The 144,179-nt window shown below is 46.9% G+C and overlaps 1 protein-coding gene across 1 annotated transcript; it reads right to left on the bottom strand.

The window, feature by feature from the left end:
- Positions 1 to 82,497: 82,497 nt before the first annotated feature.
- Positions 82,498 to 142,060, bottom strand: NGFR (nerve growth factor receptor). The gene is made up of 7 exons (XM_083470043.1): positions 141,793 to 142,060; positions 121,599 to 121,737; positions 101,873 to 102,232; positions 98,381 to 98,458; positions 96,628 to 96,844; positions 91,440 to 91,600; positions 82,498 to 88,244 (listed from the first exon to the last, which is right to left on the bottom strand). The coding sequence occupies exons 1-7, from the start codon at positions 141,850 to 141,852 to the stop codon at positions 87,943 to 87,945; spliced, it is 1,317 nt and encodes a 438-aa protein (XP_083326169.1). The 5' UTR covers positions 141,853 to 142,060; the 3' UTR covers positions 82,498 to 87,942.
- Between the last annotated feature and the right edge of the window lie 2,119 nt (positions 142,061 to 144,179).

The raw sequence follows: 144,179 nt of genomic DNA, 5'->3' as shown, positions 1-144,179 counted from the left end.
GTTCCTTAAGGCCACACATCCATTTCCCTGGGCTTCTTTCATCCATCAAATTGCAACGGGAAGAATTTTCCCTCGCTGCCCCCGAGTTTCCACCAATTAGTGGCTCGGATTTCTCTCAACACAACGGGGCTGGGAGGGCATGATGTCTAGTGTCCAAGTGGATTCTTTTATGACCTCGTGACAAAGAATAGCGCAGCCGGTGCCCAACAAGGTTACCCTGCTTAAGGAAAGATCCTGTCCATTGGATATGGCAGGAACCGCATTTGGTTTGCCGAAAGAGAGATGTTGGGACGCTGGGCTCCTTTCTGTTTGCAAACTAAAGCCAGGAAGCCTTGAGTCTTGGCAGCCACATTGAGCCAGTACAGAGGTACCTCGGGTTACATACGCTTCTGGTCACAGACCCAGCTAACCCAGAAATAATACCTTGGGTTAAGAACTTTGCTTCAGGATGAGAACAGAAATCATGGGGCGGTGGCAGCGGGAGGCCCCATTAGCTAAAGTGGTGCGTCAGGTTAAGAACAGTTTCAGGTTAAGAATGGACCTCCGGAATGAATTAACTACGTAACCAGAGCTACCACTGTAGTGGTTATATTTTTAGATTAGGAGCAGGGTTCAGATTCCTTCTCAGCCATGTAGCTCACTGGGTGTTCTTGGCCTGGTCACTATCATCTCTCCTCCTAACCTACCTCACAGGGATACTGGGGATACAGAGAACTGGGTGATATCTGGTTTTCAACATCACGATACATTGCTAGCTAAACATCACGATATATCAATATATTACAATGTCTGAAATAAGAATGCAGCTATGTAGAGGTGAACAGTACAGTGGTACCTCAGGTTACAGACGCTTCAGGTTACAGACTCCACTAACCCAGAAATAGTACCTCGGGTTAAGAACTTTGCTTCAGGATGAGAACAGAAATCACGGTGGTGGTGCTGCAGCAGCGGGAGGCCCCATTAACTAAAGTGGTACCTCAGGTTAAGAACGGTTTCAGGTTAAGAATGTACCTCCAGAACAAATTAAGTTCTTAACCTGAGGTACCTCTGTACTGCTGTGCAATATCTGATTTTCAACATTGTGATACATCACCAGCTAAACATTGCAATACAGTGGTACCTCGGGTTACGTACTTAATTCGTTCCGGAGGTCCGTTCTTAACCTGAAACTGTTCTTAACCTGAAGCACCACTTTAGCTAATGGGGCCTCCTGCTGCTGCCGCACCACCGGAACACGATTTCTGTTCTCATCCTGAAGCAAAGTTCTTAACCTGAAGCACTATTTCTGGGTTAGCGGAGTCTGTAACCTGAAGCGTATGTAACCTGAGGTACCACCGTATGCAGATCTATTACAATGTCTGAAATAAGGATGGAGCTATGTAGAGGCATTGGCTGGCTTCATGGTTCCCCCCATGTTGTGATTTTTGCACATACACACACATGATGATTTGTGATATATTGCCATGTCAAAAATTATGAAACTGGTATCACGATATGGACTTCAAAACGGTTTTGGACGATATATCGCCCAGCCCTACACACCACTTGGAGCTCCTGGGAGGAAAGGTAGGATATAAAAGCAATAAATAAGAAGGGAAACAGGGGTAAACAGCTGTTGGGGGAAAGGACTTTTTGAAACAGCCATGAAGCCCTGTTTTGGGTGGTCAGCAAGTCCCAGATCACAGCCCTGGATTGCTTTGAAATAAATGTGAAAACAAAGAAAGAATCAAAATATGGAAAACCACACAGCGGCAGAATACATATTTTATGGATATCAGGCAGAACATGTTTACATGAATATGGAGTAAGGTATATTAATCCCGACACGTTTCAAGTACCACTCTTCTTCAGGAGATCAAAAATACAGAATTCAGATAAACGTGCCCCACAGATATTAAAAAGGCAGTAGAATCAATAGCATATGTAAAAACAACCTCCCTAACACAATCGTAATATAAAAAAACCCTATGAAGTATTCCTTTCCCTTAAAATTAATGTGTCTCGTTTAAAAATACTTTATTAAAAACATGCCATTTGGCCCCTCGTTTCAGAGCCTGTTTAGATCACCCCCACCCTGCTTTTTCTTTTAAAGTCACGGAAGCAGCTACGGTAGCCACTATTAAAGGTGCAGAGGAGACAGGCCAGGGCTTCTGCACCTTTCATTAAAAGCTGCCATGCAAGCAGCACCTGCTGAAATTCCCTCTCCTATCCCCTTGTTAATTAAAGGAGCCCCGTCCTCTTTTGCAACTTGCCAGTCTGGGAAGTGGCACGTCTGTTTTTCTGCGAGTACAAACTGCAGCCTGGACCAATTTTGTTTATGACTTATATGGAGCAGCTCTGCTTCTGGATCAGACTAAAGGCCTTCCTATTCTGAGAATCCCTGTAGTATAGTGTTTCCCAATGTTGGGTCTCCAGCTAGTTTCTGGACTACAGTTCCCATCATTCCTGACCACTGGTCTTGCTAGCTGGGGATGGTGGCAGTTGTGGTCGAAAAACAGCTGGAGACCCACAGCTGGGGAACACTGCTCTAATATAGCATGAAGGCAATAGTCCCCCAATGCTATCCCGGAATTGGTACTTAGTGGCGCTTACTGCCGCTTGGCCATCCTGGCCAATATCTACATCAATTCCAAGTCAGGAGAAGTCCGTAGCACAGGGATGAGGAGAACATTTTCAGCCTGAGCACCACATTCCCTTCCAGGCAAGATTCCCAGGGCCACTTGCCAGTGGTGGGCAGAGTTGAAGGCAAAAGTGGGCAGAGAAACTCATTTTTACCTTTGCACAGTAGGCTTGTTTTTGCACATGATCACACGCAAGCCTTCTCTGCCCTCCAGCCAGGCAGGCAAGAGGCCATAGTCAGAGTTCAAGGACTCATCCCAGGCAGGCAAATAACACTCAAAGAGAGTGTAAAGGTGAGATGGTGAGGCCCAGTATACCTGAAGGAGCGTCTCCACCCCCACCGTTCAGCTTTCTGAGAGGGCTTTCTTGGTGGTGGCATCCACCCTGTGGAACGCCCTCCCGTCAGATGTCAAGGAAATAAATAACTATCTGACTTTTAGAAGACATCTGAAGGCAGTCCTGTTTAGGGAAGTTTTTAATGTTTGATGTTTGATCGTGTTTTTAATATTCAGTTGGAAACCGCCCAGAGTGGCTGGGGAAACCCAGCCAGATGGGCGGGGTATAAATATGTTGTTGTTGTTGTTGTTGTTGTTGTTGTTGTTGTTGTTGTTGTTGTTGTTGTTGTTGTTGTTATTCCCTGCATAAATTGGGAGTTGTCTGTATGCAATGAGGTCACACAATTATATAATTTACAGTAATCCACACCTTTCCTCCCATTCGTATTTTTTTTACAAATTTTACTTTATTGGAAAATAAAATACCTGGAGAACTAGGGCAGATACAGCAAGAGGTAGAAGATTAAGCATTGATCTCTAAGCAGATGGGATGAGGTAGCTACTCTAAGCAATCCTATCAAAGAAGAAAGGACATCAAATGTTTGTTTAGAAAGGATCCCATAGTGAAGTGGCTGGTTGAGGCGAAGGGGACCGGAGGGAATGCAAATAAAAAGAATTTTGAGTTGGGAGGGATCCCCAAGGGTCATCTAGTCCAACCCCTTGCAATGCAGAAATAATAATGTAGAAGATCAAATGAGGGACAGGACAGAAAAGCAATATTATTTATTTTGTGTAGGGGGCACAAATAGCCTTAAAGCAGCTGCATATGATATTACAATGGTACCTTGGTTCTCAAACACCTTGGTACTCAAACGCCTTGGTTCCCAAATGCCAAAAATAGGAAGTAAGTGTTTCGGTTTTCAAACGTTTTTCAGAGGTCAAATGTCCAATGCAGTTGTTGGCTATTGTTTCCAGGGCGCCTGCACCAATCAGAAGCTGTGCCTTGGTTTTCGAACATTTCGGAAGTCAAATGGACTTCCGAAATAGATTAAGTTTGAGAACCAAGGTACCACTGTATTTGGCACTTATGTTTTTGCTATTTTTTTGAGTTTTTGAGGCTTTTTTGGTTAATTTGTTTTTGTGACTATGTAGAACCCAGTTCAGCTACTGATTGATTGATTGATTGATTGACTGTGTGACTGTGGAAATGGATAAAAGCCCCCCATCCAAACAATAACTATCATCAGTGCAGGTAAGAATAAAAATTAATTTAAATTTTTATCATCTACTAATACGGTCTTACTTACAGTATTTTATAATACAGTACATTGATTATTGCTTTCATTTTATGGATCAATGGTCTCGTTAGATAGTAAAATTCATTTTAAATTGCTGCTGTAGGGGTTGTTTTTAAAAGTCTGGAATGGATTGATCTGTTTTGCATTACTTTATATGGGAAAGTGTGCCTTGGTTTTGGAACGCTTTGGTTTTGGAACGGACTTCTGGAACAGGTTAAGTTTGAGAACCAAGGTATCACTGTATATATGCAGAATGGAATGAAGTTTTAAAAAGCTAGCCATTCTTCTTTGTGTCTTGTGTGGCCTGGGGGCAGATGAGTCGCATTGGAGTCAACATCAGTCAAGACATTCTCAAGTAAATTTTTGTCTTGACAGGCTAAAGACTGACAGCAGAGACGGGTTCACTGCCATCTGCTTTGGGGCAAGCCCATTCTGCTAAAACAAGCCAAGGAGTGGCACAAACCAAATTGGCACTATGGGAATTGTGATCACTAAGCGAGCACAAACAAGCAGCGAATCCCATCCCTAGTATGACTAACTTAAAACCCGTTGTTTTTAATGGATCTGTTCTAAGTCTGGATCCAGACCATAGATTCAGGTTTCTCTGGGTGCAGAATTTGACTTACTTTGTAGATCTCACTGTTTTTTTCTGTACAGTAAACAATAAAATGTAAGATTAATTAAACTTAGCACAGATTTTGTTTTCTTTAGAAATTGCTTCTATAGTAGCTGCTTAGTTCAAAATGGCCACCCCTCAATTTTCTCTTTTTTAAATGGAGAATCCAGATGGCATCATTGCCTGCCCGTCGCTCTCCTGTATTTTCTGTGTTGTCCACACATTTTCCCCAATATGTGATTTGTGCCTATTTCCCTCACTTAGTTTGCAGTTGTATCACCCGCCACTCCAGCATGAATTGCCAAAATTCTATTGAGGGTTTTCAGATTTTAATTAGAAAGCTGCCTCCTTGCAGCTTCCGTAATTGCTTCCTGTTCAGTGGGGGCACAGCATTCTTGCCTCTTAATTGTCCTTAAATCAATCCATTCTCTTCCTCGCTGGGGTGGGGTGGTGATAGTTACTAGTTTCTTCTCATTAATTTTTCTGTTGAGCCCTACATACAAATATTTTGTTAAGGAAGGAAAAGGAAAAGGAAAAACCCAGTAATTAAAGACCACTTTCCACTTGCAGTGAACAGGAAGGGGCAATTAAGGAGCAATTCACCAAGACTGCTGTGGGCAATCTGCAGTGGAAGCAATTAGAGGCAGAGGCTGCAAGGAAGCTTCTAATTAAAGTTCCAAGGGATCTTGCTGATAAGGATATTCCATTTACAATACTTGTTTAGAAGTATCTTGGCTACGGGAATGGTCACTGCTGAATAATATATATCAGGAGTGGCCAACTCCCAAGAGACTGTGATCTACTCACAGAGTTAAAAACTGGCAGTGATCTACCACAGGGGAGCCAAACTTTTTGAGCTTAGAATCATAGAATCATAGAATCATAGAGTTGGAAGAGACCACAAGGGCCATCGAGCCCAACCCCCTGCCAAGCAGGAAACACCATCAGAGCACTCCTGACATATGGTTGTCAAGCCTCTGCTTAAAGACCTCCAAAGAAGGAGACTCCACCACACTCCTTGGCAGCAAATTCCACTGTCGAACAGCTCTTACTGTCAGGAAGTTCTTCCTAATGTTTAGGTGGAATCTTCTTTCTTGTAGTTTGGATCCATTGCTCCGTGTCCGCTTCTTTGGGGAGAGCCGCTGATCTGACAGTGATCTACCACAGACGTCCAGTAATCTGCCGGTAGATCACGATCTACCTCTTGGATGTGCCTGATATATATTAAGTGTCTTGTGGAAACACAGTTTTGATTCAGCTTCCAGCTAACTGTGGAAATAACGATGCCTCAACCTTCTTAAAAAGAGCCCTACAGTCAAAGTGACCTAAATCTATACATATCAACTAGCTGGATTCAGAAATGTCTGCTATTTCCAGGACGGAGGCGAGAGGACTCTAATGTCCTCATGAGTCTATAGAATGACCCAGACATACTTAGACATCAGAGGGTCCTGAAACATTCTGGACAAGTAAAAACGGAAAGGTCTGAGAGCCCGCCAACGCACTACTGTCAACAAGCCTTCTCTGGATGAATTCTGAGCTTTCTGCTACCATCCAGATGTTGAGCTTCTTCTCCAGAACTCTTGCGTTCTCAGAAACTAGACCCTCCTGGATTGACAGTAAAGGATCCGCGGCTGACCCCCAGAATTTCTTGGCGAGCTCTGCACCACGATGTGCCAGCAGTGGCCAATGAAAACACACACGCTGTCTGCAGTGAACTTGTGTGCTTTGACTCTTGAATTCCACTCCTGTCCCATGACGGATTTGAGGAGGATGTAAGAACTGGAACAACTGCCGCGTCCTGTATGGGAATCAGAGGAAACTTGGTGGGAGGAGAAGAGGGGAGGAATTCCGAATGTTTTGCATACGAAGGAAGTGAAGAGTCTTGCTATCTTTAGGCCGCACTTCCTCAGCTAAGAGCCCCTCATGCTCAAACAGGGTTTAGTTAAATACCAAAGAGGGTGAAGTCCTAACCCATGAGGCACAAAAACCATGGGGTGTGTCTGAGCTTATGCAGAGTGCAATTCTGCCAGCACCAAATAACTACTGTCGCAATATACGCTGGGGCTAGGGCAAGAAAAGACAAATGAGGCACGTTTGGGGGTTTCGTTTTTTTTGGTTTTTTTTTAAAGGAGGAAACGGATATATTTTATTCAGTTTAACAAAGATTAGGGCTTACATACTGGATACGGTTTATGGATTTATGACATGATGGTTGTAAATGCTATTGACAGTTCTGCTGTGGATTAGCAATGCAATGTCAGTTTGGCTTTGCTGATGGTTTTGTTTCTGCTGTATATTCCTTGCAAGCTTTCTGTGGTTCCAATAAAACAATTATTTTAAAGAATAATAATGCCTGGGGCTAGGGGTTAACCCTATACTTCCCTGCGTGCTGCAACCTTCAGATGAAAATAGCGTTCCCCTCAGTGTAGCGCATGGGTAGGCAAACTAAGGCCCGGGGGCTGGATCCAGCCCAATCGCCTTCTAAATCTGGCCTGTGGACAGTCCGGGAATCAGCATGTTTTACATGAGTAGAATGTGCCCTTTTATTTAAAATGCATCTCTGGGTTATTTGTGGGGCCTGCCTGGTGTTTTTACATGAGTAGAATGTGTGCTTTTATTTTAAGATGCATCTCTGGTTTATTTGTGGGGCATAGGAATTCATTCATTTTGTTTTATTTTTTCAAAATATAGTCCGCCCCCCCCCAGGTCTGAGGGACAGTGGACCGGCTCCCTGCTGAAAAAGTTTGCTGAGGTGCCTTTTCAAGAAGGCCTGATCGCTAGCCCTTGACTCAAAAATAAATAAATGAAATAGTGAGTTTTAACCTGACTGGGTTGAGTAAAAATAACTTTGCCCATGTTCAGATGCACTCTTTAATTTAATAGGTCACTCGTTCCAGAGCCTTAATATCAGCAGAATCTCTCAAACGTTTAGGGCTAAGTGCCGGCTCGTAAAGACATGTGTCCGCACTTCGAACTTATGACTCATAACCTTACCCCCACATGACATCACCGTCGTAAACTGCTTTTACCACAACTAATTGTGATGTCACACGGACAGGTGGGGGGCAAGGATGCAAAGCAGCAGGGGGCTCAGGAAACCCCAGAGAGAGAGCCAGCTGTCCCCAAACATGAGGCAAGGGGGGGAAAGGAAAACTTGATACAGAAGCAGAACCAATTTGCTTCAAAGCTTTTAAAGCATTTTTATTCTTTATTTTTTTTAAAAAATATGTGTACAAATAGCATCACTGGGAATGGAAGCTGCTTCCCACTCCCATACAGCTCTCCCTTCCTGTGCTTTCCCATTTCGGCATTCTCCGCCTGCTGAATTTTATGAAGGGAGCGTTGCCTAGTGGTCAGTGTTGAAGCCCTTGAACAAGAAGGTTCGAAGAACAAAAGTACAGAACAGTTTGCCTTAAGCAGTATTTACATGCTGACATCTCATGGAGAATTTTGTTCTTACTGGTAAACCTGTTTTTGGACTCCACCACTTCAGACGATTAGTGGGGTTCTCTGGATTGCACCTCCATTAAAAACAAGCAAACCTCATTCTGCCTCGAAAAATAGGTGCCTGGGGAGAAAAGTTTCCAGCCTTGTCTTCTGCCAGATACGATAGTTCCTCTTGTGCAGGGAATATAATAACTACTTAAAATAAGCTTTGCGAGAGCTGAACTCGCAGATTAAGAAAAGCATTCCTCAAAAGAAACAGTGTGTGTTCTTCATTCAAATCTTCTTTATTCTCTGCCTGGCGTGAATATTTCTACCGTTGTAATTATTATGGTATGCGCTGTTCTCAAAACAGCAAATAAGATGAGCTTTGCAAGACATGAACTGCTAAATCGAGAGACATGTCACTGTGGTCGGTTGTTTCCTCAGAGCCTTCTGCCCTCTCCCTTAAACATTGCAGCCAGAATCTAAGCTAAACTTTGCAAGAGCTGAGGGGCTCTGTTCAGAAAGTGCTGCTTCTGAGAGCCCGGTACAGCTTCCCCCTGCTAGATGGTCTTGCCCAGTGAAAATGTTAAGAGCTACACAGTCAGCGCAACTCTGCATTCCCAGGCCACTGCATTCAGTTAAACAACGCACCAAGATCTTTTAGAAATCATTCTGACTGTGCCCAGAGAGTGAAAAGGCAAGACTGCTTGCAGTTGTTTTGCTATATAACAGCATCCTTTCAGCCGGGTTCCATCTTGGATCGATACCCATCTAGTCTGGAGGTGGAAGGTTAGCGCATTAAAATACATTTAGTAAACACAATCATTAAGGCCAGCGAGAAAATGAAGGCAAGAAATCATTGGGAAGCAGCCTCGGTTGGCATGTTGAGGGGGAGGAATGGGTAAACAGACCTACAATAAACCTCCGTTAGGGGGATTTATTGTTGGGTAGACTGATGAGGGAAGGGCAGGCTGGCGTGATCGCTGAACAAGCCAGGATGCAATTAGAGTATCATTTGCACAGAAGAAGAGATGTGAGAGGAGGGGAATGGAGAGGTACCTGCAATGGCCTTTGCTACCCTTAAGCTAGAGCAGAAGGAACTGTTTAGTCATAAGAAGGGGGCTTTTTTCCCACTTGAACTGAGTTCTAGCACCTCTCAGGTGGGCGCTGTTGCCATTACAAGGCGGCTGTCATGATGATGTCCGTCACCTCTTTTTCTAGAAAAATAGCACTGCATAAGAACATAAGCATCTTAAAAAATAGACACATCACCTTGCCAACAAAGGTCCGTATAGTAAAAGCTATGGTTTTCCCAGTAGTGATGTATGGAAGTGAGAGCTGGGCCATAAAGAAGGCTGATCGCCAAAGAATTGATGCTTTTGAATTCTGGTGCTGGAGGAGACTCTTGAGAGTCCCATGGACTGCAAGAAGATCAAACCTAGCCATTCTGAAGGAAATCAGCCCTGAGTGCTCACTGGAAGGACAGATCCTGAAGCTGAGACTCCAATACTTTGGCCACCTCATGAGAAGAGAAGACTCCCTGGAAAAGACCCTGATGTTGGGAAAGATGGAGGGCAGAAGGAGAAGGGGATGACAGAGGACGAGATGGTTGGACAGTCTTCTTGAAGCTACCGGCATGAGTTTGACCAAACTGCGGGAGGCAGTGGAAGACAGGAGTGCCTGGCGTGCTCTGGTCCATGGAGTCACGAAGAGTCGGACACGACTAAACAACTAAACAACAACAAGAACATAAAATGAACCAGCTGGAAAAGCCCAGCCCCAGGTTCTCCAGTTTAAAGGGCTAGGAGAGAACCCTGCCAGTCAGATTAGGCAGCAGACTGGATCAATGCTCTTAGTTTAATCCATGGCTCAAGGGACAGATGTGGCCCTCAGTTTAATTTCAAGCGGCCCTCACTGCCACCCAGTTTCCTAGATGCTGTGGGCCTCTCTGGAAATTGCTTCTCTTCCACTTAAGGCAGTGGTGGCCAAACTTGGCCCTCTGTTTTAGGACTACAGTTCCCATCATCCCTGGCCACTGGTCCTGTTAGCTAGGGATGATGGGAGTTGTAGTCCAAAAACAGCTGGAGGGCCACCACTGACTTAAGGTGTGTGGATCAGGTGTTAGGACAGGTGGAGAAGGAGTGGCACAGAGAGAGAATGAGCGATGCAATCCTGCAGACTCCAACCACTTTGGGCAGTGGTTCCACCCACTTCAACCTGGCTCCACCCACTCTAAGCCATGCCCCACCCTCCATCAGTTGCAGTCGCCCTGGCTGACTTCCCCTAATTGACTTCAATGGTCCTTTATAGGGAAAAGACATGTCAAACCACTTCAAAACCTTCTCTGCAAAGTCCTTCCTGGCTTCTCCTCACCTGCTGTTGGGAATGGGGGGAGAAATTCTATTTTGTTTGCACTTTAATCAGAAATTTCATTAATTCGGGCTTCTCAGACCATTGTGCAAAACCGAAACACAGCTGTGCTTCGAAATTCACCCTTTCCTGCATTTTGCAATGCAGTTATACAACCAAACCATGCGTACAAAAATTTATATTAAGGGGGCAGGGAGTGTTGGTTAAAACTGCATACAAAAATGCACATTTTGGGAGAAATACACATGAATTTTCAGGAGGATTTTAAAAAAATATACCGTACTTTTCCGTGTATAACATGCCCCTGTGTATAAGACGCCCCCTATTTTGGGGGACTCAAAATTAAGAAAATGGGGGAAAATTGCCCCCAGAGTTGTTGAGCTTTTTTTGGGGGGGGGATATGCCTAACTGCTCACCTGGCTAACAACACTTCCAATCAAACGTGGCGCAGAGGCCTCCAATACTATTTCCGCTCGCTGCCAATCACCCGCCAAATTGCCGCAGCAGCACCAAATCAGCAGCAGCCATCGCCACAGCCACAAATCCACACTAACACCAGTGACAATCTACTGCTTGCAGCAGGAAACAATCCGCTGTCCCCCCTCAGCACTACCCATGTATAAGACAAGCCCACTTTTCAACCACTATTTTAACGTTAAAAAAACCAACTCATCTTATACAAGGAAAAATGATAAGTTGAAAGAAACAAAATTTGACAGATAAGTCTATCCCTAAACCCTGCCAGCCCATTTTTGCCCTGCTCCATCCCAGCTACATTTTATCACTTCCAACACACGCCTATCAGCTTGTGCACCTGCTTTTGATTGTAACCCTGAGTCTGAGTGGGAGCTGGACCGCTTTTAGGGTATGCACAGATGCACGTAATTTTAGTGGCGAGCCAGCTGTGGAAACAAGCACGCTGGATTTGGGGCACACATACACCCCAAGTAAACTAAAAGCAGACCTTGTGGCTTTCACGTCATGCCAGCTTTTTCTCTCTCTCCCTCCTATCCCTTCCTGCTTTGCTTAACATCAAGCCTGATTGACAGCTCTGGAGAATGTGAAAGCTTGCTCACTTCTTGGTGACATTAGTATGATCACTTCCAGGGGACGTGCCCTCCTTCCTTTGGCTCCATCTGTTTTGGCTCCCTTCTTGAGTTCCCTCCCTCCTGCTTTCCTCCTTCTCCCTCCAGGCTCCCTTGGCGACCCTGCAAATCAGGCTGAGGGTTTAATGTCGCCCTTTGGCTACAGGTTGCCCACCTCTGTCACAAAGCATCCATGGGTCTGGTTAATGATCATCCTCAATGTGTTGGCCACATCCTTGGCATGCATTGATAGCACTCTAATCCTGCTTTAGTAGGGGACGCGGGTGGCGCTGTGGGTAAAACCTCAGTGTCTAGGACTTGCTGATCGTAAGGTCGGTGGTTCGAATCCTCGCAGCGGGGTGAGCTCCCGTCGTTCAGTCCCAGCTCCTGCCCACCTAGCAGTTCGAAAACACCCCTAAGTGCAAGTGGATAAATAGGTACCGCTTTATAGTGGGAAGGTAAGCGGCGTTTCCGTGTGCGGCGCTGGTGCTGGCTCGCCAGAGCAGCTTCGTCACGCTGGCCACGTGACCCGGAAGTGTCTTCAGACGGCACCGGCTCTCGGCCTCTTAAGCAAGATGAGCGCGCAACCCTAGAGTCGGACACGACTGGCCCATACGGGCAGGGCTACCTTTAAGGTAAAGGTAAAGGTACCCCTGCCCATTCGGGCCAGTCTTGCCAGACTTTAGGGTTGTGCACTCATCTCACTCTATAGGCCGGGAGCCAGTGCTGTCCACAGACACTTCTGGGTCACGTGGCCAGCGTGACAAGCTGCATCTGGCGAGCCAGCGCAGCACACGGAACGCCGTTTACCTTCCCACTGGTAAGCGGTCCCTATTTATCTACTTGCACCTGGAGGTGCTTTCGAACTGCTAGGTTGGCAGGCGCTGGGACTGAACGACGGGAGCGCACCCCGCCGCAGGGATTCGAACCACCGACCATGCGATCGGCAAGTCCTAGGCGCTGAGGTTTTACCCACAGCAGTCTACCTTTACCTTTACCTTTAATCCTGCTTTAAACAGTTGAAATATACTCGGAGTTGATAGTGGAGTTCATGCTCTTTATTCAGCCCATAGTGGTGAGGAGGAATGGAAATTCTGCCAGAATGTCTGCTTTATATACATTATTTACACAATGGGCCCCACGTGATTGGCTAATTCCGGGATTCTCCTGTAGGCCAATCAGGTTGCGGATTCCCTTCCACCTGGAGCTGGATTGGGTGGCTCCTGTGGACCAATCAGATTGCTGCATTCTGAATCCTATTGTTCTAGGACCAATCAGACTGCTGCATTTTGGATCCTATTCAACTCAGTACATAACACCAGTCATGGCTGCTCCCTGGAGAATCCTGGGAATGGTAGTTTGTTAAGGGTGCTGAGAGCTGTTGGAAGACTCACAGGGTTGCCAGGGAACTCTGGGAACTGTAGTTCTCTGAGGGGGAATAGGCGTCTCCTAACAGCTCTCAACACCCTTCAACTACAGCTCCCAGAATTCTTTGGGAGAAGCCATGACTGCTTAAAGGGGTATAATAGGGCTTTAAATATATGAGACCAGGCCCACTCAACCTGCATTCTCCTACACTTGGCTCCTGCCCTGCTTAGCCTGCTCCTAGTTCCAGCTATGACTTGCTCATACCGTCCAACTTTTTTGGATCCGAAACCAGAACATGGGTCTTGCCGGACACACTCCCACACCAAACTCTAGCCCCCAAAATGTGATGGGGTGGGGAGCGAGACCTGAGATCACAGAACCCAAAATGGCTGCCGAGATCTCACGTGAAAAGATGGGATGTCCTGTTTGTTCTGGGGCAACTGGCAGGTCTTGCTTTCTGGGATCCTGGCTCTTGTTGACGCCTCCTCAGCATAAATAGTTGCCTCAAACTTCTACTCAATGAACATCACAGGGCCGCCCCAGCTCCCAGCACTGGCCCCACAGCCAGGTGGGCTGCGGCTTTGCCAGCCGTTTTTCTGACTGCAATGTTTACGAAACAAAGGCAGAGCCAAAAATAAAAGGGGAAATGTGCAACGCTCAATTTTGATTATTCAAAATATGATAAGAGAAAAGGGTGTTTGGGAGGAGAATATTGGGTACCAATGCCTTGGGAGCTTTGCACGTATCTGTTTCAAGGAAACAGTTTGGGAAATAAAAAGGGAAGATAATAGGGAAAGACATGTAGGAATGTGCTGCGGGTGTGATTTCTGGAAAAGCTTTGCCCCCAAAGTGGCCAATTTCTGACAAGAGTCAGAAGAGCCTCCTTCCAAGAAACCACTTTAAAGACTGTTTTGTCAGAAAGGCACTGCCGTCTTGTGATATCCAGCGCCTATTCCTCCGAAGTGTATACTCCGTAATTCCTCTTCGTTCTGAAGGGCGTTCTGCCGCCATAAAACAAATTCTTTCGTCTCCTCTTGACAGCTGCTTTCGGCCCCATTTCCAGTTGTTGAAGGGGAAAGTCAGAGCAGGAGTCTGTTTCAGAGTCATCTTGGGCATTTTATATCCATGAACGACATAGGCCCAACACAAAGGGCTTTCTGGGAAACTCATCAATAGGGATGGGAATGAGGGCAAAATAAGGAAGAGCCCCAAGTTTTCTGGGGAAAAAGAATTGCCCTCCAGTTGTTGGGATGGAGGGAGTTTTTAAAGCCAAGGAAGACTGCATCTCTGACCCAGGTAGGCACACAGAGCTGGAGAAACCATAGAAAGAGATGCTGCTTAGGGGTGAAATAAGGCCTTGTTTTCTGTTCTAAGCCTGTATTCAACACCCACAGCACCATCTCACTACATCTTCTGCCCAAAACTCCTTTACTGGTCTTGCTGCTCACTGTTGTGAGAGCCTTAAAGAGCTGAGTTGCCCTTGCAGCTTGTTCTCTCTCCATCAGGAATCCAAGGCTGGATTTCTGATGGGAAGCTGACCTACTCGTAAGTACACCCTTGTGCAAATTAATTGAAGCAATGCATGTTTTCTATCTTACTCGTGATCCCGTACTCAAAACGAACACAAAAAGTCAGTTGATCATTATGGTGTCGGAAGCCTTCAGCCAATAAGAAGGAATGATGCGCTCGCCACAATATATTGAGGTTCTACGAAAGAGTTATTACAGAGCTGGAAAAAAGGTATCCTGATGGTACTGGGATATTGCAGCAGGACCCAGCCCCCTGTCACACATCGAAAGTGGTGAAGAAATTCAAGACAGAGCAGCAAATACAGGTACTTGATTGGCCAGGGAATTCCCCAGACGTAAATCCCATTGAGAATTTGTGGGCTGTATGCAAAAGTTGCCTCTGTGCTGTAGACTGTACGACTATGGAGAAGCTCATTCAAGCGCTGATTCAAGTGTGGTACAGGGATCCGAAAATCAACAGTGACTGTTCAAAACTAATAGACTCCATGCCAAACTGTGTTCAAATGCTGTTTAAAAATAGCAGAGGCCATATCTGTTAATAATGTACGTATATATGAGTTTTGTACAATAAACTACATTGTTTGTTTCAATTAATTTGCACAAGGGTGTAGACTGAGAGCATTGTGGTGTTAGTAATTAGGATAGAAGTAGTCAGGTTTTGGAGCCATTGGGCTCTTTTTGCTTTTTAAAAAGGTTCTGTGGGAACTTCTTGCCCTCCTCCTAATATGTTTCATAACTGGACTGATAAGAGTCAGTGTGTCCAAGTCCCAGTCAAAAATTTGACACGGGGGAAACAGAAGAAGGGGAAGGGGTTGGACATGCAATTGTTTCACGGCCAAGGTAGATATGACATTAAATATGTCTTTGCATTTAATGTGCAGTACTTAAAAAATGTAAATACCACCAGCTGCAGGGCACCAATGGGGGATTGTCCTCTAAAGCAAATAATCTGTTCCAGAAGTTGGTTTTCCCCTTTTGCAGAATTGCAGCCATAGATACACAGGTTAACCTCCCTTTTGGTGCCTGCTCAGACGCCATTTATTACCAGTTCCTCCAATGGATTTAATTTGCATTTGTAAAAGCCCTGCACGTTTGATGTGGGCACATCTAATGCCATGGGTAGTTTGGTCCACAGTTGCATGTGCTTAGGCTTAGTTTCAGGAACTAGAAGAGGCCGAATGATAAACATCGTGGAAATTCTGGTTTCCTTCTGGCTGTTCCAGCCCCTATACATAGCCTGGTATCCTAACTGCTGTTCCCAGAGCTATGTAGGATCTGATTCGTATCTACTGGTGTGGCATGGCTGATATGCCTGTGTGGTCTGGTCCTCAGGTCTTCTGATAGCATCTTCTACAGGGAACCAGGGATGTGGGTGGCGCTGTGGTCTAAACCACTGAGCCTCTTGGGCTTGCCGATCGGAAGTTCGGTAGTTTGAATCCACGTGGCAGGGTGAGCTCCTGTTGTTCTGTCCCAGCTCCTGCCAAACTAGCAGTTCAAAAGCACGTCAGTGCAAGTAGATAAATAGGTACTGCTGCCATGAGAAGGTAAACAACATTTCTGTGTGCTCTGTCTTCCATCATGGTGTCCCATTGTGCCAGAAGTGGTTTAGTCCTGCTGGCCACACGACCTGGAAAGATGTCTGTGGACAAATGCCGGCTCCCTTGGCTTGAAAGTGAGATGAGCGCCACAACCCCATAGTTGCCTTTGACTAGACTTAACTGTCCAGGAGTCCTTTACCTTTACCTTACAGGGAACCACATGAGATTGATAACTCATACCTGTATGGTCAGTTCTATTGCTTGGTGAGTACAACTGTGAAAGATTCAGAAATAGCCTGGATAAAAGCCTCAGGCTTCCTGGCCCTTGTCCTCTTCTTCCCCCTTCATTCCCAAGGCCTTTTTCTCCTTTTATTTCAAAATAATGAATTGCCCCCTCCCATTACATTTGTCCCAGTACAGCGTCACCTTGTAAATTTTGCCTACTGATTTCTCTCAGTGGAAGCAAAAAACAGGGCCGCTTCATGATCTGGAACTGGCTGCTTCCCAGTTAAGTTCTCATTTTGACCCTCCCTAACCTCTCCACCTCCCAGCATTTTCCTCCAGATTTACTAGAAGAAGGAAGGGCGCAGCTCCTGCTCAGCATTCCTTTAATTAAAAGATGATTACAAAATTAGAATGCCAGAGCCTGCAGTTCTCTACAGACAGATGTGTAGAGAAGGGACCAGCAAACTTTTTCAGCAGGGGGCCGGTCCACTGTCCCTTGGACCTTGTGGGGACCAGACTATATTTTGAAAAGGGGGGGGGGAGAATGAATTCCTATGCCCCACAAATAACCCAGAGATGCATTTCAAATAAAAGGACACATTCTACTCATGTAAAAACACGCTGATTCCCGGACCATCCGCGGGCTGGATTTAGAAGGAGATTGGGCCGGATCCAGCCCCTGGCCCTCAGTTTGCCTACCCATGATGTAGAGGATGCACACCGAAGCCTGAAGAAAAATTGCTGTTTCAGACACCTGAAAGGGTAGAGCATCAGGGGAGGTCAGCTAATCTAAGGTGCCTGCTTGAACTGTGTTGACCTCACCGCTCCCTTCAGCTTTACCTCCCATTGGCACGAGATGGAAGGATCCACCATAACAACACAATAAGAATCTGAAGAAGTGTGCATGCACACGAAAGCTCATACCAAGAACTAACTTAGTTGGTCTTTAAGGTGCTATTGGAAGGAATTTTTTTATTTTGACTATGGCAGACCAACACGGCTACCTATCTACTACTGGAACACAATAAGAGCCAGCTGGATCCGACCAGTGGCCCGTCTTATTATCCTTCACCCTGTTCTCACAGTGGCCAACCAGATGCGTGCAGGAATCAAGCACAGGAGCACACACACACACCCGGTAGTTTCCAGCAACATTCAGAAGCATTGCTGTGGACAAATGCAAGAGGATTCCTTCACCCCTTTATAATAATAATAATAACAACAATAATTCATTGTTTATACCCCACCCATCTGGCTGGGTTTCCCCAGCCACTCTGGGCGGCTTCCAACAAAATATCAAAATACAATGGTCTATTAAACATTAAAAGCTTCCCTAAACAGGGCTGCCTTCAGATGTCTCCTAAAAGTCTGGTAGTTGTTTATTTCTTTGACATCTGATGGGAGGGCTTTCCACAGGGCGGGTGCCACTACCGAGAAGGCCCTCTGCCTGGTTCCCTGTAACTTCGCTTCTCGCAGTGAGGGAACCACCAGAAGGCCCTCAGAGCTGGACCTCAGGGAGTATTACATACTCAGGCTAACAAGACAACAACAAGAACCCACTAACCTGGCTAATTGGACCCAACAATCCCTGCCCACCCACCGCCACATGCAAACAAATCTTACTGCGGTCAACTAAAGCCAGCCAATCATGCACTGTCCCCCCACCCCACCCTCTGTCACTGTCAAGGAAAAATAACAAATGAATAGAAAGAGAACCTACCCAAATGATGCTGACACAAAAACCTCACACATACACTAAGTGAACGTCAGTTTGCCACCCTCCCTTTCCCCCTCTCTCCCCAGCTCTCTTCTCCCCCAAGGTTATACTGTATACAACATTAATGTCTCACACTGAATGTAACTGATCTATAGAAAAGACTGGGGATGCAGGTGGCGTTTACCTACCCGCCGCTGCGGTACCTATTTATCTACTTGCACAGGTGTGCTTTCGAACTGCTGGGACAGAGCAAAGGGAGCTCACCCTGTCGTGGGGATTCGAACCGCTGACCTTCCGATCGGCAAGCCCAAGAGGGGATTCGGCTGAATAGGGTTGAGGCAGCTCCGGGTTGGATCGGGTCCTGAGAAGGCGGCCATAAAATGGAAGTCCCTTCCAGAGGGGAAGACCTTTGAGAAACTAGAAGGCAGATCTTGACACAGCAATGTTTTAAACATTGGGGCGGTTCAGTGCAACAGTTAACTCCAACCAACAAGAGTTTGAAGGGCTTATTATTACAGTGGTACCTCGGGTTAAGTACTTAATTCGTTCCGGAGGTCCGTTCTTAACCTGAAACTGTTCTTAACCTAAAGCACCACTTTAGCTAATGGGGCCTCCTGCTGCTGCCGCGCCGCTGGAGCACAATTTCTGTTCTCATCCTGAAGCAAAGTTCTTAACCTGAAGCACTATTTCTGGGTTAGCAGAGTCTGTAACCTGAAGCGTATGTAACCTGAAGCGTATGTAACCCAAGGTACCACTGTATTATTACCGGTACTTTATTTATACCCTACCCACCTGGGGTAATTATATGTCATGAACAAATTTGTATGTGAGAACCCCAGTGCCCCCCCACCCGTTTTAACCACTGCTGAGAATGGAGAGCAGTGCGGGTGGGGAAAGGGGTCTTTAACTCTTTCGCCACCTGCTGTTTCCCCACTATAAATTAGCCCCTTTAAGCAGCCCCCCCTCTGCTTGCAGGGTTTCAAATGCACAGAAAGGATCATCAGCAATTACCAGATCGATTTCTTCCTAATGAACATTAACGAAGAGCCTAGTGGCAGATTAAAGACTAATTACAGGGTCGTTTGTCAGCAGTGCCCCTCTGTCTTCTGCACACAGCAAATGGGCAGCAGTCCGTGCAAAAGAGAAAAGAGCAAACGGACACAACTTTAATTTGTGGTTCTTCTAAGGTGCCCCACATGGGCTTTGCTGCGGCGGAGAAAGGCAGCTAATTAAAACCTGCCTTCTTTTCCATTCCGTAAACGCTGGCTGGGTATCCATTTTAGTGTTGTAGATTTTGTTTCAAGAATCCTCATATCTGGAGTGACCCTTCCTGATAGTTGCAAACGATGTGGAGCCCTTGGAAGAAGGAGGAGGAGGAGGAGGAATGTGCCTTGCTAAATCTTTGGCCTGGAACTGTAAACTGCGGGAAGTGAGGGGTGGAATGGGTAACGGCTGAGATCCTGCAGCTGGCTGTTGCTACATTGCAATGGGAAAGGGGCATTATTTCTGGGTGCTGACGGTTGCTTAACGTCTGGGCTCCATTCTGTCTGCTGCAAAAAAGAAAGGGGGGGGGGAGGTTCGCTGGGTGAAGGGAGAATTTTGTCTCTTTCCAGCTTAGGGTCCCTGAATCCCGATTTCCCCCCGTCTTCTCTTTCCCTTGCAACCTTGCTCAGCACAGCTGGCCTGCAGCACTTGGTGATTTCAGTGCATAAAATCTTTTTCCAGAACGAATCTTTTGGCTCATTCTTGGCACCCGCTCAGAGCTTTGAACTCCTCTGCCGGGCCCGCCGGCTTTGGTTCCGGTCCGGTTTCTTCCCCTTTCAAGGTAGCCAGTGCGGTGGAGGCATGAAATGGTAGATGTTCATGGCTGTTGGGACTGTGTGCCTCCCACAGAGTTTGGGAGCAAGGAACAGGGGGCATCTCTGACTGGTGCGGGGCTCAGTTTGCTTCCAGAAAAGCAGATTGGGAATACAGTGGTACTTCTGGATGCGAACGGGATCCGTTCCAGAGCCCCATTCACATCCTGAGCAGAACACAACCCGTGTCTGCGCATGCACAGGTCGCAATTCCCAGCTTCTGCGCATGCTTGTGACGTCATTTTGAGCGTCTGCACATGCGCGAGCGGTGAAACCCGGAAGTAACCCATTCCATTACTTCTGGGTCACTGCGGAACGCAACCTGAAAACGCTCAACCTGAAGCGTCTTTAACTCGAGGTATGACTGTAGAGGTGAGCTCTTTGGGATCAGATGTTGTTGCAGGTTTGTGAGCCTTGTAGCTTCCATTGCATCTTCTCTAGCCCTGGACCAGCGACTCTTAATAAGCGAGAGACTAGTGTCATATTCCCTGCCCACCAATCAGTACCCAGCAGTGGTACCGAGTTCCATCTGACATTGGGGGGGGGCCTCGTCTCATGCATATGACATCACATGTGTGATGTCACGTGCATCAGGAGGAGGCCGCAAGGCCTGACAAAGCCCTCTGCCACTGCGGGGAGGCCCGGCGGGGCCCTCAGTCAACATGGGGAAGCCCAGTGGGGCCTGCTGCCACTGTAAGGAGGCCCGGCAAGGCCCCTCAAGATTGGGTGCAGATCAGTCCCATCCCCACATACTTCGGAGTAGAGTTGGCGCCTATGATACCCAGGGCATTTTCAGATCATGTTTTAGGCACAGATTAGACCAGGCTTCCTCAAACTCGGCCCTCCAGATGTTTTGAGACTACAATTCCCATCATCCCTGACCAGTGGTTCTGCTAGCTAGGGATCATGGGAGTTGTAGGCCAAAAACATCTGGAGGGCCGAGTTTGAGGAAGCCTGGGTTAGACTGACCAGGACGCCCTGGTACAGTAGACCTTGTTCGTTGCTCTTTGGGAAACCCTACAAGAAGACGAAGATTTTCAAGACTTTTTCATGGGCTGATTCATACACAAATACGCAAGGATTCCTGTCACTGAAATAGAATTACATCAGAACCCAAGAAGAACCTGGGGGATCAGAACAAAGGCCCATCTCCTCCAACATCTCACAGTAGCCAACCAGATGCCTATGGGATGCTCCCAAGCAGGATCTGGGTGCAACTGCCCTCCCCCCCCTTTTTGATTCCCAGTGTTTGGTATTTGTAGGCATGCTGTCTCTGACAGTGCAGGTAGATCCTAGCCATCGTGGCTCATAGCCAGTGATAGCATTTCCTACAGCACAGCGGGCAAGGCTGTGACCAACCAGTGTGTCTACTCAGACCGCTATCCAGATTCTAAGTGTTGATGGGCAAATTCAAGAGCCCTCCTGCTCTCTCTTCTTACAGTTCATTTTTTCCCTTCAGATGAAGGAATGCCCTCTGGCCACCATTCTTATGGAGGATTCTCCTCTATAAACTAGGAAGGCTGGAGCTAGGGCTGAGCAATATCTGGTTTTCAACATTGTGATGTATTACCAGCTAAACATCGTGATATACTGATATATCACAGTGTCTGAAATAAGGATGGAACTATGGGAGAGGCGTTGACTGGCTTCACACTTTTCCTCACGTTGTGATTTCCGCATGATTTATGATATATCGTGAGGTAAAAAAACAATAAGAAACCAGTATCACGATGTGGACTTCAAACTGGTTTTGTACGATATGTCGCCCGGCCCTAGCACACATCCTGATTCCTGATATATTGACAGGTCAAAAACTATGAAACCAACATCACGATATGGGCTTCAAACCGGTTTTGGATGATATACAGTGGTGCCTCGCAAGACGAAAAGAATCCGTTCTGTGATTCTCTTTGTTATGTAGTGTAGTTTCACCCTGGGCCAACAGGGGGATACTGTATATAGTTTTCACTCAGGTCTGTAGATAGTTTTCACTCAGGTCCGCGTCTGTTATTTTAGGCGGGAACTCTGGGCTGTTGTGGTTACAATGTTGACAGCCGGCTGCCTATAAATACAGGCCGGCTGAGCTGTTCGCAGTCAGTTCTATTCCAGCTTACCATAATAAAGAGCTACTTGAAGAAATCGCTGTGCCGGCTGCTATGTCAACCCACGACTTAACACTGGCGACGAGGATGGGATTGGCACTTGTGGCTGGAGTGAAGAGGTTCCATGAATACCTCTATGGCAGGACTTTTGACCTCATCACTGACCACAAGCCACTCCTGGGCCTCCTCGCCAGTGTTAAGTCGTGGGTTGACATAGCAGCGGTTCCATGAATACCTCTATGGCAGGACTTTTGACCTCATCACTGACCACAAGCCACTCCTGGGCCTCCTCGCCGGTGATCGTCCAACTCCACCTGTCCTCTCACCACGCATGCTGCGATGGACTGTTTTCCTGGCTGCCTACCACTACCGGCTCATCCATCGCCGGGGAGACTGGCATGAGCGGGTCGCCGAATACTTGTTCGTGCAACACATCACCCCTCATGCGGCCACAGGGAGGAGTCCTGCTGAACTGCTTATGGGCCGCCGCCTCAGGTCACCGCTCGACCGGCTACACCCAGACTTTGCCGTGGCTGAACCCCCAGGCTGTGCCAACGCACCACGGTCATTTGTCCCAGGAAACCAGGTCTTTGCCCGGAACTATGTGGGGGACATCCCTTGGGTGCCAGCCACAGTAGTGGGAGTCACTGGACCTCGCTCGTACCAGGTGGCACTCGAAGACGGACGCTTGTGGCGACGACACATAGACCAGCTTAGGCGCAGGGTTGGGGACTTGGACACTACCGAGGTGCCCTCAACTGCGCTTGCGGCTCCAGAAGAGACACGTACAGATGGCGAGGCCCCACCTACACCTCCCTCGCAAACTGCCAGCGTGGAGCCGAACCAAGCCGTTTCAGAACAGACTCAGACCACTCCACTTGCGGAGGCTCCACCCACAGCAGCGGATCCAGGGGAGTTGGTTCCAACGCCACCTAGGGTCGCACCACAGCCTCAGGGAGAACTGTGCGGCCCTCCGGACTTGGCTACCAGTCCCCGGCGGTCTGGCAGAGTTTCCAAGCGCCCAACTTATTTAAAGGACTATGTTGTTGGACAGGTATCACTGTTGGTCTAAGTATGGGAAATGTAACCGATATGCTTTTGTGCTTAATTGAACCATTACGCGTAGTGCTGTATATAAGGAAACCATTACGATTGTAACTAACGCCTTATCTCGGTGGGGAGGGGTGTTATGTAGTGTAGTTTCACCCTGGGCCAACAGGGGGATACTGTATATAGTTTTCACTCAGGTCTGTAGATAGTTTTCACTCAGGTCCGCGTCTGTTATTTTAGGCGGGAACTCTGGGCTGTTGTGGTTACAATGTTGACAGCCGGCTGCCTATAAATACAGGCCGGCTGAGCTGTTCGCAGTCAGTTCTATTCCAGCTTACCATAATAAAGAGCTACTTGAAGAAATTGCTGTGCCGGCTGCTATGTCAACCCACGACTTAACACTCTTCGTCTAGTGTTTTTTTCGTCTTGCGAAGCAAGCCCATTGACGGATTAGCGGATTAGCGCTATTAGCGGCTTTTAGCGGCTTTTAGCGGTTTATCGGCTTATCGGATCAGCTGATAAGCGGCTTAGCGGCTTAGAAAAAGGGGGGGAGGGAAAAAAACCCGCAGGAACTCACAAGACATTGTTGTCTTGCGAAGCAAGCCCATAGGAGATTCGTTTTGCGAAGCACCTCCAAAACGGAAAACTCTTTCGTCTAGCAAGTTTTCCGTCTTGCGAGGCATTCGTCTTGCGGGGCACCACTGTATCAATATATCGCCCAACCCTCGTTGGAGCAAGGGCCTTTGACGTCACGACAACAGGACTAAGGCTGCCACATTTCTAGTGGAGGTTTTCAAAAAACGAACATACAGAAAACCAGCAACGTCCTCTTTCTTCTTATCCTTGTTTATAAGTCACAGTGAATGCCAAAGAAGAAGTATTTGGGCACCCTAAAGACTCACAGGCTTCCTGCGCCGTAAGCCCTCATGGCTAGCTTTGATGAAGCGGGTTGTTCTCTGCACAAGCGGAAACCGCAACGAATTCATTAGTCTTTGAGGTGCCACCGTCAGCAGCAGCTTCCTTAAATAAATAATCGAACGCATCTACTCCTTACATTACCCCTTGTGTTCTTTGAACGCTTTGCTATGCTCACAGTCATCGTTTCTAAAAGGGGTTTGTTTGGCTCAGCATCACTTCATCATGATGATAAATGGTGGTTGTGATCCCACTCGAAGCCATGGGGCATCTTCGGTTGGTGGAGCTGGGTGTGGCAGGTGGGTAGAGTTTAGAGCACCAACACTTTGCAGGGGATTTTGTGGGAATGCTCAGGGTGGCAGGAGAGGATCTATTGCTTATTAATATCCTTCCTAACTTGCATTAGCAAGTTTCTTTACTTAGCAGAGTGCATTCCCCTTTACAGTGGTGCCCCGCAAGATGAATGCCTCGCAAGACGGAAAACTCGCTAGATGAAAGAGTTTTCCGTTTTGGAGGTGCGTCGCAAAACGAATTTCCTATGGGCTTGCTTTGCAAGACGACAATGTCTTGCAAGTTCCTGCTGGTTTTTTTTACCTCCCCCCTTTTTCTAAGCCGCTAAGCCGCTTATCAGCTAATCCGATCAGCAGATAAGCCGCTAAAAGCCGCTAATAGCGCTAATCCGTCAATGGGCTTGCTTCGCAAGACGAAAAAACCGCTAGACGAAGAGAATCACAGAATGGATTCTTTTCGTCTTGCGAGGCACAACTGTACATAGCCGAAAACTAGTCGCAAACTTGTGTGAGTTTCTTAAGACAATATGCAATTGGCTTGTCCAGAACAGAAGGAATAAGAGATTATTGTATTACAGTCATACCTCGGGTTACAGACGCTTCAGGTTGCGCGTTTTCGGGTTGCGCACTGCGCCAAACCCAGAAGTACTGGAACGGGTTACTTCCAGGTTTCGGCACTTGCGCATGGGCAGAAATGCTAAATTGCGCTTTGTGCATGCGCAGAAGTGCCAAATCGCAACCCGCACGTGCACAGATGCAGCGCTGCTGGCTGCGAACGCTGTGGATTGCGAGCGTGCCTCCCATACGGATCATGTTTGCAACCCGAGCGTTCACTGTATTGTTATGCTAGTTCACTTTCTGAAATATTGTTATGCTATGCAATATTTTCGAAATGTTGTTATGCTATTTCACTGTTTGGAATACGGCAACCCTGAGCAACAGAAGGAATGAGAAATTATTGTATTATTGTTATGCTATACAGTGGTACCTTGGGTTACATATACTTCAAGTTACATATGCTTCAGGTTACAGACTCCGCTAACCCAGAAATATTGCTTCAGGTTAAGAACTTTGTTTCAGGATGAGAACAGAAATCGTTCTCCGGCGGTGCGGCAGCAGCGGGAGGCCCCATTAGCTAAAGTGGTGCTTCAGGCAGTGGCGTAGCGTGGGGGGTGCAGGGGGGGCCGGCCGCACCGGGCGCAACATCTGGGGGTTAGGGTTAGGGGGTGCAAATCCACGGGTTAGGGGGCGCAAATCCACGGGTTAGGGGGCGCAAATCCACGGGTTAGGGGGCGCAAATTACTTGCCTTGCCCCGGGTGCTGACAACCCACGCTACGCCACTGGCTTCAGGTTAAGAACAGTTTCAGGTTAAGAACGGACCTCCGGAACGAATTAAGTACTTAACCCGAGGTACCACTGTAAAAGAGGGAAGATAGGGTGCAGCAGAAGGAAGGAATATAACACACCGTGGAAAAATGGGATGGGAAGTCGACAAAACAAGACAAAAGTCCATTATGTATCGGAATGCCTAAGTGCAATTTGTGAAGATTTAATAAAATATATCTTTTTAAAAAGAGCCACCGTGGCGTAGTGGTTAGAGTGTCAGAGTTTGGCCTGGGAGATCAGGGATCAAATTCCCATTTCTTCATGAAATTCATTGGATGAACTTTGGTCCTGTCACTGCCTCTCAGCCAAACCGACCTCACAGGGTTGTTGTGGGGGGTTGAATGAGATGGGGAAGAACTGTGTATGCCACCTTGAGGTCCTTGGAGGAAAAGATGGGAGGTAAATGCAATTGATAGCAATAATAATCCCAACAATAAAAGATAAACTTGGCTGCTGCTGAAAACCCTCTCCTCCTGCACTCTCAGCTTCAGAAACAGTCACTCGCAAATAGATCCTGGGTAATATTCACACACCCCTTCCATATTGTGACCCAGTTGTGTATGTCATGACTATATATATCTTATTTATTTTTCAAAAAATGCCAGCAGCTTGGGTGTGAAAACATTAACAACTAGAGGAGGCCTCTGCTGCATACAAATAATTCCCTGAGATTGGTGTGAACTGACCCCCAAGCACAGGAGCAGCTGTCGAGAGATTTGGTCTCACATCTCCCCACTAAATGTATTTTATCTTAGTGGGAAAGGGTGAGAATGAAGAAATCCTGCGGTTGAATTGTAAGACCTTGGAATGGGCAGAAAAGACTGCCAGCTTAGCAAGTTTGTGCTTGTTCATCGCCTGCCACTGGATGACTCAAGCTAGTGTTTGGCAAATAAAATGTCGCTTTCCCTCCAAAGAATAAAAACCACATTTTCTCATTTGCATACACAGTTGTGTTGACAGAAATGAATATTTACATATTTCCTTTAAATCGAAACAGGGAGAAGAGGATTACTATTATTATTTATTGAATTTATATACCGCCCTATACCTGGAGGTCTCAGGGCGGTTCACAGAATAAAATCAAAATATAAAACCTTAAAATACATAATCAAAATAAAAGCAACAACCCAATAACCCCCCCCCAAAAAAAAACCACACACACACATTTTAAAAGGGCGTGGGATCCTCACAACATTTAAAGTAAGACAATTAACAAACCTGGACAGGAGCCACTCGTTGGAAAGACCATGATCATGGCAATATTTATTGGCAACCAAATGCTTTTTCAGGAACTTTGGTGCAGTGACTTAACTGGGTTATCCAGAAGATTATTTCTTCACCCAATGCATAGTTAAGGCAAATTGTGCACGGAAATGCATATATTAGTGACGACGATGTACAGAAATGCATCCTATTAGGGGAAATTGTTTTGCAAAACATGTGTTTGTCAGACACAGTTGCATAGAAATAGGTGTGCATTAGGAAAAAGGCACACTAAAATGCTGATGAATTTGAATCCCCGCCACACACACATACTGGTGTGGAAATGCAGAGAACTAAACAATGGGCTCAATTACTTTCTTGGGCTCCATGATCACTGCAGATGGTGACAGCAGCCACGAAATTAAAAGACACATGCTTCTTGGGAGAAAAGCAATGACAAACCTAGACAGCATCTTAAAAAGTAGAGACATCACCTTGCCCACAAAGGTCCGTATAGTAAAAGCTATGGTTTTCCCAGTAGTGATGTATGGAAGTGAGAGCTGGACCATAAAGAAGGCTGATCGCCGAAGAATTGATGCTTTTGAATTATGGTGCTGGAGGAGACTCTTGAGAGTCCCATGGACTGCAAGAAGAGCAAACCTATCCATTCTTAAGGAAATCAGCCCTGAGTGCTCACTGGAAGGACAGATCCTGAAGCTGAGACTCCAATACTTTGGCCACCTCATGAGAAGAGAAGACTCCCTGGGAAAGACCCTGATGTTGGGAAAGATGGAGGGCACAAGGAGAAGGGGACGACAGAGGACGAGATGGTTGGATAGTGATATCGAAGCTACCAGCATGAGTTTGACCAAACTGCAGGAGGCAGTGGAAGACAGGAGTGCCTGGCATGCTCTGGTCCATGGGGTCATGAAGAGTCGGACATGACTAAATGACTAAACAACAAACAATGGGAAAATAAGAAATTGAAATGGGCAGCTTCAGCCATTCCTAGCTGCTACAGGCTGCTGCTCCCTTGACCAGACAAGAGCAGAAGAGCCAGAATCCTAGCAGTTAAACTAGGTACCGGCGCACTTCCCAAATGATTAGAGAGCACTGGATTAACTTGGAAATTCACAGTATCTGAATCCTTCTGGGAGGAAGAATCAGAAGAACCTGCCCAGTTTTTTTTGAGCTGATTGGAGGGTGTCTGATGGAGAGAGAAGTGTCGTGTGGGTGTTTTCCTGACTTCTTTCTCCTGATCATAAAAAATTTGTGAAGAGCTTATGATCTTCAGCATTTCGGCAGCTAGGAGCCACCGCGTCAAACAAAACAGCACACTAAACCACTTGGGGAAAGAAAAAAACACACAAAAAGAAATTAAAAACCAGGTGCAGTCTGTGTTCTGCAACAAGCCTTAATTTATTTTAAATTAATTTGCACAGAGGGAGACAAAACAGCGAATTAATTTCCCTCCCTCTTTTTTTTCTCTGGGACCTTTTCCAGCTGAGAAGAATTGGGGGCGCGGGTGGAGGGGATATTTCCCCTTTTCTTTCTTTCTTTGCTTCGTGGGGAAAGGCCTTAAAGCTTCCTTCAGGGAATAGGAAAATATAGCCCAGTATTCTATTCAATTAGGTGTAATAAAGCCACATTTTCCTGTCTCCTGATCCCACAGCAAAGTGAGGGTAATTAGTTTAACCCAGTCAGTTGATCGGTTAATCCCAAATCTTGCAAGTGTCCCCCAACCCCAGATCTCATAAATGGAAGGGAGTTTTCTGTTACCCAAGTTCAGAGCTGGCCCAAGAAATTCTGCTGCCTGAGGCAAATGACAAGATGGCAAGCCCTTCTTCCCCATGGCACTTACAGAACTAGACCCCTAGTTGATTGTTGGCTCCATCTGCACTATATATTTAAAGCGGTGTCATATCACTTTAAACAGTCAGGGCTTTCCCCCAAAGATTCCTGGGAACTGTAGTCTGTTAAGGTTGCTGAGAGTTGTTTTACTCGTGTTCAACTGAATGCAAGCCGAACCCTCAAAACAATCAGGCTTCCTGCTTTTTTCTTTAAAAGGAGACCACAATGAATTAAAATGTAAAGGGACCCCTGACCATTAGGTCCAGTCGTCGCCGGCTCTGGGGTTGCAGTGCTCATTTTGCTTTATCGGTCGAGGGAGCCGGCATACAGCTTCTGGGTCATGTGGCCAGCATGACTAAGCCACTTCTGGCGAACCAGAGCAGCGCACGGAAATGCCGTTTACCTTCCCGCCGGAACGCTACCTATTTATCTACTTGCACTTTGATGTGCTTTCGAACTGCTAGGTTGGCTAGGTGGACTATAGTCCATGGAAGCTCATTGACATAATAAAGTTGTTAGTCTTTAAGGTGCCAGAATACTATCTTGTCATTTTTCAATAGTGAACGACAGGACTTAACAGCTGAAGCAGCCTTCAACTTGCTGGTATGTCTGTCTGTCATGCAAATTGTAGACCCAGGTTCACGCTGTAGGTGATAAACTTTCTGCGACTGCTCTTCCCATACTCTACCACTGCCTTCACTTTCTCAGGATAGAAAAATAAGTTGATCCCTAGCCAGGAACAGGGCAAAGTGCAGGCCACACCACCTGTTTCTGGTATGTTCCAGGGCAGAGATTGCATAAAAAGAAAAAGTTTGGGGGCAGATCTATGCCCTGAGGCGAAAGATTATGGGATTGATCCACGCAAGGAGGAATAATGCACTTTCTCTTCCCCCTCTGTGGCAGATGCACATTTTAAATAGCATTCTCTGTGGGAGGAAGATGGTCTTTTCAAAGGAGGCAGCTAATTGGAAATGATGGCTCCCAACTTCGATAATAATAAGCTCAAGATGGGCTACTTGGGCCATCTCTTCAGAGAAGTCTCTCGATCAAAGGCAAGGTTGAGTGGCGAAATTGAGATCTGAAAGAGAAAAAGGAAAAGAGAGTTCCTCTCTAGGTAGGATGGGGAGCCGAGAAGATGGCTGTGAAGTTATTCCTGGATAACTCAGTTGTTTCTGCTCCTAGATATGCTTCTAATTTTGTAAGGCAGGAGTTGATGGCAAAACGTAAAGGAGAGAAAAGTCATAGTCCCATCTGATGAGCAGGAGAGGGAGAGTTGCCCTATTCAGAGGCATTCCTCTACTTGGTGATAGGTGCAGCACGTATTTTTTACTCCAGAGACTTGCATCAGGATGTCAGAGACTTCCAACACAAACAGAAAAGGAAGCGGAAATTGCTTCAACTCGTGTGTTCCTCTGTGGCTAGGGATGGAAATCAGTCGAACAAACAGGGCTGATTTCCCACAATGTTTTTTAAGTCTGCAAATGATATGTAATTCATATTGGGGGTGTGTGTTTTTCTACACATTGCTCCAACTTATCCTTTGTGCTGAAATGACTGGAAGTTATGTAAGTTTTGCAACTGACGTTAAATAATGGAGAGAAAGGCGAATAACCTAGTATTTGGCGGAAACGGGACTGCAGCGGAATGGAAACAGCGCTGATTGTGAAGAATACAGATCGGAATGGAAATCGCTGCCTTCTGGCATCCCTAGTCTCATCTCTCCTTTTTTTCATTTTCAGATAACTTTCACACCTTTCAAATAAGTTTCATGCCTTCAAGACTTCTCTTGTAGAGCGGGGCAACATGTGTGCGTTTCGTCGATGTGGGATAAGGCTATCAACGCCTGCTTGTCATGATGGTTATAGAGGCTGCGTTCTTCTGAGTACTGGTTGCTGGGGAGCAACAGCAGGAGAGGGCATCTTTTGGGTTGCCATGGGAAACGGACAGCATCTGCCAAAAACGCCCTTCTGAAATATGCGTAGGGCAAACAGGCCAGTTCCACGGCAGAAGAATAAAGAGATGCCAATCTGACATCAGAAATGGCCGTATTCACAAACCAGTGTGTAAACATTTTGACATCCTAGATTACTGTAAATGACTTTAAGTTGGCGGTACTGGGACAAAGGCACTTCAAAGAGAGAATGCCATGGGAAACCGCAGAATTACAGTTCTTCAAGAGGCTCGGTGCTGTCATTTGGGGACTGAATAGGCACAATGGATTTTTAGCACGCTGCATGCGTTAATTGACGTGGCAATGCCAGGATGCCTGTGATATCAGTACAATTCAGTTTAAGTTTTGGTGAGTGAGGAGCTACACTTTTGCACATTTCTACCAGGCATAGGGCCTCCTCGGTGGTGGCACCCCCCCTGTGGAACGCCCTTCCACTAGATTTCAAGGAAATGAACAATTATCTGACTTTTAGAAGACATCTGAAGGCAGCCCTGTTTAGGGAAGTTTTAATGTTTGATGTTTTATTGTGCTTTTAATATTCTGTTGGGAGCCGCCCAGAGTGACTGGGGAAACCCAGCCAGATGGGCGGGGTATGTATGTATGTGTGTATAAATAAATAAATAAATAAATAAAATTATTATTATTATTTCCCTTCCTTTGGATCTCACGCTATACATCCCCCTCCCCCCAGTGCTGCGTCAGTGTCTATAACCTAAAACTCAGAATGACACTTCATACATCTTTTGCCTATGAAAGCTAATGGAAGAATAGACCTGGTAGTTTTTGAGGGGCCGCAAGGCTCTTCCATGTTTGCACTGCAAGAGACCAACAGGAAATTGTTGCATATCATCTTTGCACAGAGAGCACACATCCCAGACAAAAGGGAGCGCAGCACGAAGCTGGAGATGTTGCTGGAACTTGGAATTGCATGGTTCAGAGTATGAATCTGATGTACTTTGTGGAATGTAATCCATTGGAGCAGTCAAATACAACATTCCTTGTTTCCCTAGAGTGGGCACAGGCAGGGGGATGTTACTCCAGTCAGTAGAACTTCCTGTTTCACAGGTCTGGAGCGTCCTCCCCCTGTATGTGACCATGAAGAACGGCATGACCCTGGCTGCCTCCATAAAGGAGCCAAATCATGCAGCCATCTCTCTTTCTTGATGCCATGCTGCTCTCCTGCTCCTGCAGCCCTTTTGTTCTCTTGAGGCTGTTCTCTTAATGTATTTTGCTGTCTGCTTGCTCTCAGCCAGCAGCACATGGGCTCAATCCCCATAAGAAGAATTTGGATTTGATATCCCGCTTTATCACTACCCGAAGGAGTCTCAAAGCGGCTAACATTCTCCTTTCCCTTCCTCCCCCACAACAAACACTCTGTGAGGTGAGTGGGGCTGAGAGACTTCAAAGAAGTGTGACTGGCTCAAGGTCACCCAGCAGCTGCATGTGGAGGAGCGGGGAAGCGAACCTGGTTCCCCAGATTACGAGTCTACCACTCTTAACCACTGCACCACACTGAACTCACACTATGTTCTGTAACTACAAGCCAAAGCCTGCCTTCAGGGATCATACCGTGAACTGAATGTGAGTAAACTTCTTGTTACTTTTAAGGAAAGCCTCTTGTGTCTTTGCTCTTTTAAGAGGGATCAAAGGGGACACCAGGAATAATCCAGTCTGATCAAGCCAGACTGGACTGCTTAACTAAAGAGATTCAAACGAATCTGCAAGCTAGCTTCCTGCTGTATTGAAGGGAATCTACTCTGCTACATAACTCACTAGCATGAGTGAAGGAACGATAATATTTAATCAATATATCCTCTGCTACTATCCTTCACATTTCACACACTTGTGGTGCACACCTGCCTTCTGATCCTGGTGGCATTCCCTTGCCAGTCCTCCTGTATTCCTCAACACATCATTTGCATTTGCTGTCTGTCAATATTACTATGTTATCTTTTGCTCAGGGCGATATCATTTGGCTGTTGACTGCCGCTGGGAGAGCCTTCGATCGTGACTTCATTACGCAAACGTTAATGCCATTGCAACCGGCAACCCTGATGCTGTGGGGGCCATAAGATTTGTGCGCTTATCTTTTATATCTTTCAATATCCCCTCCTCCCCAAAGGTATATAACAGAATAATTGAGGAGGGGGGAAAAGCTATAAACATTATAGAGCATCTCATAAAACTAACTAAATTACCAGCGCTGAGATTACGTCTCTGATTCCAAAATGTTAGATGTTGCATTCTTTGTACAGTAGATCTTATCAGCGAGAGGAACGAGGGCACCATTTAAAGGTTTCATGGGAGTGGGAGAGAATTCACAGCGTGGTTCAAAGGCATGTTCTTCCATACTGCGGAGATTATATTGCCCAAAATGTCCCCGCTGGTGTGCTTTTAAGTAGTGATGGCGCCAAAGTTTGTAATTGCTTTCCTCAGAACATGAGCTTATCTTGCCCGTAGTGCTTGGCGATATTACAAAGAACGCACCATTTTCTTATCCTCCAGCGTGACACCTGAATCTGGACCGGTGCTCCTCATACCAGGCACCTTGAACACCAATGCGCCAACATCTCAGGTGCCAGGCAGCCTGGGAAATGTAGTTCTCTGGGGTGATTGAGATAGGGAGGCTGCTTACACATAGCCAGCAAAGGAGGACAGAAGACGACATACATTTGCCTAACATTTGCAGGTGCCAAAGTTATATGTATGGATGCAAATTTTGAAAGAATGACTATAATTTAAATCAGGGGTAGGCAACCTAAGGCCCAGGGGCCGGATGTGGCCCAATCGTCTTCTCAATCCAGCCCGTGGACGGTCCGGGAATCAGTGTGTTTTTACATGAGTAGAAAGTGTCCTTTTATTTAAAACGCATCTCTGGGTTATTTGAGGAGCATAGGAATTCATTCATTCCCCCCCTCCAAAAAAAATATAGTCCGGCCCACCACATGGTCTGAGGGATGGTGGACCGGCCCACGGCTGAAAAAGGTTGCTGAATCAAATTAGAAGCCCTTTCCTCTGTGAAATTGAGACACTTGAAGGGTATGCGTACACTTCTCCTTGCTCCTCAGACACTGAAGGAGCATCTCCACCGCCATCATCCAGCCTGGACACGGAGGGCCTTCTGGCAGTTCCCTCACAGAGAGAAGTGAGGTTGCAGGGAACCAGGCAGAGGGCCTTCTTGGTAGTGGTGCCCACTCTGTGGAATGCCCTCCCATCAGATGTCAAGGAAATAAACAACTATCTGATGTTTAGAAGACATCTGAAGGAAGCCCTGTTTAGGGAAGTTTTTAATGTTTGATGTTTTATCGCGTTTTTAATATTCTGTTGGGAGCCTCCCAGAGTGGCTGGGGAATCCCAGTCAGATGGGCAGGGTATAAATAATAAATTATTATTATTATTATTATTATTATTATTATTATTATTATTATTATTATTACCTTAGCAATGCAGGAACCATTTTGGACGACATGGTTTGGAGCATGATGAGTCCAAACGAAGAATCGATCTCAGGCTGCATAAACACCAGATGTTTAAAGCACATTTAAAGCAGACACACAGACTCCATATCCCACAACTGTCCCGATTGGGGCACCCTGTTTTTGAGCTCTGTGCTTTTGCGCAAGTCACATGACTCAGCTGGGAGAGCATCCCGGAATACAAGGATCCCAGTTTTGGCCTGCAACCTGTTGGACGGTATGCAAAGGGACCCCTGACCATTAGGTCCAGTCGTGGCTGATTCTGAGGTTGCGGTGCTTATCTCACTTTATTGACTGAGGGAGCCGGCGTCCAGCTTCCGGGTCATGTGGCCAGCATGACTAAGCCGCTTCTGGTGAATCAGAGCAGCGCACGGAAACGCCGTTTACCTTCCCACCGGAGCAGTACCTATTTATCTACTTGCACTTTGACATGCTTTCGAACTGCTAGGTTGCAGGAGCAGGGACCAAGCAACAGCAGCTCACACCATCACAGGGATTTGAACCACCGACCTTCTGATTGGCAAGTCCTAGGCTCTGTGATTTAACCCACAGTGCCACCTGCATCCCTCAGGACCGTATGCAGACTAGCACTCAAATCCCAGGAACCATAGTTTGTTAAGCGTGCTAGGAGTGTAGCTCTGTGAGGGATGAACTACAACTCCCAGAACTCTTGTGGGAAGAAAGCCATGAGCTTTAAATATATGGTATGTAAGGCAAGGTTTCGAGCTATGGTGAGCCTGAATGAAGCCTTACAAAATGTGGTTCTTTTTTGTTGTTGCAGAATGTTTGAGTCCCTATTAGGAGCCCTTTTTTCAGATATGATCCATTCCAGCTTTGGATAGAAAAGTTTTCTTCCCTCCTAAAAGCAGGAAATTTCATATACTTTTTTTTTTTTAAAAGCATAAACACAAGTTAAATCTTTAAGTGCATTTTAGGCCCTCTTGATCCCCGGACTTGTCGCACCAGAGGGGAGTAGGGAAGGTTTTCCTTCCATTGTGAATTAATTACTTCTGATGTTTTAAAAAGCCCTCCTTTCATTCTCTCTGCATGTCTGCGTGTGAAGGGCTAAAAGTTTTGCGGAGAAACCCGAAACCATGTGAAAGTTGCTTGACTTTGGGGTTTTAATGTAAGCTCTAAACTCAGACCAGATTCTCAGAGAGAGAGAGGGAGAGAGAGAGCTACAGTTAGCCTTGCAGGGCCTTTTAAGCAAACATGTTTGGCTTGTCAGCCTTACACCCTGACTTTGATGGTGGAATTTATTCAGGACGGGAGTCGTTTAAGTCAAGGAAAAACGGTCCAGATTTTGAGTTTGCTTGGGAATTATCACCTTTGATTTGGCAGTCCGGATCCATCATTTAATTTCTAGGTTTTCTCTCCTTAGTTGAATATGAAAGGAAGGCACTCTGCACGTACCTAGAGGTGCTCTTGCCATTGTTTTTGTTGTTGTTTAGTTGTTTAGTCGTGTCCGACTCTTCATGACCCCATGGACCAGAGCATGCCAGGTACTCCTGTCTTCCACTGCCTCCCGCAGTTTGGTCAAACTCATGCTGGTAGCTTCGAGAACACTGTCCAACCATCTCGTCCTCTGTTGTCCCTTTCTCCTTGTGCCCTCCATCTTTCCCACCATCAGGGTCTTTTCCAGGGAGTCTTCTCTTCTCATGAGGTGGCCAAAGTATTGGAGCCTCAGCTTCAGGATCTGTCCTTCCGGTGAGCACTCAGGGCTGATTTCCTTCAGAATGGAGAGGTTTGATCTTCTTCTTACAGTCCATGAGTCCCCTCCAGCACCATAATTCAAAACCATCAATTCTTTGGTGATCAGCCTTCTTTATGGTCCAGCTCTCACTTCCATACCTCACTACTGGGAAAACCATAGCTTTTACTATATGGACCTTTGTTGGTAAGGTGATGTCTCTACTTTTTAAGATGCTGTCTTTTTAAGATGCTCTTGCCATTACTATAATTTAAAGAGAAATGCAGGTCATGGTGGCCACCGTGGTGCCTACACAGTCTGCTGTCCAGACAGCTTATGTCATAGAATCACAGTTAGAAGGGACCCACAGGGTCATCTAGTCCAACCCCCTGCAATGCAGGAATATGCAGCTGTCTGTTATGGGGATCGAACCTGAAGCATTGGTGTTGTCAGCACCACGCTCAAACCAGCTCAGCTATCCAGGTTGGTAGATGGGCAGCTTCAGTCCTCCTGCCCACTTTTTATTTTTAAACCAGACAGACTTGGAACAGGCAGCCCTTGAAGCAGAAGACAGCCCTTAAAATAGAGGACTGCCCTCTGTAAATTAGGACACATGGCCACCCCTACTCTGGCAGTGCACTTGAGGACCTCAGGAAGCAAGGCTGAGACCTTAAAAGCTCTCTGCCTTGCTTGCGGGGATAAGAGCCACTTGGGGCATGAGCAGGAATGGTTCAAAGGGTGTGATTTGACTACAGTCGTACCTCGGAAGTCGAACGGAATCCATTCAGGAAGTCTGTTTGACTTCCAGAATGTTCAGAAACCAAGGCGCAGCTTGCGATTGGCTGCAGGAAGCTTCTGCAGCCAATCAGAAGCCCCGGAAGCCCCGTTAGGTGTTTGGGTTCCAAAGAACGTTCGCAAACCAGAACACTCACTTCCAGGTTTGCAGCGTTCGGGAGCAAAAACATCCAAGTCATAAGGCGTTTGACTGCCGAGGTACAAGTGTATATGTGTTTTTGTGTATACGTACCATCCCCGGAACATAACTGCCATGTAAGATGCAAGATGACTGTAAAATGTTGAATTCTGCATCTGATCTGATTGTCTTCCTTGAAAGGCTGCCATCAAACAGATTTGGGGACGTTTACTGTGGACCTTCAAGAAAGAAAGAAAGAAAGAAAGAAAGAAAGAAGAGGGCTTGTTATTTACCAAGGGCAGGTAGAAACAAGTAGGCACATCTGAAACGTAAGTATTGATTTTAGTAGGTTGAATCCCGGTATCAGAATATCGACATTCTTCTCCCCATAGTCAAAGATGACAGTTTGGGCCTAAAAGATTGTGTGTCTAGCCCGGCTGTGCTGCCACTGCTGCCTGAGACCACGGAGAGCTACTCCCACAACCAATCTTTTTTCTTTGGCGATCCCTCATAGCCAAGTAAGATTGTCTTCCATGAACACGGTTTTAACAGTGAGTCTGTAAGTGACTGTGGAGGCCAATTCTGGATCCACACATCCTTCAACAGTGGGGACATTGGTTTCCAGTCAAAATAAAAAAATTCCTTCCAGTAGCACCTTAAAGACCAACTAAGTTAGTTCTTGGTATGAGCTTTCGTGTGCATGCACACTTCTTCAGATACACTGAAACACAAGTTGACTATGTCTGACTATGGCAGACCAACACGGCTACCTACCTGTAATTGGTTTCCAGGTGTGAGTTGATCACGGTGTGGATTTGCCAAGCGTGCATTCCTCTTAGCGTGTTTCTCCCTTGCGTCCTGAGTTCGAGTGTCTTCAAAGCCCATGACAGCTTTGGTAAAGGTTCTGTTCTCCAATTGGTGGGCAAATGGAGGACTGCCCCACCCACTTCAGCCTGCCCCCACCTGCCTGCCTTCTTATTTACAACCTGTCAGCGCAGAGGAGGAATGGTGGAGACCGCCTCCCCAGCCTGACCCTTCCAGAGAAGAAGAAGACAGTTCAGAATTATAACAGGGGTTTGAGGAAGGTCACAGCTCAGAGGCAGATGAGGGGGAAAGTTGGGAAATAATGGGAGAGGAGGACGACAAAGAGGAAGCACCAGGAGGGCAACAGCTGATGGACAGAGTGTCTTTAGAAAGCATTCCAGACCCCACCTCTCCCAAAACCCGGCAAGCATTGAAGGTAGGAGAGCAAAAGGCTCAGAAGCAAAGGGCCCCAGCTCCACCTGTAGGGGAGAAGATGACAAATGAGAAAGTGGGAGAAAAAGGGGGTCACTCGGGACAATGCCATTATTCCAAAAGGCTGCATTCCAAGCCTCTCTCTGTAAATATTGAATAAAAAGCAGACGGTAAGGACTTTTCCTTGTCTTATCCATTCCTGGCAACCTGCCGTGGGGGTTGGTTCCCCTGCTGCCTGACACAACTGGTCTAGAAAGTGATGTTGCATGTCATCTTCCACCTCCTCAGTCTCAGGTTTTGCCCCTTGCAGAACTCAGCAGGGAGGAGGGAGGACAAAAGCTAGAGAATCCATTGGCTCTGCTTGTCATTGGCGCCACCTACTGTTCAGCTCCCTGCCTTTCGCCCTACCAATCTTCCACTGGGGCAATGGTGCCACTCAATGCAAGGCAGCTTTCAGAAAGGGGGCTGGGAACTGTTCCCCTTTCCCCTCCCACCCACGAAGCCAAATCAAAGCACCAGGGTGGTTTTTTCCGAAGCTGATTTATTCCCTTCTCTGTTTCTGTGAATGTTTCAGTACGATTTGAAATCTCATTCATCAATATATTTAATTAAAATCCCATTTTCTCCGTTTTTGTTTTCACAGCCTCGCCTGCTGGGGATACCTCTGTCTGGAGATAGACAGCTTTGCTCCCCCCTTTCCTGGACCAATGTTTTGTTACTAATAATGGCTTCCTGTATCAATGAGGAGAGTTATTTTGAGAACTTTGCAAATGGGGCGGGGGGACGACAACTGGCGAGTGAAATAGGAGCTTGACAAGTGAGCAAGCACACAAGGGATGGTCAAATGAAATAGTCCCCCCCCAAATGCCCCCCCCCCCCGCCTAACATACGATGTACAGATTCTAGGGCAGAGGGAGGGGTTGTATAGCTTTCTCCCTCTCATAGCAACAAAACACTGGCTCGCTGATTTTTAAAATAATACATAAAATACAACAATTATTTGTTCATTATTATTTCATTTATATTCTAACTTTCCTCCAAGGAGCCCGAGGTGCCGTACATTGTTAGTGTAACAAGTGCAGGAACTAAGTACATAAATAATAGTATACCCTGTAAATGTATAAAGGCCAGGCCAATGGGTTTACTTCCTATATGAATGCTCATTCTAACATTGATATACAGTCCTACCTTGGTTTTCAAACAGCCTAGTTCTCGAATGTTTTGGCTCCCGAACGATCGAAGCCAGGAAGTGACTGTTCCTGTTTTGGAATGTTCTTTTCGAAGCCGAACGTTCGATGGCACATCCACAGCTTCCGATTGGCTGCAGGAGTTTCCTGCAGCCAATCAGAAGCCGCGCTTTGGAAGTCAAACGCTTTGGAAGTCAAACGGACTTCCAGAACAGATTCCATTCGACTTCCAAGGTATGACTGTATGCTGGGGTTATGTAAAATGTGCTCTCCCCTCTCCACCAAAGTACCCTCTGGCATTTCCAGCTAGTATGCATTACAGTGGTACCTTGGGTTAAGTACTTAATTCGTTCTGGAGGTTCGTTCTTAACCTGAAACTGTTCTTAACCTGAAGCACCACTTTAGCTAATGGGGCCTCCTGCTGCTGCCATGCCGCCACTGCACGATTTCTGTTCTCATCCTGAAGCAAAGTTCTTAACCCGAGGTCCTGTTTCTGGGTTAGCGGAGTCTGTAACCTGAAGCATATGTAACCTGAAGCGTATGTAACCCGAGGTACCACTGTATATGCTAACGTCATGTTAGGATGTTGGCTTGCACCAGATCAGACTATTTCTCCATGTAGCCCTGTATAGTCTTGTCCTGACTGAGATTGGCAGCAGCCTAATAAGGAATAAGTCTGCTTCCTGTCACCTTGCTAGCTGATCCTTTTAGCTGGAGATGTTGAGGAATGAACTTGAGACCTATAGCCATTGAGCTTTGCTTCCTCATTCATTCATTCATTCATTCATTCTCACATTTACACCCCACCTTTCCTCAACTATGGAGAGAAGGTTTAAAATTTACTGCATGCAATGCCTTAAAAGAAAATGTGATTAAAATGATGTATAGATGGTATATTACACCTGTCAAATTAGCTAAAATGTATAAAGTCAGTAATAAATGTTGGAAATGTAAAGAAAAAGAAGGAACATTTTATCATATGTGGTGGGAATGTAAAAAAGTGAAAAACTTCTGGGAAATGATATATAATGAGATGAAAAAAATGTTGAAATATTCATTTATTAAGAAGCCAGAAGCATTTTTACTTGGCATTGTAGGAGATGATATAAATAGAGGATTGTAAATTATTTTTATATGCAATGACAGCAGGCAGAATATTACTGGCACAAAATTGGAAGCAAGAAGAAATAACGACAAAAGAAGAATGGAGGATGAAATTGATGAACTATGCAGAATTAGACAAACTAACAGGAAGAATTCGAAACCGGCGGGACCAGAGATTCACAGACTGGTGTAAATTTACGGACTATTTGAAAAGTAATTGTGATGATCAGATTACGTTTGTAGGTTTGCAAGAAGTTTTGTGAGGCAAATTATTTGAATTATTGCAAAAATTGGTAAAGAGGAGAATTGTTAGTTAAGATAATTAAAGGCAATATGAATTTAAGAAATGCAGAAGAAGTGATAAGAATGGTGGATCATCAGAGGTGCTGATGGAAGTCCAAAAAGATTGTATAAGAAGTGAAGTTTGGTTGTATGTATGATAATTAATATGTGTGTGTGTGTGTGTGTGTATATATATATATATATATATGCAGGTTTTGGTGTCTTCGGGTGTCTTCCCGTGTAAGAGTTGGGGTGTCTAGGCGACGTTTCGACGAGGTCTCACTCGTCATCTTCAGGCTGGTGCTTTCGGCTTCTTGTTACTGGAACAGAGCAGGATCTCAGTGTTTGAGTTCCTATAAATACTGTTGAGGGGGTGTGGTGTATAGCCTCCGACGTTCTGGGCAGAGAGGAAGTTCCCAGGTTAGTGTGCCTTTTCTTCTTTTGTTCCTTAATTACTTGAGGGATATCTTGAGTGATTTCTTGAGTGATATTCTGAGTACCACTTAGGAGGGTCATTAAGTGTGGATTAGTTGCTAAAGCTTTCGTGTCTTGACCTCTTGAGCTTGTGAAGAGTTTTTCTGAGAAGATGGCTGTACTGCACTTAGTTGTGCTCTGGCTTGGCTTCGTGTATAGGGGCGAGCTGTGGTTTTGTGCCCTGTGCCAGCCAGATCTGTGTAGGGATTGCAGGGGGGTGCAGCATCCGGAGGTGCCACTATGGTTTGGCTACTGGATGGTGTCTGTAATTTATCTGTGGAGAGGGTCTGGGTTTGGGTCTGGTGTGGTTGATTGGTGATGGCGTTCTGTGTGCCTCTGGTTCTGGTGTCGGTTTTTGTGGGGAGGGCTAATTTCCAGATGTCTGGCAGGCGGGACGTGTCGTCACGCTTGTTCATGTTGTGAGGGTGTTTCTCTATCTCGATGGCTTCCATGATTATTCTCTTGTGGTGATGTTCCATGTTAAAGAGCAATTTGGAATCTGCAAAATTAATTTCGTGTCCTGTTTCTTTTATGTGTTGGAAAAGAGAGGAAGTTTTTTCTTCTTTTTTGACGGCATTCTTGTGTTCTGCGATACGTGCATTTATTCGTCTGTTTGTTTGTCCAATGTACGTGGCTGGGCAGACTTTGCAGGGTATTTCATAGACCCCTTGGTTTTCCAACTGGATTTTATCTTTGGGGTTTCTGAGGATATTGGCTATTTTTTGGTTGGTGCAAAAGGCTGTTTTGATATTGTGTTTATGGAGGATTTTGCTAATTTTATCTGTAGTGCCCTTGATATAAGGAAGGAGGGCCATGCCATTGTTTTCTTCTGTGTCTTGGTTTTTGGGGGGTGTTTCTTTTTGGATTAGCTTCGTAACCCTGTTTTGCTGGTATCCATTGGCGATTAACACATTTGAGAGATTCTGTAACTCAGTTGTCAAAAACCAAGACACAGAAGAAAACAAGACACAGAAGAAAACAATGGCATGGCCCTCCTTCCTTATATCAAGGGCACTACAGATAAAATTAGCAAAATCCTCCATAAACACAATATCAAAACAGCCTTTTGCACCAACCAAAAAATAGCCAATATCCTCAGAAACCCCAAAGATAAAATCCAGTTGGAAAACCAAGGGGTCTATGAAATACCCTGCAAAGTCTGCCCAGCCACGTACACTGGACAAACAAACAGACGAATAAATGCACGTATCGCAGAACACAAGAATGCCGTCAAAAAAGAAGAAAAAACTTCCTCTCTTTTCCAACACATAAAAGAAACAGGACACGAAATTAATTTTGCAGATTCCAAATTGCTCTTTAACATGGAACATCACCACAAGAGAATAATCATGGAAGCCATCGAGATAGAGAAACACCCTCACAACATGAACAAGCGTGACGACACGTCCCGCCTGCCAGACATCTGGAAATTAGCCCTCCCCACAAAAACCGACACCAGAACCAGAGGCACACAGAACGCCATCACCAATCAACCACACCAGACCCAAACCCAGACCCTCTCCACAGATAAATTACAGACACCATCCAGTAGCCAAACCATAGTGGCACCTCCGGATGCTGCACCCCCCTGCAATCCCTACACAGATCTGGCTGGCACAGGGCACAAAACCACAGCTCGCCCCTATACACGAAGCCAAGCCAGAGCACAACTAAGTGCAGTACAGCCATCTTCTCAGAAAAACTCTTCACAAGCTCAAGAGGTCAAGACACGAAAGCTTTAGCAACTAATCCACACCTAATGACCCACCTAAGTGGTACTCAGAATATCACTCAAGAAATCACTCAAGATATCCCTCAAGTAATTAAGGAACAAAAGAAGAAAAGGCACACTAACCTGGGAACTTCCTCTCTGCCCAGAACGTCGGAGGCTATACACCACACCCCCTCAACAGTATTTATAGGAACTCAAACACTGAGATCCTGCTCTGTTCCAGTAACAAGAAGCCGAAAGCACCAGCCTGAAGATGACGAGTGAGACCTCGTCGAAACGTCGCCTAGACACCCCAACTCTTACACGGGAAGACACCCGAAGACACCAAAACCTGCATTCCTGTACCCGTGAAAATCTACGAAAGCAAATATATATATATATATATATGTGTGTGTGTGTGTGTGTGTGTGTGTAAAGAGAAAGAAGGTTTTTTTTATCAGATGTGGTGGTCTTGTAGTAAGGTTAAAACTTCCTAGGAAATGATGTATAATGTTTAAAACAATGTTTGTAAAACAAACAACCAGAAGCTTTTCTTTGGGGAATTATAGGAACAGTACTACCTAAATTTCTTTACATATGCTATTACAGCAGCAAGAATGCTACTTACCCCAAAATGGAAAGAAGCAGAAGTCCCAGCAAAGGAAGAATGGATACAGAAACTTATGGAGAGTGCAGAAATGGCGCAACCTTACCAGAAGAATAAGCAATCAAGGTAACAAACTTTTTTAAAATAAAAGAATGGAAATGGTTTGTTGAATATTTACAGATAAGAACTTTGATAGGATTATTGTGATAACCGGCTGTATTATAAGAGTATATATTTAAAGTGGATGAATAAATGAGCAAACTAAGTGGATTTGGATATGCAGAAGATATTAAAAAATAAATTTAAGGAACTGCGGAAAGAGGGGGAAGGAAGTCAAGATTTGAAATGTTAAGATGATTGTAAAATTGGTGAAATGTATAGATTTGAAAAGAATAAATACAGTGGTACCTCGGGTTAAGTACTTAATTCGTTCTGGAGGTCCGTTCCTAACCTGAAACTCTTCTTAACCTGAAGCACCGCTTTAGCTAATGGGGCCTCCTGCTGCTACTGCACCGCAGGATGAGATTTCTGTTCTCATCCTGAAGCAAAATTCTTAACTCGAGGTGTTATTTCTGGGTTAGCGGAGTCTGTAACCTGAAGCGTCTGTAACCTGAGGTACCACTGTAATTTTTTGTGTGTTTTTTTTAAAGCCACAACTATAATAAATAAGAATGCTGGTGATAGTCGTGGCATCCTGGGTTGATAATGAATAGTCTCTTCTTTCTACCTATACGACCTCTTTCCAGCCCAGTCTGTTCTCAGACAGTAGTATCTTCCAGATCTCGCTCCTCTCGCTGCCCCTTCCCTGCGGCTCCTGCAGAATGGATCAAAGAGAGAAGTCCACTGACATCCCCTTGTTCGAGAGAACCTGAACTTTCCGCGGCAAGCTGATGCTCCATTGTCTGCGGGGGAAATCTTAGCTGGCGGAGAAAGATGTCCAGATAGCCGCAGAGAAAAAAGGGACTCTGGGAGGAGATGGGCGCAATTTTGTAACCTGACCCTTCCTTCTCTCCCCACCGCTCTGCCGCACAACCCAGCCGCCCCACCTTTCACCGAAAACAAAAAGGCAGAGGAAAAGATTGGAGATTACCACGACAGCATTGTTGAGGTGAGGAAAGGCCTCCTTGTCGACGGACGGGAGGGAAGCCATCGGAATCCTGCACCGCTTGTCGAAAGGAGATGTTGCAACGACGTGCCTTGATCCGTTCCCGATGGGTTGGGAATGCCCTTCTCCCTCCCCATGTGGCCGCTGAGGTAGGGAGATTTGATATCACCTCGCTGTCGCTGTGAACACGACACGGGGGACAATGCAGCTGGAGGAAGGGCAAAGCAGCTCAAGAGCTCCTGACTTCTTGGGCCTCTGGTCCATGCGCCTGAAGCAGGAGTCCTATTATTTATTATTATTGTTATTTATTCAATTTATATACCACCCTATACTGGGAGGTCTCGAGGCGGTTCACAAACAAGACCACAACATATAAAACCACACCAAAAAAAATAACCCAAACACACCAAAAAGAGCCACATTCTAAAATTAGGGTATTGGATGACAATAAGATCAACCAAAGGCCTGGTTAAAAAGGAACGTTGTACGGTGGTACCTCAGGTGACAGACGCTTCAGGTTACAGACTCTGCTAATCCAGAAATAGTACCTCGGGTTAAGAACTTTGCTTTAGGATGAGAACAGAAATCGCGCTGCGGCAGCGGGAGGCCCCATTAGCTAAAGTGGTGCTTCAGGTTAAGAACAGTTTCAGGTTAAGAACGGACCTCCAGAACGAATTAAGTCCTTAACCTGAGGTACCACTGTATAAGGAAGGTGTATAATGAAGGCGCCAGGCGAACTTCCCTGGGGAGAGCATTCTATAGATGGGGAGCCACTGCGGAGAGGACCCTGTCCTCGTGTTGCCACCCTCCAGACCTCTGGAGGAGGAGGCACACGAAGGAGGGCCACAGAAGATGATCTCAGGGTCCGGGTAGGTTCATATGGAAAGAGGCAGTCCTTGAGGTATTGCAGTCCTGAGCCGTTTAAGGCTTTCTAGGTCAGAACCAGCACTTTGAATTGAGTCCTAGTCAGTTTATTATAGTTTTCTACAAAAACATCTGTGCTCAAAGCAGTTCACAGAACAACCAACACAGCCTAAGTACTTGGTCTTTATTGAACATTCAATCTGATTTGTTTGCAGGGTCTTGCCATTAGTTGGGTGAAGAAAACACTAATTATTATTTCATTCATTCATTCATTCAGTGAATTTATATACCACCATATACCCGCAGGTCTCAGGGTGGTTCACAGAATAAAATCAGAATATAAAACCACAAAATACATAATCAAAACAACAACAACAACAACACTCCAATAACCCCCCCCCCAACCCAACACATTTTGGAAGGGTATAGGCTGGCACAGATACTCACACTGGTCCTTACTTTGAAGAAGTTTCTAGGCACTCACTGTTCCTGCTTAAGAGGTTCAGTACCAGCAGGAGACATGGGTGGGATGCGGGTGGCGCTGTGGTCTAAACCACTGACCCCCTTGGGCTTGCCGATCGGAAGGTTGGCAGTTCGAATCCCCGCCTGCGACGGGTTGAGCTCCTGTTGCTCTGTCCCAGCTCCTGCCAACCTAGCAGTTCAAAAGCATGCCAGCACAAGTAGATAAATAGGTACTGCTGTGGCAGGAAGGTAAACAGCATTTTCATGCACTCTGGTTTCTGTCACAGTGTCCCATTGCACCAGGAGCGGTTTAGTCATGCTGGCCACATGACCCGGAAAGCTGTCTGTGGACAAACGCCGGCTCCCTCAGCCTGAAAGCGAGATGAATGCCGCAACCCCATAGTCACCTTTGACTAGACTTAACCATCCAGGGGTCCTTTATATTTTACCTTTTACAATCAGGAGAGTGAGAGCAGCAAGCCAGAGGCACGAGCGACAGGCCTTAGGGCTACTCTGTTCCAGGGCCAGCCCAATACATTTTGGCACCTGAGGCGAACCACAAAATGGCGCCCCCTTCACCACCCAGGAAGAAAGAGGGAGTGAAGATTGACTTCAGGGGCAAGGGGGGGGGAGTAAATCACTACACTGGGATCTGCTGCCCCTCTGGATTCTGCTGCCTGAGGCGGTTGCCTCATGTTGCCTTATAGGTGGGCCAGCCCTGCTTTGCTCTATCTTTGCACAATTAACCATCAACTGATCGCGCCTGCATGCAGCTGCCCGTCTGGCAAGGAAGAGGCAGGATTCTGCCCCCACCCTTATCTTAGGATCTGAAGATGTTTGGCATTGCCTTGGTGCTCTGAAGACTGCCTGGCTTGTAGACACGTTTCCATTTATAGAAAGGGTAGACCGACTGTCTCATCCAGTGCCAAAAATGGTAAACAGAGCTTATCAGGATGCTTAGTCTGGCTATGAAACTCAGGGTGAAAAAGGGGGTATAGGAAGATTGATCTGTTGGGAGAGAGTGCAGCACGTGAATGAAAAAAGAGCTGTCTTAAAGGAAGTTGAATGTGGCGGAGGCTGTGAGTCTAAACATGAAGGCCATATAAATTTGGGGGGGGGGAGGTTTTTATTGGGTAGGATTAAAGGCTCAAGCCAGAGCTGAGAGAAGGAAATTAGAATCGAATCAAGTTTAAGCTTTAATTGAAAATCAAGAGGCAAATTTATGGCTCGCTGAAGCCGGGGCTTAATCCAAGCCGGGGCTAAAGCCGCACAAATGCCAAATCTATTTGCAAGGTCCTTTCTCAGTCCTGGAACAATGCATGCAGTCATGGCACAAGAAAGTTTAATATGAACATGTGCAGAGTGCCTTAATGAGCACAGCTGGCCCACACACGGATCTGGGTCAGCTTTGAGGTAGGCTCGGACCTCCTTCTCAGTTCAAAGTCAGGGACACCACTTTTTCTGATAGTTAGCAGATTCACTTTTTGGAAAAGCTTGTTGCCAGGCACCCAATGGATGCTGGAGGGATGCCGTGCTCCCCCAAACCCTAGTTAATCCAGGCATTTATTTGCAGGGCTGGTGTAATGGAAGATCCTCCTTGTCACCATCTATGCTGCATTCTCTGGCTGAAGGTTGGATCAGAACTGTGGATAGCTGCATATTGCCCACGCAGAGCACCAATGGCTATGGATATTGGAGAATTCCAACAAAAATACAAATGGTAGCAGAAATGGACTGTGTTTCCTTGTTCATCCCCTGCCTAGAATGGAACTCAATCCAGTGAACACAATCAGTATTTGCTGCTGTGTTGCTTTCAGTCCATAAATGTAGCTGATTTTGTAGTTGTTTACATTTCTCCCCTCTCATCTGCACTGCATTTCCTTTGGATTGAAGCAAATGGGGTGGAAGAACATGATGGCAATATAATGTATGCAATCAGTTACATAAGTTATGTGATTTTTGTCACTGTGCACAGCGAGATGAATAATCGCATTTTTGCTGGAAGACGAACTGCAGCCGAATGGAAACAGCGATGCATGTAACCAGCAAAGGGTGGAACAGAAGACGATGCCGTCTTACATCCCTGCTGATGGCTCTATTTATTAAAACCCAGAATGGGAGGCAGGGATCTGCCAAATTACTCAGGATCCGTCTGCAGGACCCTTCCAAGATAGGATGGTTTGCACACACATGCACAGGCACACCCCGTGAACACAAGCTGGTGAAGCTGGCAGTTCAATGTGACTTCCACACTGGCATGGGGCCAGGCCCCTTCACTGCACCTGAGGATGGCAAGGTAGCTTAAGGTGGGGGGGTCAAGGCAGGCCTCAGGGCACCCAGAATTCTGTTGTTCAGTGTCTCAGTACCACTCGCTGCGTTAACTGGTGCCCGCTGGCTGTCCACTCAAATAATAATAATAATAATAATAATAATAATAATAATAATAATAATAATTTATTTATACCCCGCCCATCTAGCTGGGTTTCCCCAGCCACTCTGGGCGGCTTCCAACAAAACACTAAAATACAATAACCTATTAAACATTAAAAGCTTCCCTAAACAGGGCTGCCTTCAGATGTCTCCTAAAAGTCTGGTAGTTGTTTATTTCTTTTACATCTGATGGGAGGGCATTCTACAGGGCGGGCACCACTACCGAGAAGGCCCTCTGCCTGGTTCCCTGTAACTTGGCTTCTCACAGCAAGGGAACCGCCAGAAGGCCCTCGGTGCTGGACCTCAGTGTCCGGGCTGAACGATGGGGGTGGAGACGCTCCTTCAGGTATACTGGACCAAGGCCATTTAGGGCTTTAAAGGTCAGCACCGACACTTTGAATTGTGCTTGGAAACGTACTGCCACAATGGAACAGTGGTGCTAGGTTGCATAACGGGGACAGAGCAAATGCAGTACTCATAGCGTGTGGGGTTTGAGCTGGCACCCTCACCACACCCTCACGTGGCCAGGGGCCTTCCACAAATGGTGGAAGAAGGCAGCTAGAGGAGACAACTTGAAGTGTAAATGGGTTCACACGAGGCAAGACACAGTGTTAACAGCAAGAACCTTTATTGAATTAACAGAACTGGACAACAGGGACAAAGCAGCTGCTTATATACATTTCTGAAGGCCTGGGCCGCTCCCACCTCCAACGTGATTGGCTGTCTAAACTTCCAAGCTGCGAATCACAACTCACAGTTTAAGAGCCAATGGCAGAGGCCCAAATCCTGAAATGTTCTGTGATTGGATGTCATGTATCAAATCAGAGCACAGGGGCTCAGAATCCTTGGTCCAGACTCAAGCTCAGGCAAACACAGACCCTACTGAATACATAACACAACCAACCAACCCAGGCCAGAAACTAGGAAGCAATCCTGCCATTGCACCTTTGTCTGGGAAGGATGAGGAATGCACAACAGTGAGGGTCCCTAGACAACATTGCACACATAGCAAAAAAGACCCCCAAATACAAAAGTGATAGTGTGTTACCCTAAGAACATATTTCATATGATGAAGCACTTACTATCAAATGCATCTTCCAGGGAGTATGTTGGACTCTCCTTCGGCCTGGCTGTCTTAATAGCAGGCAATGCTCCAAAAAACACACGTGAAGAGTCTGGATACGTTTCCTCCGAAGTCTTGTGTTATCGCTCTCTGCAAGGATGCCAGATTAATCGGATGGGATTGAAAAAGACAGATGAGTCAAAATGGACTTTCAACCAGGGCTCCATCTTCTGACATATATTGCAGCGTGTTCATATTTGGAGGGTTTTGTGGGGGTTTTTTTGTTATTTATGCTCTGTTAGAATGATGGGAAGAGCCAGAGATCCAATAATGGAGAAGGAAGTAGCTGCGAGGAGGGCTCTGGAGGACTGTCCCTCATCTTAACCCTCTTCCCCTCATCCACTGCCTGAGGCCATGGAGCTGAGAGGTTGGGCTGAAACTCCCCACCCCGTCTCCTAAAAAATATTCTCCCCTTGCAAAAACCGATTTCCTGCTGCTTTCTTGTAGGTGGGAACTCCTCTCAATTTTTTGAGAAGGGGGTGGGGGTCACTGCTAGGGATGAGTGAATCTGTCCACTTCAATTTCTCATCTTCCCAGCTCAGTTCTCCACACAACTTTACATTTTTTAAAGAGTTCCCATGAAAACGCACCAGCAAATTTCTCCTGATAAACACATGCTTGTAGGCAACATCCTCCTCCTAATATACATGCTTTTTTTGCAAAGCAGTTTCCCCTAAAGTAGTAGTAATAATAATAATAATAATAATAATAATAATAATAATAATAATAATAATTTATTTATACCCCGCCCTCCCCAGCCAGAGCCGGGCTCAGGGCGGCTAACACCAGTAAAATTCAAATAAAAACATAATGGGGGGTGGGGTGGGGAACCAATTTAAAACACAAGTTAAAAATACAATTTAAAATGCAGCCTCATTTTAATAGTAGCCCATAGATCTAAACCATGGGGGGGGGGGGGCAAAATATAAGGGTTCAGACTGAGTCCAAATCAAAGGCCAGGCGGAACAGCTCTGTCTTGCAGGCCCTGCGGAAAGATGTCAAGTCCCACAGGGCCCTAGTCTCTTGTGACAGAGCATTCCAGTAATGTAATTGATTGTTATTTCCACTAATATGTGCGGTTATATGCATTTTTGCATGCATTACTCAGCTGGAGAAGTGCACTGCAAAATTCAGAGAAGTGAATATTTCGAAGGATGCTGTGTGCAAGGTTTGCATCTTGTTTCGAAAAGTGAAAAATCAGGTAAGTTCACCATTCAACGCAAGCTGGGCTGAATTTCTCCCAAGTTCTGCAAGCTTTCTGGGAGAGGATATACAATGAAATGGGGGGGGGGGATGCTTAAAATAGCTTTTGTTAAGAAACCAGAAGCTACAAGAGAAACTTACGGAATATGCAGAATTAGCAAAATTAACAGATAAATTACATGAAAGGGACAACCAAGGCTTCAGAAGAGAATGGGAACCATTTACAATATATATGAAGAGACAACATCAGTGGCGTAGCGTGGGTTGTCAGCACCCGGGGCAAGGCAAGTAATTTATGCCCCCTAACCTGTGGATTTTAGTAGGGGCAGAGAGCTGCGAGTGCGAGCGCCCCCCCATGTTGCGCCCGGTGCGGCCGGCCCCCCCTGCACCCCCCACGCTACGCCACTGGACAACATGAAGAGTTGGACTCACTGGTCTTTTGGTGCTACGCTCTCGTGTGAGTCAGCCGGCTTGCATGAGAGCATGGCGCCACTGAAAGCACCAGTGCTGGTTTATCCCTGAGACATTCTGGGATCAAATCAGAAGCCAGGATGGCTTCTGTAATTCTGGGAATGACCCAGGCAAATAGGGGCAGTTGGAGGGTATGCAACTGAACTATCTGAAAATTGCATATAATTCCCCCGCCCCATGATTTTGTTTCATGCCCACCCAGTAAATGGTGGAAAAGGAGATTCTCAATATTTTGAACACAGCCCCATGCCTAATGGTAGGGCTGTGCCTGGCTTTCTTCAGCGGTCGCACTGCTGACCCTATCAGCAGAAAGACAATTTGTTACCAGAATGATGAGGTACGAACTGTTTCCCCTTTCAGTTTATCTCGCTGTTTGATTCAGCTTTATTGTTCCTATTGTTGGAAGGATCACAAAAAGTGCAGTCCCTAAGCCCGAAGGCAAGACCATTAAATCATCCAATGCAAACCAGACTCTCCCTGATGTTTGGCAAGATAAGTGTGAACACATATATGAAACAACCAACCGCTAGCATGCAAAATCTTCCCTTTTCCGTTTTAGATCTGGCAGCAGAGAACATGACTTCTCAGCAAGCGTAGCAAGTGGGGTGGGAACCTGAGGCCTGCCAGATGTTGGATTCTAACTCCCAAACATCTGGAGGGCCACAGGTTCCACATCCTTGCAATAGACAAAACCCAGAAAGAGTGAGAACTTCGCTATATGCTAGGGTTACCAGACGTCCCCGTTTCCCAGATTTGCAAATAAGCCCCTGGACAAATTCCATCCCTGGAATGTCCCCGGATTTTATCTAATATCCCCAGGAAACACAGCAGCGGCAGTCTCTGGCTGGCTTCAGGAGCTGCTCGGAAGTCCCCATGTGATGGTGGTGCAGGGGCGCTAAGGTGAAGCTTCCGGGCTGCCTCCACCTTCCCTGACGGTGTTTTACTTCCGGGTTTTCGGAGTTTGAGAACCAAGGCGTTTGAGAACCAAAGTATCACTGTATATGTTATTGGAGAAAGGACTTCCATGTGAGAAGATGCACTTTCTGGTTAGAATTCTGCTCCACTGAATATCTCTGGGGTGTGGAAATGAACCAAGGCAACTTCCAGAGCAACGCTTTTGATGTAACACTGGAATATTGGACAGGAGAGGATTAATGGAGCCAGGAGTATTGCTTACCTGGTGCCTTGATTATCGACAAATACTTTCTCTTTGTTAGGGAGAGTGGCTGGTTGCTCTCAATAAGAAATTCTGGAGAGGGGACAGTCTCTCTGCCACACCTCAGATAAGGATGATATGGCTTACTGGGAAATTATATATAATGAAATGAAAAGGATGTTTAAATTAATGTTCATTTTTAAAAAACGCAAAATCTTTTCTCTTGGGAATTATAGGGACAGAACTACCTAAACTGTATAGAAATTTATTCATGTATGTGACTACAGCGGCAAGAATGTTATTTGCCCAAAAATGGAAAGAAGAAGAATTCCAGGCAAAGGAAGAATGGATACAAAAACTTATGGAATATGCAGAAATGGTGCAACTTATCAGAAGAATAAGAAATCAAGATGAGAAACATTTTATAAAAGAATGGAAATGATTGATTGAATATTTACAGATAAATTGTAAACAGATAGAAACATTGGCAGGGTTATTGTAATAACCTGCAGTTTCGTTAAGAGTATATATTTAAAAAGATGAATAAATGAGCAGATTAAGTTAGGATATGCCGAAGATATTAAAAATAAATTTAAGGAACCGCAGAAAGAGGGGGAAGGAAGTCAAGTTTTGAAATGTCAAAATGATTGTAAAATCAGTGAAATGTATAAATCTGAAATGTATAATTTTTTTTTTTTAAGGATGATACGGCAAAAAAGTGTGTGTGAGGGGGGAAAACCTATAGACTGAGGCAGAGAAAGACACAGAAAGTTGAGTTTGGGCTCCGTAAGCATCTTTGGGTGCTAGTTCTCTCCTTGAAGAGCTGATGTGAGATGGGTGGACCTTGGCTCCCTGTTTGAGATCCTAAGCTGCTCAACCTGGACATTTGCAGATAAATACAAATATTATGGAACACAAACCAAGTGTCCAGTGATCTCCCCTTCAGCAGGAAACCAAAGCCAGGAGGACACTGTGTCTCTGGAATGTCTCTCCACTTGGAGAAGTGGGGTGAGCAGGGGCGGAGAAAGGCGGGTGCGGTGGGTGCAGGCCGCCCCGGGTGTCAGTCAGTCAGTCAGTTTTATTGCACATAGCCAAAGGCTGCCACAATGTACCCAGAATCATTCAACAATTAAAAGAAAATATGCTGGATTAATACAAAAAACTTAAGACATTTATATTATCAAGACATTACCTACTCTAAACAGAGCTATAAAAGTACCGTACCTTAATATACAGGTTAAGACATTAAACAATAAAATTTATAAGCTAAAATAATCCCATGGCCACTAATATATTAAAAAATAATGTTAATTAATACAAAGTGCAATTATATTAAGAATTTGGTGATAAAGATAGAATATAGCTTGATGTAAAGGTAAAGGGACCCCTGACCATTAGGTCCAGTAATCGCCGACTCTGGGGTTGCGGCGCTCATCTCACTTTATTGGCTGAGGGAGCCGGCATACAGCTTCCAGGTCATGTGGCTAGCATGACTAAGCCGCTTCTGGCGAACCAGAGCAGCGCATGGAAACGCCGTTTACCTTCCTGCTGAAGTGGTACCTATTTATCTACTTGCACTTTGACGTGCTTTCGAACTGCTAGGTTGGCAGGAGCAGGGACCGAGCAACGGGAGCTCACCCCGTCGCAGGGATTTGAACTGCTGACCTTCTGATCGGCAAGTCCTAGGCTCTGTGGTTTAACCCACAGTGCCACCCGCGTCCCAGCTTGATGTAGATAGGGTCAAATAAATTCATCTCCTTTACAGTTGGTGGCTATCTTGGCTGTATAATTTGCTCTAATTTTCCTAGCGGCAGTTGCAAAGAGTGCTACACACCAGCCCCGGGTGTCACCACTTGGGGAGGGGGACAAAATGCCAGGCGGCACTCGCCGCGGGGCCTGCAGTGTGCCCAAGCCACATGTCTCTCTTGGGAGTGACGCGGTGGCTTGGGCACGTGCAGGCTCCGCGCTGCCCAAACGGTCTGCCCGCTGCCTCCCCCCCAGCTGTAGGGCGGCTGAGTAGGAGGAAGCAGGCAGACTCCAGAGGCCCAGCCCCTATGGGCGGCTTGCCTTGCCCCTTGGCGCGCCACCCCAGGCACCCAATTGGCTTCCTCCACCGCTGGGGGCAAGCAAATCCATTGGCCTCCCTCAGCTGCTTTACAGTGGTACCTCAGGTTAAGAACCTAATTTGTTCTGGACGTCCGTTCTCAACCTGAAACTGTTCTTAACCTGAGGTACCACTAATGGGGCCTCCCACTGCCGCCACCACACAATTTCTGTTGTCATCCTGAAGCCACAGTAGCAGACCCTCCAAGTGTTCCCGTTTTCCAGGGAGAGTCCCAGAATTACAGAAGTTGTCCCTGTTTCTGTTTTGATGCTGGAATGTCCCACTTTTCCTTAGGGTGTCCCTAGTTTCATTGGAGAAGTTGGAGGGCATGGAGTTATGCAACCCCTGAGCCAAAGAGATAAGTAACTTATACAACCTTTAGAAGACATCTGAAGACATACAGTGGTACCTCGGGTTAAAAACTTGATCCGTTCCGGAGGTCCGTTCTTAATCTGAAACTGCTCTTAACCTGAAGCACCACTTTAGCTAATGGGGCCTCCTTCTGTTCTCATCCTGAAGCAAAGTTCTTAACCCGAGGTACTAGTTCTGGGTTAGTGGAGTCTGTAACCTGAAGCATCTGTAATCTGAGGTACCACTGTATTTGACTTCCCTATCTCCCTCACCGCTCCGCGTGCCCCTCTCCCACACCTCTCTCTCTCCCCCCCCTCCCGTATCGCAATGCCGTTGCCGATTCCAATATAAAACAGGAGAGAAGAAAAGATCAGGAACTGCCCCATAAAAAATGAAGAAAGTTAATCACGGAGATAATTGGAACCAGAAGCTCGCCAGCTCCACACACATGGAGCAGACACACACACACACACACACAGCGTCTTTCTTCTCCCCCTCTCCTGCTTCTCAGCACTCCTATCCCTGCTGCCCATGAAGCAATTAGAGCCTTCTCTTCTGCCCCCAAAGCAAAGTCCATATGGTTTTGAGCAGCATTTCCCAGGAACTTTAGCCCTGGCTCAATCATAAATGTCTCAACCTTTTCGCATCAAGTGCATGCGTGTGTGTGTGTGTGTGTGTGTGTGTTGAGCATGCTATGTTCAGTCAATGGACACAGACTGTGGCCCTAGCGTAGCGCTCTCAATTAAGCATGGGCTATATTATTTTTGCATGTGCTCATTCAAAAATCCTTTCCGCCCCATTTCCGCATTCACTTGTGAATTATTTCCCTTTTAAAATCCATACGAGAGTCCACATGTTAACGCTGGTTTTATCTCAGCGTCTGCATCTCTGTGTAGACTTTATCTGAAATTACGCGTTTTTAAAATGCATCGCGGTTCTTTTTTAAAAGCAGGCGGGTGGTCTTTGCAAAACCTCAAGAAGTGTGAAATCCAAAACGACAATGATCTTCCAATCCATGAATAATTTTGAATTGGATCGGTTCACTTGCAAATGTGGGCCAAATGTAATTCTTTGGATCCCTGCTATTTGGTCTTCTCATGTGTCACATTCTTTTCCAAACAAGAATGTGGCTTGATGTGGCCTGAAATGTGAGAAAACAGTTGTTTTTAATTAAAAAAATGATATTCCCAAGAAACACAGTGAGTGATTATATTAGAGCTCGAACCTGACCTTCCTCAGGGGCTCAAGGTGATGAACAGGGCTTAAAATCACCTGGTAAGACCAGCAAAATAAATTTCCCCACAAATATGCTACATGTGAACATAAAATTAGGTTACCACACCTTTTGGAGTTCAAGCGCATGCAGGAACTTGAGGTTTGAACAACTGAGGTGGATTAAAGTGCTCTGTCACCCTAGTGCAACAAATCCACTTGTTAAAAAAGATGAACTTTTGTGGTTAGGCATAATGGTATCATGATGCTTCAAATGTCTGGTGAGGATGTGACATTAACCTTCACGTTAGCCTTGTTGCAAGCAAATCCTCAATAAAACAGGCTGTCTGGGCTGGAGGAGCCCTTATTCCATAATGGTTTGACCCAGTGCTTTCCCCCCCCTAAAAAATGTTTGGGTGTCCTCTCATTTTGACTCAAGAAAATCACCATTTTAAAAAGAAAATCTTTATGTATGCTACTGCGGTGGCGAGGATACTCCTAGCCCAAAAGTGGAAAAGCGACGAGATACCAACGAAAGAAGAATGGCAAGACAAACTTATGGACTGATTGGCCAAACTGATTGAGAGATTAAGAGATAGACAATAGAGATTTTAAAAAGCAGTGGGAACCATTTATGATGTACTTGCAGAAATATTGTAAAGAAATGAACTCACTAGCAGGATTTCACTAAACACTTACAATTACCAAACAGAATAAAGAAAGGACCTAATTTAGAGAATACAGTATTAAGGTACAGTGGTATCTCGGGTTACAAACACCTCAGGTTACAAACACTTCAGGTTACAAACTCCACTAATCCATAAATAGTACCTTGGGTTAAGAACTTTGCCCCAGGATGAGAACAGAAATTGCATGGCGGAAGTGGGAGGCCCCCATTAGCTAAAGTGGTGCTTCAGGTTAAGAACAGTTTCAGGTTAAAAACGGACCTTCAGAACGGATTAAGTTCGTAACCCGAGGTACCACTGTATAACCAAAAAGCAGGGAAATTATTATGCAACAAACCAGAAGAGGAAGCTGAGGGAAGTTGCAGGGGGGAGGGGTAATTTGGGTTTGGGTTTTATATTTGAGATGATGTTATGGTGATGAAGATAAAAATATAAACATCAATAAAAACTATTTTAAAAAACACACCACCATTTTATAGTTCAAATCAAGAAAAATAAATACAGTAAATGGACAAAAGTACAAAAATTCACAAAATGTTTAGGGGTATGCGTAATCCCTGCATCCGCCCATTAAAAAAACACTGGTTTGACCTCATGCTATTAGAGACCAGCCTAAAAGAGACGCGGGTGGCGCTGTGGGTTAAACCACAGAGCCTAGGACTTGCTGATCAGAAGATCGGTGGTTTGAATCCCTGTGACAGGGTGAGCTCCCGTTGCTCAGTCCCTGTTCCTGCCAACCTAGCAGTTTGAAAGCACGTCAAAGTGCAGGTAGATAAATAGGTACTGCTTCAGCAGGAAGGTAAATGGCGTTTCCGTGCGCTGCTTTGGTTCACGAGAAGCACCTTAGTCATGCTGGCCACATGACCCGGAAGCTGTACGCCGGCTCCCTCGGCCAATAAAGCGAGATGAGCATTGCAACTCCAGAGTCGGCCATGACTGGACCTAATGGTCAGGGGTCCCTTTACCTTTACCTAACAATTTTGCACCTGGGGCGACCGCCCCTGTGCCCACCCCACACCATGCCACTGTCTCCACATAGGAATGGGAAAGATTCCCATCTTGAAACCTTGGAGAGCCTCTGGCAACCAGTGTGGCCAATACTGCCCTAGATGGACTCATGGTCTGTCATGGGATCAGGCAGCTGACTAGGCCCCCAAAGTAGCCACAAAGGATTCCTTACTATGTAGCTGTCAGGGACTGGGCAGAGGAGGAATGGTGGAGAACACCTCCCCATCCTGACCCTTCCAGGTAGGAGGAAGAGGAGGACAGTATAGATTTGCAACAGGGATTTGAGGGAGGTAGCACCTCAGAGGCAGATGAGGGGGAAAGCTGGGAAATCATGGGAGAGCTGGAACAACACCCGGCTGAGACGTTGTCATTAAAAAGCATTCCAAACCCTCCATCTCCCAGAACCCGGCAAGCCTTAAAAGTAGGAGACCAAAGAGTTCAAAGGCAGAGGGCACATAGCAGCACCCATCGTGGAGACGATGAGGATGACGAATGAGGAAGTGGAAGAGAAGGGAGGTGGAGATTCACTCAGGACAATGCCATTATCTAAGAGGCTGGGTTCTATAGCCTCTCTCTGTAAAGACTGAAATAAAAAAGGATGGCAAGAAACTTTTCCTTGTCTTTATACTTCCCTGGGCAACCAGCCAGGAGCCGCTGACAGTAGCCTAGCTGTTGTAATGTGGCACCCAGTTTGGACAATGAGAAGGGGAGTTCTTAGTCGTCTTGCACTGTGATCAGTATCCAGTTGTGTGATGTAGTATGACAGAAGAGGTCTTCAGGTGTGATTAAATGAGGAGCCATTGCTCGCTGGCAAAGCATCTGCTTTGTAAGCCCCATATCCCAGATTTAACCCCCAACATCTCCAGTTAGTGGGTGGCAGGAAAGAACTTTCTCCAAGAGCAGCTGCTGGTCAGATCAGACAAAATCTAGACAGACACAAAATACTGCCTTGCTGAATGTTCTCTTCCTGCTCCCCACGAGCAAGGACGCCCCAGACTAAGGCATGGTTTATATAGAAGTTTGTAGACCACCAAAGACATATGGTGGGGCTCTTTTGTCCCTCTCTTTTTTGAAATATATGTTTATTTACTGAAATAGATGCACTCAGCCAAGGGAAGCAGGCAGGCTGATCTTCAAAGTCCTCTAAAGTGCTTTAAAGCAGATTTCCCATGAAAGTCACAGCATGCCGTTCGAGCTGCTCCTTGCCGCCAGCTGCAAAAAGTCTGGCCTGTTTTTCTGCAGGGCAGAAGGATGCAGGGCCTGGCATCGTCCCAAATCGATGTTTGCTGTGTAATGTCAATGTGGGAATATTGGGGCAGGGGGCGTATCATTACACTTACACCCCCCATCTTCCCTCCAAGGAGCTCACGGTCGTGGATGTGGTTCTTACCTCCTCCACACCTTCTCCTCCTGCAACAACCCCATGAGGGTTGTAAAAAATGCAACCCATAACTGTCCCTCCATGACCCTCCCCACCCCATTCAGCTGCTTGAAGCAGCCAAGTCACTCTGTGTTGTGCCCTTGTTTGTGCATATCCTCCAACGCAACATTACCCCAAACCGGGATGCCAACTTCCAGGTCCAAGTCACGTGACCTGCACAAGATTGCAGACACAGAAAATGTCCGTACGCCTTTCAACCAATGTCAGCGACTGAGCTCAATAACTGGTTCTGCCCTGACGGGCCTAGGTGACTGGAGCACTTTCAGAGACCTTCCAATCCTGGAAAAGAGGTCCCAGTGCACTGGACCCACAACTGTGCATTGTGAGACCAGACTCATGCAGAAGCTAGCTGTGAAGCATAACTCCTTTTATTTCTAATAGCTACTACAAACTAATGAACTACTGGCTTGCATGTGTGTTACATCTCCCACTCAGCCATCTGGTCACTACATACAGTAGATAAGACTCTCTCCACCAGTGGCGTAGCGTAGGTTGTCAGCACCCGGGGCAAGGCAAGTAATTTGCGCCCCCTAACCCGTGGATTTGCGCCCCCTAACCCGTGGATTTGCGCCCCCTAACCCTAACCCCCAGATGTTGCGCCCAGTGTGGCTGCCCCCCCTGCACCCCCCACGCTACGCCACTGCTCTCCACACACAGAGTCAGGCATTTAGTCGGGAGCAGAAGAGTAGAAGAGCAGTTTCCACCCTCTCGTGTCTCAAAACATCAGATCAGGAGATTCTGTCAATGGGAGGGGTGAAAATATCAACAGAAAAGGCGTTTCTAGGGGTGTGAGATCTCAGTCCGAAATTGCATGAGAGCCCTTGCTCTCATTGGAAAAATGGCCGCCGTGCTCTCTCAGGAAAAATGGGATGTCCCGGTTTTTCCAGGACAATTGACGGGTATGTGTGTGTGTGCTGCTGTCCCTCAGGCAACAAAATTGACTTCAGTTGGTCTTGGCGGTTGTTGATTTCGATGGTGCTTATGGGAAAGAACTTTCCAGTGAATTCCTCTCTTTGGGGCCACATCTGTCCAGAGGTCACTGCCTGAGCCTATTCATTTATTTACCACCCAGGGCCGTCTTACCCATAGGTGCTAGGGGTGCGGGGCACCTGGGCTCTGGGCTCTCAGGGGTGCCAGGCCAAGACTCCGTCTGGGGCCCAAGAGTTGAGTCCGGGGAAGAGCCCGTCGGTCGGTCGGAGCACTGTGGCGGGCTCTTCTGCTGCAGGCAGCTCTGCAATGTGAATTTGGGGGTGACCGAGCCAGCGAGATGCTGAGGCGGCTGGCTGGCTCTGCCCTCCTGCGCACCTGGGACTGGGCAACCTGGGGGGAGGGGTACCGGGCAGATCTTTGCACCCCGGCGCTGCATATGCTTAAGACAGCCCTGTTACCACCCAACATACCCCATGTTTCCTCCAAAAAGCTCAAGGTGGCACTCACAGGTCTCCCCTTCCATTATATCCTCACAATAACCCTGTGAGGTAGGGCTGAGAGATCACGACTGGCCCCAAGCCGCCCAGTGAACTTTGTGGCACATGGGGATTTGAACTCTGGACTCCCAGATCGGGCTCTCTAATGTCTTGACCTCGTGGTTGGGCCAAAATCTCTGCGTACCTCTCTACGCCAAAACCCTCTTCGTCCCTCCCTTCCCATTCGAACGGATTTGATGAAGTGACCTTCAAACCCTTTAACCATTCAAGGTTTCCATAATCATGCCCATCAACCGCTTAAAAGCTCTTTCGGTCCTACAAACACAAAGGAGAACATCCTACCTCTTTTGGCAGGCTGTGTACCTAGCCAGGTCTTTTCAAAGTCTGCCTCTTCTCGGGTTCAACCTTTCTTGTGGGCTGCAGTGAGATACTAAACGGAACAATCCTCATCCTTTTCTTTCTTTTTCCTGCAAAACACATAAACGGCAGGTTTTGTGCCTGACCCGTGGAGGCCAGGTGCTGGGCTGATCAAAAGGCAGCCGGGTACTTTGTTCTGCGGAGCGAGTTCCTGCGTTTTGATTATGTCCTGGCACAGGTCCATCAGGTTTATAAAACTGGCAAGCAGAGAAGCATGTCGTCCCAGATGCTTGCAGTCATCAGCACGCTTCTACTACAAACCTGTATGATAGCAGTGGAGGGGAGGGGAGGGCCAGATTTTTTGGGGGGAGGGGGCTTTGGATGGGTTCAATGGCCGCAGCATGGGGTTTGCATCAAAGCAGGAGGGTGATGGCTGCCTGGGCATGGAAGCTGAGCTAGTGTTGCCCTGACCAGGGCACTTGGAGGGCATGGGAGAGCTATGTTCAGATGTCTAGCAGGAAACTCTCTTGAGTGGTCCAAATCAAGAGTCTTCAGTGTTTTCAGATAATGAGCGGGGAAGGGCTGTAGAAAGTGCAAATGAGGGAAATTCACTTTCAAATGCAAACTGAATTGAATGTCTCCCTATTTCTCAGCGGCGCTGGCTGGTCCTGTGGGCGTCATCCGGATATGGGAATGAGAAGTCCTTCAAGCCTTTGGTCAGCCATGGCTGGTGCCCAACGTAGCATCTTCTCTTCCTTTTCAGAGATTTCAAGTTGTTTTGCACACTCCAAATTTCTGTGGAGACATTTTGTAGCAAGAAGTGCAAATTAGGAAGGTTTGCTTTAAAATGTGAGCGAATTTCATTCCGCGCCCTCTCCCTTCTTCCATCTGCAGCGAGACAGAAAGAGGGAGAGAGGTGCTTGATTTGGGCGAAAAGCATTTGCACATGAACCGACATCTCATTGAGAGCGACTGAAAGTGGCTTCCACAGCTTCCATATGTGGCAGTCATAATATCCGGCTACGCTTGTTGATAGCAGATGGCCAAACCACCAACACCCCTTCCTGAGGAATTTCAGTTGTCTGATCACAACTCACTTCTCTTCATTCAAATCCCTTGCCTGTTTCCAAAAATCCATTTCCCTTCCAGTCAAGGGGGGTGCAATCTTTTTCAGCCCAAGGGTTGTACCCTCTGGATGACAACCTTTTTTGTGGGGGCCCATGCCAGCATGGCCAGGTGACAGAGGCAAAAGGGGGCAGGGTCAGAGAGAGAGAAATGGGTGGAGCAAGTGATGCAATCTTTACCTCTCTACTGAAGAAGAAGAAGAGTTTGGATTTGATATCCCGCCTTTCACTCCCTGCAAGGAGTCTCAAAGCGGCTAACATTCTCCTTTCCCTTCCTCCCCCACAACAAGCACTCTGTGAGGTGAGTGGGGCTGAGAGACTTCAAAGAAATGTGACTGGCCCAAGGTCACCCAGCAGCTGCATGTGGAGCAGCAGAGACGCGAACCTGGTTCCCCAGATTACGAGACTACCGCTCTTCACCACTACACCACACTGGCTCACTGTAGGCTTCATTCCAGCCATGAAAGTCAGAGGTTGTTTGGAGACCCCTATTCCCCTGCCCCCAAAGCTACAATTTCCAAAGTGGTTTAAACAGCCAACCCTTCTTCCCCAGGGAATTTTGGGAACTGTAGCTCTGGGAGGGCAATATGGGGTCTCCTAACAACTCTCAGCACCCCTAACAAATTACGTTTCTCAGGATACTTTGGGAGAATTCATGGTTGTTGAAATGTTATAATTGTTGCTGGCTTCTGTCTGACAAGGGAGTGTGACTCCAGAGGTGGTCAAACTGCTGCATAAACAGCACTGGAGTGACCTCTCTGGGGCGCAAGCCTGGGCTGTTTGTAGGGCGGTCCAAGGCTGCCCAGATGACAAGACCTCCCTCTTGGCCTCACGGATGTGGTCCAAAGGAAAGCAGAGCAATACGGTTGCCACTGGCTTGGTTGCAAGAGTTGCTGGAAGGAGGTGTACAAAGCGCCACCCAACTGTCTCAGAGATTCCACTCCAGATTTGTGGCAGATTTACTCCTTAGCCTTTTGTGTGTCAAGACCCCATAACCACCCCCTCATTGAAATGGAACGCACAGGACACCAATATATAAGGTTAATGTTATTGGGCAAATTTTGGCCACAACTTTATTGATTACAGAATGTGAGCGGTATTGGCTTAGGCATTGAATGGACCCGACTATATCTGACTGCTGCCCGTTGCGCAGGGAATCCGGTAAGGGTAAACCACCAGAAGGGGAAGCCCCGTCGATGCAGACCAACTCGAGCTCCCCCAGGTGTTCCCGTCAGGGTTGTGTCATGGCCCCGGACGTCAGACAAGATCCATACCCCTGGATTCCTTTAATGGGATACCCTTAAGCTTGGAGGGGCAGGTGATGGCCACACCTCCCCTCCCCCATCAAAAGGTCAAACAAGGCCTAACCGCAAAACCTTACAAAGTTGGGACGATTGCTACGAGGTAGACAAAAACCAAATGGCCCCAAGCCAATTCAGCCAAGTGGAAAAATTCCTACCAGGCCCCTTAACGGCGACCAACCAGGTCCATAGCAAGGCCAAGAAGAAAGACCTGCAAAACTAGGGAAGGAGGGAGATCGAAGAGGCGAGCCAAGAGGAAGCCTTTTGGCTCCTGCCTTGGCTTAAATTGTCCTGGCCACGCCCCCACCAGCCAGTGGATTGGCTGGCTGGAGGATGACACGGCCGGGATCCCCCAGGCAACGCGGGACTTCGTCCCCGCCCCCTGGAGGGGAGTGGGTGGCCACGCGGTCCACCACAACTTCTTCCCACGGTGAGGTGGAGTGGATTTCTTCTCCCGAAGATACCCTGCAAGGCAGCTGAGGTTTAGAACCAGTTTTCCTTCTCAGTGATGGACTACCTTCCCAGGTTGATGAGCTCCATCCGTCCCTCACTTCCTCCTACAAGTTGTGCAGAAGTTCTTGGCTTTTGGACCCAACTATTGGTCTCACCCTCATAATCCTGTAATAGTGCTTTGAATATATGGTATGGGTGTGTGGCTTCAGTCAAATCCTCTAGCCTAGGGGTGAGGAATTAGGGATGAAATCAAGCTGGTGATGTAAATGAATTTCCTCTACAGATGAGACTTGAGCTACAACACCTCTCCACACCTGCTATAGAGAGAGACAAATAAAAGTATAAAATAAAGGTGCAGAACAAAGTTGGTATTCCTCTCCCCCCCCTATGGTGCCCTAAAGTCATTCTGTGCATGCCCAAAGGCAACTCTATTCTGCTTCATAAGATCCCAGGCTGGGTTGGGACATTGCAGAGGAGGTAGGAACAAAACCCTGGGCCTCAGCTCTGTCTAAAATTAAAAGCTGTCATTTGATTTTGAGGGAACTGTGCTCCTTTTCCTTGGATGGGAAGAATGAGCAGCTTTGCCATCCTCTCCCTGTCCCCGTGCAGCAAATCCTTGGAGACTTGGCTAATGGACCTCTCCAGATGTTTGCCCCTTTCTCCTCTACACCGACCGCACCTGCTGGCTGAAAGAGCCTGGCTTGTCTCCCCAGCCCTGCAGCCCTCTTGCCCCTGCCCTCGTTCAGAGAACGAGAAATGAAAGGGAAGGTGAGGTTGATGGGTGCATTAGCAGGGCGGAGTGGTGGTGGAGGTCTGGAGCACAGAAGGCGAGAAATGAGTTCTGGCAAGCATTAATAGGGTTTGAGTTACACCATAACCTCCTAACTTTGCTTGTGCTTTCATATGCCCCAGATCTGAAGTACGGGACAAGTGGGGTCCTTTCCCAGATTATGGTCTCCGGCGGGAGTGTTTGTGAAACCGGAGCAAGTGATTTGTGTAAACTTCTCAGGAGCGAAGTTCAAGGTTAAAGTACTAGCACATTTTCGAAGCACAGTTATACCTCCCCCCTCCCTCCATTAACAGAAGGATCGTATAGAGGTCTTGGGAATTAAGAAACCACAAATTCTTCCCTGTGAACAGTTGTGATTTCCAAGAGAGCCTTCTTAGCCACACCATTTGACAAATTTGAACAGCAATGGCCCAGTTGGCATGTTATCCATGGGACACATTCAGAATATACATTTAAAGCACTGTGGTGCCGCTTCAAAAAGTTGTGGCTTCCCCCCAAGGAATCCTGGGAGCTGTAGTCTGTTAAGGGTGCTGAGGATTGTTTGTTGTTGTTTAGACATTTAGTCGTGTCCGACTCTTCGTGACCCCATGGACCAGAGCACGCTAGGCACTCCTGTCTTCCATTGCCTCCCGCAGTTTGGTTAAACTCATGCTGGTAGCTTCAAGAACACTGTCCAACCAACTCGTCCTCTGTCGTCCCCTTCTCCTTGTGCCCTCCATCTTTCCCAACATCAGGGTCTTTTCCAGGGAATCTTCTCTTCTCATGAGGTGGCCAAAGTATTGGAGCCTCAGCTTCAGGATCTGTCCTTCCAGTGAGCACTCAGGGCTGATTTCCTTCAGAATGGAGAGGTTTGATCTTCTTGCAGTCCATGGGACTCTCAAGAGTCTCCTCCAGCACCATAATTCAAAAGCACCAATTCTTCGGCGATCAGCCTTCTTTATGGTCCAGCTCTCACTTCCATACATCACTACTGGGAAAACCATGGCTTTAACTATACGGACCTTTGTTGGCAAGGTGATGTCTCTGCTTTTTAAGATGCTGTCTAGGTTTGTCATTGCTTTTCTCCCAAGAAGCAGGCGTCTTTTAATTTCGTGGCTGCTGTCACCATCTGCAGTTGTTAGGAGACCCCTATTCCCCTCCAGATAGGTGCCGAGTTCCACGTGACATCAGAGGGGCTTGTTGCATGCATGTGACATCACACATGTGACATCACTCATGTTGGGAGGAGGCTGCTACTGTGGGGAGGCCAGGCCTGACCACTCAAGATTGCAGGGGCTCAGCCCCATCCCCGAATATTTTGTGGCGGCTGAGCTGTCCTCAGCCCCATAGAGTTGGCACCTTTGACCCTCTGAGAGCTATGAATACCAGAGTGGCTTAATAAACAATCTCTCTTCACAGGGAACAGAGAGATGATAGATCAATAGATCAATAGATCAACATATATTTTTTAAAATCCACATAGAAGTTCATCAGCATTTTAGTGCAAAATTGTGAGACGATACTGTTCTTCTGTGCAATTTTGCCTAATATACACGTTTTTCCAAAGTAAACTTCCTTTCACATTTTTTGGTATGCTATTTTCAGCCATATATGGATATATAGGCAGACTTTACCCTAGTAGAGGAAATTTTTATACACATCGCTTGGCTGAAGAACTGCATCGCAACATTCAGAGAAGTGGGAATTTCGAAGGACGGCCGGTGTTTTGGTTTGTGCGTTGTTTAAGAAAGTGTAAATTACCTAAGGTTCCCTAGCTCTGAGTATGACACTTGGATTTCAGCCACCAAATTTATTACCAGTGGCAGTAGCAGGTTCTTTCTCTCTCCCCCCCCCCCCAAGTTTTTAATGATTACAGTGGTACCTCGGGTTAAGAACTTAATTCGTTCTGGAGGTCTGTTATTAACCTGAAACTGTTCTTAACCTGAAGCACCACTTTAGCTAATGGGGCCTCCCGCTGCTGCCGCGCCACTGCTGTGTGATTTCTGTTCTCATCCTGAAGCAAAGTTCTTAACCCAAGGTACTATTTCTGGGTTAGGGGAGTCTGTAACCTGAAGTGTCTGTAACCTGAAGCGTCTGTAACCCGAGGTACCACTGTATTTTGACAACAGTGAGCAACTGGGTTGGCAGCCTGACCACCATTTTGCATTGTCCATGGTGCCCCTGAAGCCACCATCATGCTGGGGCGTTGTGTGTGTGAGAGTGTGTGTGTGTGTGTGTGTGAGAGAGAGAGAGAGAGAGAGAGAGAGAGAGAGAGAGAGAGAGGGAGGGAGATGAAATGGTGGGTGGGGTGTTAGGTAAGAAAAAGGGAAATCTCAAAAATCTTCTCAGCCCAGAAATTTTGGCAGAGCTCTAGGAACATCCTTTAATGGTCTTTGCTCCTGCTGTGTCTACACTTATTCTGCTTTGAAAAATAAATAAAATCAATGTTATTCTTTTCTTTATTTCGCATGCAAGGTGCGCAGACCGCAAATCAAATACCCGCCCGGTCTTGTTTGTTGTCAACCAGCCTGTTTACCTCCTTGCTGCAGTACCACACGCCTGAGGCTCCATGGAACCACACAGCCTTCAAACGATGCCTCCTGGCTCTATCTTTCAAGCCTTTTCTCAGCTTTCTCTTCGGAAGGCAATTCATGAGGGTGGTTGTAGTCCGGGGGGGGGGGGGAACCTTCTGTTTGGAAGGTCGGTGCTGTTTCCTGAGCTGCTCCAGCAATTCGGAAAGTGTGAAGTAGTAACTGGTATCTCTGAGGACTTTAATTACTTTTCTAGCCATCAATGAGTTAAATACACAGTTCCCCCCCAGCCCATTTTATCCTCCTCACAACAACCCTGTGAGGTAGGCGAAACCATAGCATCCAACATTTCTCCAGTGAAAATTGTGACATCTTATTCCATACTCTCCAAGATTTCTCCAATTAAAATAGGGACTTCCGAAGGGAAAGCGAGGGACGCGGGCGGCGCTGTGGTCTAAACCACTGAGCCTAGGGCTTGCTGATCAGAAGGTCGGCGGTTTGAATCCCCACGACAGGGTGAGCACCCGTTGTTCGGTCCCTGCTCCTGCCTACCTAGCAGTTCGAAAGCACATCAAAGTGGAAGTAGATAAATAGGTACCACTCCAGCGGGAAGGTAAACAGTGTTTCCATGCGCTGCTCTGGTTCACCAGAAGCAACTTAGTCATGCTGGCCACATAACCTGGAAGCTGACTGCAGAGAAATGCCAGCTCCCTCAGCCTATAGAGTGAGATGAGCGCCGCAACCCTAGAGTCGTCCGCGACTGGACCTAACAGTCTGGGATACCTTTACCTTTAAGGAAAAGCAGGACATTTTGGGATCAGATCAGAAACCAGGATGGCTTCTGTAAATCTGGGAATGTACCTGCAAAATATGGGGACACTTTGAGGGTCTGTGAAACAAAGAGGCCATAACTGGCCCAAGGTCACCCAGTGAGCTTCCTGACCGGTGAGCTCTGCATGCAGAAGGTGCCGAGTTCGAATCCCGGGTTCCCTAGGTCAGGGCTGGGAATGTCTCCTGCCCGAAACCTTGGAGAGACACTGCTAACCTGTGTAGACAATATAGAGATGGGTGGACCAATGGCATAAGGCAGCTTCCCATGTTCCACAAAAATCTTACGGCTTCCACATCTGAAAGCAAGTTCTGAAGCCACTCAGAGACGGGGAGGAAACCACAGAAAGAAGAACAATGTCTCCATGAAAAGGTATTTTTCATATCCATGCTATTAATCTGATAATGCATTTTCTTCTGCCCACTGGCACTCTGGAGGTAATCAAATAGCCATCTTGTACTGTCCAACAGTGTTCTTTTGATGCACAAACTTGCAGCCCAGAACCACCAAGTTCAATGGGACTTGCTCCCACGTGAAATATGCTTAAGACTGCAGATATTTGATGCCATACCATCCTACGTCTGCAGTCTTAAGCATATTTCACGTGGGAGCAAGTCCCATTGAACTTGGTGGTTCTGGGCTGCAAGTTTGTGCATCAAAAGAACACTGTTGGACAGTACAAGATGGCTATTTGATTACCTCCAGAGTGCCAGTGGGCAGAAGAAAATGCATTATCAGATTAATAGCATGGATATGAAAAATGCTGCAGTGTGTCTAAATGATACATGAGATGTTTTCCACGAAAAGGTGTTGGCTTTGTGGTAGTGATGGGGAGCTGACAGAGAGCCAGTTACATATTTGTGTTTCCAGAGGCAGCCGTGTGTGTGTGAACATAACTCTTAGTTGAGGTGGGTGGAGCAGGGAGCTTTTATCAACCTGATGGGAACAATGAATTTAATCCCAGTCAACTTGCTAGCTGCTTTCCACTCTTTCTTTCTCGGATTAAAGCTTCTTTTGGAGGAAAGCCTGCGTAAAGCCTGCATTCAAAAAGCCTTGAGCTTCTTGTCAAGGCGGACTGTTTCATGAGAGGACGGTGGGAAAAGGCATGCGGGTGAAGTTGCATGCCCAGGCGTGTCTGTTTGTTCACAGGCGAAGACCGTCTCACACTTTTCGGGCTTGTCTACTAGGGGGTTAGGTGCCAGTGGATTTGGGCACAACAGGCAACACTCCAAAACTACTTCCTGCCTTTGCTCTGCCACCAGGCATGGTTGTTATCATCATCTATACGGCTGCAGTCCTGTACCTGAAGGCGGCAACTAGACTGGTGACTGGGAGCGGCCGCCGAGACCACACAACACCAGTCCTGAAAGACTTACATTGGCTCCCAGTGCGTTTCTGACCTTGTTGGTGTTGGTGCTGACCTTTAAAGCTCTAAACACCTGAAGGAGCATCTCCAGCCTAGTCCGAACACCAAAGTCCAGCGCTGAGGGCCTTCTGGCGGTTCCCTCCCTGCGAGAAGTGAGGTTACAGGGAACCAGGCAGAGGGCCTTCTTGGTAGTGGCACCTGCCCTGTGGAAGGCCCTCCCATTAGATGTCAAGGAAATAAACAACTACTGTATCTGACTTTTAGAAGACATCGGAAGACAGCCCTGTTTAGGGGAGTTTTTAATGTCTGGTGTTTTATACAGATGGGCGGGGTATAAATTATTGTTGTTGTTGTTGTTGTTGTTGTTGTTGTTGTTGTTGTTGTTGTTATTTCTCCTGCTGTATGCATTTTTGTAAATGTTGATTGGAGAACTGCATAGCTAATCTCAGCTAAATCTGAATTTTGGAAAATGGGTGTGTTTTGGTTCTCATATTGGTTTGGAAGGTGTGAATTGGATAAATTAAACTTTAAATGAGAACTGAATCGAGTCCTTCTGTCCCCCCCCCCCCCAATCCTTAATCAGGAATGGTGTAATTAACATCCTCCATTGCAGAAGGTTGAATGAAAATGTCCCCTTCCAATGCTAACATGCAATAATTCATTGATCCGGTGTTGTTTTGGCACAGTGAGGATTTCATCTTAGGTTTCACTAGTTCATGTCTCTAAGCCATTACAGTGGCTCGCTAAAAGTAAACAAGCACCAACTCTACTGCTTTCGATACACATCTGCAACCATTTCTTTCTAAGTCCCTTGCTTATGCCATTCCCATCGTCATTAGCCAATCTGCCCTAGGGAGGAAATACATTTCTGACTTCAAGATACTGTAATCAATCAGGCGGCGAATGTGAGGTTTTTTTTAAACAACAACAACAAACACCTAAGGCCTGCAAACTTTAATTAGTTTAATTGGTAGATTAATCAACTGAAGCTTTAATTGGCTAAGCTGCGGGGGGCAATTTTAATCAGTGAGTCTGAGACTTAAGGGTACAGATGTTGACTTGTAGAAGCAATTTTGCCTCTGATGGGTTGCCATGACAGGGCATGGAAAATAAAATATCAAAGATGGCTTTCCCCTCTAAACGTATTTATGGTGGGCAAGTCAATCAATAGATGCTTCACTTTGATAGCTCAGAAGCTCTGCCCTGTTTCCAGGCACTGGGAAACAAGACGGGGTGTGAGAGATTGCTGCAGTCAAACCAACCATAGACGCCAACTCCTAAGGATTGGGGCACTTTGGGTCCCCCCAATGTCCTTTTTAAAGGGGGACGGGGACTCCATTGTTCAGAGGGTGAAGGAGGGCGAATGTGGAGCCCCCCCCCCGGCTGGGGACAGCTTCCCCATCTTCCCCTTGCGAAGCAGGGGGAGGAGAGGACAGGGGCTGCCGTCCACTGGGGCCGTGCTGCCACCATGTTCAGATCCACCCCCGGCTCCTCATGACATTGTTCGTGTGACATCAGGACATTGCGCTGGGCCCCCACAACCTTTTCTAGAAGGTGGCACCTCTGAAATCCATGCTTTGCCAAACAGGCACATGAAAGGGTCAAGGCTCACAGCTTTCCTGAAAAATTTGCTACAGAACGTTCCGTACGATCACTTTCTTTTTCTACCTTGGCAGGAAGCTGTCACACTACATACTTCTTTCCTGCTGGGGCACCTCTCTCTTTCTTCATGCTTCCAAACTGACAACAACAACAATTTATTATTTATACCCCACCCATCTGGCTGGGCTTCCCCAGCCACTCTGGGTGGCTTTCAACAAAATATTAAAATAGAGTAATGCATCAAACATTAAACGCTTCCCTAAACAGGGCTGCCTTCAGATGTCTTCTAAAAGTCTGGTAGTTGTTCTTCTCTTTGAGATCTGGTGGGAGGGTGTTCCACAGGGCGGGTGCCACTGCCAAGAAGGCCCTCTGCCTGGTTCCCTGTAACTTGGCTTCTCGCAGTGAGGGAACCGCCAGAAGGCCCTCGGCGCTGGACCTCAGTGTCCGGGTAGAACGATGGGGGTGGAGACGCTCGTTCAGGTCTCAGACATGTTTTCAGACATGTTTTCAGACATGCCTCATACCACCTGCATGAAATTCGGGGACCCCTGCCCTAAGGCACCAAGGTAAATGTCCATCAAACACTTTTGCCTCTGACCTCACCAACCTGTGGCCTCCGGAAGGTTGCTCTTGAAGAAACATGACCCCGGGTCATGAAAAGTATCCCCCGGCAGTCCCAATTACATGTGTGTGCGGTCGGCCATTTTGACACACGTCCAGTGAAATATCCAAAGCTCCAGGACTGGCAGTCCATCTCCCACCCTCCGAAGCCCCAAACCTCTCTAGTTTTAGACTCTGCATAAGGTAAAGGTAAAGGTAAAGGGACCCCTGACCATTAGGTCCAGTTGTGACCGACTCTGGGGTTGTGGCGCTCATCTCGCTTTATTGGCCGAGGGAGCCGGCGTACAGCTTCCAGGTCATATGGCCAGCATGACTAAGCCACTTCTGGTGAACCAGAGCAGCACATGGAAACGGCGTTTACCTTCCCGTCAGAGCGGTCCCTATTTATCCACTTGCACTTTGACGTGCTTTCGAACTGCTAGGTTGGCAGGAGCAAGGACCGAGCAATGGGAGCTCACCCCGTCACAGGGATTCGAACTGCTGACCTTCTGATCGGCAAGTCCTAGGCTCTGTGGTTTAACCCACAGCGCCACCTGTGTCCCCAAAGCCCCAAACCTCTCTAGTCTTAGATTCTGCATACATTGCTTCAGGACACAAGCAGCCTGAAAGGCAGCTTTCTCCAACACAGAGAGGTCACACCCAGCACCAACAAACGTAGGTGTACATGTTTTCTAGCCAGATCTCCCTCCCTCTCTCCTTTCCTCCACTCCATGAGGTGATTCCAAGTAGCCTTCATATACCCACACACAGCTCTCCCCTTGTTCTTATCTCTCCCTGTTCACATCCCTGCTCCCACCAATTCCTTTCGCCCATCATGTCTTACTGAGTCATGCTCTGCTTCTGCCAAACCCCTCCGGGCATCTGGCACAGACTCTGCAAGGAGTGGTTTCGCACACTGGCATTTACGAGGGATGCCAGGCAAGACTGTGCTTTCTCTGGAAAAAGGCAGAGTGCTTCCCCTTTCGGGAAGGCATTCTTTCCACGCTCCCTTTTTCGCTCAGCCTCCACAGTCTTCAGGGGTGGGCAGAGAGCATTAGGGGGTGGGGAGGAAGGTTTGCTCCTTAAATTTTATATTTGCCAAATTATCTGCCTTTTCGTTTTTGGCTGGCTTCCTAGTCTGTTGTGGCACATAGGCAGAAGTGGGTTGAGACTGGGCAATGGTGCTCGTCAGTTAAAATGTCTCTATTTATTTGTTTACAGTATTGCATTTATATTAGGGTTGCCATATTTCAAAAAGTGAACATCCAGACTTTTCTGGCCAAAGTTGTTGGGCTTTTTTTTAGTTTTGCCCAAAGTCGCCGAGCCCTTTTTAAGGGTACTCGCCAATATCTACACTTCTGACACGGGTTGCCATAGGTCCGGATTTCCCCCGACATTTCAGCAATTTCCACCCGGACTTTGTTTCCCCGGCAATGTCAGGGAAATTCCGGACATATGGCAACGCTAATTTATATGCCACCATTTTGTCTATGGAGTTCAAGTCAGCATACATGGTTCCTCTCTCCTCATTTCATCCGCACAACAGCCCTGAGAGGTAGGTTAGGCTGAGTGGTGGTGGCTGGCTCGATACAGTGGTGTAGCAGGGGGGTCACGGGGGGGGGGGGCGGTTGCCCCTGGAGCAAAATTGTTAGGGGTGCAACATTTCGACACCCAGATCTGCCGAGATACAGCTGCACGCTTCCATCTCTGAGACGTGTCATCTGCAAATGTGGCAAAGGCAAGATAGAAACCCGTTTTCGAGTCAAAATCTGGCCAAATGGAAGCTTTACATATGAATGACAGGTGCTGGGGATGGGCAGGAACGAAAACCGATTTAAGCGTCACATTCAATAAGCAAGAAAGCAGCTTAAGAATGCCAGCCGTTAATTTGAGAACACGATGCTGGCTTGGAAATCAAACGGATCGAAGAGCCTCCATTGCAAATCTAACGGGGGACTTTCAGATGTGTCTCCCTTTTCGCTCTACCCGCTGCCATCCTCTGCGGCAGAAACAGGAGTCCCCTTTCTGCCATTCTCCACAGCTCGGAGGAAAAGCTTTAATGCGGAGCGATGTTGTCCAGCAAGTGAAATTGGCAATCAGTCCTCTCTTTCATGACCTTTAATTCTTTCCTCTGCTTCAGTTGTGGGAAAAAGGAAAGGGATTATTTATTTAGTCCAGAGGATATATGTATGTGTGCATAAGTGTGTGTGTGTATTATATATATATATGGAGTCCAACTTGGTTTCTTTCCAAATGGCATCAGGGACCTACAGAATCCCATCGGCTTGGCGGGAGGTGAAAACCCGGAAACAGAGGATTTTATTTCTGGCTTTTTTACAATGAGAAAGTGCCTTACGCTGGTGCAGTGTGGGAGTTTTATTCCCAACCCAAATTTTAAAAAGTGGACTGAGAAGGAGGTGAGAACATATCCGATGCTTGGTTCCTGTTGCCCATAGCTGATCCTTTTCAACTCTGGCTCCTTGTGGAGAGAGAAAGAGCTCACTCTGAAGCAAAGTTTCCGTGATATCCAAACATTACTGGCTCGTACCGTCCCTTGTGCCCAAAATGCAATTTACCATCGGAAGACCAGTGCTTTCGTATGGGTTTGCTGTACCCCACATAATGAAGCCTGTTAGAATCATAGAATTGTATAGTTGGAAGGGACTCAACGCCGTACATTTAAGGCACATTCAAGATATATTCCAAGCACATGACTTTCCCCAAAGAATCTTGGGAGCTGTAGTTTACCCAGCACAGAGCCACAATTCTCAGCACCCTTAAACAAATTATAGTTCCCAGGGTTCTTTGAGGGGAAACAAAGTGCCTTAAATGTGTATTGAACGCTCTTGAAATGTATTGTGTGGTTTGGAATGGAGGCAAGGGATAAAGACTCCCTACTTCATATTGGTGCTTCCCTTATGTTGTAACATTGATGTAAAATCCCTCCACAAATCCAGTGTTTTCCATGAAGCTCTTGGCTCAACCCCATAGTTCCCAGGCCCTAATGCAGGGATGAAGAACTTGCAGTCCTCCTGATATTGTGGGACTACTATTTTGCCAGATAGGCACTTCTTCTTTTTTTTTTTTTTGCCAAGCAATGTTCCCTAACCTGTTGCTCTTTTGTAAGCTGCTTTGAATAATATACGCATGTCTATGCATGCTTTACCCAGCGTATGCAGTTCTGTACACATAATTGGCTGCAGAGCCACACTGCAAATTTCAGGAAACAGTGAATTTCGAAGGGTGTTTCCGTTCCGCTTTGTGTGTTGAAGTTAAGTTCTGCAGCAATTTTTAAATTTAAGCAAAACTTACGTAGTGCAGCACGGGGACTCAATTGTTGATTGATTGATTGCCCTCCATTTACCCTAAGGAAACCAGGGTGGGCTACGGCATTAAAAACAATAATAAAAACCTGCACCAAGTAATACAATGTAAAGCAACAATGAAATTAAAGTTGCATTAGACATATACTACACAAAAAAATGGCAGGTACTTTTTTTGCATATCGTTTAGCATATAATTAGGCTTTTAAAAAATATATATATGCACAAGAAGCCCAGACCTAATCAGGCATTTGACGAAAGTAGTGCTGTGATATGAGTAAAGCACAGCTGAGTTGGAACTGCCAAAAGGCTGTGTATAAATCCATTTTAATCAGATTCCCCACCTCACTCCTAACCATTTCAGTTCCATTACAGGGCAATGTATAAAAGCCAGAAAGGGTGGCTTTCAGATGAGCCTTGCAATCTCTTGCTTTTATAGAAGGAATCACACATTTGGGAGGATGGCTCAGTCGGTAGAGTACGAGACTCTTAATCTCAGGGTTGTGGGTTTGAGCCCCACGCTGGGCAAAAGATTCCTGCATTGCAGGGGGCTGGGCTAGAGATGACTCTCATTGTCCCTCCCTTCCCAATTCTACGGTGTCTTCCTCCGCATCTGTCTGCCCCAGTTAAATGTCAAAACAGAGCAGTCCGTCGCATCACAACACGTCAAGGGCAACGCACCGGCATGCTTCCCAAGAGCCCCGCCTTGTGTGAGTCATTGAAATTTAAGCTCTTCCAACGGAGCTTAAATTACATGCCCTGCAGGTAAGAAAAAGAGCTGACAATATGCTATGCTAATCATGCAAGCAGCAAAGGCACAGGAGGTGTCACACCCATGTGCCGTGTTTCTGAAGAACACCACCTACTTCTTCAGGTTTAATTTCCTTTGCATGTGTGTGCAAAGCAGCAAATCACACGGGGACAGCCGCACCTCTCCGCCCAAAAGTAACCTCAATACTTAGCGTTACTCTAACGAGCTTGGACCCCGCCTAACTAAGGCTGTATGCCCACTTATGGCCATAATAATACATTCTCCAGTTGCATAGGATTCCTGTACTGAAAGCATAGAGCGTGAAAGGGCATGCCTGGGGTGGAAGGGGTTAAAGGCCCATCGATTCCAATGCTCCACTTTCCATTGTAGCCAACCAGATAGGAAGCCCACATGAAGGTCATTTTGTGCCCCTACTGTCAGGGCTCAGGGAATCCTATCTCTCCTCCTGTGGCAGCCAAAATGGCAGATAACACAAAGAGTCCTTACCATGAAATTTATTAATATTCACAGAGAGAGAGAAAGGAATGTAGTCTCGATGCCATGATGGCAATGCTCCAAGTAAAGACCCACCCCCTTACGTCGTCCCTAGTATATGTCATCCCTGTGCCGGCCAACCTGAACTTTCTGCCTCTGAGCTCTCTGTTCTACTACCCTCAATGCCCGCCTGGTCCTTGGTGTTGGGATATTCCATTCCACCTTAAGGAACAGGCATGGTTGTTGTGTGCCACATGTCTGTTTACACTCCAGCACAACTTGCTGTGAACTTCCTTTTGTGTATAGCTTTTGCTTTAGCCGTTTTGCTTTGGACACGAAGCAGATCAGACATGTTTCCTTTTGTCCTGCTGAATAAACTGCTTGTAAATATGCTCACACAGCCTCTCCTGCCACTTCGGTTTGCGCAGTGTTTACTCTGCTGAGTAGCATGCCCCAGCTTTGGAAGCTCGGGTCGCAGATTCATGCTGCACCAAGGACTGGAGTTTGCTCGGCACACCGACTGGTGGGCTGGAGCCAGCGGGGGCCTGCCAATTGCCTGTTTCCTTGGTTGCATGCCAACACTTGGGGGGGGGGTCAGGAATGCTCTCCAAGGACACTGAGTCTGTCGGCTGTCTCTCCCCTGGTGCTGCTTCTTCTTCCTGCTGTTCCTCTTCCAATATTTCCCAGCTTCTCCCCTCTGCAGCCTCTGAATTATGCCCTTCTGCAAACCACTGTTCTAAATCTATACTGTCCTCCTGTTCTCGGGAAGGTGCGGGAAGGGGGGGCAGTTCCCACCATTCCTCCTCAGTCCAGCCATACACTTACACCCATAACTACTGTTCGGTCTCCAGGGAGCTTTCAAGCAGTGCATGTGAGCAACAACACTCTCCTGTGTAGGAATGGATTTAGGTTGTAGGAGCTGATCAGTTATTTAGTTATATAGATTTCCTTGCTTGTGTGAGTGAGATGAACAGAGCACCATTCTATGCAGCTTTAAACTTGGAAACTAGGAGAAGGTTGATTTATCCTTCTAGAAACAATGGTATAACATATCATCTCCATCTTAAAAATAACAATCACGCGCGCACACACACACATTTTGTGAAGAAGCAAAAGTAATATAGTAGTCTCATCCTCTTAATATAGAGCTGTGATACGTCTGGAATTTCCCAGACATATCCAGGATTTGTCCACTGAAAATAGCGTCCAGGCAGAATTTTCAGTATTCAGTTAAAATGTCTGGGGAAATCTGGGCATAGGGCAGTCCATATCGGAAGTGTTGAATTTTTTGGCGAATTTCCTTTAAAAATAGCTCAAAAACTTTTTTAAAAAATATTTTGCAATAAAAGCTCAACAACTTTGGCCAAAACAAGCTCAACAACTTTGCCCCCCAAAAGCTCACTTTTTGAAATATGGCAACCCTAATGTAGTATTTATGGGACGCGGGTGGCGCTGTGGGTAAAACCTCAGTGCCTAGGACTTGCCGACCATACGGTCGGCGGTTCGAATCCCCACGGCGGGGTGAGCTTCCGTCGTTCGGTCCCAGCTCCTGCCCACCTAGCAGTTCAAAAGCACCCCTAAGTACAAGTAGATAAATAGGTACCGCTTTATAGCGGGAAGGTAAACGGCGTTTCCGTGTGCTGCACTGGTGCAGGCTCACCAGAGCAGCTTCGTCACGCTGGCCACGTGACCCGGAAGTGTCTCCGGACAGCGCTGGCCCCCGGCCTCTTAAGTGAGATGGGCGCACAACCCTAGAGTCGGACACGACTGGCCCGTATGGGCAGGGGTACCTTTACCTTTTAATGTAGTATTTACTTACATAACCTAGGTCTTGAAACAGTAGTTACTGTAGCAAAATGAAGGCAGGTTTATAACTACTATCTAAGTTACAAAAGTACAAAATCTAAGTTCAGAATGGTTCCTAAGCTGCAGAGCTCAGACATGCACCATTCTACCCGAACACTGAGGTCCAGCTCAGAGCAGGAGAAAGCAAGCTTGTTCCAACTTCCATGTGGCAGCCCTTCAGATATTTGAAGACGGCTATCATATCTTCTCTCAGTCTCCTTCTTTTCCAGGTTAAATATACCCAGCTCAGTCAACTGTTCCTCATAAGGCTTGGTTTCCAGCCCCTTGGTTGCTCTCCTCTGTTTTTCGCCACTACTCTGCATATGCCCAGAGGCCCTCTTTCCTTCCTGATCTGAGGGCAAAACCTAGGTATTAAAAGCAGGTTTCAGACCAAGTCACTGCCAAACTTCAAGCGCCGATCTCTATTGCTTAATCTGACCTGGGTCTTCACCGCAGCTTAGGCCAAGAGCGACAAGGGACCACCGTATCCTGCACCGACATTTCCCCACCACATCAAGCTTCCCTTGCCCCCATGTTTATAAAGACACCAAGACAGGCCTTTGGGGAGCAGGGTTTGACTCCGGTCTGGCACCCAGCCGGAATGTGCAAATGTCCTGCTTTGCATTATTGGGGAATGTATGCTGCCTTCCACATGTGGCGGACAGATTGCGCCTGGGGGCATGGGGTGGTGAGCAGGCTGCTCTGCTCCAGCTTCTGATGCGTGGAGCTTGCATCCCTTCCCTCCCCGCCTTTTCCTCCCCCTCCCCACTCCGAGTGGGAGGGGGGCATCAGGAGGTGAATCTTTGTTCTTCAATTGCCAGGAACTTTTCTCGGATAACAGGAGCTTACTCCGGACAGCAACCCATGGCTTTCTGCTGTTGTCGCTTTCTCCAAATCTCTGTTTCTCCCTTTGCATTTCCCCCATGGGAGGATGTGATGCGGCAGCTGGACTGGTGACTGGCAGCAGCCGCTGAGACCACATAACACCAGTCCCGAAAGAGCTACATTGGCTCCCAGTACATTTCTGGGCACAATTCAAAGTGTTGGTGCTGACCTTTAAAGCCCTAAACGGCCTTGGCCCAGTATACCTGAAGGAGTGTCTCCACCCCCATTGTTCAGCCCAGACACCAAGGTCCAGCGCTGAGGGCCTTCTGGCGGATCCCTCCCTGTGAGAAGCAAGCTTGCAGGGAACCAGGCAGAGAGCCTCCTCGGTGGTGGCGCCTGCCCTGTGGAACGCCCTCCCATCAGATGTCAAGGAAATAAGCAACTATCTGACTTTTAGAAGACATCTGAAGGCAGCTCTGTTTAGGGAAGTTTTTAATATTTGATGTTTTATTGTGTTTTTAATATTCTAGATGGGCGGGGTATAAATAATAATAATATATGCTCCAGGACAGCTGAAAGGTGTTTCTTTGTCTGCCTGGATAGCTCAGTTGATTAGAGCAGGATGCTGATAACGCCAAAGTTGCAGGTTTGATGCCCGATCGGAGACCTAGGGCCATTCGCTGCCTCTGAGCCCAACCTACACAATAGGATTGTTGTTGCGATTCACTGAGGAAAGGGAGAGTGTCACCTTCAGGAGAAAAGAGGAACCAGGGTGGAGGTGGTGGCATAGATATTTGGCAGGAGATCAGTGCGGGGTGCTGATCTGGGACAATAGTACATTATAGAACCAGAGCTGTTTGTTTTCTTCGGAATAAAAGTAGTCAGGTTATGCTTTAAAAAGGCGGGTATTTATCTTAACAAAGGGATGGGGAAGCAGTTGTGCTCCAGATGTTGTTGGACTACAACTCCCATCAACCCTGGTCAGGGATGATGGAGTTTGTAGTCAAATGAAATCTGTAGGGTCATAGGGAGGACAGCTTCTCTGTCATAGCATGTAGTTTGAGATACGAGAGAGAGGGGGCAAGAGAGACAGACAGGGACAGAGAGAGAGAGAGAGAGAGAGAGAGAGAGAGAGAGAGAGAGAGAACGAACACATGCTTGCCCGTGAGCACTTCTGGAATTTCTGAGGGTGTGTAAACACCAGATTTTGGCATTGTCACCAGTGTATCAGATGTTGCATGGATAAGTCTCTGCCTGCAGAAAGTTTTATTACCTTTATTTATATCTCTGTTTATATCCTGCTTTTCTCCCACTCCAAGGAAGGGCATGGATCTCTCTGCCCTTCCCCATTTTAAACTCACAGCAACCCTGTGAGGTAGGTCAGGCTGAGAGGTAGGGACCTGCCCAGGCCAAGACCCCTCCATAAGAGCTTCATGGCTGAATGGGGATTGGAGCCTGGACCAACCTGGCACTCTGAACCAGTGACATAGCATGGGTTGCTGGTGCCCAGGGCCGTGCAGAGGGAGGAAAACGGATGGGGTACGCATGCGCTTTCAACTGCCTAGTGGCACCTATGTCCCTCAGGAGATCGCAGCTGCAGAGATGAGAAAAGACGTGTCTGTAGAGTCGTCTGCAGAGGTCACTTCCTGGTTCGCATGGAGAAGCTGTTTTCAACGGAGTCCAGTGACGGAAGAGCGCAGCTGTACTGAGGCAGCACCAGGTGTTGAAATTTTGCGCCCTCTAACAATTTGGGGGCCCCCACGCTACACCACTGCTCTGACCACTGCTCCATGCTAGCTGTCAAAGGTAACGGTGGACATTTTCACCTGCCATAAGCTGAGTCCGGGATACAGTGCTATTTTTCTAGAAAAATATGTGCCAGAACTCACCATGAACGCCTTCCTTGTTCTCTTAGAATGGCAATGGTGTCCAGCCCAGAGGGGCTGGAACTGAGTTCCGTCAAGTTCCAGCGGGGAAAAAACAACAACCCTGGAAATAACTGAGGCTGAAAGCACCCCTGAGCCTGTGCAGAGGGCGCCCCAAGCAAAAGCACAACAAGCCCTTCTCCACATCTGGGAGAATGAAAGACTCCCGGTTTCAGACCTGAGCTTGTAAATTGTTGAGTCGGGATCGTGACACCGAATTAAACAACCTTGGCTATCTCTCGACATGTAAACAAGACGTAAAACGAAACTCTCCTTTCAAACACAGAACATCTGGCGAGCTGCTTCTCCACCCCCTCCTGCTGCCACTGCCAGCTCTTGCCATTTATGCTTGGGGTTTAAGAGGAAGTAGGTGAAAATAAGTGCTTGCCTAACATCAGTTACAATTCAGGCTGGGGCCAGTGGTTTGGTTGCCCTCTCCACCAGCTCTTTGTGTAAGTTACTTTAAACATTATTATTTTTTGTGGTTTCTGGGTAGCAGGAGAAGAGCGCCCCAAATGTATATACGCACACACACTCAGCCCTGGAGCTTGTTTTAAAATCAGGGGCTCAGAGTTCAGGGCCTTGCAATGGACACGAACCCCTCTGAACATTTACAGAGCGCTTCTCCTTCATTACAGTTAGCAAGTTTCCACAGCCAGTGCCCCTCGTCTTTAGGCCTAGAAGGAAGTCACAAAGGTCACAATTATTCCCATCACCCTTAAACTACAATTCCCAGGATTCCTTGGGGTAAGCAATGTGCTTTAAATGTTTGGCGTGGATGGGACTCTACTCAGAGTTTGGCTTTGAGTATTGCTCAAGGAATTTACAGGTGGCCCCAGTGATGCTCACCCTCCAGCCAGCCCCATGGCATCCCCAGTGACACAACAGGCAAGCGCACAGGTGATGCAGGCATGCCTGCAGACAAGAGGAATTTATGCCATGCCCTGTTGCATGCTCCTTGTTCAGGGAGGAACTATTTCCAGCACCGGGCCTGGATAAAAGTCCCCAAAGCACCTGCTGCCGAACAAATTTGGACCTGATACAAGACCAGACCACCCAAGGAGTGCAAGCTCTGCCCACATTATGCTGAGCTCTTTGGACAAAGAGAAGGAGACAGATGCAAAGAATAAAATGACTATTGCGTTATTGTATGAAACTGCAGGGATGCGGGTGGTGCTGTGGGTTAAACCACAGAGCCTAGGACTTGCTGATCAGAAGGTTGGCGGTTCAAATCCCCGCAATGGGGTGAATTCCCATTGTTCGGTCCCTGCTCCTGCCAACCTAGCAGTTCGAAAGCACGTCAAAGTGCAAGTAGATAAATAGGTACCATTCCAGCAGGAAGGTAAACGGCATTTCCATGTGCTGCTCTGGTTCCCCAGAAGCGGCTTAGTCATGCTGGCCACCTGACCCGGAAGCTGTACGCCAGCTCCCTTGGCCAATAAAGTGAGATGAGCGCCGCAACCCCAGAGTCGGCCACGACTGGACCTAATGGTCAGGGGTCCCTTTACCTTTATGAAACTGCAAAGGGGCTTGCCCTTGGAGAGACTGACCTCCAGCCAGCCATACGCCAGTCCCGGGGAAATTCATAACACCGGTTCATCAATTATGTGCTTGAACATGTCTATTAGTCAACGCAAGCAAAAGGGAGTCCAGATCATCTATCCCTAAGAGCAAACATCTGTGTCTGAACTGGACCATCTAGAAGAGATTTATGCACATTGACTATGTTTACCTAAATCTGCTCAGTTTGTTTATTTTGATTGCAAAGTAAACTTGGAGGGGGCTGCAGAATTTAGAAGGCATTTTTTGGGGGGGGGGTAGGAGGTAGGTGGGTTGTCAGTTTTGTACAACGAGGGGGAGGAATGTGAAATCGTAAGCTGTTTGGAGAGCCACAGATGAAGGCAGGGAAAAGGAGAACAACAGGCTGAGACCTGTCCGAGCTGAAAATAAAACCTGCCTCTTCCTCTGCTGGATTGCTGGAAGACACGTGAGACACAGACGGACACAGGTACACATATTTATTCACATCTGAACAGTACACAGTTACAGTTGCCCACGCAGCCACTACAACATCATCTAAAGTCACCTTTCGCCCCCTCCCCCGCCGTCCCCTTGGAGTCATCCACCCATGCAAACTGAAAAGCCAGGGGGAAATGGGCCTTTCGGACAATCACCGTGAAACCTACTGACCAATCCAATCGCTTCTATTACAGAAATGTTTATTATTGGTAAAGACTGTTTTAATAAACTGGCATTTGTATTACAAGCAAACCACGGGACAGGGGAACAAGAGTATTAACAAAATAGAAACCCCACGCATCGCATTAAAGAAATGTAAAATATAGGCAGCGATTTATTTTTTAAGGTACTAACTTTGGCTATTTCCTTTTTCTTTTATAATACTTTTCTCTCTCTCTCGCTTTCTTTCTAGCTGTGAAATTCTGAACCAGATTTAGAAATATGCCAACCAAGTTTTGTGGGGAAATGTAGCTTTCCAATGGTTTTTTCTTCTTTCTTTCATGCAAAATACCTTTAGAAACGTAAGCATGGATCTGATACAGAAGACTCTTCTCACTGTGAAATCAGCTTATTCAGCATCAGTGTCCATTTTGCAACCATGTTCTGCATAACCCATGGCTCCCCATCTTCCCCTGTCTCATAGTTGGTTATCAGCTTAAGAATTTACCATCTGTTGACTTATCGGGTGGGGGGGGCAAAACACACACATTTGGCTTTCTTCTCCAAAGGCACACATGTTCTCATGAATTTAAGATTGAGGAGGGCCTGAATATTCATAAGAAGAGGCCATGGACCCATCTAGTCCAGCTTCCTGTTCTCACAGTGGCCAACCAAATGTCCATGGGAATCCTCCAAGCATGAAAACAGCACTCTCCTCTCCTGTGGTTTCCAGCAATATACAGAATTCCTTGTATACTGCGTCTGATACTGGAGACAGAACATGGCTGGGCGAATAGCCATCAACAGCCTTAACCAGCAGGCATTGGTCTAATCCTCTTTTAAAGCCATCCAAATTCATGGCCATCACTGCCTCTTGTGATTTCTATCAACAACAACAAAAAGGATGCTCAGTATCTTTCTGCCACGTTCAGCTGAGCAGTCATCCTGAGCTGCTCACACAAAGGTTTCACGGAACTTCTAAACGATGCCTGCTCTTCATGAGGCAATCATTCCAATTTATTTGCCGAGAGGTTATGCTGCTCCCCACCCACCGGTCATTTACCCTACGCGTTTTTATTCCGTTTATTCCCATCGCTTTCCTAACAGCACAAGGTGTGTGTTTTTAAAGGTGGATTTGCTGTGCCACGTTACCATAGCACTTATCTGCTCATCTAGCTTAGCTGTGCAGAACTAAAGTTCCAGTATGAGATGGAATCCCTCGCTCAAAATAGCGACAGCTTTGATAACCGTGAGATTCCTCTTTCTGTTCTGCAACTCTGTGATCTTCCAGAGGTAGTAAACTGGGGTGTTGCAGCTCTACCTGTTCCATGCTCATTTATTAATTAGAGATGATATCCGTGGCCTCTGTCCTATCAGATAAGAACACTGCCTGATTTTGCTACAAGCACAGCCTACGGTGGAGTGTACTGTTCTTCCGGCCAGGGTGGGATGGGTCCAAGAAGGAAAACAGGACTTCCTAGAATCTCTCAGCTAATGCAGCAGCTTCTGTTAAGTTCTGGCGAGTCTTTGAAACCTTTCCAGGCTCCTGTGGATAGTCCACTATCTCACTGGCAATATCAGGAATTCTGTGGATGTGCAGGGAGGCCTAATGTTGCCCAGAAACATCCTCCAGGCCTCTATGCTCATCTGCAGAGGTCTTCGGTGTGCTACACAATCACTGATTTCATCAGGCATGTGGCGTTTTGCACATGCACATGGTGGTCATTCTGCAGGTCTGGAATTCCATGATTGCAATCTAGAATGTGGACCAGAAGGGACAGAACCATAGACTCACAGGGCAGTAGAATAGGAAAATACCCCCACGGTATCATCCAACCCCCTGCAATACAGGAATCTCAGCTTAAAGCATCCGTGACAGATGGCCACCCAACCCCTGCTTAAAAACCTCCAAGGAAGAAGAGTCCACCACCTTTCAAGGGAAAAATGTTTCTAACGAAGCTTTCTGGAATTGGCAGCCAATGGTTCTGCCATCTCTATTTTAAAGAGTTTGACATCAAAGCTGTTAGTTTAGTTTGAATACATGGCACTATGCTCTCACCAACAGTGGTCAAACATTCTCTGTTGTTCTGTTCATAGATAGTAGCTACTACAGAGCTGTGCACACACTCCGGCTAGGAGTTACCACCACCAGTTTTGTCCCACCAGTGTTAGAACTATGATCAAAGTTGGCAGGGGGAAATGAGATTGAAATTATGATTATGATTATGATTATGATTATGATTGCATGCAGAAATAGACCCACCAAAATGGGGGGTAAATCTACACATGATTGTCCGCAATGACCCAAATTTCACTGGTGCTTTTATCTTGCCTCTTCTCTAAGCATGAAGATAGGATGGTGCCCCCACAAAAAAAAATAAAAAATAAGGGGCATGCTTGGCTGCAGTGTGCCTCAAGGGGACAGAATGGCTCAGCAGTCATGGCTGGTCAAGAAGAGTCAGATCGTTTTGCATTATCTTCTTGCTTCTCTTGGGTAGCCCCTGAAATATAGGGCACATTTCTCCACCAGAAGGAGAAGAAACCGTGTGAGGGGGAGTTTCATGGTGGTTGATGGTTGAAGGACCACCCTAGAGACCTTCTGACCAAGGTTAAGAATGGGGGTGGGCTACAGCTCAGTGGTAGAGCCTTGCATGTAGAACACCCCAATTCCTGATGACTCTACCCATAATAAAAAAAATCTGGTAGACCTCTATCTGAACCATTGGGGGGCTGCAACCTGCCAGAGTGGACAATACTGAGATGGATAGGCCAATGGGTTGTCTAAGGATATGGCAGTTTCATGCTTTTCTTGTGTAGTCCATTCTGTTGAGAATTCCATTCCTCCGTGCTGCAGATGTGTGATTGTTGTTGTCACGCATCTGCGTTTACATTCCACAGTGTTGGATGTCATGGGAACAGAAGTTCAGATACGCTGTTTCCGTGATATTGCTTTTCTCTTCTCTTGCCGATGAAGAAAGTAAGAGGAGCCATGCTTTCCTTTGTCCTGTAAATAATAAACGTAGTGCTTCGTATCCATGCCTCAAGCCTCACTTTCGCTGTCTGCTGATATCTGCTGATACTGCGTGCAGGTGTTCACCTGTCGCACCGGTGGCTTGGGAGGAAGATTAATCACCCGAGTGGCACTTCGAAGGGAATAACACACCATCCATGGTGTTGATTTCCCAATACATTCTACCACTCAGGACTTGCATACTGGTTCGCCACATCTTCTGGGTTTTTGTCCACCTCTTACTTAGAGATTCTGGCCATCTGATGCCAACGGCTTGTAAGGGAAGTGGTAGTCCCAGTTGTCTGACAAGAGAGAGGTTTTAAAAAATAAAAATTTAATAATCCCAACCTATCTAGAACTGCCACTCAGTTTTGCCTAGAGCAAATTTTCAAGGCAAATTGAGATGTTCCGGTTTAGGCAAAACACTGGAGAAATTATTGACTGAAGCAAAATGTGTTTTAACCAGAAAAGCAACCTTTCTCGGAGGGCTGCCATATACTCCTCATCACACCCAAGTGTGGGGCTGGAAAATTCTCTTGCATTCCATCCCAGCTTTCTTATGTATTGATTTCCATCGCTTTCTAAAGCCCTTATATGTACTTATGTGGGTAGGTGAAGAGGATCCCTTTTCTGCATAATTCCAGTCCAGAAAGACAACAGGAGCAGTGCGATGATCTCCTCTGGCGGGCTCCGCAGTGGTTCAAAATGCTGCAAACTTTCAAACATCACAGGTTCTCCACCAGGCCTACACATATCTTGTAATATATATCAAGGGGGAAACGATGATCCCAGTTCACTTTAGTTGGCCCAATGACTTCAGGTGGATCCTCTTAACTTATGGAGACCGTCCTTGTCCCCCCCCCCAACCCTTTATGTTACTTTTCAGGACCCTCTAATATTTATGAAAATGGGTGGGGATAGGGGAACACCGGCAAACCATAGAGGTTTAACCCCCGACCCAAATCTAGCTCTGAGTCTTTAGCGTAGAACCAACAGGCCTCCTCTCTCCACCTTATGTCTTAAGGCCACCCAGGGGGACTTTTGCCCACCCCCATTTTAATGCAACAGAGGTAATGGCTTTAATAACCCACAGTGATTGGTTCACTAGTCTGAGGAAGAATGCAGAGCATCGCTTTTAATTATGTCTCACGAACACAACATCTGGGATAACGTCGGAGGCCAGGTTTATAGGATCACAGTGATTAATACAATTCCCACTCATTAACAACAATGTTTGCACTGTTAGTTTGTTTGCCTTGGCCAGCTCTGCTCTCTCAAGTATGGCTTATAACCCCTTTTTAAACTAGCGCTGTCTCATTTGGGGACTGGCTAGCTTTGATCAAACCCAGCAAGGGAGCTATGGGACGAGGTTCAACACAGCTTCACTGAACTACGAGGAATGCATCTTGAGCAAGAAAAAGAGAGATCAGGGACCAAAGACATACTTGATGTTGCCACCAACGCATGGATGGAAACATGGATGGGGGTCTCCTCCTAAGCCTCCGTCCATATACTTCGAGGTTTGATCTTCACAGTGTCAGTTTTGACAAGCCAGAAATCACATCCTTCCTCCCCTCCCAGAGACGCTCCCTGAAGATAAAGTCTCCATCGTGTCCTCTTAACATCCTCATGCTCCAGATCCAAATATTCATCCTCTGTCAGCCTCCTTCAAGTCCGTCGGCCGCGCAACACATTCAAGCCAGGCTGCCTATTGTATTTCTTGGCTTAGGGGAACACAGTGCCTAAAATGGAAGAGTCAGTCGCTGACGATTGACAGGTACGAGTGAGGAAAGAGGATCCACAGAGACAAGGATGGAGAGGCACATAAGATGGCCGTTCAGAGGCACCTGGAAGAGTGAGACCAAACTAGCAGCATCGACTGGGTGCAAGTTCTGCAGGACCAGCAAAATGCTGTCAATCCATTTTTTCTTGAAACACACACACACACAAGCAATAACATTCGTTCCAGTTACCTTCCTCTGTTTCTTTCTCCTTTTTTTAGCATCTTACTGTCTGCTACAGGTAAGAGGTATTGGGTGAAAATACTGGGGAGGAGGAAGAAAACAACCCACAACCGACGCAGCGCATTACAGGGTTGCTTCGGTGCTCCCCAGAAACGATGGTGGCCATGGGGAGACTAAGCTCCATTTTGTTTTCCTTCATGTGTCTTCACCCCGAGAGGCATCGGTGAGGGAAAAAGCAGGGTGGGGAATCACAGAGGGGCTGGCCCGTAGGACCTCTGCCCCGCCTCCCCTGCTTCAGACTGGCGAACTGGCAGTGGACTCGCTGTAGAGGCTTTCTACAATGTCCCCCCGTTGGATTTTGCGCAAGGCGGTATAAAGGGCGTCCATCGTGGCGCTGTCTTTGCTGGACCAGTCGGAGAGGAGGGCGCGGACGGGGTACTCCTCCTGAGTGAAGGAGTCTATGTGGTCCTCCTTGTAGCCCAGCTCCCCAGCCAAGTGGCGCCAAGTCTCCTCGGTGGAACCGTTCAGCAGCTTCTCAACCTCTTCCCGCTTGTTGACAGGCAGGTTGGTGTAAAGGTTCCCGTCTCCTTTAAGGCCTGGAGTGGGGGAAACAGGGGTGGGGAGCACAAAAGGGGTTACGTAGGTACGAAGTCAACATCCAGCCCACCTCAGAAGCCAAGAAGGCCTGGATCTGTCCATGGGAAAGCAGGCCTGCACCTGACCATCACTGCCCCACTAGGAACTGAGGAAGCTGTCAGGCCATTGTCCCACCCAGCTCAGAGTTATCTACACCAAGGGCAGGGAACATTTTCGAGCCAGAAGACAGATCTTTATCTCCCCAACCCATTGCAGGCCAAAGCTGCCTGGTGGTTGGAGTCAGCCACTTGTCAATCACCTGATGGCAGAGTGACATCAGGTTTTGCTTCTCCAATCAGGGATGGATTTTGGTAATATGGCACCCTGGACAAGGGCAAGAATTGGTGCCCCCTAACTTTGAATAGGTATTATTATTATTATTATTATTATTATTATTATTATTATTATTAACTTTAGAAGATATCTGAAGGCAGCCCTGTATAGGGAAACCTTTTTAATGTCTAACATTTTATTATGTTTTTATATATGTTGGAATATATGCCCATAGTGGCTGGGGGAAACCCTGTCAGATACTATTGTTCTTCTTCTTGTTATTTTGCATCCTCTCAGCTCAGCACCCAGTGCAGGGGGGGCATCTGCACCACCCTAAATCTGGTGCTGCTCTGATTGTCAGGGTTTTTCAAACAGCCCTTTGTAAGCATCTTCACAGGGGGATGTTTACAAATGACTTTTCAACACCCCCCACCCTTCCGCACTTCTCCTTTAAACTTCCACGGAGGGTTGAAGCAGAAATGCGGAGGGGAAGCATTTGAAAACCTTGAGCAGGGGGTGTCCTAGTGCCCAACAGCCGATGGGGGTGAGATGTCTATGTCCCCACCCCCCTCATTTTGAAGTTTGAAGGTTTTCTGAATTTTGAAGTGCAGGCTTTCTCTCTCTCTCTCTCTCTCTCTCTCTCTCTCTCTCTCTCTCTCTCTCTGTTTCTCTGGCCACAGTGGCAGTAATGGTGTAGGAAAGCCCTAAGCCAAGCTGCTCTCTGAAGTGGGGTCCCCCCCATCTGTAAACTTTGAGAGGGGGCTGTTTCAGAGACCGCTTTAGCAAACTGCTTTGACAGCCTCCCATTTGAGCAAACAAAATGCCAACAGAGAAGAAGAAGAAGAGTTTGGATTTGATATCCCACTTTATCACTCCCCTTCAGGAGTCTCAAAGCGGCTAACATTCTCCTTTCCCTTCCTCCCCCACAACAAACACTCTGTGAGGCGAGTGAGGCTGAGAGACTTCAAAAAAGTGTGACTAGCCCAAGGTCACCCAGCAGCTGCATGTGGAGGAGCGGAGACGAGAAGCTGGTTCACCAGATTACGAGTCTACCGCTCTTAACCACTACACCACACTGGCTCTCAACACTGGCCAGAAAAGAGTCTGTTGGGGTATGAAATGTGGGAGTAGGGAGTAGAATGGAGAGTGGACCATAAGTGATGGTGGAAGAATTACAATGGAAGGCAACGTATATCGAATACAAGTGCCCCAGTCAAAGTGGAAATCAGTCTTACCCGGGGGGGGGGGATATTTCTCTTCCAAATATAGATAGAAAGATGGATGGATGGAGGCAAGCATCTATTTTTAAAATAAATCTGCTACGCCCACTAATTTTCAATAATAATCATAATCAGATTTACTCATAAATACTAAAGAACCCTAAGCTGAAATGTGTCCAGCACCATACATGGACTGTATTGCATTATTGTATTAATTTGTATGCAACACAATCTATTTATAACGAAGTGGCCGTGCGAGAGGCAAGTATACAGGATTAGTTCTGTTCCGTACTATTTTTTTTAACCAAAAAAAAAATAATGTTCTAGTGGACCTAACGAATTTGGTAAAGAAATCATTGTAAGGTTTTGTTTCAACTCTTCTTGATATTTGAATAAAAGTCTCTGCCTCCTGCCAGCATCATTCCAGTGATGATACATATTTGCCTAATTAATGGTAGATGGGTCCTGCTGTCCATCCCTGAATTAATCCATAGATCTGGAGTGAAAGGTGATCTTAATTTCCAAAGGAAGAAGTGAGAAAGATACATCCTTTTGCTTATTTGTTTTCATAGAATTGGTGAGTCAGAAGGGACCCCGAGGGTCTTCTGGTCCAACCCCTGCAATTTAAAGCTTTGCAAACAAGAAAGGCGTTTAAAATCACCAGTTCTAAATAAAGAACAATGGGAGGTAGGGGAATAGATTTAGGGAGCCTATCATTTCAGTTCTGTAACCCAAAACACCTTGGTTTTAAAAAACAACCCTACACTTAATATTTTGGGGCTCTGTGCAATATACACACAGAGATGTATGGATGGATAGATGCATATTTGCTTGGTGAATACAGTGGTACCTTGGTTCTCAAACTTATCTGTTCCGGGATTCCGTTTGACTCCAAAAACCGTTCAAAAACCAAGGCACGGCTTCCAATTGGCTGCAGGAGCTTCCTGCACTCAAGCAGAAGCTGCAGAAGTCACCAAAGCTGCGTCGGACATCCAGCTTCCGAAAAACGTTTGCAAATCGGAACACTTATTTCCGGATTTGCGGCGTTTGGGAGCCAAGGCATTCGAGTTCCAAGGTACCACTGTGCTTGTTATGCATTTTGCTTTCTGCATCGGAAGTCTGATTGCTCAAACGGCCCTGTCCTACAATGCTCCCTTTCAGTTTGGAAATCAAGATGGAATTCCCCATGGAGTCTGTGGGGCAATGGAAAAAGAGACTGACCGTCTCCCCTTGCATTTTCTCCCATTGTGTTTTGCTTGGTTCACCAGCTTCTACCAGTTGCAACTAAAGTAGCTCAGTCCAAGGGTGCCAACTTGAATAAAATATGAGGGAGGGGGCAGGTAATTGATCTCAGGACATGGTGCACACACCCCATTTGAATGGCAATGCCCCCTTAAATATTTTATTGGGGGGGCCAAAGGGAACTTGGCCCTAGGAGTTGGCTCCTACAATTCAGTTGGTAGAGCATGAAGCTCTTAATCTCAGGGTTGTGAGTTTGAGTGCCATATTGGGCGAAAGGTTCCCGCATTGCAGAGGGTTGGACTGGATGATTTGCAGGTGACAGCCTGAACACGCTTGGCAGCTGCTGCCCCCTTGCCCCTGAAGCTGGCTGGCGTCCCCTAGGCCTTCCTCCCCGTTCACCCAGCAGGCCATCCCCCTTGCCTTGCATGGATGCCGTCTGTGTTTGCGGCTGTTGGTCGTGGAGGCTTTGGCTGTCGACCGAGATGCCGCTATCGCTGTGGAGCTTCTCCCCTTCCGGCGAAGGCGTCTGGTTGATGGGGCGGTTGTTGGCTCCTTGCTTGTTCTGCTTGCAGCTGTTCCACCTAGAGGTGAAAAAGCAGGGAACAGCTGAGCCTCTGATGCTCACGCCTCCTTTCCCAGATCAAGGTAGACCACAAACTTGGCGCCGTTGCCAACACGGTAGATTGCTCCCTGAGGATCACAATGCTTTGGGTGTGGTGAGCCCAATCTTCTCGGGGCTTGCTCAGGCAAACCTCGCGGCAGGGACTGTTTCTCCAGTCCAGGCATGAGGTTGCATTCGCCTGCACTGGCTCCTTGATTCTCAGCAACCAAAGTTTTCATGGAAGTCCACAAAGGCTCATATGGAAGAAACAGAGCCTGCATTTATCTCCCTAGGACACTTCCCATGCTGAACCAGAAGACCATGAAGCCGCCCTCTGGATCAGGTGGAAAGGGACACCTTTGGCCCTCCAATTATCACTGAACTACAACTCCCACCATCGCTGGTCATTGGCCATGCATGCTGGGGGTTAGAGTTCAGCAACATCTGCAGGGCCAAAGGTCTCCTACACTTGCTAGGGGTGAACCTTCTAAGGATGGGGTTCAGCTATCAAGTAGCCCAGCAGGCTGGTTGCAACCCCACCCCAGCCATTCGGCAACTAGACTGGTGACTGGGAATGGCCACCAATATCATATAACACCAGTCCTGAAAGACCTACATTGGGTCCCAGTACGTTTTCGAGCACAATTCAAAGTGTTGGTGCTGACCTTTAAAGCCCTAAACAGCCTTGGCCCAGTATACCTGAAGGAGCATCTCCACCCTCTTTGCTCAGCCCAGACACTGAGGTCGAACTCTGAGGGCCTTCTGGTGGTTCCCTCCTAGCAAGAAGTGAGGTTACAGGGAACCAGGCACAGGGCCTTCTCAGTAGTGGTGCCCACCATGTGGAACGCCCTCCCATCAGTTTTCAAGGAAATAAACAACTATCTGACTTTCCAAAGACATCTGAAGGCAGCCCTGTTCAGGGAAGTTTTTAATGTTTGATGTTTTATTGTGTTTTTAATATTCTGTTGGGAGCCACCCAGAGTGGCTGGGGAAACCCAACCAGATGGGTAGGGTATAAATAATAAATTATTATTATCATTATTCCAGGGCTGCCTACAAATCTGAACTTTAGTGCTGATGTAGCTCATCACTAGCCAGCTCTAGATTTTGGTGGGCCTAAAAGATGCGGGGAGAAAGTGTGTGTTTAAACCTGACTCTACCTAATGTAGAGGGCCTTCTGGCGGTTCCCTCATTGCGAGAAGTGAGGTTATAGGGAACCAGACAGAGGGCCTTCTCGGTAGTGGCGCCCGCCCTGTGGAACGCCCTCCCTTCAGATGTGAAGGAAATAAGCAGCTTTCCTATCTTTAAAAGACATCTGACATCAGGGAAGTTTTTAATATTTAACGCTGTACTGTTTTTAACACTTTATTGGGAGCCGCCCAGAGTGGCTGGGGAGACTCAGCCAGATGGGCGGGGTATAAATTTTATTATTATTATTATTATTATTATTATTATTATTATTATTATTATTTAATGTGCATTTCCTGAAACAGCAATCAAATGGAAACGAAGCCCATAAATATGCTGGTGGATACTATATACACAGGCAACGGCCGGTTTGCGCAGAGGTTATGTTCCTGACTCCCGTGTGCATCTCAGAGCAGCGCGCATAAGCCAGTCTAGTCCAATATCCTGTTCTCACAGCAGCCAAACAGTTGCCTGTGGGAAACCAGCGAAGGAGGACCGGAGTTCCACAGTTCTTTCCCACACATAATCCCACACAACCGGCATTAAGAGGCATACGTCCTCTGATACTGGACATAATAAAGCCGTCATGGCTGCGTTATCCCCCAGGCATGTAGCTAACTCCCTTCTGAAGCTGTCCGACTCATTTGCGTTCCCCACATCTTGTGGTAGCGAATTCTGTTATCTTAACTGTGCACTTACTACGGAATAGCCAAGCCTTGTTTACTCACTTTTTAACAAGGCATTTCAACGGCGTTTTCAACAAAACATCCTGCTCCAATGTTTCCCTGTTCAGCATTTCTTCCCCTCCCCAACCCTCGGAGCATAGAAAAGCCAAGCTTTTGTTTTTTTTTTGTTTTTTTAACACACACAATGGAACAGCTGTGCAGTATCCCCAGATGTAGGTGATACGTTGTGCAGCTGTTCAGTACATAGATTGGCTGGTTATAGCCTGTATAGATTACTCAAGACATTTCCTTCTCTATGGTCTGTCTCTCCTGTCTACCATTCAACTCTATTGCTTTAACCCTTGCCTTTTCAAATCTCATTGCAGACCCTCCAAGTGTACCCATTTTCAGGGGACAGTCCCAGATTTACAGAAGCCATCCCAGTTTCTGATTTGGTCCCAGAATGTCCCACTTTCCCTTAGGACATCTTTATTTTCATCAGAGAAAGGTTGGAGGGTATGGTAGGATGTCCTTATTTTATCAGAAAAATGTTGGAAGCTATGGAGTTATGTGACCCCCAAGCCAAGGAGATAAGTTACTATATAACCTCTAGAACACCTCTGAAGGCAGCCCTGTACAGGGAAATTGTTTAATGTTTAATGCTTAATTATGTTTTTATATATGTTGGAAGCTACCCAGAGTGGCTGGGGCAACCCAGTCAGAGGGGCAGGGTAGAAATAATAAAGTTGCTGCTGCTGTTGTTGAATAGGACGTCTCTGTTTTCATCAGAGAAATGTTGGCGGGGATGTCATTGCCTTTGTATCAGTTCCTCTCCAATTCCCCAAATTGCAGTGTGTTTGGGGGAATAATCATGATCAAGAGTGTAATGAGGGTAGAGTTAATAATTAACAGTTTCCCTCCAGACCATGGTTCAAATGAAAATCATCCCCCTCCCCACCAACACACCCAACATGTAGAGCTGAGGAAAGGGGGGATTGCCAGCCAAACTGTAAATTGTTATTTGGATTCCAGAAGCAGAGTTGCCAGTGGAGACCATCCCATTAGGGCAAGTGGGGCACAGCCCCACCCACCTCAGAATGCCCTCATCCAGCTCCCAACTGCCTGTCTCCCTACTTGCAACTAGAAGAAGAAGAAGAAGAAGAAGAAGAAGAAGAAGAAGAAGAAGAAGAAGAAGAAGAAGAAGAGCAGGAGGAGGAGGAGGAGGAGTTTGGATTTGATATCCCGCTTTATCACTACCCGAAGGAGTCTCAAAGCGGCTAACATTCTCCCTTCCCTTCCTCCCCCACAACAAACACTCTGTGAGGTGAGTGGGACTGAGAGACTTCAAAGAAGTGTGACTAGCCCAAGGTCACACAGCAGCTGCATGTGGAGGAGCGGGGAATCGAACCTGGTTCACCAGATTATGAGTCTACCGCTCTTAACCACTACACCGCACTGGCTCACTAGAGTAAAAGGGGATAGAAACACAGGAGCATAAGGTGTTGAGGCTATCAACTTCAGCATTGTCTACACTGACTGGCAGTTGCTTTTCGGGATTTTCAAACAGGGAGCACTCCCAATCCTACCTGGAGATACCAGGGATCGAACCTGAGACCTTTTACAGGCAAAGCAGAGGCTCTGCCATTGAGCTACAGCCCTTCCCCAGATGTGGATGGTACTGGATCTCTGACTCTTCCTCCTTAGTCTCAGTGTAGAACTCAGCAAAAGTCTGCCAGTTACTTCCTCTGGCTCCCCCTACTGTTGGCCTCCCTCCCTGCCGCCCAACCAATCCCTACAGGCAACAGCCTACACCAAGCGCTGCTATTCCGCCTGCAGCATAAAGCAGATTGGCAACGATTGCCAAATTTCCATGTCTGGAGGCACCTCCTTGCACATTCCAATGAGGAATTATGCACCAGCCTTCAAGAGCTGGTTTCTGGGAAACCAACAACATAGAAGAAGACTCCCAGATCTAGGCAATAGAAGCTGTCTGGAAAAGACATAGGCTTGACAATAATGGTATGTTGGCAGACTCAGAGACTGTTTCCCTGCCCTATGGGGCAAATGGAGGAGGGCGCCAAAACCCACACCAACGCACACAAGCAGCTTGAAGAGGAAGGAGAAAATGGGTGTGTATTCTGCTGCTGAGCATCAAGGATGCTCGAAGACCACCTGGCTTGCCCCCAAAGGGATCAAGGCATTGTGAAAACTCCAAGCAGATGCTCATCAAAATGCCTTGCCTCTGCTGCTGCTGCCGCCGCCTCCTCCCTGCCCTAAGTTACCCCCACCCCCACCACAAAACCTACTTCGGGGCATGGGAAAGGTGACTTAGTATGTGATGGAGCACCTTTCCCTGCAGAGGACAGGAGTGGGACTGATGGTGCCCAGTGGGAAAGTGACACTCTCTGCACTAGGGATGTGGGAGAAATGTGATCCAGTTCGCATTTAAAGGCGAACTTACCGAATTCACACTTTCTGAAACAATCTGCAAATGAAGCACAGCTATCCGTCAAAATCTGCCCTTTTCTGAATTTCACAGCGCAGTTCTCCAGCCAAGAAACATGCACAAAAATGCACGTGCTAGTGTAAACTGCACATACAAATGCATACATTCCAAGAATAAAATACAAAAATGCATTGTGTTAGTCAAAAACACATTTAAAATGTGCACATTGGGGAAAATTTCATACAGAAATGCTGGTGAATTTCCACGGGATTATCTTCACGAAAATCTGCAAATTTCTACGGTAAAGTGGAGAACTGAATTTAAGACTGAAAAAAAGAGAGAGAAATGGAATGGATTGAAATTGACAGATTTGACCATCCTTACTCTGCACACATTTCTGGCTGGGAAAATGGGAATCTAACACAGAGCCTCATCTTCTTATTGGGTTGCAACTGCATCCAAGTTTCGAACAGCTCTGCCAAGACCGGAGAGCAAACCCTTTGCTTGACCCAAAGTAAATTTCACAAAACGAGGATGGTCATGGGGCAGAGGAAGGATGAAGCGGCAATGATGGGAGCAGCTTGTAAGAATGGGGTAGGCTTAGGGTGTGAGTAAGACTGGCCTTTGTGAGTGACCCTAATGAACGTTGATGATGTCCTCCTTCTGCACAATAATCCTCTCATTTCTGAACCTTGGGAGCATGCTTACCTCTTGAAAGCAATGTACGCCACCAGCCCCACCACCACGGCTGCCAAAATGGAGCAGTACACAGGAATGAGGTTGTCCGCTGTGCCGCTTCGGACCACAGGCTGGGAGCTACCCATGACTGTGGTTGCTGTACCAGCCACGGTGCTACCAGAAACATCAATGGTATCTGGGCCATCTGTGACCTGAAAGGGGCCTTCAGGACTCCCAGGTGGAAAATCTGTAAGGAAGCAAAATAGCAAATGAGTCACTAGTGTGGGAAATGGGAGACTGCATTTCAGAATCACAGCTTTCAAAATGTGCTCCTTTTTCCATAGCATAATATACTATATAAATTTGCTCTATGAGCCCTTGCACAAGGCAATGCCCCCTTTTAACTATATGCCACTGAAGAAGGCTTTGGAAGTCAAAGCACACCAGGCACGCTTTCTGAAATGCAACTGTTATAAGCAGATTTCTCCTCAGATCATACACGGTTTTGTTCAGATTCCTCAGTAAAGTGTTGTCAGGGTTTCTTTTCTCTCTGGACTCCATCTGTGTTATTTAAGTGACTTTGCTAACAGAGAGGGGAGATTGAGAGTGGGATCAAGGACAGAGTTATCTTGCTGGCTGCTACTGGCATAAATGGTTCTGTTGGTACTTGCAAGCACATTCTACTGAAAGTATACAAACCTGGACTCATAGTCTTGACTTTTAGCTTCTTTGACCTCTATGGTGTTCTACCTCCCCTCAGAAAACCTCAGGAATTGTAGCTTTCAGAGTGTGTCAAAAATTCTGCTTTAGTGACCTGAACTATTTCACACAGTTCATATTTCCAATGGAGTCCTTCCATGTTTGGAGTTATACCAAGCAAGTAAATGAGGAACTAGTTCAACCAGGTCAGAAGAAAGGTACAAAGAGCCATTGTGGTGTGATGGTCAGAAACTTAGACTACGCCCTGGGAGATCAAGGTTCAAATCTCCATTTGGCTGTGAAGTTCCGTGGATGATGTTGGGCCAGTCACTCTCTCTCAGCCTAGCTTACCTTGCAGGATTGTTGCAATGGTGAAATGAGAAGGGGAGCCATGGAAGGCTCCTTGGAAGAAAGGTGGTATATAAATACAGTGGAACCTCGGGTTACAGACGCTTCAGGTTACAGACTCTGCTAACCCAGAAATAGTACCTCAGGTTAAGAACTTTGCTTCAGGATGAGAACAGAAATCGTGCAGTGGCAGCGGGAGGCCCCATTAGCTAAAGTAGTACCTCAGGTTAAGAACAGTTTCAGGTTAAGAACAGACCTCCAGAAGGAATTAAGTTCTTAATCCGAGGTACCACTGTACCTCCAGGACCACCCCTGCCTATATAAACCATCCTGGACTCTACATTCATCATCTGAGGTCCTTCCTTGTGTTCCTCCTGCATGTGAGGTCTAGAGAGTGGCAACACGAGAACGGGGCCTTTTCTGCAGTGGCTCCCCATTTGTGGAATGCTCTCCCCAGGGAGGTTCGCCTAGTGCCTTCATTAAATATTTTTAAGTTCCAGGCAAAAGAATTCCTCTTCAACCAGGCTTTTTGCTGATTAATATTCTACAACCTTTTAAATGTGTCTGTGGGAATTTGGGGGGGGGGGGTATTGTTTTGCTGTTTTGTTTTACTTATTTACTTGTTTTTATCCTGTATTTTATTTTGTGAACTGCCCTGAGATCTTATGATCTAGGGCGGTATCTAAATCTAATCTAAATAAATAAATAAAATGTAACAAACAAACATCGAAGGTACCATGTTGAGGAGCTGTGGTCGCACCCGTGGTGTTGGACTCCGGTGTTGGTGCAGCTGTGGTAAAGCGTGGGTTAATCGCTGCCAATAAAACAGAGAAGAACTTATCAGGGGAGTAAAGACATCTTCAAGAAAGTGTCACCATCATCAAAAGTCTCGTTTTTTTGTTTTTGTTTTTTTCCCCATTTGCTTAAGCTCACTGATTCCAACAAGAGAAGGTCTGTGGGGAGGTGGCGGTAGCCAGGCCTGTGGAGCCATTTCACAGGAGAGGCAGAAGTAGGGACTGGGCCACTGAAGGGTTTAGTCTGGGTGCGGGAGACCTGATTAAAACCACTGCCCTGCCACAAAGATTACTTTGCGGCATTCGACAAGTCACCGTCTCCCAGGACCAAACTGACACTCGTGCCAGGAGATCAGGGATCTGAGCCGCTGGTGTTTCATTTTTTAAAGGTGAAATGAAGTCACGGGGAACTGTCAATTTGGGACATTTCAAATGTAAAGTTTGGATTTGCATTTCGAACAGGTTTTCCTCTTCAACATTTAAATTATTTCGGCTTGTTGACATCTCTTGGTTGCTTCGATTTTTTGGCAGGCCTGGAGAAAGTAACCCGTTGATCCGTCAAGCTCACAGGTACCATTTCAGGTTATCTATCAAATGATGTCACCGATATCAAATATCAGGTCATTCACAGGTCTGCAAAAACAACAACAACAACAACCTGTGGTCCCCCCCCCCCCAAAATGAATATTTACTACCATCTGAGTTCTGACACATTTTGCCCACATAGCATTATTGACAACCTCGGCACTCCAGCCCTTTGGATTTGCATTAGTTCAAGACACTGAATGAAGCTACCCCATATAAGCAGGCGATACTCTTTCCCCTACACCTCTTCCCACTCATTTAGGGCTTCCCATCCAGCCTTGAACCTGACTCATCCCTGCTTAGCTTTACGGAATTTGGCAGTGCCTAAGGGAACAGCTGTTCTTTCTGCTCTGCAGCCTTGACTCCCCCCCCCCCCACACACACACCTGAAGCCCTGTTACATCACAACAGTTGCTTACTCATCGTCAGGGGAATGCCAATTTGTTGATCGCATTAACTCCACCCCATTGTCAAGGGAATTCCTGGCAAAGGTTCATGGGGTGTCCACACATCAGTTTCAGTCCCAACCATTTCCCATCTTCAAATATACACAGTGAAAAGGAACAGCTGTTTGCCATGACTTGATTTGTTCCTGTTTCCAGGGGCACTGAGTGCTAAATTTGGTCCTGCCTTTGCTGGGAAGCCTCTTTTATAGTTAATTGTTTTTATTAAGATTTTATTGGGTTCCGATGATGGACTTTTCGGAGATGGCTGACCTGACTGGAAGAATCTGCGACCAGAAAGAGGAGGAAACACAAGAAGATTGGAAGAAATTTAAAGAATATTTAATGAGATATTGTAATGTAAGCTAAATTAAGAAACTCCTAGAAGTAACAGATTAGGCTAAGGGATAGAAAAAGATCAATAATGATGATTATTATGGATTACAATTGGAAGTAAGGATAAGAAGTTTGTAATGAAAGAGGATATTGATGCTACAAATATGAAATTGGGAACTGCTAAATATGTGTTATGGTGAAATTCAGACTGGAAGGTGTCAAGGAAGTCTTCTAGCAATGTAAATATATCAGGGAATAAGAAGGAAAAAAATTCTTCTTTTATCTTTTGTGTTTTTATTGTTGTTAAGTTTTTATGTTGTGTTAAATGTAATGTTCTTTTCTGTGTTTATGTTTGTGTATTATAAAGAAAAACCAATATTTTTTTTGGGGGGGGAGATTTTATTGGGTTCCAAAGGAACATCTTCTGGCTCTCTTTGATCCAGATGTTTCACTGCTCCCTAGAGCTTGGACACTGAATAGAACAAGAATCCTGCATTTCTCAGATCTACAGTTCCCACTCTTTCTCATACACCTTTTATCAGTTTTTTTAAAAAATTTAATTAATAAAAGGTGTGTTTATGTAGCACCTTTTTCTGAGCTAAATGGAGGGTATTGTGTACGTTGGCCTGGCCTGGTTCAGGTTAGGGATGGACAAGAGAATGGAAGACGCCAGGAAGAGAAATAGGCACACACTCAGAGTTTCTGTTTTCTCATCTTTGGTGGTTGAAAGAAAGGGAAGATGAGACCACTGGGGAATGGAGTGCATTGCAGTGTGGGCGGTTCTCTGCTGCTCTGTCTCCACGTGCAAGTTGAAGAAGGAACATCTGTAGACAGAAGGTCTGTAATCATAGCCTCCTGCCACCCACCAGCTGTAGAGTGTTGGGCTGGGCATGGCATGGGCCACACACCTCAGAGAACAGTTATACAACTTCATAGTTTGCTTCTTCCCCTGATCTGTTTATCCGTTCAAAGGCTGAATAAGTAGTAGCTGGGTTGTAAGTGGGTGTCGCTGTGGGTTAAACCACAGAGCCTAGGACTTGCCGATCAGAAGGTCGTGGTTCGAATCGCCGCGACGGAGTGAGCTCCCGTTGTTCAGTCCCAACTCCTGCCCACCTAGCAGTTTGAAAGCACGTCAAAGTGCAAGTGGATAAATAGGTACCGCTCTGGCGGGAAGGTAAACAACGTTTCCGTGCACTGCTCTGGTTCCACAGAAGCGGCTTAGTCATGCTGGCCACATGACCCGGAAGCTGTACGCCAGCTCCCTCGGCCAATAAAGCGAGATGAGCACCGCAACCCCAGAGTCGGCCACAACTGGACCTAATGGTCAAGGGTCCCTTTACCTAAGGGGAGTTCAAAGCTCTGCGGAAATGCACGAGGCCTAGTTTTCAGGCCACATGTAGAGTGAATGCCCAGAGAGAAGCGGGATCAGGTGTCAGGGGCTGGACTGAGGAGGAATGGTGGGAGCTGCTACCCCCTTTTTCTGAACCTTCCCAAGGGCAGGAGGACAGTATTGATTTAGAACAGTGGTTTGCAGAAGGGCATATTCTGGAGGGGGAAAGCTGGGAAGTACTGGGTGAGGAACAGCTAGAAGAGGAAACCCCAAGAGAAGGACAGCTGTCAGATTCAGTGTCCTTGGACAGCATTCCTGGCCCTCCCCCTTCACCCAAGATTAGAGGGTGTTAGAACAGGAAGCGCAACAGCAACAAGCTCAGATTACCCAATGTAGGAGTGACATAGATTAATGGGCACGGAGGGGTGAGCAACGCCATTTTTCTTAGAGATATGCATTCCTTGTCTCTCGCTGTGATCATTAAAGAACTTGTCTGGTAAGAACGCTCCTTTTGTTTGATCTGCTCATTTACTGCTGTTGGGGAAGGGATCTGATTCCCCGAAGCCTGACATCACCCCATTGACCCTGACCCTGACCCCAATGCCATTGCATCCCACTCACCCCACTTCGTTACCTCCACAAACAGCAGTGAAGGTCTGGAAAGGAATGTTTGTGCATTGTAAGCATGTTCTACCCTTCCTGTTCAATGCACATTTTTAGCCTGTCCCAATGACCCTTACCTCTGCACCTCGCATCTGACGTGGCGGTGCACTCCTTGACGGTGATCTCGTCCTCTTCGCACACGGTGCAAGGAAAGCAGGGGTCCACGTGGTTCGCTTCGTCAGAGTATGTCCCCAGGGGGCACTTCTCACACCACGTGTTCTGATTTTCCCCACAGGGGTACACGAGGCCATAGCCCACTTCGCAGATCCGGCACTTCCTGCAAGTGTCGCTCCTCTCGTCCCGGTAGTAGCCATAGATGCATTTGCAAACAGTGTTGTCCGACTCCACGCAGGGTGCTAACATGCCTTCCAGGCCCACACATTCCTTGCAAGGCTTGCAGGGCTCCGTGGCACTCACTGCGTCAGAATAGGTGACGCCTGGAAAGAACAAGAGGAAGCAACAGTCATCCATTGGGCGAGAGATGTGAGACATCATATAGAACTGTCTTCATGGGAGAAGCAATCTAAGATGTACTGCTTGTTATACTTTAAAATAAAATTATATGAAGATGATTTATGGATTGTATTCAACACCAAGTAAGCTAGCCAAAATGTATAAAGCTAAGTCAGTGTTGGAAGTGCAAAATGACAAAAGGAACATTCTTCCATATGTGGTGGAGTTGCAAAAAAAGCTAAGGGCTATTGGGAAATGATATATAATGAGATTTAAAATATGTTTTAGTTTATGATTCCCAAGAAACCCAAAGCTTTTCTTTTAGGAATTATAGATAATGATGTTCCAAAAGAGCTGGTTAGCTTATTTAGGTACACGACGACAGCAGCATGAATATTGTTTGTCCAAAGATAGAAAGGAGAGTTCCCAACAAAGGAAGATTGGCTTTTGAAAATGATGGAGTACATAGAACTGTCAAGATTAACACCAATGATTAGACACCAAAACGACGGTAAATTCATTGAGGGCTGGAAACTTTTTTATTGAGTATTTAAAGAACTATTATAGGGAGATGAAAATATGAGCAGGACTTGAAATACGAGCAACAATGTGAATTATTAAAATAAATAGGTGAAATTGGATGTATTGAATAGTATAGGTGAAATATACAGCATTTAAGGGTAAATATGGAAACCATGGAAGTGGAGGACAGGAAATCAATTGATAATGTAATTTATGGTTTATGTTAAAATTTGTAAAGTTTTTTTTCCCTTGTGAAAAATTAATAACCAAGATTTTAAAAAGCCCAACAGTCTCTCAATGAATAAAGAGCCCATTGACAGGTGTCAAAAGGGACTGGGGAGCGACTTAAGACAGCCCATCTAGCCTAGCATCCTGGTCAATGAGATGCTGATAGAATACTTGCAAGCAGAACCTGAGAGTAACCACACTCTACCCACCTGCGTTTCCCAACAACTGGTATTTGGAGGACATATCCGGCTTGGCTAGTAGCCACTGATAGCCTCAGCCTCCATGAATTTGCCCCATCTTCTTTGAAAACCTTCCAGGTTGGTGGCCATCACTGCCTCCGGGGGGGGGGGGAGTGAGTTCCATAGTTCACATTTCTCTAGTTCCATTGACTAAGATTAACCTATGGAACTCACTGCCTCAGGATGTAGCGGTAGCTACTTGCTCAAATGGTTTCAAGAGGGTTTTAGACTCATCCCTAGAGAACAGGTCAATCAGTGGCTCTTAGCCATGAAAATGAATAGAACCTACATGTTCAGAGGTCGTATACCTCTGAATTGCCAGTCCTTTAAAGTCTCTTGACCTCCCTGGTGGCTGGAAGCAAGGTTCCTTCCAGGTCACTTCCAGGATAACAACTGAGAACCGGGGCTTTGTTTTTGGAACACTTAAATGCTGGATGCCTAAAGTTCTTTCAACTGAAGAATGGGTGTGTCGAGTACAGGGGAAAAATTGAGATGTCAAAATTAATTTACCAAACATGTGCGATAAAAGGAAGGAATTAAAACAAAGCAGAATTTTGGATTAGGCCGGTTGCCTTTTATTAATTTTCGTAAACAGGGCTGCAAAACTGATTTGAATAAGTCCAGGTGCTTTGCAGAAATTTTATACAGTTACTTTTGGAAATAGCTCGGTCCTCGTTCTTTGTGTTTTGCTTGCCTTGTGACTGTTAGACTTTTAAAAAATCGTGTTGACACTCCCCACTGCGATTTTGTTCAATTCATGTGGGTGCATCTCCCCTCCCAGAAAGGCTCGCCGGACACCTTCTCCGCTACCCTTAAGGCACCAGGCAAAAACATTCTATTCTCCCAGGCCTTTTAGGTGTTCTCCAACCAGGGCAGGCAAACCTCTGCAGTGTGAGGGCTGCATCCCCTAATATGTAGCCTTCTGATAGCCACATGCCAGAGGTGAGCGGGGCCCCAGATGTTACTCTTGCCTTTATACAGAAGGCTACAGCCCGGCCACATAGAAGTCAGAGTTTTCTTCACGTACATCTCTCCATCCAGGCAAGAAGAGATACATTTCACCAGCCAAAAGAATTGGGAGAGTATGGATCAAGGCCAATGTAAAGGACCCCTGCATGGTTAAGTCCAGTCAAAGGTGACTATGAGGCATGGCGCTCATCTTGCTTTCAGGCCAAGGGAGCCGGCGTTTGTCCACAGACAGCTTTCCGGGTCATGTGGCCAGCGTGACTAAACAGCTTCTGGTGCAACGGGACACCATGACAGAAACCAGAGTGCACAGAAACGTCGTTTACCTCCCCGCTGCAGTGGTACCTATTCATCTACTTGCACTGGCGTGCTTTCGAAGTGCTAGGTTGGCAGGAGCTGGGACAGAGCAACGGGAGCTCACTCCATCACGGGGATTTGAACCGCCGACCTTCTGAACGGCAAACCCAAGAGGCTCAGTGGTTTAGACCACAGTGCCACCTGCGTCCCATGAGGGCCAATGTGACCTGGGAAGAGTCCCAGGGCTCATAGGCCTAGAGGCCAAATGCAGGTCCCCAGCCAGTGTGGTGTAGTGGTTAAGAGTGGTAGATTCGTAATCTGGGGAACCGGGTTCGCGTCTCCGCTCCTCCACATGCAGCTGCTGGGTGACCTTGGGCTAGTCACATTTCTTTGAAGTCTCTCAGCCTCACTCACCTCACAGAGTGTTTGTTGTGGGGAAGGAAGGGAAAGGAGAATGTTAGCCGCTTTGAGACTCCTTCAGGTACTGATAAAGCGGGATATCAAATCCAAACTTCTTCTTCTCTGCGTGCATAAACCCTTATACATTAAGGAATAAGGCAGCAGGGGAGTAAGAAGCAAGCAGTGGCAGGTGGTAGAGGAGGCAGCAGCAGCGGTGGCAAGCATCACATTCCTTGGAAGCCAGATCTGCCACCTGAGGCAACTGCCTCAGCTTGTCTCATAGGTGGGCCGGCCCTGACTCCCACCATCCCTGACTATTGACCAGCACTGGTGGAAATTGGAGTCCCACCACATCCAGAGGGCCACAAGTTCCCAACCCCTGACTTTGAATATAGGGATTAACAGTGTGGGTGGGTGTGCAGATTGATAAAACAAGCTCAGTCGCAACCCCAGATTCAAGCCACCTGCCAACTCTGGCTGCAGGGCCTTTGGGTGAAGCAAGCGTAGCAATATACCAACCCTCCTAATTATGGTCCTTGCTCCCCACCCTCATTTCCTCTCCAAATTAAGTGATCCCAATATGGCTCCTGAAGGATGATGGGGTGGGGGAAGCCTGTTTAGAGTTTGCATAACTGTGCCTGAAGGCAACATTCGCTCGCCGTTCATTGCTGCGTAGTTATAATTGGCTCGTAACAATAAAATTGACCCAACTCTGTTACAAAGATCGCATAGGATGAATCACACACCAGTGAGCATTATAAAGTGTGCCGTGATGCCTAAAGAGGCAATATATTATGATTTAATGGGGGAGTTAAACCAGCAGAAGGAGCTATACAAACACGCTGACTTCGAGTTAAAATAGTTTATTTCGATTTAGCTGTGGCTCCAGTGGGCCTTCCTAGCTGAGGAGCCAGCGCTGAAGATATCCAGTTTCACCCAAGCCAGGGAAGGGGTGCTGGCAAAGGATCAGTACCCAGATGGCAGCATTGCCAAGTTCATGCCCTGAAATAGCCCCTGTACAGAAGGTATGGCATTTCCAGGGGTGGCACTTTCCCCATTGCAAACCTGCAATTGCAAGGAAATCCATGCCTGGCAGAATTCTCCGTTCTGTGAATCATCCACTAGGAATGGGGGAGTGATTTGATTCATTCTTTTGAAAAGAATTCACAAACCGATACATAGCCATCCTGGAAAATTCTCTGAATTTTGCAATACGCTTCTCCAGCCACGTAATGTATACAAAAGTGTGTGTAAAGCGGGGAGGGGGGGGGGAGTGCACTGTATTAAGGGAAATTCCTTTGCAATAAAGTGTGCACTAGGCTAAAATTGCATATGAAAATGTGCAAATGAAGCAGCACAAAAATGTGAATTAATGTTTATGAGAACTGTGGAAACGAGAAAAGCAGAGAAACTAAAATGGACAGATTTGCCCTTCCTCAAGACTAACACAGACACACACAGAGAGACATACACACACATCCTTTCTAGTGCTATTGTCTTCCTCCTAGCTCAACTGCTATGCCATACAAGGCCCAGGTTCCTTGCACAGCAGGTGACAGATGATTTTAGGAACTACACTGGGAATGAAGCATGGGCTGCCTTGTCTTTTGCTTTAACTGGAGATTTATGTTCATCATCATCATCATCATCTTTATACCCCACCCATCTGTCAGGGTTTCCCCAGCCACTCTGGGCAGCTTCCAGAAGAATATAAAAACATAATAAAACGTCAAATGTTAAAAACTTCCCGATGCATCCTGTATCCGGGGACTGTATCACTAGACCTGAGAAGGCTTCCCTCAGTCTGAATCCCAGCAGTGCTGATAAGTCATTTTAGACCCTAGACTCACCAGGACCCAACTGCAACTCCCGTCAGTCTCAGCCAACATAACCAATGGTCGTTTCTATACACACTTTCCTCTAATGTACACATATTTGCTACACCTTATTTGGTTGAAGAACCGCATTACAAAATTCAGAGAGGGATAACTAGATGCCCATTCCTTTTGTGTATTGTTTCTGGCATTGGGTAATTTCCCATTAAGATGCAAACCAAAACAAAATTTCTTCAAGGCATGTGGATGATGCTTCCCTGAAACAAATTACAGATGTTTTCAGGGAAGCAGGAATCCTCGGCTAATGAGCAACTGTCACAACCACGATGTTTGCTTGGAAACAAACTCCACTAAGCATGGAATCTCCAAGCAATTTCAGGCACGCCTTGTTGACAACTTCCTCTTCCACAGGATGGAGGAAGAAATGAAGGGATTGGCTCAATCTCAGCCAATAGGGAAGAGCTGGTCAGTGAGGCTGGAGTTGTGGGAACTGCTCCATACCTGAAGGATCACCTCTTTCACCATATACCTGCTTGGACTCTGAGATTTTCCTCGGAGGCCTTTCTCCAACTGCCACTACTGACTGAGATGTGCTGAAGAGAAGGGAGGCCTTGGAGGAGAGGGTCTATCCTGTGGGGAGGGGCACCCCAGCTGTGGAATGCCCCCACCCCTGGAAAAAAAAATCACCTAACATCTACTTTAATTTCTTTTTATTTCCCCAGACCTTTGAATGCATTTTGGTTTTAAGCTGTTTTTACTCTCTATGATTTGTGTTTTCAGGTATTTATATGCAGGGCCTGATTAAGATTTTTAGAAGCCTTCAGCACTTAAAAGATTTTGGTGCCCCCGTATGTACTGTATCTAATTCAAAATATAAATAATAACAAACCATAAAATATGGTATTCTCAAATTATATTATAACGTTCAGCCTGACTGAATTTTGTTTTTACTCTTTGTGGTGTTGTTGCACTGAATTTACAAAATAATGAAATTATTATTCCTAAACAGCCTTGGCCCTGTATACCTGAAGGAGAATCTTGACTCCCATCATTCAACCCGGACACTGAGGTCCAGCTCCAAGGGCCGGTTCTGACGATTTCCTCACTGCAAGACATGAAGTTACAGGGAACCAGGCAGAGGGCCTTCTTGGTAGTGGCACCTGCCCAGTGGAACATCCTCCCATCAGATGTCCAACAACTATCAGGCTTTTAGAAGGCATATGAAGGCAGGGAAGTTTTTAATGTTTGAGGTTTTATTGTGTTTTTTAATATTTTGTTTGGAGTTGCTCAGAGTTGCTGGGGCAACTTATGCAGATGGGTTGGTGTATAAATGATAAAATTATTAGTATACATGCATATTAGGAGAGCCTTTTTTGTGGAACCTGGTTCAGCTGCAGCATATGGTTCGTGGTAAATCCAGCAATGGAAAATTTCTGTGGTGCTCCCCTTCCTTTGATGCCCTAAGCATGTGCTTATTTTGCTTAATGGTTAATCCAGCCCTGTTTATATGCATGTATATGCATAAAAGTGTGTGTGTGTGTGCGTACATGTGTACCTAGCATTGCTTGGGAATTCCAAGAAACCCAAAATGTGAGTACAGTTTTGAAACCGGTGGTTAAAATCAGTGCAGCCCGCCATCTTGATTCCAAATGGTGTCTAATTGTATCCCAACAAAGACAACCTGCTCCTTGATCTCAGGAAATCATCATGCAAGATTTGGTTATGATGTCTTAAAAGGTGTCCAAATGCATAGCAAACAGGTCAACCACTTTCCAAAATATATAGCCAATACATACATAAATGTATGTTTATCGCTGTCTCAATTATTATTAAGTTTTACATGACTTTATTTCCCATTGTGAGCCACCCCGAAAACCTTGCTACAGGGCAAGCTATAAATACGGCAAGCGAGTAAATAAATGTTGATTTGGCAGCCATACATTGCTGCCATCTCTGTTCCACAGTGGGGATGCGGGGAGCAATGTTTGATCAAGCATCTGTTTTCCCGTCAATTAGCTATGGGAAAGGATTAGGATTCTGGTGTCCAATGTAAACATTGAATAACGATGCCAAAATTGCTGACTTTCCACTGACCCTGCTCTTCGTTCCTGCTTCTCTGGTTTCAGCTGCACTCTGTAGGGAATTAAATAGTGTGTGGAAATCAATCTTTCTGTGCCCTGCTTCAAGTCAAGTCCCAAATTTCCTGGCCTGCTTTTTTCTCTGCGGGATCACCCTCACCATCATTGCCCAAAGGCGTCTAGAGAAGGAGAACTTGTTTCAGATTGATGCAGGAACACACAAGTGCTGGCTATCTAAAGAAATGACCCTTCGTGTAACCAGGTTGCACAGTGACTCTAAAAGGTAAAGGTAAAGGGACCCCTGACCATTAGGTCCAGTCGTGACCGACTCTGGGGTTGCGGTGCTCATCTCGCTTTATTGGCCGAGGGAGCCGGCGTACAGCTTCTGGGTCATGTGACCAGCATGACTAAGCTGCTTCTGGCGAACCAGAGCAGCACACGGAAACGCCGTTTACCTTCCCGCCGGAGTGGTACCTATTTATCTACTTGCACTTTGACGTGCTTTCGAACTGCTAGGTGGGCAGGAGCAGGGACCGAGCAAGGGGAGCTCACCCTGTGATGGGGATTCGAACCACCGACCTTCTGATTGGCAAGTCCTAGGCTCTGTGGTTTAACCCACAGCACCAGGCTTAAATCGCCCCCCTCCCAAAAACGCTCTTAATTCATTTCTTGATTTACCTTCAGGTGTGGTGTTGAGCCTAGGGCTAAGCAAAGCTGCACATTTCAGTTCCTCTTGGTTTCTCATTTGCCCACTCTCAAGTCCAGCCCTCCACATTCCCACATCAGTTTGCGAATGAAAAACAAAACTGCAGCTCAGACTCCATCTTAAGCTAGACTTAAGCATGCCTTTGCAACTGAATTGCCATTTTAAGCCAGGCTGAATAAACCTGCCGTTTCTGTTATTCTGCAACAGGAACTCTGAGGGAGCAAATGTTATTCTTACCTTTTACAGGACTGTTTGTGTGATTTGTGTTTCAAGGTGAAGGGGGGGGGGCAAAACCAGGAGAATCCAGTCTGCCTTAAAGCATTCTGGATTACTTAAACTAAAAGGCTAAAACTAGCCTATCTAAGCTTCCCTTTTAAGCTGCAAAGAGATGCACTCTGCTGAACTCACAAACATGAGGGAGGGAGGATAATAGCTAATAAATATATCCTCTCCTAGCATCTAGACACAGCCCTACACCCCTAATATGCTATTTTGCCCAATATTCGCATTTTCTTTTGCTTTTTTCACAAATATGTGCATTTTTATGCCCGCTTTACCCCAGCTACACGCATTTTTCCTACCCATTATGTGGCTAGCGAACTACACTGCAAAATTCGCAGAAACTCGTTTCGGTTGGCATACTGTTTCAAAAAAGTGCAAAATTGGTGGGTTCGCTGATAAAAGCAAACCGAAGGGTGTTTTTTTCATTGATTCCTTCTGCCGTGTTTTTGCAGCAGTCCAGCTCCTCCACACACACCCTCTCCCTCCCATTGCACCCTATTAATCTTTCATCAGCTGTGTGATCTCTTGAGGACATTCTTGGGAAATAGCCATTTTCCTTCTGAATGGCAGGACGCAAAAAGCCACTCTTCAGATTGAATGCCTCCAACAAAACACACCACGCTCTCATTTAAACTTGCCCTTTGCTGTCACTATCAATGAAGCAGTAGCCTTTGTCACCGGCCTCTCGGGCAAACTCCCGCCTCCCCAAATCCCCCTTGTTAACTCGGGGGGCGGGGCGGGAAGGAAGCAAAAGTAATAGATCTAAATTGCAGGAAGGAGTATTAAGGTTAAATAGCAGAAGGGATGTTTTGAAACGTTAAGAGACTTGAGCGCTGAAAAAAGAAATGTTATCGGAGCCTTCAGTCTTCTCGGGGAAGGACTGATTCCTTGGTGGTGGAGCTGATGGCCCCAGATTCAAATCCTGATATCTCCAAGGATCAAGTAGCACAATCTGGGAAAAGTACGTTTCCGAGCACAATTCAAAGTGTTGGTGCTGACCTTTAAAGCCCTAAACGGCCTCGGTCCAGTATATCTGAAGGAGCGTCTCCACCCCCATCGTTCTACCTGGACACTGAGGTCCAGCACCGAGGGCCTTCTGGCGGTTCCCTCACTGCGAGAAGCCAAGTTACAGGGAACCAGGCAGAGGGCCTTCTTGGTAGTGGCGCCCTCCCTGTGGATGTATTACAGTATTTTTTAAAAATTTTGGAAGCTGCCCAGAGTGACTGGGGAAGCCCAGCCAGATGGGAGGGATATAAATAAATAAATTATTATTATTATTATTATTATTATTATTATTATTATTATTATTATTATTATTTGTTGGATATTCTTGGGAGTCCACTACCCACTAGAAGAAGCAACACTGATCTAGTGGTGCCAAGGTCTTGACCCTCTATATGAGGCTCTTTTGTGTTTTAGTTGTTGTAACCTGCCCTGGGACCACCATAAGGTGGTGATAACTTGGAGGGATGGGATGTGGGTAGGTGAGCAGCCTGTGGAATGTAACATCACTGTAGCAGTCAAGTACAACATTTCCTGTTTGCCCAGAGTGGACACACAGGGGGATGTTACTCCAGCCATGAGGACTTCCTGTCACACCTGGTCTGGAGCATCCTCTTCCTGCATGTGACCAAGTAGATGGGCGTGACCCTGGCAGACCCCATAAAAGGGCTAGTCCCACAGCCACCTTCCCTTCTCTCTTGACCTTTCTTCGCTTTATACCATCTTGATGCTTTTGCTGTCTGCTGGCTCTCAGCCAGCAGCCCATGGGCTCAATCCTCATATAGGATGAACCCACACTCCCTTCTGTAACTATAGGCTAAAGCCCACCTCCAGGATCATACCGTGAACTGAATGTAAGTAAACTTCTTATTACATTCAAGAGAAGACTGTTGTGTCTTTATTCTCTTTTAGAAGGAACCAAGGGGGTTTACCAGGAATCCAAATCTGGACAAGCCAGATTGGATTGCTTATCTCAGAGGTCAGCAAACTTTTTCAGCAGGGGGCTGGTCCACTGTCCCTCAGACCATGTGGGGGGCTGGACTATATTTTGAAGAAGAAAAGTGAACGAATTCCTATGCCCCACAAATAACCCAGAGATACATTTTAAATAAAAGCACACATTCTACTCATGTAAAAAACACTAGGCAGGCCCCACAAATAACCCAGAGATGCATTTTAAATAAAAGGACACATTCTACTCATGTAAAAACACGCTGATTCCCAGACTGTCCACAGGCCGGATTTAGAAGGCGATTGGGCCGGATCCGGCCCCCGGGCCTTAGTTTGCCTAACCATAGCTTAACTCAAGAGATTCTAACGAATCTACTAACTAGCTTCCTGAAATATACAGGAGAATGTACTCTGCTACTGACTCACTAGAGTGAGTGAGGAAGGATAATTTTTAATCAATATATCCTCTCCTACTATCCACAACATTCCCACACAGCCTAGGCAAACAGTCCAGGGGAGGCAAAGAGGGAACTGGAGAATGGAGATATGGGCAGGTTGGTAGCCCAGGCAAGTTGCGGAGGTCTGAGGGTTGGATTTGTCAATGGCTGTCAGTTTGTCAATGGCTGGTGCTATTGTGTTGGAGGAGACACTTGGCAAGCTCTACAATTCTCTGATTTCTGTGAAATCAGCATCCATCTCTACATGCACAGCAGGCGCTGTAACTTTCCAACAGTTTGACCTCAGCCCTGAAAACGCTCTCTTCCATTGTCTCCCGAGACAGACGGATGCCAACAAAAATTACCAGTGGAGGCTGGTGCCCAGTTGGAAGATGGATGGCATGGAGGCTAACAGTCACAGGAGCAAAAGCCAGTGGCAGGCCGAGACAGAGACAGTAATAGGCCAAGCCAACTAATTCCGGCTTCTTCGTCGTCGTCCTCCCTGCTGAATTCTACAAAGGCAACACTGAGGCTGAAAAGAAGGAGGCTGACAGACAATGCCAAGGGTGCCAACTTAAATAAAATATTGGGGGGACCCAGGTAAGCCCCGCCCTGCATAATCAATCACATGACGCAGTGCACATGCACCATTTGAATGGCAATGTCTATCAACTTGGGGGGAGGCTCAAATATTTTATGGAGGGGCCGAAGACTCCTCGGCCCCTAGGAGTTGGCTCCTATGGCCAACATCATCCACAGGACTGGTTGTATTTAAGGAGGCAGGCAGGTGATACCTGACTGAGGGCCGACTGTGCTTGAGGGGACAGTACCTTTCAGGGATTGGACTCAAGAGGGAAAGATGGAGGAGGAATGGTGGAGATCACACACACCCCTTTCTCCTGACGCTGCAGGAGAAGAGGGAGGCAGTACAGAAATAACCCAGAAATAGTACCTCGCATTAAGAACTTTGCTTCAGGATGAGAACAGAAATCACGTGGTGGCAGCGGGAGGCCCCATTAGCTAAAGTGGTGCTTCAGGTTAAGAACAGTTTCAGGTTAAGAACGGACCTCCGGAACGAATTAAGTTCTTAACCCGAGGTACCACTGTATTAAGGCTTGTTGTGTTCTTTTGTCTCTCACTATTAGGATTGAATGAACTCATTAAAAAGGACTCTGCCTTGTTTTCTCTGCTCTTTCTGCAACCAGGGGAGGAATAGCTTTGCCGAAGCCTTGACAGAGCCTTGACGGTGCCCCATAGCTCAGTTGGTTAGAGCGTGGTGCCGATAATGCCAAGGTTTCAGGTTCCATCCCCCTATGGGACAGCTGCCTATTCCTGCACGGCAAGGGGTTGGACCAGATGATGCTCAGGGTCACTTCCAACTCTGCAATTCCACGATTCTATGATTTGCCCCAATGGGCCAACCTCCACTTAGGCCGCTGCCTGCTGCCCCTTGCCAACGTGACCTGAGAACTTGAAGCCGCCCGCTCCAGTCTCTGGAAGAACCATGGTTTTACATCCAGCGCCAACTCAGCGGCTGGAGCAAACAGCTCCCATTAACCCAGGTGGATCCTTCCATCAGGCTGAATTATTGATGGCAACCATTAGACTGGTGCAGAGGAGGGGAGAAGACAGCAGGTTTGCGGGAGGGAGGTGGCTGAGCCAAATGGGCACTGTCTCAGCGGCGGCCTGGAGCGAGAGGGGAAGCATTCAGAAAGCAGAAGGATGCCAAGAGGAGACAGCTACATATTAATAAATCCAACCGCTGCCAGCAATGGGACATTGACGAGTTGCTACATGTGCAGAGTAGTGGTGAACTTCAGCACAATTCTGTGATTTTTATTTCATTTTATTGGTTGGTTCTAATAATAATAATAATAATAATAATAATAATAATAATAATAATAATAATTTATTTATACCCCACCCATCTGAATAAGTTGCCCCAGCAACTCTGAGCAACTCCAAACAAAATATTAAAAACACAATAAAACCTCAAAGATTTAAAACTTCCCTGTACAGGGCTGCCTTCATATGCCTTCTAAAAGCCTGATAGTTGTTTGACATCTGGTGGGAGGGTGTTCCACAGGGCGGGTGCCCCTACCGAGAAGGCCCTCTGCCTGGTTCCCTGTAACTTGGCTTCTCACAGCGAGGGAACTGCCAGAAGGCCCTTGGCGCTGGACCTTCTAACAAAGATTTTGCCGGACCATGAATTATTATTTCTTCTTCTTCTTCTTCTTCTTCTTCTTCTTCTTCTTCTTCTTCTTCTTCTTCTTCTTCTTCTTCTTCTTCTCCTCCTCCTCCTCCTCCTCCAACGCAGTTCCCTTTGCTCCCTCTTTTACCATGTTGATCTCACACAGGGAAAACCTGAGAATTATTTCTTCACTGAAGTTTACCATTGCCTTTTTATTTGTCTTCTTTTAAGGGAAGGGGACTCTGCAGCACTGGGACCCAAGCCAAAGGCTCTGATCTTGCAACCCAACAACGGAAACAGACCGGCGGTGCAGCGCAGATGCGCAAGGGTGTCGCAAGGTCAGGCTTCTGCACGGTAACATAAAACAGCAGCGCATGTGTTTATGCCCACAAACCACCCACAGGCAGCTTAGCGGAGCTAAACACATATGCACAGTGTGGTAGTTTTCAACGAGGTAGACAAACCGTAAATCTGCCTGCTGTAAGCCTTCTTCCCTCCCGTCTCCCCAAACGGAGATCCCAGATGAGAGAGGAAATGTCTCCACTCTGCAGCGTCCTGGAATATGAGGTTGGGGGTGGATAGGAAGGAATGTGTCCCCCAGAATGCAAACCAGACAGGCCCAGCAATGCCTCTGAAGCTGCGCACGTGGGTGACTCCATACAGTCATTTCACCACCACCCCAAGGCAAGAGGCTTCTGCAAACCCACTCCAGGAAAACCCCTCCTGCAGGAGTTTGTTTCTAAGTGTGCATTTCATTTGCTGGATTAGGGCATAAGGAGACAACTGTAGCTACCTGAAGGATCATCTCCACCCTCATTGTTCAGCCCAGGCACTGAAATCCAGCTCTGAGGGCCTTCTGGTGGTTCCCTCACTATGAGAAACAAGGTTACAGGGAACAAGACAGAGGGCCTTCTCGGTAGTGGCGCCCACCCTGTGGAACACCCTCCCATCAGATGTCAAGGAGATAAAGAACTACACAACTTTCAGAAGACATCTGAATGCAGCCCTGTATTGAGAAGTTTGTAGTGTTTGATGTTTTCTTGTGTTTTTATATAAACTGAAAGTTTGCTTATACAGTAATAATAATTTATTACCCCGCCTATTTGACTGGGTTGCTACAGCCTCTCTAGGCAGCTTCCAACAGAATCTAACAGAACACAGCGAAACAGCAGGCATTAAAAACATCCCTATACAGAGCTGCCTTCAGATTTCTTCTAAAAGTTTTGTAGTTCTTTATCTCCTTGACATCTGATAGGAGGGCCTTCCACAGGGAGGGTGCTACTGCCGAAAAAGCTTTTGGCCTCGTTCCCTGTAACTTCACTTCTTGCTTGTTGGTCTGCAAACAGGAACGGAAAACAGGCAAGCAAATATGTTTTGTATCTGCTGCCGCCTTTTGTTGTTCACCCCAGTCCACAATTTCTTTGTCATTACAGGGGTACCTCGGAAGTCCATTCAACTTCCAAAACATTCGGAAACCAAGGCACTGCTTCCGATTGGCTGCAGGAAGCTCCTGCAGCCAATCGGAAGCTGCAGAAGTCATGTCGGACGTTCGGGTTCCAAAGAACATTTGCAAGCCGGAACACTCACTTCCCGGTTAGTGGCGTTCAGGAGCCAAAACGTTCGACTCGCAAGGCGTTCGGGATCCAAGGTACGACTGTATATTTTTCAGGATGCAAACAATATGTTATTAACGATATTCCCTACCCCAAGGCCCCTTGTAATGGATGGTGTAGAAGGAAGTAACGATAACCGAAGTAATTACATTATTAAATCTGGTTCAGAGAGAAAAGGGAGTCAAATAGCATTGTTTTGGGGGAAGATGAAGTGCAGCAGAACAGAAACGGCGCTGGTTGTGGCACAGTGGAAAATAATGTCTTTTTACATCCCTGTCTGTACCAGGATCCTGCAGCTGCACATTTTTTACACTTCAGACTTTCTTGTCGTTTGTTCTATACTGGTTTTGCTGACACCCTGTACCGTGATGTATAAAACTATTGACTTGAAAGAGGTCTTTCAGGAGACTAAGTCCAACTCCCGGCAGGAAAGCTAAAGCTAAAGAATGCCCAAGAGGTGGCTGTCTGGCCTCAGATGGAGGATCTGCAGCAAAGTGGTTCCCGCCACGCCGCAAATAATTGATTCTAAGTTTGAACTGCTCTTACCATTGAGGCATTTCTCCTTATGTTCCGCCTAAACCCATCCTCTTGTAACTTGAAGCCTATTAGATCTACTACCTGTCCCACCCCCTTAGCTGTGATGGTGAAACTGACATGTTTATTATCAGAGAAAAATAATTGCCAACATTTAATAAAGATTGGAAAATAGGAGTGTCCTACCATACCCTCCAGGGACGTGGGTGGCGCTGTGGGTTAAACCACAGAGCCTAGGGCTTGCCGATCAGAAGGTTGGTGGTTCGAATCCCCGTGAAGGGGTGAGCTCCCATTGCTCGGTCCCTGCTCCTGCCAACCTAACAGTTTGAAAGAACGAACTACAAGTAGATAAATAGATACCGCTCCGGCGGGAAGGTAAATGGCGTTTCCGTGCGCTGCTCTGGTTTGCCAGAAGCGGCTTAGTCATGCTGGCCACATGACCCGGAAGCTGTACACTGGCTCCCTCGGCCAATAAAGCATGATAAGCGCCGCAACCCCAGAGTCGTCTGTGAATGGACCTAATGGTCAGGGGTCCCTTTACCTTTACCTTTACCATACCCTCCAAAATTTCTCTGAGGAAAATAGGGACGTTCTAAGGAAAAGCAGGACATTCCAGGGTCAAATCAGAAACCAGGACGACTTCTATAAACCCGGGACTGTCCCTGGAAAATAGGGACACTTGGAGGGTCTGCCATGCCTGTCGTACTGAATCGGGAGGTGCGAATGAACAAACTTCTCCCTCTTTCCTAGTGGTGGTTGCAACACAGGAGAACAGGCTGGAGGTATGCCTAAACACTCCCAAATACGTCTCAGATGCCACTGAGGGCCTGGTTTGGTTCTCGGAGGGCTGACTCATCTGGAAGAAGGCTTTTTTTTTGTCTCTCACAGCTGTGTGCTTATTCTTCTTTATTGATTTGCCCTATCCAGAGTGTCCGCTTTCAGCTGAAATCCCCCAGGGGACCTGCTGCCCTCTTGGCTTTGCATGCACTTCTGCCAGCACATGCCTGCAAATCATGTACGTATAGATAGATAGATAGGTAGGTAGGTAGGTAGGTAGGTAGGTAGACAGATGATAGATGATAGATAGATGATAGATAGATAGATAGATAGATAGATAGATAGATAGATAGATAGATAGATAGATATAGATGATAGATAGATGATAGATAGATAGATAGATAGATAGATAGATAGATAGATAGATATAGATAGATAGATAGAGATAGATAGATAGATGATAGATAGATAGATATAGAGAGAGATAGAGAGATAGAGAGATAGATAGAGAGATAGAGAGATAGAGAGATAGAGAGATAGAGAGATAGATAGATAGATAGATAGATAGATAGATAGAGATAGATAGATAGATAGATAGATAGATAGATAGATAGATAGATATAGATATAATGAATCTGGTAGCATGCAAGATGCAGGTGAACCAATCAGCCCTGGACCAAGACTCCTCACAAGGCCCAGAGCCTTGAGATCACCTTGGGCAGTAATGAAAGTTTGCAGGCTTGCTTCCTTTTTCTGAAAAGCAGCACAGTAGCTTTCCTTCCTTCCTTCCTTCCTTCCTTCCTTCCTTCCTTCTTGCCCTGCCAAATGCCAATGCAGCAAGTCTTCCAAGGTCAGATTATCAGCCTGGTATTTGATACCCAGCCTTTCTGCTGCCATTCTCTGCTGAGGTTAAGTAGCAGCCATTGATTTTGCATGGGAATGTTATTTTTAGTTTATTTTTCACCAGTGCTGTGTGGAGCAGAACCAGACCTTTGTGTCGCTCCCCTGCCAGGGGCACTTGGTGCTTTCGAGGGCTTAGGAGCTCCCGTCTCTCTTGTCCAGAGACACCCTGGAATCACAGACCCTCCAAGTGTCCCCCTATTTTCCAGGGACAGTCCCAGATTTACAGAAGCCATGCCAGTTTCTGATTTGATCCCGGAAGGTTCCACTTTTCCTTAGGGTGTCCCTATTTTTATTGGAGAAATGTCGGAGGGTATGGAGTTATGTGACCCCCAAGCCAACAAGATACAACCTTTAGAAGGCAGCACTATATAGGGAAAGTGATATTTAATATTTTGTGTTTTATTATATTTTTATATATGTTGGAAGCCACCCAGAGTGGCTGGGGCAGCCCAGTCAGATGGGCAGGGTATTATTATTATTATTATTATTATTAACAGCACATCCCTATTTTCATTGGAGAAACGTTGGAGGGTATGCAATCTGCATGCAGTGTTTAAAGAGAAGCTACTGCCAGCAGCAAAATCTCATTCTGTGAAATGCCATCTGAGATGTTGACGTAGAAATATTTGCATCTTAAAGCTGCCGCTTGCTGCCGAGTCCCCTTTACTCTCGACCTTAAAAAAGGAAATCTGAGCAAGTGGTACAGCAGTTCAGGGCTCTAATCAAAGATATTGTTCCTTCCACAAAAGGCTGTCGACTGGCGAACAGCTGTAGCTCAATAGCAGAGCATTTGATTTGCATGCAAACGAGCCCATGTCCAATTCCCAACATCTCCGCCACTGAGGCGTACCTAGGGGTTGGTGAAACCAGCCCCCAGGGGGGCGCAGGCCTAGAGCAAGGGGACACCCCTCTCAAAAAAACACCTATCAAACTATGGAGTGTATGACATATACAGTGGTACCTTGGGTTACGGACGCTTCAGGTTATAGACGCTTCAGGTTACAGACTCCGCTAACCCAGAAATAGTACCTTGGGTTAAGAACTTTGCTTCAGGATGAGAACAGAAATCGGGTGGCGGCAGCGGGAGGCCCCATTAGCTAAAGTGGTACCTCAGGTTAAGAACAGTTTCAGGTTAAGAACGGACCTCCAGAACAAATTAAGTTCTTAACCAGAGGTACCACTGTGTATGTGTGGAAATGTGTCACAGTGAGGTCAAGCACAGCAGAAGCTTCCCGTTAGTGGCATAGCGTGCGTTGGCAGTGCCCGGGACAAGGATTGTGCCCCCAGACCTCCTTGTGGGCATTGCACAGGGGGAAACAGGCAGACTTCGCTACGCCCCATGGCAGCCGCTCCTCACGGAGATTGCCTGCAGGCTGCCGTGTTTGCCCTCTCAGCTCGGCAAGCTCCCTGGTGCTCCTTGGTGGGCTTGGCAGCAGGCCTAGGAGGAGGGCGGCAGAGACTCCAACTGCAGTCCATCCCCGGCCAACTCTCCTTGGCTGCGCAATGTGGGTGGGCATAAGCTGGTCCTGGCCGAGTGGGTGGCTCTCTTCTCTGTGCTCCTGCCAAACAAGGCATACCTCACCCAAGGTCACACACCAGGAGAAGGACTGGCGCAGGCGAGGAGAATTCTGCTGGGCGGGAGTTCCACCCAGGGCCAGGCATCCCTTCACCGGCCACTAGAAGAAGGAAGCACTGCTGCAGCTCTGAAGGCCCAGCCTGGGTGTGGCTTGCCTCCCCACAGCTCGGGAAGGTGACAGCCATGTAGCTTCGCTGAGGGAACCTGTTGTGAGGGAACTGGGTTGTGAGGGCACTTTCTGTGCCCGGGGTTACAGCCCTCCTCTTCCCCTGCATGCTGCACCACAGCACAAAGGAGTGTGGTAAAGTGGTCCTTTTTTTAAGGTAAAGGTAAAGGGACCCCTGACCATTAGGTCCAGTTGTGACTGACTCTGGGGTTGCGGCGCTCATCTCACTTTATTGGCCAAGGGAGACAGCGTACAGCTTCCGGGTCATGTGGCCAGCATGACTAAGCCGCTTCTGGCGAACCAGAGCAGTGCATGGAAACTCCGTTTACCTTCCCGCGGGAGTGGTACCTATTTATCTACTTGCACTTTGACGTGCTTCCGAACTGCTAGGTTGGCAGGAGCAGGGACCGAGCAACGGGAGCTCACCCCGTTTTGGGGATTCGAACCGCCGACCTTCTGATCGGCAAGTCCTAGGCTCTGGTTTAACCCACAGCGCCACCCGCGCCACCCCTTTTTTTAAGGTGGGGGGATGCTAATACAGCTCCTTGCCAAGGGTGCATGGGAGCCAAGTTACTCCTCTGCTCTTCCGGGTAAATCTGGGAAAGCCTGGGCAGTTACTGTCGGTCAGTGTGGACCATACTCAGCTGGGGGGACAACAAGGAAGAGCCTAAGTAAAGCCTGCTGGAGCCAGCCAATGGCCTTTCTAGTCCAACATCCTGTTCTCACAGTGGCCAACCAGATGTCTGTGGGAAACCCGTGAGCAGGATGAGTACAGAACAGCCCATGTCTAACTTGATCTCAGGTGATAAATTCTGTGGAATACTTAACTTGGGATGCTTTGAGATTTTGAAAATTCTTCAAATATGTGAACACAGATCCACTCTAGATGATTTGGGGGGGGGGTGAATATCAGCATTCACCAGTGCACCTGAGTCATCTCAATTTATTTCTTTTAATAAGCGAAATTCGCCTGGAACAGGTAGCACTCCCATGTACTGAATTTCATAGTTTACTGTTTAAAGCAGAGGACTGTTATTAACCGTTTCATTATTTGTCAGTCAGTATGCTTTTTATTGGGACGCAGGTGGTGCTGTGGGTTAAACCACAGCGCCTAGGACTTGTCGACCAGAAGGTCGGCGGTTTGAATCCCCACAATCGGATGAGCTCCCGTTGCTCGGTCTCTGCTCCTGCCAACCTAGCAGTTCAAAAGCACGCCAAAGTGCAAGTAGATAAATAGATACTGCTCCAGCGGGAAGGTAAACGGCATTTCCGTGCGCTGCTCTGGTTCATCAGAAGCGGCTTAGTCATGCTGGCCACATGACCTGGAAGCTCCCTCGACCAATAAAGCAAGAGGAGTGCCGCAACCCCAGAGTCAGCCACGACTGGACCTAATGGTCAGGGGTCCCTTTACCTTTATCCTATTTATTATGTTTTTATTATTGGTGTTCTGTCATGTGTTTTTAATGTTGTACACAACCCTGGAATCTTTTGATAAAGGGTGGTATATAAATTGAACAAAGAAAGAAAATAATAATTCGTGGAATTTCCTGTGTCTGCCTCTTGATCGCCCTTTAGGGGCGATGATTTTAAGCAACGAGGTCATGCACACTTTTCAGGGATGGGCAAAGGATGCTTGTGTGTTACTTACTGTCCAGGCATGGTTCACAGACGGTTTGGTTCATCCCGCAGGGCTGGGCAACGCCTTCCCCAACATTACAGGCTTTGCAGCATTCTCCACTGGTGGTGTACTTCTCGGTGGGGCAGGTCTCCTTGGCCCACGCAGAGCCCTGTGGCGAGAGGCAAGCAGAAGGTGTGTGTTACTCGCTTCCTGAAATGGGATGCATGAACACAGAGACAGTGTGGTGCAGTTGTTAGAGTGTCAGGCTCCAAACAGAATATTAAAAACATGATAAAACATCAAACATTAAAAGCTTCTCTAAACAGGGCTGCCTTCAGATATCTTCTAAAAGTCAGGCAGTTATTTATTTCCTTGACATCTGATGGGAGGGCGTTCCACAGGGCGGGCGCCACAACCGAGAAGGCACCCTCTGCCTGGTTCCCTGTAGCTTCACTTCTTGCAGTGAGGGAACCTCCAGAAGGCCCTCGGAGCTGGACCTCAGTGTCCAGACTGAATTATGGGAGTGGAGATGCTCCTTCAGGTATATTGGGCCGAGGCCATTTAGGGCTTTAAAGATCAGCACCAGCACTTTGAATTGTGCTTGGAAATGTACTGGGAGTCAATGTAGGTCTTTCAGGACTGGTGTTATATGGCAGGAAACTCCCCGCCCATTCCCCTCACAGAGCTACATTTCTCAGAGTGCCCTTGCAAGAGCGATTGACAGCCACTCCAGGAAAACCACTTTCAGGAAAACTAAACTCGTCAGATTTGGCCAGGTTTACCAACAAGTATAGAATTCAGCAAGCTTTTATTGCCTTTGGATTTGTCAGTGATACTTAAGGATTTAGCTTTGTAAGTATCTAGACTTTTTAAAAAATAAGCATGTGAACATTTTCAAGCCTTAAATACTTCATAGAATCCTAGAGTTGGAAGGGAAGCCAAAGATCAACTAGTCCAACTCTCTACTTGATGCCTAACAAAATTATTTTAGCTGGACTTGCAAGGGATGGTCCACAAAGTCAAAAGGATTGAAACTGAATAGGCCAAGGTAAGCCTTGCAAGTCTACAGACAAGGCAGCCCTGTCTACTCTGAAGTAAGTGCTATTGAATTCAATTGGTAAGTGGAGGAGGCGGGGGGACTGCAGCCTAAGAGAAAGATTTATGCCCCATCTCCCAAGCAATTTGTCTCGTCATAAAGCCAGACGATGCTGCTAATAGATTTACTGACTGCAGACCTGCTTCCCCACAATTCTTCCGGAGAAGCACATAACGTCAGAAGGGACATTATCTTCCCAGGAATCCAGAGGCCCAATAATTGAAAATGTATACTTTAAAGTGCTTTATAATCTGGTGCTGGGAGGATTTAGATGCATCTTCTGCCTCTCGGGAGTAGCAGTTAGCTTACGAATAAATATTACCCTTTTCCAAGCAAGGCAGTAATACGTCCAAGGAGCTGTGTGGTTAGGCAGGCAACCTCTAGGGTGGAGCAGAGGTAAAGTCTGCAGCAGAGCTGAGTTAATTCTTTCGGGAGAAGAGCAGGTGCTTTAAAGCTTAGTTATATATTGGCTTGCTGCCTTTTTCGGAGCACAGCGGCTTGTCAGGCCAGGGTCTCGCTCTTAGAACTCCATGACCTCCAACATGCCATTGATCAAAATCGGGGTGCTCGTTTTTCTGGTCCCGAACTCTCGTGGGGGCCAGCTGATTGGCATAAAAGTTTGAGATAAAAAAAAAACCTCTAGCATCTTTGGGTTCAGTAAAGATAAAGCTAAAGGAACCCCTGACCATTAGGTCCAGCCGCGGACAACTCTGGGGTTGTGGTGCTCATCTCGCTTTATAGGCTGAGGGAGCCGGCGTACAGCTTCTGGGTCATGTGGCCAGCATGACTAAGTTGCTTCTGGCAAACCAGAGCAGCGCATGGAAACGCCGTTTACCTTCCCACCAGAGCAGTACCTATTTATCTACTTGCAGTTTGACGTGCTTTCAAACTGCTAGGTGGGCAGGAGCAGGGACCGAGCAACAGGAGCTCACCCCGTTGTGGGGATTCGAACCACCGACCTTCTGATCAGCAAGCCCTAGGCTCTGTGGTTTAACCCACAGAGCCACCCGCTTCCCTCTTGGGTTCAGTACTCAAGGTGCAAACCAGCTGACTCGTGCCGGAGCGCTGGACCAAAAAAGCAGGACATCCCAGGATCCAGTCAGAAGTCAGGATGGGTGTTTTGGGCTCGGGGAGGACAGGACTAAGAGTTACTTAAGTATTTCTTTATCCGGCAGCTTGCTAAGAGGAATCTCACGGCACAGCAAAGTCCCTCTACACACTAACAATTTGGGAAATGGCTACAGTAAGCACTGTATTCAGCTAGGCAGGTGGGAAACAGAAATTTCAGGTGGCCTTGTGTTGAAACTGAGTGTTCATCCAGGCTTCCTTTTACCCTGTCCTTTGCAGGCACAGATCTGCACTTTAAAGCTATGTGTCTGACAGGTTTGGTTTTTTGTTCCGGCTCTTTCCCCGGGAAAAGCTGTGCTCTACCACTAAACCAGTGCGAATGGCAATCTGCAGGAAATCTGACTGCCATTTGCTCCAATTCAGTGGCAAAATGTGGGTTTTCCTGGGGAAAGCACCAGGATTCTTTTACAAAACCGCTCAGGTACAGAACTTTAAAACCTGGAAATGTGCATGAAAGGAAGTGTGGATGAGCCCTGACAGCCAATTGATTTCTCAAGCTACATTATTCCTTGCTAACTGTATGCCCCATTATACACATTGATCTGATTCAGTAGTAGTCCTGAAAAAGGAGCAGCCAGCATGCTGTTGAGGCTAGATAAACATGGAGTAGTGGTAATGGCAGACCTGTTCCTCTTTGGTCAATAAAAGCAGGGGCACTAGGCTACAGTCTCTGCCCAGGCTCAGCTCCTCTGTTGGAGCTCTCCAGTGCTTCCTTTCTAAGTTTATGCCTGCTTGGAAGTCATATCGTTTGACCCTGGCGTTCTGCTCCTAAACTCAGGTGTGTTGATACAGAAAGGTGTTTTATCCTGAGTCTGACAGTATAGTCTAATGCAGTCATCCCCAAGTCAGTGCCCTCTAGATATTTGGACTACAACAGCCATCAGCCCCAGACAGCACAGCTAATGGTCAGGGGAGCTGGGAGTTGTAGTCCAGCTACATCAAGGGTAGGCTAGTCTACTCTGTCAAAAGCTTTCTCAAGGTTTCAGGCAGGGGTTTCTTCCAGCACTGTTACTTAAGGAAGAACCCTTCTAACTGGAAGTACTAGAGGTTGAACCATAGAACTTCTGCAGGCAAAGTGTGTGCTCTACCACTGACCCCTGACTTCTCTTCAAAACATACAGCCTACAAAACACAGATGGATGGTCAACTTGACCATGCTTGATCAACTAAGGACCAGTGAGGTAAAGGGTCATTTTGTGTCCAGGGTGGTCCTCAAGCAGGATTTTCAGGCTTTTCCACCAAGGTGTGTGGGGTGTGGAGACTGGACCAGGCTGCTGTTGCTCAGCAATGAGGGAGTGAACACTCTGCACATGCTCAGCACCAACTCTGTTCTCTGTTCTTTATTTGTTTTGATACTTTTTTTGTTAATTCTATCTTGACTTCTATGAAATGATCCTGTTTGCCATCTTGGATCTCTTTATGAGAAAAGGCCAATGAGATCAAGGGTGGGTAGGCTACTGTCCTCCAGATCCTGTTGGACTACAGCTAGGGGCTGGAGAGGAATTCAGTTCAGTCCACATTAAAAGGCAAACCTGTTTGGTTTGCACTCTCCAAAACAATGGGCAAACCAGGACACATCCATCTTTCAAAACGCACACTTTTTCCCGAATTTTGCAATCTAACCGAGTAATAGCCACAAAAATGCAGATATTGAGGGGAAGGAAATGTGCATCAAAAGGCATGTAAGTGAAAATAACATACAGACATGCGTTGTTATGTTTTAAGGAAAGACAGCTGTGCAAACATGTGTCTATTAGGCAAAATTGCACACAAGCTTGTATTTTATCAGAAATTTGCCTTAAAATGCTGAAGAATTTTCACAAGGACTTAAGTGGGGGTGGGGGATCACAAACTGACATGGAAATGTGGGGAGCTGGATTTATGACTGGAAAAGATGAGAAACTGCAAGAAACCAGAACTGGTGGATTCACCCATCCCTAAGCACAACTCCCATCATCCCTGACCATTGGCCACAATGGCTGGGGCCGATGGGATCTGGAGTACAACAACAATTGGATGGCACCAGGTTCTCTCTCTCTCAGATCAGGGAGAGAGAGAGAGAGAGATCTCCACCTGTCAAATAATAATAAAAGTTAAAGGATTGCCTCAATGCTTTCCAGGGCTGGACTCTCACATTGAAAATAGGTTCCAGTGCTCCCCGCTGGCAGAAATTAAGTCCTGGAAGTGCAACAGGCTGTGTAAATAAAGGAAGGTCTTCTTAAGCAAGGAAGGTAAAAAGTGAGTAAGCATTGCCTCTTCAGTCTCTCTCTCTCTCTCTCTCTCTCTCTCTCACACACACACACACACACAAAATCCACTTCTCAACAGTGTGTAAAAAAATGTAACATCCATTTCACCACCAGCTTTTTTGGGGGGAGCAGGTCTGCATCCTGCCCCACACTTCAGCTTTGGGTTTTCCCTAAGAGTCCAGGACCTCCCTTCCCCACAGATTATCACTCTCGGGGGAGGACACATGTTCTGCATTAGGCCCATCCAAATGTGCTTGCTATTAACACGACTCCTGTTGACAAAGCCGTAGGTATTAACCCCATAAAGCATTCTGACAGGTGGAACAAAATGAGGAGAGAGAGGGGAGAGACACCTTCGCCAAGCTTTTAATTGCTTTCTAAGTCGGGCTCATGTTTGGACCAGTGGGGTTTCCTCCTCCTCCTTTGCAAAGAAATACAATGAACTGAGAAGAGAAACCTTTCATTCTACACTTCGAGGTGGTTATATGGAGGGGGGGGGGGTTAGGCCAACAGGGCTGGCCCAAAATATTTTGCCGCCTGAGGCAGAAAAGCAGGTGGTGCCCCTGCCATCCTGCTACCTCTATATCATGGTATAAAATGTATCCGAGGCCAGTCAAGCTATTGTGGCACCTGAGGCAGAAAACCCCCACAAAGCAGCTTTCCCCACCCGGGCAGTAAAAAATACAATAATCTAAGTGTGAGCTCACACAGAGGACCCCCAACCTGACTCTGTTTCCTCAAAGAGAAATCTGGTTGATTTAAAGTGCTATTGACTTCCACTAAGGTAATCATGTTTAAGAGTAGGATCTTTTCACTCCCTAACTAGTTAGTTAGTTAGTTAGTTAGTTAGTTAGTTAGTTAATTTCCTGGATTTTCTATACGGCTCAATTGTAAAACAACAACGACCCTCAACACACTTTACAAAATGAATAAAACAATTAAATGATTGGGGGTTTAAAATAAAAAAAGACAAGATTTTTTTAAAAAAAAGAATGGGAAATGTTTATAATGTATATACAAAATTATTTCAAACAGGTCAAAACAGTAGCAGGTTTCTAAACACACTTGTAATGTAACAGAAAGTACAGATAACTTAGGAAGATGAAAAACTGGAGAAATATTGATATGCAGTTGAAAACAGAATTAAGAGGACCCATGGATGGGATGGAGGGAGGGGAGAGTCCGGAGATTCAGAGCAATCTTGGTATGTGGATTTTGTATGATCTTTTGATGTATGTTTGTTTTCTTCTTTCTTTTGGAAAATCAAATAATAATTTTACTAATATATTATTAATATATTAATTAATATCAATAATTATATAAATAATATATAATTAATAATGATGATTTTAATAATAACAATTAAAAAATCAGCTTTAAAACGATTTAAAAATATTAATAACTATAAACTGAAAACCCAATTAAAACACATGTCAACACCCTCCATGTCTGGTTGACCTAAACAAAAATGTTTTCAGCAGGTGCCAAAAAGGGTATAGCGAAGGGACTTGCCTGGTGTCAAGTGGCAGGGAGTTCCCAAGTGCAGACGCCACCACACTAAATTATTGATTTCTTACTCACGCAGGATGAGTATTAGGTGGCAGCTGTAACAGTGCCAGCTCCGTAGATTAAAGTGGTCAAGTGGGCATATTTGAGGCAAGGCGATCTTGCAGGTTAAATGGTCCCAAGCTGCTACAGGCCTTAGATGCTAATGGCCACACCTTGAACTTGATCTGATTGTTTTCAGTGCCAAAACTCCGTCTTGAAAGCTGTGAATGTCAACGTGCTTCTCAGCCCACCCCTAAGTACCCACAGGCAGGGCCAACACATGAATGGGGGAAGAGGGAGCAGTCACTGGGTTTTAGACTTCAAGCTTGGTCCTTCTCATTTCAGAAATGAAGGTTGCAATGATAAACACACTTCGCTGGGTGGGAGTGAATCTCACAAACTCAGTGGGACTTGCTTCTGAGTAAGCATGTGGTAACTCTATGGGAGGTGTGGGTGGGAATTGTTATTTTGTTGGTTTTGTTTTAATTATTGATTTGTGCTTTTACCTGGTATTTTTTTTATCTTGTGAACCACCTGGAGATCTTGTGATGAAGGGGCGGTATAAGAAGCTACCATATAAATAAAAATAAAGTAAACTGTATACTTAACTCGCTGTCTCATGCACGCACAGGTTTGTACCTAGCAAAGTTATATTCAGAGGAGACCCAACGAAATTAATAGACCTAAGTTATTCCCCTCCATTGTCTGCAATGGGTCTCCTCTGAGAAGGGCTAAGATTTAGCTGCAACCCACACCCTTTGACATTTAATTGTCAAAACCCAAATCCGCTCCTGCGACTGCACTGCCAGCTATCTCTCAGGGAATATAGGCAAATTTCCTCTATGATTGTTGCAGGTTAACTTCTAAATATTTCACTTTCCACCCGATGATCGAAGCAGGCCCAGGTGCCTTTCAGCCTGTCTGAGATTATATGTGTGGACAGAGAGGTAGACAGATGAAAGGGCGAGAGGAAGGGACATTTGTAGAAGGAACTGGGATGTGCACCTCCTTTGAACGGAAAATAAAAGGGAGTTGGGGAATGGAAAGGCTAGGCTGCAGTTTAAACCAAAAATGTCTACATGAAGACTCCTGTATAAGCACTTTAGTAATATGCAGCAGAGTGCATTCCTCCCCCAGAGTTTTAATGCGCACGGCAATAATACTTGGCATGTGTATATATACTTAACAGAGTGCTAAAAGCACTTTGCAGACATTACCTGATGTAATGTGCTTTCAACGCTTGCTTACATAATTTTCTGCAGTGGTACGACAACCCTGTAGTGCGGGCCAGCCTGATCACACAGCCATATCGCAGATGGGGAGCTGAAACTCAGAGGGAATTGATGAAGGCCACTGGGTGGATCTTTGACAGAGGCGAGAATCAAGTAGCAGACTACCCAATCCTTAGGTCAGGGAGCCTGCAGTCATGGCTGCTCAGAAGTAAAGCCGGCCAGGTTCAGTGGGAGCTACACCCAGAGGAGGAATAGATAACCAGGGTTAGGCTGGGGTGTGGGGGGCAAATGCCTCCCTTTCCGACCCCTGAGACCGGGGTAGGCAACCTAAAGCCTGGGGGCCGGATGCGGCCTAATCTCCTTCTAAATCCGGCCCTCAGACGGTCCAGGAATCAGCATGTTTTTACATGAGTAGAATGTGTTCTTTTATTTAAAATGCATCTCTGGGTTATTTGTGGGGCATAGGAATTCGTTCATTTTTTTCCTTCAAAATATAGTCTGGCCCACCACATGGTCTGAGGGACGGTGGACCGGCCCACGGCTGAAAAAGGTTGCTGACCCCTGCCTGAGACTCTTGCCATTGCACCCCTCTCTTAATCCCTGTTCCACATCTGCTTTTGCCTGGCTGGAAGTGTAATAAGATGGAAGACAGAGTCATGTGTGTGTGTGTTTGTGCATATGTACACCTCTGACTCAACTGTTGCCTACTGTACAGGGCTCCGAATCACATCTGCTGCGCCGCCCACCTTTTGCCTCTGGCCCCACCTACACCTGGGCACAGGAGGCCTTTGCGAGGTTGCTCAGTATGCAGTGTGGTCCTTGGGTTAAAATGGGTTTCCATTCACTTGCCACAGCATGTAGAATTGCAGCCTAAACTCCCTCTTAACATGACTTACAGTCAAACCTCAGCTGTCGAACGTAATCCGTTCTGGAAGCCCGTTCGGCTTCTGAAACGTTCGACAACCAAGGCGTGGCTTCCGATTGGTTGCAAGAGCTTCCTGCACTCAAGCAGAAGCCGCGTCGGATGTTTGGCTTCTGAAAAACATTCGAAAATCAGAGCATTTACTTCCGGGTCTTCGGCGTTCGGGAGCTGAATCGTTTAAAAACGGAACCGTTCAGGAGCCGAGGTTTGACTGTATTTCTGAACAAATATGCTCTACGGTACACCGGCTCTCGCAGCTTCGAGGCAATTGGAAATATTTTTGAACATAAATGAAGGGGCATCACAAAACAATTGAGAGCAGAGGAGGAAGGGCTGTGTCTCATGATGACTAATCATACTGCAAGAAGCCGTTCCATAGGGACGCCTTACATAAATCCCACCCAGCAATTGTAATATCTAGGCAAGTGCTCCTTTCGGGGGAAGGAAGCCATCTTTGTAGGGGCACAAGGAGTTGGGCTTTGAATGCTCAGAAAAGGTGTTGGAACTGCAGTCTTTAGGCTGCAAGGAAGAAATAAGCCAGAGTTAGAGAACCCAGGAGGTTCCTTTCATACATGTTGGTAGGACTCTATGTAGCCAAAATGTGCACACAGAGAGAGATGTGCAACTTGGAGGCTAAATACACAGTCACTGCAAATTCCCATCATCACAGTTGCACCTTTTTGGAGGCCACCATGCAGATATTATTTTTATTTATTTCATTTCCACCCAAAAAAAACTGAAACTCAAAGTGACTTTTTAAAAAGTTGCACAAAGTTGCCTGTTCACAAGCCACAAATATTTTCTTGCGGTCCGATAAACCTCAGCACGATAAATCCCTCCTTCCCTTCCTCTGTTTGGCCTGTGATGTGAACTATTTAACATGGAAATCAAGCCCCACCTCTTCCATGGAGTCGCCATGAGGCCCTCCCAGCTTCCCTTTTCCCATCTGTAAAATGGGCAGACGTAGCAGCCTCCATCGCTGGGCAGCAGCGGGAATGAATAATTTGTACAGCAAATTATTCAACGTTTTCTCTAAACAATAAGTACCAGTAACAGTTGCAATGTGGGGTGGCCGGCGGGGAGAAGGGCTTTGATTTTATCTCCCTACATAGGAAGTTGAGGGTGTTTCTGAGGCCCTAACTAACTCCTTGTCAATTGAGTCATCTCTTTATTCTCTTTCCCCTGCCACTTCAGTCAGATATGACAACCAACCGTGATTTCCTGCCCCCTTTCAAGATCTCTAAAATAGGGGGTGGGGAAGTGTACATAACTTAGGTTTAGTTTTTTCCTGGACGTACGATTTCTGACCTTAGGGTCGTTCTACTTGAGCAACAAAAATTCACAAGGACGGTTGGAAAAGATTGCCTGCAGAGCTGGAGCACATTCCCCAGTTTGACTGCATTTCTCAGGCTCGGGATAAAGATTTAGGGTGTTTGTCCTATTTGGGAAACACTGCTACTGCATTTCTGTGTTGTGGCCATGTGTCCCTCATTTACAAAGGGCACTCCTCTCTTTGCAAGAGTCCAGTTGAAAGGTCAAGAACAATGGTGGGCCCATGATATCAGACACAATATATACATGAATGAGCGGGAAAGGCTGTGGAAGGAGGATATTAGATTCACTGCTTGTTACAATCTCAGAGAAAATGTAATGAAGATACCTGGGTACCTAAGCCCAGCCAAATTGGCAAAAAAAAATGTATAAAAACAGTTCAGAGGGTTGTTGGAGGTGTAAAAATGGGGTAGGTACATTTATGCACATGTGGTGGGGATTCTAAGAGAATTTTGGGACACCATATATAAAGAACTTAAAAAGATATTCAAATTCTCATTCATCCAAAAACCTGAGGCCTTCCTATTAAGAATAATGTCCATGGAAATTAAGAAAAATCATAGACCTCTATTCATGTACACAACCACAGCAGCTAGGATTTTGATAGCAAAGAATTGGAAAAGCGATAACATCCCCACAAAAATTGTGGGTTAAAGCCTAGGACTTGCTGATCAGAAGGTCGGCGGTTCGAATCCCTGCGACGGGGTAAGCTCCCATTGCTCAGTCCCTGCTTTTGCCAACCTGGCAGTTCGAAAGCACCTCAAAGTGCAAGAAGATAAATAGGTACCGCTCCGGCGGGAAGGTAAAAGGCATTTCCGTGTGATGCTCTGGTTCGCCAGAAGCAGCTTAGTCATGCTGGCCACATGACCCGGAAGCTGTACGCCGGCTCCCTCGGCCAATAAAGCGAGATGAGCGCCGCAACCCCAGAGTCGGCCACAACTGGACCTAATGGTCAGGGGTCCCTTTACCTTTACCTATACTCATGAAAAAACACACTGATTCCCGGCAGTGGCGTAGCGTGGGGGGGTGCAGGGGGGGCGGCTGCACCGGGCGCAACATCTGGGGGTTAGGGTTAGGGGGCGCAAATCCACGGGTTAGGGGGCGCAAATCCACGGGTTAGGGGGCGCAAATTACTTGCCTTGCCCCGGGTGCTGACAACCCACGCTACGCCACTGATTCCCGGACCATCCACAGGCCAGATTAATAAGGCAATTGGGCCGGATCTGGCCCCTGGGCCTTAGGTTGCCTACCCCTGGGTTAGAGAGTTGGACAAGGACCTGGTAGACCAGCGTTCAAATCCCCATTCTACCACAAAGCTCGCTGGGTGACCTTGGGCCAGTTACTGTCTCTCAGCCTGATCTACCTCATAGGGTAGGGAGGTGAGGAGGAGGAGGAGGATATGTTGCCCATCTGACTGGGCAGCTTCCAACAAAATATTAAAACACACAAAAAACAAGGAAGGGGGATAGCTACGCATGCTGCCTTCAGCTCACCTGAGGAAAGATGGGGTATTAATGAAATAAAATGAAAATGCGAATTTCATGCAAATCTGTGTCCTTGCGTGCTCAGGGGAATACTTAAGTTATACTTCTGTGGCTTTTAGCACTCTGGCTAATGAGTCGCACTTCTCTTTCTCTGCCTCCACTGGGTCTCATCCTACTAATCACTTCGTCTCCCTTGCACCGCAGGCCCTGTGAATTATACATCCAGCACCCTCTCAGCCCTGTGCTTCAGATGAAGGGAAGCTTTTGCCTGTGACAGCTCTGGCCACAATACATCAATTAGCATCAGAGGTGCCATAAATTACACCAGAGGTGTCAGGGGGCGCCAGGAGCTGCGTCTGTTGCGGCCTCAGTGTTGTCAAACAAAGCTCGTCCTTCGTGGTCCAAAACTGAGAGAAGATGGAGCACAGCCTATCAAGCAGATAGGCAGACTCACCTTGCATATTGGGGACACTGTCGTACAGTGGATAGAGTTTTTAAACTGCTTTTCCTTTTTAAAAAGGCAGTGCATAAATTGCTGATACCATATAACCAGTCCTGAAAGACCTACATTGGCTCCCAGTATGTTTCTGAGCACAATTCAAAGTGTTGCTGCTGACCTTTAAAGCCCTAAACGGCCTCAAAGGCCCAGTATACCTGAAGAAGCATCTCCACCCCCATCGTTCAGCCCGGACACTGAGGTCCAGCTCCGAGGGCCTTCTGGCAGTTCCCTCACTGTGAGAAGTGAGGTTACAGGGAACCAAGCAGAGGGCCTTCTTGGTGGTGGCACTCGCCCTGTGGAATACCCTCCCATCAGATGTCAAGGAAATAAACAACTGACTTTCCAAAGATTTGGAAACAAAAGACTTTCCAAACGTTAGGCATTCCTGCTAAGGGGAACTTTGAGGCAGAAGAAGAGAAGAGTTTGGATTTGATATCCTGCTTTATCACTACCCGAAGGAGTCTCAAAGCGGCTAACATTCTCCTTTCCCTTCCTTCCCCACAACAAACACTCTGTGAGGTGAGTGAGCCTGAGAGACTTCAAAGAAGTGTGACTGGCCCAAAGTCACCCAGCAGCTGCATGTGGAGGAGCGGAGACGCGAAGCCGGTTCCCCAGATTACGAGTCTACCGCTCTTAACCACTACACCACACTGGCACCAGCCTAGAATTGTAGAGTTGGAAGGGATATCTTGAGAGTCTTCAACCCCCTGCAGTGCAGGAACCTCAACTAAAGCATCCATGACAGATGGCCATCCAGCCTCTATTCACCACCTTCCAAGGAAGGAGAGTCCACCACCTTCGGCTTGGTGTGGGTCCCAAAGCTATTTCCCCAAACCACGCCCACTTGCCCCACACCTGATGTCATATGTGCTGTCAGCAGTGGAGCAGCCAATCCCTGCAGAAAGCAGCTTTGCCCAGCCCTATGATTGGTGCTAAACAAGCACTGGGCACACAGCTGGCAATGAGAGGGACTTTGACAGGTGGGCGGGATGACCCACCTTTCAATCATCCAGCATCACAATGACATTGGGTGATGGACAAGTGGGCAGGACCATGCACCAGTCAAAGTTGGCCCTCACCGATAAGGTCGGATAACAATCTTGCCCACTGCACCATAAATACTCTCCGTCCCCCCCCCCCAAAAAAACTTACACCTCCCCCATCTGGTGCTGGAGCACACCTCTCATTCAACATTTCTTAAAACACCAACAATAGGGGTGTTCACACATTAGATTCAACAAGTGTACAATCCATGTACACCTGTATACCTGGGTTGATATCTGCATGCTCGCAAAATTAGTTGCATGTAACGCACAGCAAATGGGCACCCTGCTTACCTGTGTACACAATAGCTAAGCTGTACTAATAAACAAGTGTATCCTCTTTCACACAAATACTTGTACATGGGCAGAGGCAGCTTGTGCCTGTGTTCAGCAAAATAATATTAATAATAATAATAATAATAAATTTATTCATATCCTGCCCTCCCCAGCCAAAGCTGGGCTCAGAGCGGCTAACAAGTAAAAATAGCACAGTGTACATAAAATCACACAGTCAATTAATTAAAATCCATTCTAAAATCAATTCAGAATCAAATTAATGGCAACCATTGGGCTAGAGTTCTATGAGGATTACAGAAGGAGAGAGGGGGTCAGACTGTGCCTTGGCCAAAGGCCTGGTGGAACAGCTCCGTCTTGCAGGCCCTGCAGAAAGATGTCAAGTCCCTCAGGGCCCTAGTCTTTTGTGACAGAGCGTTCCACCAGATCGGGGCCACGGCTGAAAAAGCCCTGGCTCTGGTCGAGGCCAGCCTAACCTTCCTGCGGCCCAGGATCTCCAAGATGTTTTTATTTGAAGACTATAAGGTCCTCCGTGGGACATACCAGGAGAGGCGGTCCTGTAGGTATGAGGGTCCTAGGCCGAATAGGGCTTTAAAGGTTAAAACCAGCACCTTAAACCTGATCCTGTACTCCACCTGGAGCCAGTGCAGTTGGTATAGCACCGGACGAATGTGATCCCATGGTGAGGACCCCATAAGGAGTCTCGCCATGGCATTCTGCACCTGCTGGAGTTTCTGGGTCAGTCTCAAGGGCAGCCCCACGTAGAGTGAGTTACAATAATCAAGCCTGGAGGTGACCGTCACATGGATCACAGTGGCTAGGTGAGGGCGAGAGAGGTAGGAAGCCAACTACTTAGCTTGGCGGAGATGAAAAATGCTGCCTTTGTTATGGCTACAACCTGCGCCTCCATAGAAAGGGAGGTGTCAAAGATTACACCCAAATTATTAACAGACGGCGCTATTATTATTATTGTTAATAATAATAACACCCATGCTCCTCCTCCTCCTCCTCCTCCTCCTCCTCCTCCTCTTCTTCTTCTTTTCTCCATGCCTGCTCCATGGAACCTGGTCTGAAGTACTTCCCTACCCCCCAAATCCTTGTTCCTTTCTTAGAAAAAGTAGGGTCGTTTGAGCTGTCTCGCCTTTAATTTGGCGACCGTTGCAAACAGGACCTGTGCCTTGAAGCAGGCTCAGACTATTTCAGTTGGTTAGAGCGTGGCGCTGATAACGCCAAGGTTGCAGGTTTGATCCCCGGATGGGACAGCTGCATATTCCTGCCTTGCAGGCGGTTGACGACCCTCCGGTCTACAATTTTGTGATTCTATGATTTCTATTTCTCCTTCTCATCTGCTCTCCAGGGTCTCACTCCAGGGTCTTTCCCATGAGCTGCTAGATGACCCTTTTCCACTGGAGATGCCTAGGCTGGAACTCAGCCTTGGGACTGTCTATGGGAAACTGCATGTGGCCTGCCACTGGACTGTGGCCCCTCCCACAGAGTCAGGGACATCCCTAGCTGCCAAATTAGTGTGTGGGAGAGGTTGTCATTAGCATGCAATTCCTTTCTCCTTCCCCCGTCCCCCCACAATCCCTGCTAAGCTGTCACAGGGCACCTCCAGACTGCTATGATGCAAACCCGCCATGCATGCAGGGATATTTAGATTTGCACAGAGTGGACAAAAGCCGTCTGCCACCCTAGCACAACGAACCCATTTTTTAAAAATGAAAAATTGGTTTTTTGTGGTTAGGAAGCCAGAAGGCTCTGGGAAGAGTGGGGGTGGGGGTGGGACAAAAGATGCAAAGGAAGGTTTACTCTGCAAGCAGATCAGGATGGATGCTCAGTAAGACCAGACACAGACTAACCTCCACAAGGGAGGGAGGAGAAACTCCATGCAGCACACGTTTAAAGTTGATCCATCAAATCTGCAGTTTCTGAAACAATACAAGAATGGGGGTGGCACCATCCTTCAAAATCCGCACACATCTGAATTTTGCAATGCAGTTCTGAAACCAAACAGTATTTCCCAAAATGCATATATGACATAAAAGTGTCCATAAGGATGGAGACGTAGTGAAAACAACATACCAAAAAAAAATGCATTTATTAGGAGGAATTGCACGCAAATATGTGTATATTCGTCAAACCTGCTTTTTAAAAATGTGTTTATTGGGAGAGATTCACAATAAAACGCTGGTGTTTTTTCACCAGGATTTCTTTAATAATAATAATTAATAGTCACAAATCACTGCAAAATGCAGAGGAGCGAATTTAAGATTGGAAAAGTAAGAAACCGAGAGAGAAGAAATGGTGAGGTCTCGCCATCCCTAATCTCTGCATAAACCTTGTGCAAACACCCCAGTATGGATTCTCAGTGAAACAGGGTAGTCTTGAGGAGCTCATAAGACACCATCCTCTGCAAGCCTCTTCTTTACTTTTTCATGAACAGCCTTGGGGGGGGGGGGAAGCATTCTGTGTAGCTCTAAAGTTTGCCCATCATTTTTTTTGGGGGGGGGGAACACTAAACTAAACACATGATCCAATAACAGCCATCCTTTCATTTCCCCTCTGATTTTCCCTTCTTCTTCTTCTTCTTCTTCTTCTTCTTCTTCTTCTTCTTCTTCTTCTTCTTCTTCTTCTTCACATATCATCCCTAGCCCCCTCTGGCATGAGGGCGGATCTGGAAAGGCATGTTAGGCTTCACCGACACCCCTTCCTCCGCCTCCTAAATTAAGCAAAGCTTACTTGCGAACAAACATGTTGTGCAACTTCCTTTCTTTTTTAATTGCATTTATTTTAAGTGCTGGGATCGTTCTCCCTGGCTTTTGCAGCCTTTTAAGCTGCAGAAGGTGTGTCTCTCAACGCACACAGCGAACTTCCCTCTGCCTATTCCTACTTCTAGGGGAACGGGACGGCATCTCGGAGACCCAGCCCTGAAAGAAACGGATTGTACTCAGCTGTCCACAGCCAGAGACTGCCTGGGGGAAAGACGAGGAGAAGCTGTGCAGACGATGCTTAACTCGTTTTTTAAAACATCCCAGAGATTCCAGGGTTTAAGCAAAACAGGAAACTCGCAAACTCTCTGCCTTTGTAACTGTCATGCCTGGGACCTCACCCATAATACCTTCAGAGCGCCACCTCTCTCTCCTCCCTCAGTTCCCTCCTCCAGGGATAATAAATCCAGACTCCTTTCCCACAATGCCCATGCACCAAATCTGTACCCTAAGGCTCAAAAGTGTGTGTCGACTGCATTTCTGCATCTATGGTCCTTCCTAGACAAGCCTGCCAAGGTTACAGGTCCGACCTCCGTATAGGGCAGCTGCATATTGGTCCCTTCCAAGCTTACAATTCTATGAGTCTACTCCTGCCTCTTCCATGCCTCCCCGCCCTCTGATCTCCTTCCACAGGTCTGTAAGCTCTTTGGGGCAGAAATCTACTTCTTTTCCCTTTTTCGCTGTGCAGTGCCTGTGCATTGACATCTCAGCAGTGTCTTATTCCTTCCTGCCTGCCTTCTAATCATCTTCCTTCGAAGTTCTTCCTGTTTAGGCCAGGATGAGATTAAGTCAGGCATTGGCAAATTCGGCCCTCCGGATGTTTTTGGGACTACAACTCCCATCATCCCTGACCACTGGTCCTGTTAGCTAGGGATGATGGGAGTTGTAGTCCCAAAACATCTGGAGGGACGAGTTTGCCTATGCCCGGATTAAGTGGTGGCATGTATAAAGCTCCCGTTTCTTTTCACATGCTCAGAGGCACTCTGGGGTGTATTATCTCCTCAACTGCCTCATTCTTAAAGTCTTGTTCATTTTTGCTAATTTCACCTGTTTGGCATAATTTCTTGCATTTGTGTTTTGTGCAAAAATGGCAACTGCTGGTGTTTTGATTTACTTTGGTGATATTCCTTGCTGGCGTTTCAGTTTAGTTTGGGGATTCTAATCGCAGTGGCGTAGCGTGGGTTGTCAGCACCCGGGGCAAGGCAAGTAATTTGCGCCCCCTAACCCGTGGATTTGCGCCCCCTAACCCGTGGATTTGCACCCCCTAACCCTAACCCCCAGATGTTGCGCCCAGTGCGGCCGGCCCCCCCCTGCACCCCCCACGCTACGCCACTGTCTAATCGTCTGTATATGTTTGTGTTTTATACTCAAACTGCAAAGGTCAGGGGGTTGGTGCACATCGATTTCTATTCCAGGGCAAAAGAAGTGGGGGAGCACTGATTAAAAATGGGTTGCAGAGCTGGTTCCTGTTTCAAGTTAATCAAGTGGGCGCAGTGTCAAGAAAAATGCTATACTAGGATGCCCCCATGGTCGCTGTTTCAGCCTCTGCAGTGGTGCCAAGCCTCCTAATTTACGTCTTACAGTCCTGCCATCAGCCTCTCCCAGTCGGCCACCAACCTTAAATGTCCATCACCCCGAAAGTTCAACATGCCAAACCCACGCCCCCTTAAGATATTAGCCTTTTACTGCACTAGCCGTCCACTGTCTCCTTTTCTGCTAAGGGCTAATGCAATTCAACCCTAGACATCATTATTATTAACTGTTTCCTGTCCAGAAATGAGCCAGGCAATAAAGCAAAGATTCGCCTCCGAGCGTATGCAGGGCTCCTTCTTCACTGAAGAACCTAATCTCCACCTTGCATACTCAAAGAGTTAGGGGCACAGATTTGAGGTTTGTGGAAAACACGGACCTTGAGATCCAAAAGCCACGTCTGTTCAGCTTCCCTCCGCCCCATTTTGCAAGCTAAACACTATACGATTTGAGAGGGTTGGAGCTCAGGGGTAGAACTTCAGCTCTGCTTGCAGAAGATTGGATCCCTGGCATCTCCAGATATGGGTGGGAATGTCCCCTGTCAGAAACCCTGGGGAGCTGCTGCCAGCCAGTGTCGACAGTACTAACCTAGATGGACCAATGGGTCTGACTGGGGATAAGGCGGGCAGCTCCCTAAGTCCCTATTGCAACCAAACCCTCTCAACCAGCGAGCCTCTCCCTCCGTCTGGCTACCCATCCTGAATCTCCCCTCTGCAAAATAACACTCATTTTGAAATCCGCCCCTCTTCCTTCTGTGATCTCTCTCCCTCCTCTCTCTCACGCCAGCTCCCTGTCGTTTGGCACATCCACACTAAGCGAAGGGCTGCCGGCAGAAATGACCACTCGAAGCTTAAAAGCCGATGCGTTTTCTAATCAATGTATGTGATTTGGCTTTGAGGGGACCTCGGTAACTTAGCTGCCTTGCCTACAGGCTAACACTGGTGCGACGCGGGAGATCCGGGAATAGGATCACTATCCCATAGCTTAAAAAAAAAAAGTAATATCAGGGAATGTTGGTGAATGGGCTTGGGAGTGGAAGTTGTCATTTTTGCCGTGGAGTAAAGAATAGCAGGTATCCTGCAACTCCCACCGTGTTGAGCCTCGTGGGGCAAACAGCAGCTGGAGGGTGAGTGAGAGAATCATAGTACAGTGGTACCTCGGGTTACATACGCTTCAGGTTACATATGCTTCAGGTTACAGACTCCACTAACCCAGAAATAGTACCTCGGGTTAAGAACTTTGCTTCAGGATGAGAACAGAAATCGTGCTCCGGCGGCGCGGCGGCAGCGGGAGGCCCCATTAGCTAAAGTGGTGCTTCAGGTTAAGGACAGATCTCCGGAACGAGTTAAGCACTTAAACCGAGGTACCACTGTATTTTAGAGATGGGTTGGGGACCTCAGAGGTCATTGAGCCCAACCCAATGCAGGGATCGTGCTTGGCAGACAGACAGACACCCAGCCTGCGCAGAACTACACCCCAAACCGAAGGAGAGCGATTCAGGGAAACAGGACGGCGGTGGTCCCAGTGTAAAATCAACCTCAGGGCTACGGTTATTATTAATGTGTTACGAGAGGCGAATATCCTTGCGCAAGGCTTTATCTCTCAGCCTTCCCTATCTGATAAGGTTGTTGCGAGACTGAAATGACCCTGGCAGCTCTTTGGAGGGAGGGTGGGTAAGGATTGGTTATCCCCCTTGCAGTTTTGGTCCAGAGCACCTTTGTGCTTCCGGACAAAGGATGCCCATCTTTGATCGCACACAATCATCATCATCACCGAGGTTTGAGGTTACAGAAGGGTCTCCAGAGGCAGGAAAAGCGCAGCGCGATGCTTACATTTGTCGCTATGATTTCTTGGAAGCACTTTCGAGCACGCAGACGTGCTTCCTCGTTTTATCACCCCAACTGGAATCTAGTCAGAGCTCCTTAGACGTCTCATAAAAGGCGGAACCGTGTCTCAAACTCTCCCTCTCCCCCCCCCCTCTCTCTCTTCCTCAGCACATCCTCGGCGCCGCTCTTTTTCGTTTCCCTGCCGCGCCCCCTGCGCGCACAAAACCATTTCACACGTTCCGCAGAGAACAATATAAAACAAGATCTATCATTCCGGACACTGCAATTGATAGATCGCATCCTCGCCGCCGCCGCCCCCCTTTTGAAACGTCAAAATAGGACTTTTTAAATCCTCTTCTTCTGCCCCCCCCCCCACTCCCGCGACTCTCATAGTCGCCCCAAATGTTCTCCTCCAGCAGGCAAATCTCTGCTTGGGGTGTGGGGGGTTTCCAACAAACCGACTTGGGGTGTGGTTAGGGTGGGGCCAGGGAGCCCGGCGCTGCCCTACCCTGCGTATCCACCCGGATCCTCTGCACGCGTCTACGCAGAGAAAGCAACTCTCCCTGACTTCACAGCGCGATCCTCGCCGCGCCTCCTCTGGAACTCCGTGGGCGCCAGACACCCGGGATCGAAACATTACTCGCGAGGAAGTGCGCAGAGGACAGCAGCCCGCTATCGGTTTGGGCGCGCGCAAAAGTTCCTTCCCAGCTGATTAGCAACCCCCCTAGGGACCGAACCGATGGGTGGGCGCCTCCCAGCAGATCCACCCCCCCCCAAAAAAGAGAAACTTAAACCCCAGTGGCTAGGGGTGCCAACTTTAATTAAACATTGGGGGGGGGGTAAATAATTGATCACATGACATAGTACACACACATGTGTACTAGTATACGGATGGCAGTATCCATCAACTGTCGGGGAGCCTGGCCCCATCAAATATTTTTTTTGGGGGGGGCGAAGGGACCTTGGTCCTAAGGAGTTGGCTCCTATGCCGGAGACAGAGCACCCTGGTGTCCAGCGGACCCGAAGGAGAACCGCTACCACCCGCCCCATCCCATCTCCGCACCCCAGACTGGACACACACACACACACACAAAAAGCACCCATGGGTGGCAGATCCGATCGACGCCCCCGTCTCAATACTCGCTACGATCCGTGCGCACTGTCACTTGCGATCTTCTCCCCATCTCTGCCCTCTAAAGATGGGAGTGAGTCGCCGAGCCTCTTCCACACCCCACCCCACCCCAGGGTTGATCCACAAGGCGAACCCACTCACCCCGGAAAGCAGCAGCAGCGATCCCAGCAGGAGCGCCACCCTCTTCGCCTTCTTCTCCATGACCGTCAGAGCTGGAGGAAAGCGGAGCGCAGCGGGAGCCAGGCGGGAGGCTTATTCCACATCCCCTTCCCGGTACTTCTCGGGCGGATCGCGCGCGCGCGCGCGTCTCAAGTCGAGAGAAGGAGCGCGATGCAGATACCGCGGCGGCGGCCCCTGTAGGAAGCGAGCGACTGAGCTGCAGCCCGGGCAGCACCTGCTTTCTGTAACTGGGAAGCTCCGCCCCGCTTCCCCCTCATTACTATTAAAACGAGCGGCGCGCTCAGCCCACTGGCTGGGTGGCTTTGGGGGAAAAAGGCGCACGTACCACGGTGGCACAAGGCGCCGCCCGCTTTCAGGCTCCCAGCAAGAGCTGAACTGACAGGGGAGAACATGAATTGGTTTCATTGCATTCCCGATTTCATTCCTTCATTTTATAGAGTTGGCTTTGATTTCTTCCGAAGGTGGGGAGAGATTCGCATCGGGCACGCCCTGGCAGCTTTCCCAAAGTTCCTTTGGAAGAGTGGAAGTCAGAGTTGCAGTGGCAGCCACCTGGTACAGTGGAGAAGGGGGACTGGGGGGTGAATGTGCCCCCCCCCCCCGCTACTGCAATACGCTCTACGTGGGGCTACCTTTGAAGGTCATTCGAAAACTAATCCAGAATGCAGCTGCCAGACTGGTGACTGGGAGCAGCCGCCAAGACCATATAACACCGGTCCTGAAATACCTATATTGGTTCCCAGTACGTTTCCAACCACCATTCAAAGTGTTGGTGCTGACCTTTAACGCCCTAAGTATACCTGAAGGAGTGTCTCCACCCCCATCGTTCAGCCCAGAACCTGATACCCAGCTCCGAGGGCCTTCTGACAGTTCCTTCCCTGCGAGAAGTGAACTTACAGGGAACCAGACAAAGGGCCTTCTTGGTGGTGGCGCCTGCCCTGTGGAACGCCCTCCCATCTGATGTCAAGGAAATAAGCAATTATCTGACTTTCCAAAGACATCTGAAGATGGCCCTGTATCAGGAAGTTTTTAATGTTTGATGTTTTGTTATGTTTTTATATGTGTTGCAAACCCACCCCCAAGTGGCTGGGGCAACCCTGCCAGATTGGCAGAGTATAAATAATAATATTATTTAAAATATTATTATTACATGGCCCTTAGATTCTTGTCAATCTGCAATCACTCCTTAGCAACTTCCCCTCTCCCCAGGTCACACCCTTAGCTAGTTCTGCTTCGCACCCTCCTTGAGTGTTTTGGGGATGTGTTTTGGAACTCTGCCCCCAACGTCCCCTGCATTGCTGGAAGGAGGATAGAGTGTGGGGCATGTGAGTGTGCATGAAAGGGGCTTATTGTGTACAAGAAGAGCCTGCTGGATCAGGTCAGTGGTGTACCTAGTTGAGCTTCCTGTTCTCACAGTGGCCAACCAAATTCCTGCGGGAACCTGCAAGCGGGACCTGAGCACAAGAGCACTCCTGCCAGAGACCCTCCCCTGACCCTGAATCTTCCCTGGAGCAGGAGGACAGTATAGATTTGGAACAGTGGTTTGCAGAGGGACATAGTTCAGAAGGCAGAAGCTGGGAAATACTGGATGGGGAACAGCTAGGAGAAGACACAGTGGAAGAGAGAGGGTTTACAGATTCACAGTCCTTGGACAGCATTCCTCCAGCACACTCCCCAAGTCGAGAAGAGCTCAGAAAGTCTCAGAACAGAAAGCGTAGAGGGTACAAGCTCATATTACAAGACGTAGGAGTGACATAGATTAACAGGGACGGAGGGGTGTGACCCTTAATTGGGAGCACCGCCATTCTAGGTAGATGGGTTCTTTTGTCTCTCACTGTAATTATTAAAGAATCTAACTGGTAAGATGTTCCTTTCATTTGATCTCTTCTTATTTACTGCCGTGGGTGGTGCTGTGGTCTAAACCACAGAGCCTAGGGCTTGCCAATCAGAAGGTCGGCAGTTCGAATCCCCGCTATGGGGTGAGCTCCCGTTGCTCAGTCCCTGCTCCTGCCAACCTAGCAGTTCAAAAGCACATCAAAGAGCAAGTAGATAAATAGGTACCGCTCCGGCGGGAAGGTAAATGCCGTTTCCATTCACTGCTCTGGTTCACCAGAAGTGGCTTAGTCATGCTGGGCACATGACCCGGAAGCTGTACGCCGGCTCCCTCGGCCAATAAAGTGAGATGAGCGCCGAACCCCAGAGTTGTCCGCAGCTGGACCTAATGGTCAGGGGTCCCTGAACCTTTTCCAGCTCTGCAATATCCTTTTTGAGGCGAGCCCGCCAGAAGTGTACACAGTATTCCAAATGCAGTCACAACATAGATTTGTACAACAGCATAATGAGATCTGCAG

This window comes from Podarcis liolepis, assembly GCF_965112155.1.
Source record: "Podarcis liolepis genome assembly, chromosome: 13".
NCBI classification, from domain to species: Eukaryota; Metazoa; Chordata; class Lepidosauria; order Squamata; family Lacertidae; genus Podarcis; species Podarcis liolepis.
The sequence above is the reverse complement of the archived record's forward strand: the minus strand, read 5'-3'. Positions and strand labels throughout refer to the sequence as shown.

Coding starts and splice junctions, on each gene's coding strand:
- NGFR (XM_083470043.1), bottom strand. CDS start 141,852: ATGGAGAAGAAGGCGAAGAGGGTGGCGCTCCTGCTGGGATCGCTGCTG. Junction 91,601..96,627: donor GCGTACATTGCTTTCAAGAG/GTAAGCATGCTC, acceptor TTTCACCTCTAG/GTGGAACAGCTGCAAGCAGA. Junction 88,245..91,439: donor ACAGACGGCATCCATGCAAG/GCAAGGGGGATG, acceptor CCCCCACTCCAG/GCCTTAAAGGAGACGGGAAC.